At 40.1% G+C, this 144,179-nt stretch overlaps 4 protein-coding genes and 1 long non-coding RNA gene across 5 annotated transcripts in view; 3 read left to right on the top strand and 2 right to left on the bottom strand.

Annotated features, from left to right (window-relative positions):
- The window catches only part of nr1h3 (nuclear receptor subfamily 1, group H, member 3), an 18,562-nt gene extending 12,356 nt beyond the window's left edge, over positions 1–6,206 (bottom strand). The window contains 2 exon segments of the mRNA XM_037789005.1: positions 1,462–1,656; positions 6,012–6,206. The gene's annotated coding sequence lies outside the window, so the exon portion shown is untranslated.
- Positions 6,207–8,102: 1,896 nt separating this feature from the next.
- Positions 8,103–13,973, top strand: LOC119499812 (ADP-ribosylation factor-like 14 effector protein). The gene is made up of 5 exons (XM_037789017.1): positions 8,103–8,381; positions 10,513–10,708; positions 10,813–10,941; positions 12,055–12,095; positions 13,434–13,973. The coding sequence occupies exons 1-5, from the start codon at positions 8,311–8,313 to the stop codon at positions 13,660–13,662; spliced, it is 666 nt and encodes a 221-aa protein (XP_037644945.1). The 5' UTR covers positions 8,103–8,310; the 3' UTR covers positions 13,663–13,973.
- Positions 13,974–19,961: 5,988 nt separating this feature from the next.
- LOC119499828 lies at positions 19,962–27,693 on the top strand. Its single transcript, XR_005209450.1, has 3 exons — positions 19,962–20,211; positions 20,339–20,467; positions 27,578–27,693. It is a non-coding gene; the product is annotated as an uncharacterized LOC119499828 (long non-coding RNA).
- On the bottom strand, positions 26,008–29,769 carry fshb (follicle stimulating hormone subunit beta). The gene is made up of 3 exons (XM_037789029.1): positions 29,505–29,769; positions 27,520–27,703; positions 26,008–26,278 (listed from the first exon to the last, which is right to left on the bottom strand). Exons 1-3 carry the CDS (start codon positions 29,516–29,518, stop codon positions 26,084–26,086), a joined length of 393 nt encoding a protein of 130 aa, XP_037644957.1. The 5' UTR covers positions 29,519–29,769; the 3' UTR covers positions 26,008–26,083.
- Positions 29,770–52,317: 22,548 nt separating this feature from the next.
- kcna4 (potassium voltage-gated channel, shaker-related subfamily, member 4) lies at positions 52,318–120,425 on the top strand. The gene is made up of 2 exons (XM_037788991.1): positions 52,318–55,698; positions 117,402–120,425. Exon 1 carries the CDS (start codon positions 52,335–52,337, stop codon positions 54,528–54,530), a length of 2,196 nt encoding a protein of 731 aa, XP_037644919.1. The 5' UTR covers positions 52,318–52,334; the 3' UTR covers positions 54,531–55,698; positions 117,402–120,425.
- The last annotated feature ends 23,754 nt before the right edge of the window (positions 120,426–144,179 follow it).

Genomic DNA, 144,179 nt, shown 5'->3' with positions numbered 1-144,179 from the left:
TGCTGAATATCACTTTTGTACTTTATGCTTATAAAATATCAGCTAATGTTCCAACTTATTAAAAACATTATATGGAATATAAACAGACAAACAAAACTAGACTCGCATGGCGATTTGCAAAGGGGTCCCTTGACCTCTGACCTCAAGATATGTAAATGAAAATGGGTTCTATGGGTACCCACGAGTCTCCCCTTTACAGACATGCCCACTTTATGATAATCACATGCAGTTTGGGGCAAGTCATAGTCAAGTCAGCACACTGACACACTGACAGCTGTTGTTGCCTGTTGGGCTGCAGTTTGCCATGTCATGATTTGAGCACATTTTTTTTAAAGCTAAATGCAGTACCTAATCGCAATTAAATATTTGAATCAATTGACAGCCCTAGACAAAACAGGAAGGGAAATCTTCCGATCGTTTTCCAAAACTTTTCAGACCATCTATAAACATTCTCAAAAATGAAGAGCTGTTTCCAGACTTACCTTGTTTTGTGCATCTACAGACAAAAATGTCTGTAATCTGACAGCCGACAGACTACAAATCAGTTCAGGGATGCAGGACGTAAATTCTATTATAATTCACCTTTCTAAATACACTACAAATGCACAATCTAAATGTGGTTTGCTAATGTTAGTCTATCACTATGAATATTATCTAAAGAGCTGCTTGCTAGAAGTCCCATTCATTGTATGTATACCCGAGCGTGTGTTGTTCAGAGACAGAGAACCGGAGAGGGAACCAAAAACAAACTTTGCATTATGCAACCACTTGTGATGTCACTTTTCAGTCACTAAAATAGGAGATATAATTACCCAATATCACTCCAGTTACTAACAACTTAAATATGGCAACTGTTCTGTCAACTGTGGAAATCAAAAGCTGATAATACAAGTACTAGAATAAAAGTATTAGAACAAAAAGTTACGGCAGAGATAACTCAGGACCGTCACAACAAAAACCATGAAGGAAGGTCAAGCTCAACACCAGACAGATAAAAGAAAATTAAAGAACTGTGTAAATGTGGCTGTCTCTAATTACCCATAATAAAAATATGAATAAGCCACGATAGCAGTGACGACAGTCATTTTCAACGCCCCACTGATAAGCTTCAAGATACCATAGTAAACCAGCAAAGCGGCTATTGTTGCAGCAGTCTAAGAAAGAAGCTTTCATACAGGTGGTGATAAGAGGCAAAATATGACTATGACTAACACTACGTTTGCCTTTAAAATATCCATAGCAGCATTTAGCAGCAAGACAGAATTCAATTCTACTGGATTATTCAATATAGCCTATATTATTCCACTAAACACAACCAAGCAAAGCATTTTTGTTCTAGATAACATCAGTTGATGCCTGAATACAAACAAAAAGGACAACATTTTGATACAAAGCCTCATTTAGCTCAAATTAAACTGCAACAGTGACTCTGTGACAGGCACAGTGTTGGACTGACCTTACCTCTGAAGTTGATGTCTTATTTATCGTCTATCCATCCTGCCCATGAGAGTCCACAACCTCAGCCCGTCGATATCCCCACGCTGATGGAGGACTTGCTTGGCCGATGAGCCTTGAGGATGCCAAAACCCCTGTGACTTATTGGGTGGAAATTTAATGACTCGATATCTTGAAATAGGAAAGAAGACGAGTCCCTTTCTACAATGCCCAATGGGAGACAAGAGGGAAAACACAGAGAGAGAGAGAGAGGGAGGGAGGGTGAAAGAGGGAACACAAGAGGTTACTATTGGTCATTTGCATTGATCCCCACAGGGCTGTGGTGCTACAGTCTGTTTCCTCTTTGACTATTTAAGCAGCCCATTTTACTCACTTAGCCTCAAACCACACAGACACCTAAGGGTAACCCTATCTTTTCTCCAGTTCCGTCAAAAAATAACCCAATCTGTAAAGGCCGTTGCCACAAAAACAATATTACATTTAGGTAGATTTAGAACATGTCTGACCTCAAATCAATATGTCAAATGTCAGCAGAGTGGAACATAAGTCCAAGCTTGTTTGATTTCTGTTAAAACAAACTCTAAAATCGGTTTTACAAACAATAGGTCTGGTAATTAAAAGGTATCAAGTTTTACTAGGTGACTGGCTGTAAAGCATGTCTACAGTACTCTGTCTGTAATCTCATGTCATCCCAACGCTGATCACTCTGTACAAGTCCAATGTCCCCTACATCTTATCAGCCAGTCACCTTTGTCCATGAGCATGTTTTCATCGAGTACTAGACAGGAAATGAACACACCAACAAAATCAATAAAGCACTGAATAACACCATATGATTTTATACATATATTTAACACCTTTTCTCAATCTTAAAATCTTAAACTTTAAAAAACTTAAACTAAATCTCATGTTATTACTCACACAATCATCACTGACATGTTCTGTACAGTACTGTTACCAAAAATACTGACGTATCGATACTGACTTTTTAAAAAAGGTTTCAATACTCATTTTCCACAGTTACGCTCGCTACACGAGTATAAGCTGCACTTTCTGCACTCTCTTCGCTCCGACAGCGAGTTGACACGCACACCACTACTACGAAAATAATCGTCAGTTGCAGCCCTACTGTACAGTATATAATCTACTTGCACAGTATGTTACAAAAAGCCACAATACTCATAATACACCTGGTTTAGTCATAATAATCTTCTATAGTCAATATTACACCTTAGCATCTAACTTAAAAGATAGGACCAGTTCTTATCTTACACAACTAGTCAAACCTCAGTTTGCTCCAACAATTTTATAATTCAACCACATTGAATGTTGTACTTTTTCCAAGGCAATATCTTGCGGACACCCCAAATTAGACTGCTTATTAAACAAGAAACTGGAAATATAGGGCTGGGCGAAATGGCAAAAATCTTCTATCATGATATAGGTAATTTCATGTCACGATAACAATATATGTCATGATATAGTATGTTTTCTGGTAATTCAATAAATAAACAGTCATGGTAAAGTCTATTTTTGTATAGTCCTGTGTGAATTAAATACTTGACAAATTAAAAGTACTGATACTTACTCATTTTAACAACTTTTAAATGTAATTAGAGAAATAAATAAATAAATAAATATAGGCCTAGACTATATTGAGATAGACATAATATAGAAAAGTACATACGATAGATTTAGATTTTTTAGCAACTATCAGCACAATTTAGATAATCAATTACACATTTAGTCATTTTCAAAGCGGAAATGCTCAAAAAAAAGACTGGTTGGAGCTCCTCAAATTAGGGATGCACCAATACCAGATCAGATATCGGGCCGATACTAACTCAAATAGCTGGATCGGGTATTGGTGACAATGGAGACAATCTATTCAATCAGTTCTATATTTGTAAACATTATATATTGTAATTTGAGTTATTGTTTAAGTTTTGACCAATTTACAATTTTTACCAAGTTGCTGGTGTACAATTTCTTATTTTAAAATTTATATCTATGTATTTATTGGTCACATTTTGTTTTGCAAAGTTAGGAAAGCAATGTTTAATGTTGAAAAAAGTTCAGCAATGTCTCAGTTACTGTCACAGTCAGCAACCATGTTGGCGGGGTTAGTGATTGTGAGAACGCTGTGTTCATAAAGGCCTTCCAGTCAGTAAACCAAACATCAGTATACAAATACAGTCAGCATGACTGAGTGGGAAATGTCCCTTTCTAAAAGTCTCAGAGTACCGATGGGTGTTACCCTCTCCGGTGAAACAAAAATGGACCACCTTACTCAGCAACAACTTGGTGTGAAAGCAAAGAGTCAGTGCTTTCAGGAGTCACAGGCTCCAAAATTAATGAAAGTTCCCACCAACACACCCATTGAAGAAGAAGAAGTACATTCAGTGACAAAAGGCCTTGCAGACCCACCCTGATGTTTTCACTTCTTCTGACTAGAGACGCCTCTGCTCAGGTTGACTGTGCTGGGAAGTATGTGAAATTTGGGAAGTCACCAAACTAATCAAAATGAAACAGATGTAATTGACATCTGCTGCACTGACAATAGGGGTGTAAGAAAATATTGAAAAAATTGAATATCGCAATGTTATGTTTCTCAATACTGTATGGATTCCCCAAAATGCTGTATCGATTTTTAATTAACCTCTTAAAAACCCTAAGGCCCGCCGGAGGACCCTGCCACTATTACTATTTTTTGAAGGGTTGTTGCGGGGTTTAAAGCTAGAGTAAAGCTACTGGCATCATATGAAACTAGAAAACCTAAGGAATCCATTGGTACCAAATAGGGATGCACTGATCCAGCTTTTCCAGTCCTGATACCGTTCCTAGTGGCGATAGTGATACCTGGGCTTTGGGTATCGGCCGATACCGAGTACTGATCTGATATCAGTGTTTAATAAATAAGCCGTATGCCTCGCTGTGTGGAAGTGACTGGGTTCATTATTTATATACAAGTCAACATCAGGTTTGACTTAAACATTGCTTTCCTAACTTTGTAACATAAAAAATGTAACAGATAAATACATAGATGACCACTGAATTGTTATGTATTATTAAAATAATAAATAGTACATCAGCAACCTTTTTAATGCCGCAAAAAAATGGTCAAAACTTAAACAGGAATTCAGAGTCCATTATATAATGTGTATAGTATATAAACATAGAATTTAATTTATTGGATCGGCCCCATTGTCAACGATATCCGATCCAGCTATTTGAGTCAGTATCAGCCCAATATCCGATTCTGTATCGGTGCATCCCTTTTACCAACCATAATTACATGTTGGGAAGAACGCTAAATAACAATCCAAACTTATGCTAAATTTTAGCGAGGAAAAACTGTCATGGCCATTTTCAAAGGGGTCTCTTGACCTCTGACCTCAATATATGATTCCATATATATGGAATCTACTGGTACCAACCATGTCATACTAGCTTGTCTTTAAGAGGCTAAATAACGCTGGCATGGCCATTTTCAAAGAGGTCCCTTGACCTTGGTTACCCACGAGTCTCCTCTTTACAGACATGCCCACTTTATGATAACCACATGCAGTATAAATGTGTTATTTTCACCTATTCTAAAATGATGTATTTGAATATTTCTGCATACTGGGGTCCCTAAACAGTATTGGATTACATAAATTGGGTATCACTGTAAAGCTGAGACTCTTGTGGATCCAATGAGTCAATTTGTATATTTATGTGTAATGATGTTAGTCCCCATAATAGCCATGCATTCTTTATACATTGACAGTTACCCCTGTATCATGATATGATGATACCAATACACAGCCCTAACTGACAACAGGTTCAACAGATGCCAAGTCAGTGAGTTACACAGGAAACCACTTGTGTAGGTGAGATATTTAGGGGCTTTCAGTTTGTTTAAGCATATGCACACTTACAACCAGGTATATTAAGCAATGGAAAAGATGCAAGAGTGTCTGGGTCAACCTGTCCCAGCCTTTGTCAGGCTAAGTGAGCTAATGTGCAGTGAGCCTGGGTGTTTAACCTAGTGACCGTTAATGTCGCAATCATGTTAGGTAACACTTGAAAGAGCTTGTTGCAACTTCAAACACATTAGGCGCGTCTTGTGTTGACACTGCTGATACTTGTTTGTAGTTTGGTAACAGACTTCCTGCTAACATTAGTTAGTTCAGTCAACCAGCCATATAGTCAGTGAACTAACACACACACACACACACATGTAGCTAGCAAGCCTACGAGTTGGGCTTGTAAACATGAAGTTAGCAACAATACGTGTATGTGATGATACTAGTCGTTACCTCTCTAACCTTCACACAGCGTTAGTTAGTATGAAACTGTACAGGTGAGTGTTTAAGGTGAGGTGAGATTAGCTTCCTAGTCAGTCTAAACAAGGCCAGTCTGGTTAGCCCAACACCCCCGCACCCTACAGCAACTCCCTTCAGACAAGTTACACCGCTAGCTCTGATCTCTCCACACAGCACGGCTGACACACTCACACGACACAAAGGGTACATTGGTTGACTTGCCGGAGACTTCCCGAGTTTGCTACTTACTCTTTAGTTGGGTTTGTTACTCCGTCCGTCTGTGGCTGTTGACAGCGCCTCTGATAACCGGAGCTAGCATGTTAGCTCGCTAGCTAGCTAGCCAGTCAGCGTAGCTTTATCATGTGATTCATGGAGGCTCTGCTCAGGCGTCAGGCTGCGCAGCAGGAAACAGAGCCAACATGGGGGTTAATGCCCGGTGGACTGACTCACAGGGAGCTGGCAGGACTCAAGTACTGAACTGAAGTACTATTCTGAGGAAGGCTACTCTACTTCTACTCCACATATACTTCTACATTTTGGAGGCAAATGTTGTGCTCCATTAAGATAAGATGAGATAAGATGAACCTTTATTTATCCCTGGAGGGAAATTCAGGTGTCAAAGCAGCAACATCAGCAAACAGAGTGAAACACAGGAGAGGTAAAGGTATACAAAAATGATAAAAACAATAAATAGAGATATAAAAAGATACAGAATGAATGGGTGAACATAGTGTGTACAGTTAATCAATAAATAAATGTAGTATGTGCAATAAATAAATGTAATAAGTACATATGTGCAGTCTATAAAGTGGTATATAGGATGTACAGTGGAGGAAATAAGTAAGATGAACTCTATGTTATATATTATGTGGTTAATATCAGTGTTGGAAAGTAACTTTTTTTTCTACCTGCCACTGTGGTTGTTGGACTCCAAAATATACCAGCCACTACAATAGATTACCATTGGCTGGTGAGGGAAGCAAATCTAGCGAACATTTGCATATTTTACCAGCATTTGTTTGGTGGCTGGTGCTAATTTCTAACCCTGGATAATAAGATAAAATAAGATAAGATAAGATAAAATGAACCTTTATTAATCCCCGGAGGGAAATTCAGGTGTCAAAGCAGCAACATCAGCAAACAGAGTGAAACACAGGAGAGGTAAAGGTATACAAAAATGATAAAAACAATAATAGAGATATAAAAGATACAGAGTGAATGGGTGAACATAGTGTGTGCAGTCCGTCAATAAATACATGTAGTACGTACAATCAATAAATGTAATGTGTACATATGTGCAGTCTATAAAGTGGTATATAGGATGTATAGTGTAAAGTAAGTGTAAAGTGTGCCAGTGGTTAGAGTCCCAGATGGTTGCAGATAGTGCATGTTAAAAGTTCTTAAAGTCCTCATAGTTGTCATATGGGGGTCAGCCTTGGTTGTGGAGCCTGATGGCTACCAGCATGAAGGATTGACCCAGGCGCTTTGTGTTGTGCCGAGTGGATGTACATTACATGTGTACATCACTTTAATGTTGCAGAAGGTGGGGCTTATTTGAATTATATATATATAATTATTATAATATGATCAAATAATGTATTATTATTAAGATGATGATGCTTATTACTGTTATTGTTATTATATAATACAGTATATATTAATCTGAAATGGTCCATTTGCATAAGAGTACTTTTTGCATTTAAAGTAGGCTATTTTTTGATGCTAGTACATTTGTACTTTCACTTAATAAAATTTTGAATGCACGACCTTTACTTTGTTGTAACACAGTATTTTTACACTGTAGTATTACTACTTTTACTTAAGTAAATAAAATAGTTTATATAAATATAAATAATTAATTAAGCAATACCTCATTGTGAAAACATTCAATTACAAGTAAAACGCATGTATTCAAACTGTTACTTAAGTAAGTGTGAAAGTATTATATCTATGGTATAATCAGCAAAATACACTCAAAAAGGAATAGTTACATAGAAAGAATGGGCCCTGTCAGGCACATTTCCCCTCTGAATTGTAATATGAATAGCAAAAAAAAACAAACAAAAAAAAGTGCTGGAAAACTGTACCTGTGCACTAAGTAAATGTATGTACAGTAGGCTACAGGAAAACATTAGAAATGTGTTATGTTGTCTGTTCCAGCCATCTCAGTTTGTACATAACACAACATTTAGAAATAGTTTGAAATATGGTTCATTTTAGATTCCAACCAAAAACATCTAAATCAGTGTGTAATCTATATAATAAAGTTTATAGCTCTGGCACAGACCTGTAAAGTGTACAGTTGTTCCCAGATGTTCACCTCTTGTTCTCTGACAGTGAGGAGGATGATGCTCTGACCCGCCGCTGGAGGGCAGATTCCTCCAAGAGGGAACCGGAAGTTGAAGCGGATGTACATTTGTATCTTCGCACGAAGAAGAAGCCGAAAGAAAACAATCACACACCGGTGTGGTTGTTGTTGTTGTTGTTGTTTCTTGTCGTTTTCAGCACATCTTTCACATTATTGCGCAGTTTTGACCAAAACGACACAATGCCCGTTATCTGTGCGGCGATAGGCTGCAACAACAAGTTTGTCAAAGGCTCGGAAATCCGGTTTTACAGGTAAGTCTGCACCGGCTGAACTTTACTGTACAACTACATGAACTTTGCGTTTACATTAGCTACTTTCATTGATGCTATTTCCTCTTTAAGGTCATGTTAAAACAACATTTGCGTATCGATTTAATATCTTACTGTGCCGTTACTATGTTCATCAGAGTTAAGGTAAATGCTAGTCCTCGTAAGGTTAGCTATAATAACTTTATTTGTATTACCATTCATTAAAAGACAATACGACCTCGTGCAGCTAGTTACCTCGTGAGGCCTCTTTTCTGGTGTTAGTATGTATTCTTGCTGAATCATAACGTTACACTAGCTTTACAAACAGCCAGCTAACACACTGAGCTCTCTGTTTTCAATATATAAACCACAAATATTAGCCTTACTTAAATGCACTACAGTTTATCTTTTGGCTGAATTGGGCCTAAATACACAGCCTAATAACATGCTCATGCAAATACATAGCAGCATACAGTCTTAACACCCATGAACATGTTTGGTTTATTTAAGAAAATATTAAGTTGGAGTAAAATACAATAATACACACTAAAGATTGCCTGTTGCAGCTCTGTTCACTGCTGGCATCACGTATCATTGTCTTAAACCAGCCTGATGTCAGCCAGTTGAACTGTGTGTATCAGGTGCACACATCAATATCGACTCAACAATAACTCAGTAACAAACCTGCACTTACACGTCTAACTGAAGGCATTATGTATTGATAGAATAGAAAGATATTGAGTCAAATTAAATTGTACAAATTTATGAAACAAGCTTTCTTTCACATGGGAAGTAATTGCTTCAAAAGCTCCTTTAGCCTCTATACAACCCGCTACTGATGGTCACTTCTTTCTGGACATTACTAAAAAATTAAATGACAATATGCAGTGAGTGTATCATTAGTATCAAATTAATAAACTTATTTAGAGACATTTCTTCTTGCTGAAACAGACGCTTGTGGTCAGACCCACGACACCCCACAGGTCGACGCTGGAGATGAAGTATATAAAAAGCAAAGAAGATGAATCACCAACATGAGACGAGAAGTCCTGAACAGCACGAAATTAATGCCAGATTCCAACATCATTACACAAGAAAGCTGAAATAAACCACCAACTGAGATGCATTGTTATGTTCACATATCAGGGCAGTGAATGCAACACGTGTAAACCACCAGTCAATGAGAGGAAGTTATTTTTCAGTATTTACATAGCCCAACAAAAACATTTTGTGAATCATAAATTAAATGTAATTTAGTCAGCAGCTAACAACACAACAGTTAGACGGCACAAAATGAATGCAACACAATGTGAATGTCATCTTATTTGCAGATAGGCCGATTGCAGTCAACGAGGTGAAAATCGTCCGATACCGATGTGCAGCGGATAAATCGGTGCATCGCTAAGACAGATAGATAGATAGATAGATAGATAGATAGATAGATAGATAGATAGATAGATGTACTTACTTGAAATAAAGTACATCAGTGTTACTGCATCAGATTTTGTTCACTGGTTGATGCTCCAGACAATTGCATATGTCCACTTGAACATTTCCAACATACAAAAAAAGATTACGTAATTTACAGATCGTGGAAAACAACTTGGCCAGATGTTAAGGCAACGTATAAATATGCTTCATATAACTGATAAAGCATGATCTTTGCCATAACTGTGTCCAGTTGCAAATATTTCTTCTTCTTTTAACATCTGTTTATTGATTTTGAAGAGCGGTATAGAAATACAGCAGAGCAAACAACAAATGTGAAGGAAAGAACAACGAAAGAGACAAACAGTAACACAAAAGAGGAAAAGTTAACATCATTTATCACATAAGTTACAAGGTATTGATATATGACACAGTTAACCTGTTAGAACATTAACCATTCACTAATTTTTGAAGATTTTCTGAAAGAGTATCTTTCTGTTTGACATAGTGAATCTAATTAATACATTTCCTTCAGCCACATATCAAAAGTTAGGGGCTTCTTAGATCAGTTGCAAACATTTTTACAGTGTTTAAGACATATTTTCATCTACTTGATTGTCAGTTTACCACCAGGTTGTTAGTCATTATCTTAACAGATGTGATGCAGCCAGGTTAGAAACCATCTCCTCTCTCTTCTGTGTATTAGGTTCCCACTCAGCAAACCTCAACTTGCCAGCAAATGGGTGCACAGCCTTGGGATGAAAAACTTCATCCCGACTGCCAACACCTGCCTCTGCTCGGAGCATTTCAGGGCCGACTGCTTCAGGGACTACAATGGCAAACAGTTTCTGAGGGAGGATGCGGTGCCCACCATATTCTCCCAGGGGCAGGATACATCAAAGGTCTTATACAAACCATTCTTCTCTCAGTTAACACTCAACAGTTTAAACAAGTCATCCTGTTGTATTTTATATGAAGTGACTAGACAACTGTGAATATTCCACAGATTGAACTTCGTAAAAGAGGGGTGGTACCAAAGGAGACGAATGTCGCCAATCAGATCGGAACACAAGCAGACAGAGACCGAGTGAGAGAGGCCGTCAGTCTACGCAGAGACAAAAGAGGAGGAATGAGGGTGAGTTTCCTGTTAGCGTTGCCTGCAGTGTGGGTAGATGATGTTGTGTTCACCTTTTTAAAGTATCATACTATCATACTAGTTGTTTTTGCTTTACGTCACATACAATTATTTTTTGAAAGATACCTTTTTAATAGTTTTAAATAGTAAATGGGCTAAAAAAATGCCCTTTTAATCCTTAAAACACAACAAACTGAGGTAGGGCTGCAACTAACGATTAATTTCTTTGTCGATTAATCTGTTGATTATTTTTTCGATTAATTGATTTGTTGCTTGGTCTATAAAATGTCAGAAAATGGTGAAAAAATGTTGATCAGTGTTTCCTAAAGCCCAAGATGACATCCTCAAATGTCTTGTTTTGTCCACAATTCAAAGATATTCAGTTTACTGTCATAGAGGAGTAAAGAAACCAGAAAATATTCACATTTTAGAAGCTTTACCTCACTCCTCTATGACCGTAAACTGAATATCTTTGTGAAAATAATCAGCAGATTAATTGACAATGAAAATAATCGTTAGTTGCAGCCCTAATGAGAACAGTAACAAGCACAACCGGACGTTACAGTTTAACTAAACAAAGTTTCCTGTTATTTCAGCAGCAGCTGCTACTCGATGCCTTTCACCTTGATCCCTTTGACTTAAAAAACAGTCAAAAATGTTTTGTTAGACGCTGAGTTCATTTTGTATTAGTCAAATTTCATCAATGATATAATGGGAGTTTATGCAAGGATGCAGAGAGTTGCAATATTCATCATGGAATTAAAAAAACAAATATTAATTTGGGTATATCATTTTATACATCAGAGTAAAATATATATGTATAGATGATCAGATTGCTGTGATTATTACACTTATTTTACACATACAATTCAATAGTAAGATATTAATATTATCATTGTCAGAGGCATCACTGGAGACAGTCAGAGTTACAATCAAACATTCACCAGCATCCACGGGTTAAATTGGATCATCTCTGTGCTGTCTTAGGAGCATTAAACCAGAATTGGCATTTTTCAGATGTCTGTTTTCGTCTCATGATTAACTACAGTACAGTTAATGCATGAACTATTGTGGGGATGTGTTTGCATAAAATGTACTTGTTTATTGTCACAGGGTGGACGAGGAGGCCGTGGAGCAAAACAGCTGTCTGAAAGGTGAGGCAGTGTGTGGGTGTTTCTTCATTCTCACTGTGATAGCAGTATTTCTTTACAGTTTTCACCTCTTTATCTCTGTAATTCAGTAAGTGTCCTTGGAAACACGGAGCTCTTTTCATCATTTAGCCCTTTCACAAAGAAGCCTGCTGCTGTTTCACTCAGGCACTAGTTAGGTTTGTGTGATTGCTGAGTCTAAGAGGAAAATGTGCTTCTCCTTCTTCTGACTGTTATTTGTAATGTGGGCCATCACTAGTATTTCTTAATAAACAGAAAAATACACACAGAAGAAAAAGAAAACAACAGATGGCGACATGTCTTCCATTTCTGGGATCATAATGTAATTTGTGATGTATTTTCTGATACGAATACCTGAACAAACGCAGGCAGTATATGCATGAGGTGAGATATTTTCAGCATAGGTACAGTAGAAGGACAACTGTAGATTCAGCGTTTTTCACATTAAACTCGATGAAATTACAGTTGAGTTCGACCAAAGCACACTTGGTGATTGTTGGAAAGAGTAACAACGACGGTTTAGGTGAGTTTTATTTTGTTTCTGTCCAGTTTGAATGAAGTGTTTTACGATGCTCCGCTACGTACAGCTGATCTTAACATAAACAAAAATACATGTGGATGATGGCGCAAGCTGCACGGAGAAGGGAGGGCAATCGAACTCGGGCATCTTGGCGGAGGTCTGCGCTCTTCGAGTGCCATTCTAGTTGTTTCTACTTTTACTCCTCTGACCTCCTCGCTTGTTTGTGCAGTGCCACAGCTGGCCATAGGGGGCGCAGTAGAGAGGAAGTTTAAATGACATGTCGAGTAAAACTGCATAGATGGCTTCCATTGTCTTTCAAGAAAGTAAAATATGTGTGTGAATTCTGAGTTATTGTAACTCATTATGCTGTATGTAGGGAATCGGTAGTTAAGGTAGGACCAGACGAGAATGTTGCAACACTTTCTGACAAAACAACAGCTGGATTAACTTCTGTAGGAGTTTTAATAGGGCAGGGTTTTCCCCTAGGCCCTGGTCTGGTTAATGACATTAATTAAATCTGAATGTAGATTTGAGCATTGTTTCATAACGATGTGAAAGACAAAACTGTCCCCAGGTTTTCGTCCCTCAGTGAATGTTTCATAATATTAATTGTCATTGTCAGACTCGGCTGGATGCAGATTGCGCTGAATCATGAAAAGACGTAAATTTATATTCCACTGTGATCATTTTATACTGTCAGATATAAATAAAACTGAAACAGTAATGAAAGAAAAACCCTGACTGGGGAAAATTCTTCAAGAAAACTCCATCAGTAATGTCAGTCTTTGATCTGGTGCTTGCAGACAGCCCTTCGGAGCCAAGAGCAGAGTGTACGACAACAAAGGCCGACTGCTGTCCAACAGCAAGGACATGTGTGACTGTCTGGATGTGGACTGTATGGGCTGCTTCTACCCCTGCCCAGACTGCGGATCACGCAAGTGTGGAGTCGAGTGCCGCTGCGACAGGAAGTGGCTCTACGAGCAGGTGGAGGTGGAGGGCGGAGAGATCATCCGGAACAAGTTTGTCATTTAGAGGGCTTCTGGTTGGTCCATTAAAAACTGTGATGCCTTTTTAAAAGAATCGTCCACAACGTTCACCGATATTTATCAGGTTTTACTAAGCTACTGCCTGTGGTAGAAAACTATGCAGAACAATGTAAGTATTCTGCTGAATGTAGGATGTGTTCTTTGTTGCTCTTAAAAATGTTGTTCTGATCTCATTTCAAGTTTTTTTTTTTCCTGTTCCTGTGTTCTTCAGTTAAAGGGACTGTTTGTAAGAATCAGAAAAGCTTGTTAACAGCGACACCTGTGGCCGTTAAGTCAACGAAAGTCAGCGTCGGGCTCGCGCTTGCTTGCTCTACATAGACATGAACGAGCATCGCTCAAAACAGTGAGGTGACACACGTCAGCTAAAACCACAATATCACTCTATATTTCACCTGCTTGGCAGTAATGTTAGCTGACCAGACGAAGGTCTCTCCATGAATCACTGCTGATCCTAGTGTTGGCTTTTCCTGCTTCAGCCTCCTGACCGCGGCCAGAGGGAGACACCGGCACCCGGTCAGAGACGATAACGTTTCTCTGCGGAGCCCCGTCACTTCACAAGACACGGGAAACCTCTGTTGGTCTGGAGGAGCTGCAGCATTTATTTCTGCAAAAACGTCCACTGTACATTCACTAGATATTCTCAGAGCTACGAAGTCTTCTGCAGTGTGTCGTGAGCGCGCATGTCCGTGAGGCGGAGCGAGCTGGGTGAAGGCAGGTAGGCAGAGAACCGCAGAGACTCCGGCCCTGGAGACCAAAGCTACGGTCTCCCCCGCGTCCTCCGACCACGGCCAACACTGTTTTGCAAGACGGGCTTCACTAGATATAACTTTGCGGTTTTGGTGCTTCCGTGTAGTTTGTGTTGGAGTCTGAGTCTGAACAGCGTAGCCACACGCGAGCGCGCATATGCGAGCGCACTTGGGACACCGACCCGGGTGATTTATACGTGTAAGAAGTTACAAACAGTCCCTTTTAAAATGTCTCTTATGTGCCATTCTGTGTTAATATACTCTTTTCTTCATGTTTAATGTCTGCACTGTAACATCTGCAGAAGTGGGAAGAACTTAACTTGAAGTTTTCATGTCCAACTGTCTCAAGTGAAATCCCAAATTTTGTGCCAGTGTGTGTGTTTACATGGAAATTAATAATCTGTTTTATGAACATATTCGGAATATGGTGTTTACATGCTCAAACACATAAACGGGATTCTCAGATAACCAGATCACTAACGGGTAATTCATGTCCATGCAAACGCACTCATTGAGTTGCTGAATTTTGTGTTGTTTAGTTGATTTGTTTTCTACTTTAATTATTTACAGAACAGAAAAACAATATCATAATACATCTGAAATACGCAACTTACATCAGGACTCAAAAGCTTTAGAGAGTTGAAGAGAGATTAAAGGTTTCACATAACTATATACTCTGTAGTGCAGTTGGTTTAATCGTGTGACATTTATGAATAAGAGAAAGAGGCATGTTGTATAGTTTTGTTTTTTTAAAAAGTGGTTGAACCAAAAATGTTCAAGAAAAGGTTTTGAATTTGGAATGATGTTTTTTGTTGTTTTGCATGTTGAATAAAACTGAAAGATTTATCAAATCCACGACAATGTTTTATAGTAGAAGGAAAAACATTTTGGTGTTTGTAGTGTTCAAGCTTCAAAACAACACATGTATGCATGACTTTTCTTGTGAACAAGATACCTACATCTGGTAATGATTGGTTTTAGTTTTAAAAAAACACAAACACAGAAGAAGTCTAGGTAACTTTCCCAACACTGGTGACAGGCCCAGGCAGTATTATTTCCTATTACACGGCTGTGTTGAATACTCGATTCTGATTGCTCAATAACGGCGTTCTGCGGTCTGTAATTTCTCTATAACAGACCGTTGCTATGTATAACAGACCGTTGGTGGACCGTTTTTGTGTCGTCTCGCTGTACATTATCCCTTACTTATGTTTCTGACCTCCTTGCTTGTTTGTGCAGTACCACAGCTGACCATAGGGGGACATTTAAATGACCTGTGAAACTGTATAGATGGCTTCCATTTTCATTCAAGAAAGAAAACATTAGTGCGTAATTTGGAAGTTTTTGTAACTCATTATTTCATATGTATGGAATCAGTACTTAATGTAGGACTAGATGAAGCAGTGCAAAAGTGCAAAACCGAGGTAACGCTGTTTGCCTCACTCAGAGGCCATCCTTACCATAATAACACTACTTTAGGAGCAACAGAAATCAGACGGTGGCTGGCGGTACCACGGTTTTGCACTCTTCGGCTCACGTTACCGCAGTTTCACAAACGTGTTGGAGAACTACGGTGGCCTTCAAAATGCTAAACACTCTCTCTAGAGCCAGTGTTTGGTTTGTCCATTCTGGGCTATTGTAGAAACATGGCGGAGCAACATGGTGGACTCCGTGAAGAGGACCTGCTCCCTATGTAGATATGAAGGGCTCATTCTAAGCTAACGAAAACACAATACTTAGTTTCAGGTGATTTTACACTAATGAAAACATAGTTATGAATATTCTATAACATTTCTGCTAACAAATGTATCATCGAGATGTGTATTAAACTGGATAAAAGTTTAAAACTATGCATGACCATTTCTACTTCAGGAGCTGCTGTATATCACTGAGTTAAATTAACAGAATGAATTAGAAGATTCTCTCTCCAGTGGGAAAAAAAACTAAAAAGCAAGTAATTAAAATGTCAGGGCTAACCCTTTACTGTATATCTGTCCAATATTCAGGCATATTCAGTGGTTTAGGGGAAGCTAATCCCTCCTAAATGACAGCAGACCTTTCATTCCATTATGTGTGTTATAATAAAGCACCATCGGTGTGATGTTATATAGAGGCCTTTTAATAAAGACATTAATTAAGGTGTCTGTAGACTAATCCTTTAAAAATGTAATTAATTTTTATTTCCATTAGGTCATTTTTTTGCCCGTTTATCACAGACTGGATCCATCTTTTTTTACAATCCCCGACACACTGACCAAAGGCAATGGGCTTGCTGCATGACACAGCAGTTCATCACGCTGGCTAAAGTAAGAGTTGCAGATCTGCTCAGACAGTAATGTCTCATTTATACACATCCTGCTGTCCTTGAGCCTCAGCTGTAGGTCAAGTGTCATACAGCCCCCGGGTTGCTTTGTCTCCATATCCTCCTGCTTATTTCCAGGGAACATTTGCAGAAAGCGCTGACAAGCGTGATCCTGACAAATTTGAACTTTGAGGAACAACACCGGTGGATATTTTTTTGTTTTTTTTAAAGGAAATGTAAATTATTGTCTCGCAGGGGAAATGTAGTGTGCGTTCAGCTTACCGTAACATCACAAAAACCATGTTGTTTTAATAAATGTAGGTCTGCTGCTCTGTTTTCATTGCCACTGTCTTCATAATGCATTTTATAGCTCAATTTTAAAGGGCTACATATAAATGAATCTTATTAATATTTATAAAAACCTAGTCGATGAGAGCAGAGAGCGAGTCGATGCAAACAAGTCATTCATCAAAGCAGCTGAAGTTTTGTTCCAAACTCCGATTTAAGTTCCAATATTTTCTCATTGGGAAATGCGTGTTGCACCAGCTCCAAGTACATATTCCTAAACCAGCTATCAGCCTTTAAATGACTCCGAGACTCTCTCACACTGACTGACGGCTGGTAGGAATATTAAGCACATAAGTTACGGTGACGTTGATGAGGACATTTTGCTCAGTTCATTACTTCCGGTGTTGTGAACGATTTGTCAGTTCCAAATATTACCTGATTGCCCACAGTGGATAGATGAAGTTTCAGAATTGAATCCTTCATGTCATTTAGCCACACTAGCAGCGATGTGGTTCAAGGGAGGGCAATGTTGGTCAGCCAGTCCATGACTTTGGTCCACACTGAAATATCTCAACAACTCGTTCCCAGAAGATGTACCCTAATGACTTTGGTTATCCCCTTTTCCTCTGAAATGTCTTGACAACTATTGGATAGATTGCCATGAAATTTGGTACAGATATTAAAAGGATAGTTTGGGTGTTGTATGAGGTTTTTATCCATAGTAGGTGTATTATCTACAGTAGATGAGTTGGAGAAACAGACAGGAGTACCAACACGGGAGCAAAAGATCACCTAAAAACTTGCGTCGGACGGTTCAGGCATCCACGTCGTACATTAATTCCTGATTATGGACACCTCAAGGGACATTCTCCTGCTTATACCACGGTCACTTCATAAAAAAAATAAAATATTAAGACCGTTAAATGAAATATTCATGCCTTTTCTTAACCAAAATCTAAAGTTTTTCACAATGCCTTCACTCCGTTTCCCTGGTAACCCTTAGGGTTTGCTAATACCTGGAAAAATCCAGTAAATAGGACGGACCATAGCTACGACTTGGCAATATTTCTAGTCCGCCCAACTCATAGAACCCTTTGAGAAAGCTAACGTCATGCTAGCAAGATTCAAAGTCAACAACATTGCGTACGGTTGAAAAACAGTAAAAAATGCAGTAATATGACAGTATGTTTAACAACAAGACTAGCTAGCTATCCAGACATTTAATAGTCTCCGAATCAATATCAGGAGTTTCACGAAATCTTGATTAGCATAACGCTAGCATAAAGCTAACGCAAGATTCAAAGTCAATAACATTGCGTAAGGTTGACAGACAGTCATTTGACAGTATGTTTAACAACAAGACTGGCTAGCTCTCTAGTCATGTCATTGTCCCAATGTCTTATGTGACCGTTGGCTGCAGCCTGAGTTGAATAGCGAATGGGATGAGACGATCGCTTCACAAAGTAAGTTGGGAGGGTCAGTGTAACCAGAGAGTGTAACTTACTTCTTGTTTGTTACAGTCGCCACCCTGTGGTGTTCAGGGGACGGGGCACTGAAGGACTAACGTGTTTTATATAAGATATTCTTTTTCATTTATATAATGTGGCCAGCGTTTAGAATGGTGGACGGACAGTTTCACTGGAACGACTTAGTAGGTGTCCATTTTCAGGAATTAATGGACACCCTGCAGCCAATCAGAATCAAGCATTCACCCAGACCATGGCATACATTTTGAATATATTCCAGCAAGGAACTGAACTGTAATTTAAACTTATCTATAACAGTGTGCTGCTTTGAAGAAAGCATAGCTAAGTTTCACTTTCAGTTCAGTTCCCTTTCGGAAAGGGCTGACGGCAAGATAAAGCCGTGAAAATATTCTTTTTTTTAAAAGATTATATTTTGGGGTTTTTTTTTGCCTGTATTTGAGAGTGACAGTGATAGTTATGAAAGGAGGTGAGAGAGGGGATGACATGCAGCAAAGGGCCGTGGGTCGGATTAGTATCTCAGCCTACTGTGATAAGGACTCAGCCTTGGCACATGGGGCGCCAGCTCTACCAGGTGAGCCACGAGGGCACCCCAACAGTGAAAATATTATAAATATAGCGTACACTTAAACGGATATAAACCGATATATGCTTCTCCAAACTGAGGGCGTGCCGACCTACACTGACTATGGATAAGTACCTTATACAACCCCACTTCAAAACACCCAGACTATCCCTTTAATACATGTTCCCCTCAGGATGAATTGTAATAACTTTGGCAATCCCGTATCTATCTTCTATAGAGCGCCATCATCCGTTCCATATCTTAATTTGCCCAAAGTTTTATGACAAAAATACCTGCAAAACTAATGACAGTCATGTTCATTTGTCATTGTGACCAATGTCAAAGCACCGTTGTGCCTCAGTTCAGCCTCAGAGCTGCTAGCATGGCTGTAGATTCTTAGTCTTGTTAATAGGCTACATAATTGCATTTGCTAACACAAAGCAGCCCAGTTGCTGTGGGAATGAATAAATCACTGGTTGTTTCATTGGATGGCCGCAGCTCTGGTTCTTAAACATTTCAGTCTGGTGCGCCTCCAGTACTCTCACTGGCCTAAATCACACATCAATTAAATTCAAGCTGGCAAACCAGAATACAATACAAAAAACACAGAAACACATGCAGGAAAGTACTTATATCCATGTGCCCATGCAGAGCCCTTAATAGCTGTTAATAAAAGATAGTAGTGATAATAGTGTGCTTGGGACCGTGCTATATATAACCTTCTATTGTCGTTAGTTTTTATAAAATTCAACTCAAGGAAGGATTCATCACAGCCTGACACAAAGCCATCCACGACATGACCGTGTCCATTTCCTCCCTCCAGCAGAGCGACAGACTCGTCTATAAACTTGATAAAATGTCTATCTAAATATTGGCTGCGGCAGTCATTAGCGAGGCGAGAGCACGAACCTCCGGGGAGCCGCTGGATAAAAAACAAGCCGCTATTAAAGGACACCAGTGACCCAAATGGACTGAAATCTGTCAGCAGATATCCAGCCTGCAGTGAACTGGAGATGTGACAGAAGAGTCTGCGAGGAGTTTAAAGGCTGAAACAAAAATCTATGAACACGAAGGGTGAGTAGGTCGAAGGTCCGTCTGGATGTTGACAGAGGAGATGAAGTAATGGGGCTGTCCCATCTTTCACTCAGATGTGAGTAGAATTAAATATATATAGACTACTGTCATGAATCTGATGTGTTGCCAGCTTGTTTTAATAAATTCAGCAGTGCTGAAACAATTGGTCAATTAAAGGCACAATATGTCATTTCTGCCACTAGGGGGATCTCAATCAAAACAATAACAAAAGGAGTAGTTTGATGACATCATGAAGTAACGTGGGATCATAGGAGTTGGCGTTTTCCCCATTGCCGATGAAAATCATGACAGAAATCATGTTCACGGACGAGGTAATGTATAAAAGTTTTATTCACGTTACATTTAGTCACGTTTATTCACGTTTATTCACATTATGTAATTTAATTCTAATGAAATAGCCGCAAGTAACATAACGTTCATTTTAGGGCTGTAAAAGTCAACGCGATAATAACGTGTTAACGCAAATTCGGTTTAACGCCACTAATTTCTTTAACGCATTAACGCAACTTGCGATTTTTAGGTTGGAGCGGCTCAGTTTTAAAGCTAGTGTAAAGATACTGGCATTATATGAAACTAGAAAACCTAAAGAATCCATTGGTACCAACCATGTCATACTAGATTATCACAAAAGAGGCTAAATAACGCTCCAAACTTACGCTAAATTAGCGAGGAAAAACTGTCATGGCCATTTTCAAAGGGGTCCCTTGACCTCTGACCTCAAGATATGTGAATGAAAATGGGTTCTATGGGTCCCCACGAGTCGTTGTTTTGTGTTGTTAATTGATTTCCAATTATAAATTTAAACATATACAGTATATTTGCATAAAGCAAACATATTTACCCCCGGCCATGACACAAATCCACCTTTTAAGGTACAGTTAGAACCGATAAAAAAACGTGCGATTAATTAACTATGGACAATCATGCGATTAATCGTGACTAAATATTTTAATCGATTTACAGCCCTTCTCAAAATATAAACAGGTTAAATGGTAAGGATTATACATATGAGAAGTGGCATATAGATATGTGTATAATATCAAATCTTTGTACAGGTAATTGTATGTAAGACATCACTTCAGGTTATATATAAGAAGTTGTGATAAGCATTTTTCACTTTTTTTTTTTGGTGGTGGTGGGGGGGACGATTAATCGAACAAATAATCAATAATAAAAAGAATCATTACCTCCAGCCATAAAATCATTTATTGTGCTGTTTTGGCGAGAAGTTCATGTTTTCACATGCAAGCCTGTTGGTTTGTGAGCTGTTTGTCTCTTAAACATAACGTCAGATTTCCTTGGAAATGACTGGTCATCTTCACTAAATCAGAGGTTGGCGTGACGTTGATTTAAATATGAGAGTCCTGTCATTATTGTCCTTTTGTAGTCGTAACTATGAAACAGAGATCACAGAGATCGATTTCCAGCTTCATAGCTCCAGCGTTTGGGATCGATTGATTCAATTTCACCAAAGCTGTAAGTGGTGGAAATGATGTCTTTGGGTAATTATTCAGCGCTGGTGGAGGTCTGTGCTCCTCTAATGCCTTTTACTTGCCAGTGTTTCTAAAGAGGAACTATATCGCTGTATCTGCATCTTCCTGAGATTCCTTCATGTCACATCTATCTTGCACTCCCTCTGCTGGCTGTGTACCTCGGGCTGTTTGTACTGAAATCAAAAAATGTTGTGATGCATTACAGGCTGAGAAAGCAGCACCCTCAGGCCACAGACCATCTCTACAAGCAGCTTAGGTCAGCTTTGCCTGCCCTCTACTGTAGTCTCAACTCATTTTCCTCCAAACAACAATCTGAAAACTTGTCTAAGAGATACTTCAGCTCCCTCTCTCATATATTTTTCTTCCTGAACTTGCTTCAGTGTGCTGCTGTCTTAAAGTAGAAGATGTAATCTTCTCACATCTTATTTCTTTAACAACCTCTTTTTTTCTGCCATTGATCATTCTGTTACATTATGTTCTATCATTAATCATTTCATGGATTGCCTCACTTGTTAGAGCACTTTGGCTTTGACCCTCGCTCACTACTGGCTGGCTCAAATATTGATAATCTTTAAAAGCAAGTGTTCTCCGGTTAAAATCACTCCAGATTAAACTTTACAGCAAAAATGTTAAACACTGATTTCGAAGCAACCACGCTGATACATTTAACTGCATCTTCTTTCTGAGACAGTATATAGGGGCACTCAAACCATTTTAAAGGGACAGTGTGAAGGATTTGGCGGCATCCAGTGGTGTGGTTGCAGATTGCAACCAACTAAGTACCCCTCTGCTCACTCCTCCCTTTTCTTTTCTTTTTTGAATATTTTACTTTTCTTTTTCATAACCAAACACATTGACAAACAATATATAACCATTAAATGATAGATGACAGTACGAAGTCTACAAGACAACAAACAATAAACAAATCCAAATTCAAATTCAAATCAAATAGACAACAAAATGATGTAACTAAACAAAACATTGAGAGACACAAGGCAACAGGGCAACATCTCACCTCACATAAAGGGGCAATCTCAAAGATTTTCATCCAAACAATGACTGTTAAATTACTATCCACTCCCCCCTTTTCAAGACTGCGGTAACATCATTCGCCTCGCTCAGACACCATCCTTACTTCCCTACTTTAGAAGCAACGGAAGTCAGACGGCGGCTGGCGGTACCACGGTTTTGCACTCTTCGGCTCATGTTACTGCAGTTTCACAAACGTGTTGGACAACTACGGTGGCCTTCAAAATGCAAAACACTCTCTAGAGCCAGTGTTTGGTTTATCCTTTCTGGAAACATGGCGGTGCAACATGGCGGACTCTGTGAAGATATGAAGGGCTCATTCTAAGCTAACGAAAACAAACTTAGTTTCAGGTGATTATACACTAATGAAAACATAGTTATGAATATTAGATTCCATTCATGCTAACTCATCCCCCAAAATCCTACACACTGCTCCTTTAAGTTAAAAATTTGATTCAAATACAGGCCCTGACCTCCAGGCTGGGAACCACTACAGTACACTGAAACAAGTTACAATAAGCTTTATTAAGTTGTTGTATTGCACCTTTAAGTTCAGTTTAATTGTCATAAGGAGTACCACTCAGCCTTTGAAAACATTGGAGAATGTCTTCTTTGGCTCTATAGGGAGCTTTCCAAAGTTTGGAAAAATAACCCTGATGATGTCTAATGAAAGATGAATTATTAGAAATGTAGAATCTACTGCTTTTGGAGTTTGACCCATATTAAGGACTCAAAGTCAGAATATCTCGGTCCCTGCAGCTTTGACTCTGACTGTTCTTGGTTTCATTCGGTCTCTTGTGAGTCCCCCAACTTCATGGAAGTGCAATACTAAATTGCTGCAGTACCATTTATGAGAAAAAGCTCACTAAACTGTCACAACGAGCCCATGTTGTCTCCTCTCTGCTGTCACTATTATATCAATTTCATCACCATATTTTAGCTTTTTAAAAGCAATATGAATAAATGATTCATCATGTGGAGCTGCCCTCTCTTTTTCCCCTCTGTTTTCACACTTAAAAGAGATGTTACTGAGAAACAACTACGTGGGTCATCATTTTTATGCCTTACAGCAAACATTAAATACTAAAATAAATCACAACATGATCATTTACTCAATGAAATCCCTTCACCCCACTAATGATGACAACACATTATACTGTTAGTTTGAATTAGATGCTGTCCACACCAAAGGAGATCACGTAAGGATAAAACTGGCAAGTTGCCAAGTCACGACACTATAGGTAATTAACAGCTCCTCATGTTAATGAGTGAGTTCTCGGTCATTAGCAGGGCCTCGTGTCTCTGGATTAATAAGACGTTACTCTGCGAAGCTGCACCTGCTTTTGGCTAAAAACAAGCCTTTTACAAACTGTATCATAGAAACAATGACAGTCTGCAGTATTTTATTATTATTTATATTATTATATTATCATTCTCATTTCTCTGCAAAGATGTTCATCATTTTCTGCCTTTTTGAATTCTAGTTTCTTGAATTTTAAGGCAAAGTTTGAAATAAAAACAAAAACAATGCTGTTCTGCAGAACAAAAGCATGCACTGATTTTACTGCTGTGGTTTGACTTTTGCCCAAAGTGAAAGAATTAGGGCTGTCAATCGATTAAAATATTTAATCGTGACTAATCGCACGATTGTCCATATTAATATAAATGTGTGATTAATCGCAAATTAATCACACATTTAATATCTGTTCAAAATGTACCTTAAAGGGAGATTTGTCAAGTATTTAATACTTATATTTACTTGTTAATCAATTAACAACACAAAACAATAACAAATATTGTCCAGAAACCCTCACAGGTACTGCATTTAGCATAAAAATATGCTCAAATCATAACATGACAAACATGTCAGTGTGTCAGTGTGCTGACTTGACTATGACTTGCCCCAAACTGCATGTGATTATCATAAAGTGGGCATGTCTGTAAAGGGGAGACTCGTGGGTACCCATAGAACCCATTTTCATTCACATATCTTGAGATCAGAGGTCATGCCAGTTTTTCCTTGCCAAAATTTCGCGTAAGTTTGGAGCATTATTTAGCCTTCTTTGTGACAAGCTAGTATGACTTTTAACCAGGAGACCCGTGTTAGAGACCGTTGTTGACAGGATTTTGTTTTGTAAGTTACGTTAGAGACGATTGTCACATGTTTTTTATTGACGTTTGTGACGTGTTTTCCGTAGTTGTTTCTGTACGTGTTTTACTTAGTTTACTTACTTATTTTAAGCCCAACAATGGCGTTTTCCCTTACCCTAACTGAGTGGTTTTCTTGCCTAAACCTAACTGTGGACGTGTGTGTGGCGTACATGCGTACTCATGACACACAGAATATCCGTGTAATGTTGTGGTATTTATATACCTTCCCGTGAGACCGGGTTGGTTAAATATGAACCTACAGCTCGGAGACCATTAGCTTAGCTTAGCATAAAGACTGGAAACAGGGGGAAACATCTAGCCTGATTCTGTCCAAAGGAAATAAAAAACCACCTACTAGCACCTTTAAACCTCCCTGATAAACACGTTATGTTAGGTTAAGTTAGGGGTTATGTGCTGAACTACAGATGTTTCCCTGTTTCCAGCCTTCATGCTAACCTAAGCTAACAATCTCCTGGCTGTAGCTTTATATTTAATGGACACAAGAGTGGTACTGTAAAGATCCTCTCATCTAACATTCTGTTACAAAGCGAATAAGCATTTTTCCCAAAATGTCAAACTCATCTTTTAACAACAGTGCAGAAATAAGCACCATCACACATAACGGTCTATTACAATAATGGCTTATGTGCAGAAACAAATATGCAAGATTTTGCCAACCGAGCTGTTCCTAAATTTAGTGTCGCCCACTGAAGAGAGCCACTGATCAGCAGGCACTTTAGCGGAGCTTTCGGATATACTGCAAACTCTATATTTTCATTTCCACCTGTCAAAAAAGAGGTGAGGCCTGCTCTTTTTCTTATAGGATGACCTTCCATTCTCAGCAGGAAAACTTGGATCGCAGGACTATTGAATTTTAGGGGTCAGTCACTTTGGTCAGGACGGAAAAGGAAAACTGTTGGTGGGACATTCAATCTCTCAGTTGGCCTTTATGACTTTAAAGTCACTCTGCTATCTCGCTGCTTCATCTACAGACAATTTCTCCTGCACTGACTTGTGACATTTCATCTGTGTTGACAAACTGTTGGCGGCGTTAACGACGACAGAGCAGAGCAGATTGAAATGCGAGACTGATGATTCTGATCAAAGACAGCTGAGATATATAAAAGGACACATTTAAAACATAATGTTACTTGTGAAAAAAAAGACAAAACTCCAAAAAGTGATACCTGTTTATTTTAGTACCAAGTCAAGTGACACAATAATAAGTAAATGTAGGATAGACGATAGGTTTCTTTAACAGGTGGCTATATCTCCAGGAAAGCGCTCACAGTTTGTGTTTCCGTCTGCGTTACATTGGACACAGTCGCAGGTTCTGGCCACAGGATAGGTGAACACTGGACATCCTTCAATGCGTTTCACCTCGTAGGACCATTCCCCGTTACAGATCTTCTGATTAGCCAGGTGATGGGGGCGGCTGTAGACCGGGTCCTGTCAGAGGACAGTAAATGATTAATAAACACATGGACGTAAATGCCACTGATTCACTCCTTCACATGAATAAGTGATTTGTGGCATACCATAACGAAAGGGAACTTTAAAGGGACTATTTGTAACTTTCAGAATTGCTTGTTAACAGCGACACCTGTGGCTGTTAAGTCAACAAAAGTCAGCGGCGGGCTCGCACTTGCTCGCTCTACATAGACATGAACGAACATTGCTCAAAACAGTGAGACGACACACGTCAGCTAAAACCACAACATCACTCACTGAGCAGGAAAAGCAGGTCGGTGCTGGCTGAGCAGGAAGAGAAACGTTACCGTCTCCAACCGGGTGCAGCTGATAACGTTTCTCGCTGCGGAGCCCCGTCACTTCACAAGACACGGGAAACCTCTGTTGGTCTGGAGGAGCTGCAGCATTTATTTGTGCACAAACATCCACTGTACATTCACTAGATATTCTCAGAGCTAAACTAACTCTCCTGCAGTGTGGAGTGAGCGCACGTTCACGTCTAGAGGTGGAGCGAAACAGCGAGAACGCATGCGTGAAGGCAGACAGCGGAGCAGTGAGTCCGGCCACACGCATGTGTCCCGACCCGGTACATTTGTACGCTTAAAAAGTTACAAACAGTCCCTTTAATAGAGCGCATTTTAAATAAAAAACAGATAACTGTAAACTGCTGACTTCTGCCAGCACACGTAAACATTACAATTACTGTGTAACCACTAAAAGTTAGAACACAGGACTGGAACCTTCTGTAATCTGTAATTGGTTGACACACATCTAAATATAATAGGTCATTCTGACGCTGCTAAAGGTTTCACCATGCCAACTTAAATCATTAGTCACATAGAGTATTTCAATATATCTATAATTTAGTGGTCATACAATTACTGATTTAACCTCTAACTTTGTAACATGTTGACCGGTCTCTTTTTATTCTGTGATTCAACATAATTGTCTTTTCTTGTTTTATTTGTCGTGTGAAATCTGTGATAAAGTTGTTTGTATTAAGCTGAACTGAGGTGAAATCAACTAAAGCACATCTAACATATAAAACAATCGATTATGTTTACGAATATTATAATAATATTCATATTGTGACAGCTTTATACACTGAAGTGAGCAGAGTTAAGATCAACAAATTCATTCATATAATCAGAATAAATGCACAGACTGCCACGCGTCTCAGTATAAGAACAGGTGCTGCTGTATGAATCATCTAACATTACCTCGTAGTGACACTGTCCTTCACATATGGTGGTGTCGATGAATTGGGTTTGGTTACAGCCCTCCACAGGGATGCGGATGTTGGTCAGATGACAGAGGAGCCTGCAGTCCTGCCCCGCCCCCGCCAGTGCCAGCACTGCTGCCATGACAACCAGCTGCATCCTCTGCCGGGTGCAGCGCAGATGCCTGCCACAAGAGGGGATCAGGTCTCACGTCAGAGGAACCACGTCACAAGATCAAGTTTATGGGGATTAAAGAGAGGCACTGTGTGATCATCACTTTCTCCAGGATCATTCAGGATATTGTGTTTATGTGTGTCTCCTCAAATTTGCATCTACTTGATATACGTCTACAGTTACATGGACAAAATGAAATCCTCTCTCTAATGTCAGGGTTGGTTCACCTAAAGTGATTCTCAAATTATAAAATTGTGTTGTGTCATTAAAAAGTGCATATCTAGAGATGGGGACGATTTGCACCGATAAAGCATATTGTGTCCATTACTCCAACCCACGTTAGCTTTGGGCAGATAGAAACTCTGATATGATGTGACACACAGAAATAAATTCATTATTTTTAAGAAGAAAAAGAAGAAAGCTTTATTCTTCATATACAGTACATACAGGTACATATATTGAAATGTTACCTCTGCATTTAACCCATTCTAAGTATTTTTCAGGAGCAGTGGGCTGCTGTAAGCGCCCGGGGAACAACTTGGGGTTTAGTGTCTTGCTCAAGGACACGTCCACATGCAGACTGTAGAAACTGGGGATCGAACCACCAACCTTGTTAAAAGACAACCCGCTCTACCCACTGAGCTACAGCCGCAAAGCATGTAATGAATATCAGCTTAAGACTCATACTTTTATTTCATTAGTTCATTTTCTGAAAGCTTTTAAGATCAGTTACTTGAAAAGTATAAATGCTGTCAAGTAGAGTCTAAATGCAATTTGAATAAAATCCCTCTGCTTCAAGTGGTTTTAACATGATTCAAATGAAATGTGTTTCTGTGTATCACTATGATGCAGGTCTGAAGTATTTAGTTTATAAAGTTTCACAATACAATCTATCCATCCATCTATCCATCTATCTATCTATCTACAGTATCTATCTATCTATCTATCTATCTATCTACAGTATCTATCTATCTATATATCTATCTACAGTATCTATCTATTTATCTATCTATCTATATATCTATCTATCTATCTACAGTATCTATCTATCTATCTATCTACAGTATCTATCTATCTATCTATCTACAGTATCTATCTATCTATCTATCTATCTATCTACAGTATCTATCTATCTATATATCTACAGTATCTATCTATCTATCTATCTACAGTATCTATCTATCTATATATCTATCTACAGTATCTATCTATTTATCTATCTATCTATCTATCTACAGTATCTATCTATATATATATCTATCTATCCATCTATCTATCTACAGTTTCTATCTATCTGTCTATCTATCCATCCGTCTATCCATCTATCTATCTACAGTATCTATCTATCTATCTATCTATCTACAGTATCTATCTATCTATATATCTATCTATCTATCTATCTATCTATCTACAGTATCTATCTATCTATATATCTATCTATCCATCTATCTATCTACAGTTTCTATCTATCTATCTATCTATCTACAGTATCTATCTATCTATATATCTATCTATCTATCTATCTATCTACAGTATCTATCTATCTATATATCTATCTATCTATCTATCTATCTATCTACAGTATCTATCTATCTATATATCTATCTATCTATCTATCTATCTACAATATCTATCTATCTATATATCTATCTATCTATCTATCTATCTACAGTATCTATCTATCTATCTATCTATCCATCTATCTATCTATGTCTGTTAAAAGTTGAAATCAGTTGCATAACTCTCATTATATTACAACAGAATCATCAGTGTGCATGTAATCGAAATGAATCTTAAAACAGAAAACGTACCTGTAGAGCTTCATCGTTGCTGTGAACCTCAGCTGTGAGTCTTGTTTCTTCTGTTACTCTCTGAACATCTGTAACAGCTGTCAACCTGTGGCTGTCCTCTCCGTTACTTAAATAGTGCTGCTCATAAATCCTGTTAATCTATCCAACCTTGGGCTCTGTGTTGTTTTTCCCACCTGTTTAGACTTAAAAGCAAATCTTTCCCTCAACAGTTCGGGGATGGCCCGCGGCTCAAGGCCTTTCCTTCCACACGAGGAGGAGTGAGTCGGTATCTACAGACATCTTGTTTAGATTACACGAGCGAAAGGATTAGATGGACCACAGAAATATAAAAATAAATCTGCCCCCACAGTGAGATGGAAAACACTGATAGGAGCATCAGTAATTTATTTGCCATGCTCCATCTTCACTGCTTCGTGGCTGTCATGTTTCCAGGGTATTATTGGCAGATTCTATATACTGTATAAGGGCTGTCAAAGTTAACGCAATAAAAACGAGAGTTAACGCAAATTCGTTTTAACGGCAAATTATCACTAATTTCTTTAACGCATTAACGCAACTTGTGATTTTTAGGTTGTAGCGGGCTCAGTTTTAAAGCTAGAGTGAAGATACTGGCATCATATGAAACTAGAAAACCTAAGGAATCCATATCATGGTACCAACCATGTCATACTAGCTTGTAGCGAAGGAGGCTAAATAACACTCAGACATACCCACTTTATGATAATCTCATGCAGTTTGGGGCAAGTCATAGTCAAGTCAGCACACTGACACACTGACAGCTGTTGTTGCCCGTTGGGCTGCAGTTTACCATGTTTTGATTTGAGCATATTTTTTATGCTAAATGCAGTACCTGTGAGGGTTTCTGGACAATATCTGTCATTGTTTTGTGTTGTTAATTGATTTCCAATAATAAATATATACATACATTTACATAAAGCAAGCATATTTCCCCGCTCCCATGTTGATAAGAGTATTAAATACTTGATATATCTCCCTTTAAGGTATATTTTGAAAAATAAAAAAAATGTGAAATGAATTTGCGATTAATCGTGATTAACTATGGACAATCATGTGATTGATCGCGATTATGTATTTTAATCAATTGACAGCCCTACTATATATACACTGATCAGCCATAACATTAAGACCACTGACAGGTGAAGTGAATAACGTGGATTATCTCGTTACAATGGAACCTGTCAGTGGGGGGGATATATTAGACAGCAAGTGAACATTTTGTCCTTGCAGTTGATGTGTTGGAAGCAGAAAAAATGGGCAAGCATAAGGATGTGAGCGACTTTGACAAAGGCCAAATTGTGATGGCTAGACGACTGGGTCGGAGCATCTCCAGAACTGCAGCTCTTGTGGGATGTTCCCCGGTCTGCAGTGGTCAGGACCTACCAAAAGTGGTCCAAGGAAGGAAAACCGGTGAACCGGCGACAGGGTCAGACCCGAGGCTCATTGATGCACGTGAGGAGCGAAGGCTGGCCCGTGTTGTCCGATCCAATAGAAGAGCTACTGTAGCTCAAATTGCTGAAAAAGTTATTGCTGGTTCCGATAGAAAGGTGTCAGAACACACAGCGCATCGCAGTTTGTTGCGTATGAGGCTGCGTAGCCGCAGAGCGGTCAGGGTGCCCATGCTGACCCGTGTCCACCGCTAAAACCACCTACTATGGGCATGTGAGCATCAGAACTTGACCACGGAGCATTGGAAGAAGGTGGCCTGGTCTGATGGATCACGTTTTCTTTTACATCATGTGGACGGCAACGAGTTCGAGGTGTTGACTCTGCCTCCAAATTCTCCAATCTCAATCCAATCGAGCATCTGTGGGATGTGCTGGATAAACAAGTCCGATCCACGGAGGACCCACCCCAACTCGCAACTTATACAGGACTTAAAGGATCTGCTACTGGCGGCTTGGTGCCAGATACCACAGCAGACCTTCAGTGGTCTAGTCCATGCCTCGACGGGTCAGGGCTGTTTTAGCGGCAAAAGGTGGACCTACTCAATATTAGGTAGGTGGTCATAATGTTATGGCTGATCGGTGTATGTTTGTGTGACTTCTGTCAGTTTATTGAAAAAAAAAAAGTTTGTTCACCTTTATACTTGAAGTTTTCTTTTCTTAAGGTCAAAGTTATCCCACAGGTCACAGAAGAAGCTTTATGACTTTTCACTTTCTGCTGAACGTCCATGAAATGAACTTTAACAGTTCGTGATCAACTGAAATATGTTAACAGAACTTGAGTTTGAATAACTGAAAGAAAATGTAATATCTGAAAGTCAATGTCGCGATGTATTTCTCAAACCACCTAAAGCCACTACTTTGTATGTAATTATGGCATCTTTTAAATCATTCTAGCATTGCTTTTGTGTTTGTTGAAAGATGTGACCATCCCAGTGAATATTGGTACAGCCTGTCCTGTGTTTCAGCCCATTCATCACTCACATTAAGACACTGTAATATTAAAAAAGGCACAGTCAGAGCATCTTTTTTGATCCCACCATTACGGGATGCAAAAGTAAAAACAGTTTCCCTGCAGTGGCTTTAAGTATTTTTCTGTGCATGATCTAAAAACTGATACATCAACGTCTACAACTGCAGGGAACCTCGTCAGCTCTCTCAATCTGTATGAATAATCTATCTGTATGAGTCATAAATCTACAACTCCAAAGTTTCCCCAAAACATTGTTATTAATGATGTGCAATTTAGTTTTCACTTGGATCCTGTGGGGGAAGGAATATTCAAATAATTTATGCAAAAGTAGCAATTCTGCATTGAATAATTAATAATAACAGGTAAAAAGTTCTGCAATAAAGTAAAACTACTTCACCTTTCAGAGTTTTATATTATTATTATTATTAGGGCTGTCAAAGTTAACGTTAATAACGAGTTAACGCAGATTTGTTTTGCATTTTAATGTTGTAGCTGGTCATGGTGCAGCTAATGTTCTAAACTGTTGTTTTTTTTTAGTCCAATACGATGTTTTAAACTGATCAAATCATTTGTCTATAAACTGTACATCTGCAAAGTGACATACTGTGAGTGTACATAGCTGTCAGATAAAGGAGTAAAATGTAGTGGTATAGAAGTGTGAAGTAACATGAAATAGAACTACTCAAGTAAGTACCTCAAAATTGTACTTAGGTGCAGTCCTGGAGTTAGTTTTTTGTTTTTGTTTCAAACAGCTGAATCAGCCTCCAAGTCTGCTACTGTCTGTTTTTGAGATATTCTGTAGTCTGCTGCATTCAGTGAAAAGTTAGCACTGCACCACGAGCTGGACGGTCTGCAGTGACAGTACAATATAAGTACTTGGGCAGCGGCCACGGTTCATCCGACTGCTGCTCCGTCTGCCCTTGCAGCCACCAGGGACTCTGCCGTACCACCTACCTAACAAGGACTTCTATAGAGTGTCACCCTCGTCCTCCAAGGCACTACTTCCTTCAGCTGAAATGCATCATTGTAAGCATGCATTTTGTCCTTTAATGAACACCAGTTATAGTTGATTCATCTTGTATTCAGAGTAGAACATATCATTAGTCATTGTCTGACTAGTTTGTATAACAGCTGGTAATTCCTCTTAAAATGAGTGCATCTGCATTAAAAATTGATCTATTAAGTATGGAGCAGAGACCATAGATATACTAATTACAGGAACACCTTATTCACAGTGAACCCTGGAATCCGAGACGGCAGGTAGGACTTTTAAAGGGGAACACCAGCTGAATTAAGAATTTCAATATGTTATTTTCATCCAATCAATACTTGTAAACATGAGCTACTCTTTCTCAAAGAAACCAGATTCCAAATTTGTGATGTCATCATGTATAAAGTCTGGAGCTGCTCAAACCCAATCTCATGGGAAGGCGTATAAATAGCACGACATTTCTGTGTGTCATGATAACGCATTTTAGCCTTTTTGCATGTTATTTATATGCTAGGCTTAACATTGTCAAAGGGCTTTTCCGGTGTCATTTAACGTCACTTCGTTCACGTGAACAGTTGCGGTTATGTTTAGGCAACAACACCACAGTCAGGTTTAGGAAAAACATCATAGTTGGGCTTAAAATTACTACGCAAACTAAGTAAAACAACACACTTGGGACCAGGGTTTATACTAGACTTTTTTTTTAATAATATTGAAGAATTCAAGCCAGAAAGAACAACTACTGGACATATGCTTTAAATAGCCATATAATAGCCTATATTTGACATAACTTAAAAATAAGTTAAAAGTAAATAAGTTAAATAATAGGCTGGTCGGTCCAATTTCCACGTTTGTCAAACTCAAAATAGTGTTGTGTGGCTCATAGGGCTGTAGCCTACCGAATAGTTTGAAGCTTCATTCATAACGTTGACATTCAAATTATTATTAATACCTTACCGAAACATTGCGTGAAATAGTCCACCGTCTCTTCTTCTCACAGCGAGCACATCGCCGCGCTCCTTGTCTCTATAATTATCTATTTGATGTGAATAATTAAATAAAATAAATAATTATATTTGATGAATGTGACAAAAAGTGTATTGGATTAAAAGCGCAGCGGAGGTATTTACACTTTTGTAATATAAGTTTATATTTAAGTTGCCTCGGCAGCATACAGTATCTTACAATATTAGGCTATTTAATATTCTATTAATTAATTAATTAATTAATTAGGCATATTTCCCAATGGACATTTTGGACGTTGATCATTTAATCTGTCAGACAGCTACATGTGATGCCGGCTAAAAAACGGTTAATGTAAACCTTGCTTGGGAAAAGGAAAACCAGTCTCGAATACAGGTCTCTAGGTTGAAAGTCCAGTGTTTGTTGGACCCATCAACCTCCCCTTCCGCCCGCCATAAGCAGTCTCTCTCAGTTTTTATTCTATGTCACTAGCTTTGAGTGTAGCATATTTATGCGGATGCTCTTGCCTTGCAGTCAGTACAGACTACATGGCGTACACATAACACGCCAAAAGCAACAAAGGTGTTGTTATTGCACGCTAAATGCCTCGAGAATTATCGTGTCATTCATGCACCTTTTCGTGCGATCGGGCTGGCTCCATAAACAATGAATGGGAGGCTGATTTTGTGTACCCACACAATGTTTGGTTTCTTTTTTATACCCAAATGAGCTTCATTCTATTGCAGTGTTGTCAGTTGTGAAACAGGAAATGTTCCCATATAGTCAGAACATTCCCCTGGGTGCTCTCAGTGTCATCTATAACAGGGGTTCTCAACCTTTTGTAACTTGAGGTCCACTTTTCATTGTTCAAAAATTTCCGAGGACCACCTTCCCAAATAAACGAAAAACAGGGCTATAAATATGTGTTATGCCACTGTCAGGTGTACTGACCCACATAAATATTCAGTTTACCCTCTCCCATCACTGCCTGCCACTATGAATCCAAAGTATTCAGGGTCGTATTTCCTCACCACACGCGTTGGAGCTTTTACTGGAGCAGGGTTGTCTCCAACATCACTTTTCTGTTTCAAAAAACGCTCCATTTTGTGTCACTGCATCCGGGACATATATCAAAGAACAAAAATTACAGAGAAGAGAAAGTCAATTGGTTGTTCCGCATACAGCTAGCAGGAAGCTGGCAGAACTGGATATGTCATATAAGCATGCAGGGCGGTGCAGTCCCATGTGTCTGATGCACGTTTATTATGCCGAGGAAAATAACTCTGGATTTGGCTATTAGTTAACTAATTTTAGGACGTAATGATTTAAAGCAAGGCTATTAAAGTGTTCGTACTGGGGAGTTGATTTGCCTCGAAAAAAGTGATCCTTTGGTTTACAGACATCTCTTTATACATCCATAGCCACAGACTCATTGGCGTTTTCAGTCCAAAATGGCGGCAGCGCCACCGCAGCGCCATCTAGCGGCTGTTGTCAAAAAAGCAAGTTTTGTCTCTTTGCTTCTATACTCTTTGCATATACAGTATGTGTCTAAAGAAAGAGACTTGTGGGTACCCATAGAACCCATTTTTATTCAGATAACTTGAGGCCAGAGGTCAAGGGACCCCTTTGAAAATGGCCATGCCAGGTTTTTTTCTATGGCGCAGTTCTAAGTTTTGGATTTGGAAGAGAGTTGTTCATGTTTACTAATATTTTTGGACCGCCTTAGACCATAGGAATAACATGTATTGTATGAAATTTGAAAAAGGGCGTAGTTCCCCTTTAAGTTAATGTCAATATTATAGTCCTAAAAATAGAAAATTTGTGTTGCAGCCAGTTTAAAGAATACACTACAAAAGAAGCATTAAAATAAATGTCCTGGGGAGCATATTAGGCCCCTTTCCCACAGCCATAAAAAGACAAGGCCTGTCCTGTAATGTCACATTAGTATCCACATGGGAGTCAATGTAGAAGTGATGGACGAGGTGAAGGTTTCAGTGCCAAGGATCATTTTCCGGTTCATAACTCTAAGCACAACTATAAAAAAAGAAAAAAAAGCTCATTTTGGAGTAACAGCTCAAACAAGCTTTATATGAAGCCGCACATAAAACCGCTCCGAGTCGTACATCTTGCTGACATCACAGATTTGAGTCACGGGTCATTGGTTTTGAGCTCTGGAACAGGAGTCCTCTCGCTTTTCTTTATCAAACACACGGTAAACACTGCCATAACAGGACTGACAACATCCACAAACCCACTCAGTCACACCTTGCTCTCCTCTCTGCAGAGCCTCGCCTCCTCCATCTGCTACTGGATGAGTCCGCGATCACAGTCGCTCACAGAAACAGACTCCTTTAAACATCATTGTGTCGCATGCAAAAAACACTCACCGGGGCCTTGAACACACCGCATCACCCCACACTCGTGTGTTCACCCTCCTTCCATCAGGTCTAAACAAACGCCTCCACAGCGCTGCCAAGGACGAGACTTTTGTTTGGTGACTGATCTGGATGTTTCAGTGTGGATGTAGGTGGTAGGTGTGTTTATGTGTATCGACTGCTGATGATTCCTCACTGTCTTCTGTTCTCTGCTTTCTCTGTTTATATCCAATCTCATTGCATATCTATTGTTTTGTCTTTTATTAGCACATCTGTATTTCTTTGTTTGTTAAATATCTTATGACTACATAATTCAGAACATAATGTACTTGCTGTGGTCTTTTAAACTGTGTGGTTCAGGGCTGTAGGCAGGATTTTAAAAATGTAAAGATTGCTCTAACACAGCCCCGTCCACCTGAGACAATTCTGACAAATGGCTAAAAAATTCTGGCAATTTTTTTTTACTTTTTTACAAAAATCTGAAAATCCAACATTTTATTAATTCATTCAACTAGTATATCTCCCATAGACTGTATATAAGAAGTAGATGTAGTCACCGTGACATCACCCATTGGTTGGTGGAGTGCTGTTTTGAAGCTGCATTTTGGTCGTGGCCATCTTGGTATTTGGCTGTTGCCATCTTGTTTTTTTGCAGCCAGAAGTGACATGAGAGGATGGAGCTAAGTACAACCAAATGCTGAATAAGACATTTTTAGGCAACCAAAAAGATTATAATTAACTTTCATGAACTGAAAACACACTGTGAAAGGGTTAAAGTTGTAAGACGAAAACACGGACAACTCCCAGACCGGACAACGCCATGGTAGCGACCTCTCAATCATAAGGTAGCCACGCCCTAAAGCATCCCCTGCTTTATGGTCTGTTTGACTCTAAATGGGACCATAATTTACTAAATAAACATCATGCTGTATTGAAGAAGACTTGAAACTAGTGATTGAGACCATAAACTCATGTTTACAATGTTTACTGAGGTAATAAATCAAGTGAGAAGTAGGCTCATTTTCTCATAGACTTCTATACAATCAGACTTCTTTTTGCAACCAGAGGAGTCGCCCCCTGCTGGCTGTTAGATAGAACGCAAGTTTAAGGCACTTCCACCTTGGCTTCACTTTCCAGACCTGGAGGTAGCCTACTGATATCTCCTTATATTAGGGTCTTAATGTTGCCTTTCTTCTCTAATGTAACTCTGGTGGACACTCATTCCTTAGGTTTTCTAATTTCTTACGATAGCAGTATCTTCACTCTAGCTTTACTGAGCCCGCTACAACCTCTGAAAGACTGAATAGTGAGTGGGCCCGCCGGTGGGCTGTCGGATTGTTAAGAGGTTAACAGTTTATATAATAAATAGATTGATACTTGACATCTGTGTATCGATACAATATTGCCACACAAAATATCGCGATTCTATGCTGTATCGATTTTTTCTCCCACCCAACCGCTCACAGCTTGCAAAGATGCACCATATTTCTCTCTCAAGCCAATCAGAGCAGACTGGGCTTTTTCAGGACGGGGGCTTAAAGAGACAGGAGCTAAAACAGAGCTTTTCAGACAGAAGGTGAATACAGGTGTATTCAGACAGACAGTGTGAGAAAAATAATGTGTTTTTTGAACATTAAAGTATGTAAACATATTCTAGTAGAAACCCAAAATACAAGTATGAACCTGAAAATGAGCATGATATGTCCCCTTTAACATCAGGCTGAAAAGCATTTCACTGCCTTCTCTGGTTGAAAGTTACAAGTCTGTTTCACCTCCGACCACACCCAGCAGAGGTGTGCTTTGTTGCACCTGTAACCACACCCAATAGTGATGTCACAATGTCCTCCAGGAGTACACCTGTAGATCACTGCAGCAAGCTGAAAAGTTGAACCACTAGAGGTCAGCAAAGACATTTTAGTGGGGAAAGTTACTCTTGAAATTGTGTTGTTTTATACACATACTGCATATCATGTATCAGTACAGGACAAACTCATTATGATATCATGATATTGATTTCTACCACATTGCCCAGCCCTACGTAAACTGAACAGTTAAGCTGAATAACTTTTTCATGCAATATTATGCAATTCATTGTCAGGATTCTCAGTCTCAAAGAGATTTAATGTACCTGACTAAATGAAAGTTCCCTTCTGTCCACTGATGCAAAACTTGACTTTCTATCACACCGACAAGGTTAAAATGTTATCATTGCATCATTAACTCTTACACTTTACTGTCAAAAGTCTCCCACTTTTCTGACTTCATCAGCCAGTTTTGAATGACTTCTTGAAAAAAATCACACAAAGGAAACTATTTTTTAACAATATTCATAATTACTTTTGCAGGGTTTGTCATTTTCTTGGCTTACAAGTCCTTACTTTAAAGGTGCTAAATGCCAGACTGGGAGCATTTCTATTGCCTCCGCACGGCTCTCAACATGGCAACGGCATCCGTAACGGCATCGAGACGGCGTTATCAGCTGTAACTGCTGTATGAGCGCAGTGCAGAGCGGCGGCCGTGAGCGAGCCAGTGGGGCACGCTCCCATGCACCAATATGCCCTAAAAGCAACAAAATAAATAAATAAATGACTCAATAAATAAATAAATAAATATGTCATTAAATGTAGCAAAAATAATATTAAAAATAAATGTAGCCATTAATTAATTGATCAAATGCAACATAAATTGATATTTCTGTTTTAATTAGCTTTGTTATTTATCTTTGTATTAATTCACTTTTTTATTTACTCTTCTGTTCAATTTTATGTATTATTTTTGTATTAATTTCTATTAAATTGATTTATTTATTTTTGCATTTATTTTTAAATCTATGTATTTATTTATATATTTATGCATTTATTTATTTATGCACAATTTTCCCTTTGCATTTCACCCCTTATTTGTCCCGCCACACTTATTTATTTCTGTATTCTTTTCTTTATACATTTCTTTACACATATTCTTTTTATATTTCTTTATGCATTTCCGCCTCATTATGCAAATAGGTGCGGTCATTCAACGTGTGTCATCATGGGGTCAGCTGTGTTGCAGCTCTGGCATCAGTTCAAAGTGCATCTAAACCTGTGTGTAATAAGGCACCTGCTATCACCTCTTATTATTACTGACCTCACAACTCCCCCTGGTGCTGACTGAGGTGGATGCTCAATGAAGTGCAAGGAGTGAGTGTGCATCATGTGTGTGCTTGTGTGTGTGGTGGGTGGAAGGTTTCCTACAGTACATGTTGTGCAGACTAGAAAAGAGCTCCTCTACTGTCGTATAAAATACAGAGAGAGACGACTGTGCAGCTCTTTAAAGAATCAGTGAGAGATACTTGCACTGTCAGCAGTGCTGATTATTTCACAAGTACAAGCCTCCGCATTGGATTTTACATTTTGTTTCAGATTTATGAAAAAGAAGCACAGTGATTGTATAAGAAGGAGACTGCACAGGCAACCAAAAATATCCCTACAGGAATATTACAACTAGAGACTTCAAAGATACCTGAGGGAATGATTAGGATTCCTTAGAGGTGTCTTGCATCCGTTATCTGCTCTAAAATAACAGACTGCTCTTGTCCTAATTAGAGTTTTTGAGTCAAACGGATAGTCTGAATCAAATGGACTGAATGAGCACTGGCTACTGATTGCTGTGTATCCCAGCACCAGGCCTGCGGTGGTACCTGCAGAAAAACCAATTATCTGCACAATGAAATTAAATCTGGGAGGTTTCAAAGGTGCAATGAATAAGACCTTTACTGTCCCATAGTACAAAATGATCCAAATAAATCTTTGGTGGCAATAGGGTGGTTGATCAATAACAGTGACTCAACAGTTACCTCGCCAGGTGCTGAAATGTCTGGGTTTTAAAGTTTTTATAGTGACTTCTCAGGGAAAGACCATCAGCACAAACATCTGCTTTTCAAGCTAAACTACAAATACCGTCGAGCGGTTGTATGCCTCTGCCAACCAGTCATGCTGCAGTTTACATCCATGTCTGTCCAAAATGTCATCACTTCATCATTTCATCCTATTAGACATCTGTGTGGAATTGTCATAATTAGGGCCTGAGCACCGACAACGTTGGAAAAATTGAGCCACTCATTCAGGTTTCACCTACATGTGTGAAATGTGGTAGGCTATTGAAACTGTAGGAATTAGGGCCCGAGCACCGACAACGTCGGGCCAGCGAAGGCCCTATTGAAACTGTAGAAATTCTTCTTTGTATTGTAATATGAACCATTTGTCTTAGACTCATGTGGGAGATGTCATTTCACTCAGCAGAGAGTAGGGATGTCACGAGAACCGATACTTCGGTATCAAGTTGATGCCCAAATTCTAAAAACGTGACGGTACTCTTTTTCTACAGTACCGAAGGTACCGTACGATGCCTGTAATGGACATCGGTAGGGATGCGATAGCGAGGAAAATTTCCCACCGGTTAATAAACTTGTGACACCGGTGTTACTGATTACAAAAGACATTTTACAAGTGTGCAGAGCGCTGACTCTGATCTGTACCGTCGGGTGGCGGTGTGTCTGGCTTCTCCGGTAGCCCTTTTGCTGTGGGGTTCTGCTGCGGGGGTCTACCTGGCGCCTCTGCTCCGTGCACACCGGCTGTGACGGCTCCATCCACCTGGCGGCGATTACCTCATTAACGTTATGGTTCTCTTATAGCATTGAGATTAAACGTGAAATATTGCCAAATAGGTGCGTTTGCTTTTCACTTTGACAACAAATCGTCTGCCATTTCTCGGTCTGTCAACTCTCTCGTCCCGTGTGTGACACCTGCTGCTCTGAGCTGACGGACCAGATGCATTCACGGTCAGAATATAGCGTCCGTCGTCTGACTATCGATTGATAACATGCTGCTGATACGCCAAAATGAACGGATGGGTCAATTCTTTTTATCTATTACTTAAAGGCTACATGCCTCTGTTTTTTATAATGTTCAAATGTTTTAAATGAAAGAGTGCGTGTTGGATTGTTGTTGTTGTTGTTGTTGTTGTTGTTGTTTTTTGTACCGTGGTATCGAATTGGGTATCGAGAATCGTGGAAATTCACTGGTATTGGTATCGACTACTAGATTTCTGGTACCGTGACATCCCTAGCAGAGAGTTCCTTCTTCATTGGTATGGTTATCCCAGCCCCCTACATATTAGCCACGCCCCCTTGCATAACTCATGAACCGTTTGTCGTAGAGTCTTGTGGAAGGCGTCACTGCACTCATCAGAGTTCCGGTTTCATTTTGCCTGGCAGCGTCGATCGGCGTCCCGCCAGTACCCCCCGACGCGCAGAAAGGTGCGAGGGCCCGTTCATCGCTGCTTGCAGCTTTAGTTATGAATATTATTGTAATTACTAGTGATAGCAGACGCTGCCGCTCCCTTTTTATCGAGCGGTGTGGGGGTGGTGGCTGATTGTAACAAACAGTTAAATGTTCAGCGCTGGAAAAAGAGTTATTCAGGCTTCTATAGGCTGCTTTGTGTTAGTTTAAGCTTCAGTCAGACTTCGGTTGTAGTTGTTTTAAATGTGAGGACGCATTGCTCCGTGTAAAGATTTCTGTTTTCATCCTGCCGCTCCTCTTACCTGTAATCCCCTACCCTGCTGCCTACAGAAAGCAGGCTTCTTGTTGACAGTTAATCAGCTGACTGGAGAAAGCCACTGTAACCTGGTTAATGCAATGCATATAAACACACTGATAAGAGCTTCATGAACTTCATTCATGCCAGTTTATCATCTCTATAACAACATTTTAAGTAGGGGAGATGTTGTTTTCTCTGAATAGGTTTATGGACTTGATTTCCTGTATCTACAGAAGCTGTAAACATGATGACGTTTTATTGACTCAAATTGCAGATATTTTCATTAGAAGTGTAAAAATGTGCATTTCTAGGTATACAGATGTTATGTTACATCAACTGGTTTCTACTTAAGCTCCTGCAGACAGAGTGCACGATCCACCAGGTTAAAAGCGCACTTACAACGCCTGAGGGAGCATCACAATAAATGCTTATCCAGGCACATGGAATACATAAAACACCAAACCCAGGTAATAATGATGGGGCTGTGATTTTCAAATTCAAAAATAAATGATTTTATACAAAGACACTGCCCTGTCTGGGGCCTATAACACATTATGTTTTAGCTTTTAAAGTGTGTACGAGTGTAGTGCTCTTCTTGTGAACCTCATGTTCTGCAGAGTGCTAATAAATGTGTCTCTCTGTGGTGTTTAGCTCTCAGGCACACCATGCTTAAATTATATGAGAAATTCAGCTTAATATTACGATAACCGCTTATGTTTTCTGTGAAACTAACTATTCATTTACATACATCCATCCATCCATCTTCAACCGCTTATCCGGGATCGGGTCGCGGGGGCAACAGCTCCAGCAGGGGACCCCAAACTTCCCTTTCCCGGGGACGTTACATACAAAACGTGTTAAATCATCAATGCAAGTTATAGGTGCAATTATCAGTGCAACAATTGCAGTGGCACATAATAAATATCTTACCTGCATTTTTACTAGCATATTAGCAGTGTAGCTTGGATACATTAAAACGATTGTATGATAGCATGTTGACTGTCAGCAGGTGCTCAGACCACAAACTGTGTCTTCAACACTGCCACATGTTGAGCTTCATATGAAATGGGAAAAATATTGAGACAGCACTGATTTTAACAAAGAAGAAGTGTTTTCTGACTCCAATATAATATTTATAATCTTACGTGCAAACTCTCACTCTCTGCTTGATGCAAGCGTACAATATAGTTTTTAATGTTGACTAGGGATGGTATTGTTAGGATTTTATCGATACTACTATTCTTACCGATACTATCTGTACTTTTTCAATACTAAAGGACTGCTTTTTAAAAATTATATTATTTAAAAAAAGAATATATTCAGAATTCTAGAGCAGCAACAGTCATTTTTACAACAGCAAAGTCTATAAGTATATAAACTCAATAATATCTCACTGGAAACAAATCTAACATGTCAATAAAATAAATAATATTCTGACATTAAAATGTTGAGGGAAGTTTAGAAAGAAGACGTGCCTGCAGGAACGGCTGTAGAGGGAGAGTGCTGAATGCCTCAGCCAGTAGCTAAGTTAAGAATTTGACTAGTTTTAAGATATGTTATAAACTAGGAAACTGTTTGGCTAATAAAGAAATGCTAATAAATGTGTCTCTCTGTGGTGTTTAGCTCTCAGGAAGTTCAAACCAAGATGGGGAGACCTCATCATCACCAGAATTTTCATCTGACCTACCTACAGCTTCCAAGAGTTTGGTAAGTGTCAACAAGTGATTTTAGCCTGTCCCATATGACAGGCCTCCTAGTAGTTTACTTTACCCTTGCTTTTATGGCTGTTATGGTATAGATTTATATAAATCTGTTCTCCTACATTCTACATAAGTTGCTTCCTTGACTTAAAAACTGTGATGGATCTTTCGGTCAATTAAGCTCATTTACCACATTCCAATCTTTTCCGTTATATGCAACTTAGGCACTTTGTGAGGGAAAATATTCAAAATTTTGAATCTACTTGCGAGAGAAACGCTTTTCTAGAATTGCTTTCTCTTTCACCAGAGAGTAAGAAGCTTATCTCCAAATTTGTGAATTATTTCTCCAAAGATTCTGAATCTGTTAACTGTATTAAGAAGGCTTTGGAAAGGGAAATTAATGACGTGTTGCCTGATAAACTATGGAAGACTGCACTCTCCCGTATTCATAGTTGTTCATTAAATAGCAGGCATAGGTTAATTCAATTCAAAGTGATTCACCGTTTTCACTATTCTAAAGTCATGTTACATAAATTTTACCCCTCTGTGTCTCCAATTTGTGATAAATGTAAATCAAATGATGGTACATTGCTGCATTTATTTTGGGACTGTCCATTAATTTATCAGTTTTGGTCAAGAATCTTCTTCTTTTTTTCTGGGGTTTATCGAAGGACTCTCTCTCCTGACAGAGATTTGGCTCTTTTTGGATCTTCAGTGGACTCCTCAACTCTCCCTTTACATATTCAAACAGCTCTATTGATGGGCATGGTAGTAGCAAAAAAACTTATTCTCAAAGACTGGAAGACACCAACTCCACCGTGCTTCAGAAACTGGTTGCATGAATTGGTCTCAGTTATACACATGGAGAAATTGCGAGCCAATAATTTTAAATGTCAACATAAATGGGAAGAATCTTGGGGCCCCTTTTTACAATATTTGGACTCAGTTTGACAGTATTTCTATTCATATTGATTGTTTTGTTTTCCTTTTCTCTGTTCTGCTGTTGAATACTCCCACTATGGATGGCCTGCATTTAACTATCACGTGGATGATACTGTATGTAATAATATGTATGTTTTGTATGCGGTTTAGATAATTCTCTCTTAGGGATTTGTATTACTCCTCCCCGGGTGTAAAAGTGTGTGTGTGTGAGTGTGTGAGTGTGCGAGTGTGCGAGTGTGTGAGCTTTCGGGTTTGGTTGCGGGTTTTGATTTTTGATTGATGTGTGTGTTGTCGTTAAAATTTGTCAATAAAAATAATATTAAAAAAAAAAAAAAAAACTGTGATGGAAGCACACCATGCTTAAATTATATGAGAAATTCAGCTTAATATTACGATAACTGCTTATGTTTTCTGTGAAACTAATTATAATAATATCCATCCCTATGTTGACACACTTTATCCAATGTTAAAATCGGTAGTAATTAAGTAAAAAAAAGCAATCTATGCTTTTATGTGTGGCACAATATATTTGTCTTTCTTTTCTCAAACAATCAAGATGTCGAATTGGGTTGCATGGCTTTCGAGATGACAAGTTTGCTGTACTACACGTCATATGAAACAACACCATATGCTCTTCATGAACCTCATGTTCTTGAGGAAAGATAATACATGTGTCCTCTGTCTATGTTGTTTAGACAGAGGACAGAGGACCTTCCCGACGCGCGGGAAGGTGCGAGGCCCCGTTCATCGCTGCTTGCAGCTTTAATTAGCATATGAATTCTTGAGTTATGGCCAAAAACGTGTTTTATGAGGTCACAGTAACCTTTGACCACCGAAATCTAATCAGTTCATCCTTGAGTCCAAGTGGACGTTTGTGCCAAATTTGAAGAAATTTGATCAAAGTGTTCCTGAGATACCACGTTCACGTGGTACGAACGGACGTACAACACGAAAACATAATGCCATGGTTGTCGCTGGCACGGACGCATAAAAATGATAAAGCAATGGCAATGTTACAGAATAATATATGGTATTATCTCATGTTTTCAACTGTATACATCTCTGCTCTACTTGTCTTTATGGTAAAAGACTGACTGTGACTTTTCTTCAGCACATGTTGCAATTGCTTGGTCACTGATCATCATATTTATTGTATAGTAAAACAATCCTTAAGTATCATTATTTCCACAAGACTGTGGCACCTATCTGTATATAAACAAGAGCTAATGTGGACACATTAGTGACAGATCACCATGATATTCAATATAGTGACTTGTCTGTGCTTTTCAATGCTCATTACTCAAAGAAAGTAATGCATACTTAATTGCTTTTTCAATAGTAATGCATTGTTTGACTAATTAATACCTGAGCACAGTCATTTGTTAGACTGCTTGTTGTGTTACAGTCTTCAAACTCTCATAAGGTCGGGTTAGGTCTCTCTCGTGTGAAAGATAAAGTAAAACTTAGAGAGTAATGTGTTCTGGTGTTTCTATTATAAGGTGAAAAGGTGACGTCTATGAATTTATATTCTATAGCTTAAAATGATGTGATTCAAATGAAATAGACAAGCGTCTGAAACTGTTGCAGATACACTATGCTCATTACATTTTAGTCATTTTTCAGGGGCACAAACACATTGTTGTTTCTGCTGTTGAGGTTTTTACCGGGGCCCAGAGCAGAGGGCAGCTCAAGTGTCACTTAATGGCTTTTTGTTATTCTCAAGTATAGATTTATGAATATTTTATACTTTAATTTCCCACCACTTGTTTTTTAAACAAGGTTTGGCTGAAATCTACAAACCTTTGAAACGTCCTCAAAATATGATACAGCAGAGGCAAACTGGAGCAAACAAGGATCACTGGGAATCAATGGCTGCGGTCGAAAAGTAAAAAAATTACGTCCCAACGTCTTTTCCTAACCACTTTTCCTTGACCTCGATGGAAAACGTCATGAGGTGAAGGAAAGATGTGAAGCAGAATTCATAAGGACTTAGGAAAAGACAACCGCTCTGTTAAGAGAATCTGACTTACAATATAGGCTTTGTAATTATGACGTATATACAGTATATAAACTGGAAAAACAAAGTTCGGAAACTTGAGTTTGGTCGATTATTTCTCTGTTGTTACTATGCTAATTGGCATTGTATTTTACATCGTTGGAAAGTCTGTTTATTTACCTTCGCAATGATGTCCAACTTGTAAGGATCATGCATTTGTGGGATGAGCAGCACAACTGATTATGTGGGTAGCGCCCAAGAAAAATCTGCCAAAATGCTCCATCAATGGTAAACAGTGTATTCTCCTGTTGGTACTGACTCTTGTTTCGAGTGGTTTGGTGGATTGGATGATTGAACTCTCTATCAGTAACAAGGAACAAACAAGACATATTGGCTATTTTACACTTTATTCATTTAATACAATATGTCAGGAGCCTCAGTAGCGGGTGGAAGATCCATACGCAGCCACAACTGCCTGGCACCTCCTCCTCATGCTGGTCACCAACCTGGTCACACGTTGCTGTGGGATGGCGTTCCATTCCTCAACCAGGATTCGTTGCAGGTCAGCCAGCGTGGTTGTGTTGGTCACTCTAACAAGCTGATCCCACAATTGTTGAATGGGGTTGGGGTCTGGACTCTTGGCAAGCCGTTCCATTCTCTCTACTCCCACATTGTGGAGGTAGTCTGTGATAACCCTGGCTCTGTGGGGGCGAGCGTTGTCATCTTGGAGGATGAAGTTAGGTCCCAGATTGTGGAGATATGGGATCGCCACTGGCTGCAGAATCTCATCCCGATATCTCATTGCATTGAGATGGCCTTAAATGATGACAAGCCTTGTTTTGCCAATGAGGGAGATGCCCCCCCCACACCATGACACTGCCCCCACCAAAAGATGTTACTCCATCGGTGCAACAATCAGCATAGCGTTCTCCGCGCCATCCAACTTTCGCAGACAGAACCTGGACTCATCACTGAACATGACATTCCCCCACATGTTCAGGTTCCATTGTCTGTGTTGTCGACACCAGCACAAACGGGCCTGGCGGTGAAGGGCAGTCATTGCAGGCTTCCTGGTAGCCTTATGAGAATACACTGTTTACCATTGGCAGAGCATTTTGGCAAATTTTTCTTGGGCGCTACCCACATAATCAGCTGTGCTGCTCATCCCATAAATGCATGATCCTTACAAGTTGGACATCATTGTGAAGGTAAATAAACAGGCTTTCCAACCATGTAAAATACAATGACCATTAGTATTGTAACAACAGAGAAATAATCCACCAAACACAAGTTTCCGAAATATTTTTTCCCAGTTTATATATACACTGTATATACACCAATCAGCTATAAAATTATGACCACCTGCTGTATATACAGTATATACAGTATATAATATATATATATATATATAATATATATACACACATATAGTATACAGTATATGGGATGTACTTCAAAGCTTCTGGTTGTGACGTGACACCCTCATATTATAAACAGTTTTGTGTTTAAGTACTATATGTTCACTACTTTTTCTAGTAAAAAACAGACTGTTTCAATCTCAATGAAAATGTTACCAATAAAACACCCTGGTTTGTTTTCCACAGACACATGAATTTGGATATAAATTTACATAAGTAATTAAAGAGTTTGTATTAATGATTAATAATCATATAATCATGTAATATAAACCACTTTTACGGTCGTGTTGACATTAAGATTAATGATGTAAACAAACCTTTAGCAGATTAGAAATCATGATTAATTTTAATTTAGTGATTGTCTGCTGCTAAACTCTGTATTAACAGATCTATCTAAACAATTATGGAGGTTGTGTTGTTCCGATAACAATACCAGTATTGGAAATGCGTCCGATACTGCCCAAAATTCGGTATCTGGTACCGGTGAGTACTCCAGTCTATTTACTGATCTGATACCATAATTAATTAACTCCCCGAAAAATCTACTTGTTTACCGGAAATCAATTCTTCTTCTTCGCCGCCGGCTTCACTGTGCTGTCGCCCTGGATGTATCATGGCTGCCACTGGCAACTACTGTTTTAGAGCAGCGAAGAACTGATTGCAGGTAACTTGTCACGTGGCGAGATCAAACAACAACGGAAGTCAGAGCGAGGAAAATATCAGCCATTTGGCAATATTTCAAAGTGGAAGATCCAACAAGTTAAACGCGCTATGTTCAGTATGTGAGGCTTCTGTTTGGAGGGGTGGTGGCAGTACCCTCGGAGGGTTTGTGAATATTACACCCTGCAGGACAAATTAGCACACAGGCTGTCCACTGAGGAGACAGCCATACAGAACTGTTGTTCATTACTAGCTTCATTTATTTATGTTCTTTGGAACTGACAAACTGAATAAAAGAGAGTTCTGTTGCATTCATTCTCTGTAAGTATTTGTTCATGTTGTACAAAGGGTTTAACCTGAGCCAGGCCATACAACAAAGATAGTCATCATAGCACAGTAGTACATTAAGTAAACAGCTGCTAAATAATAATAATAATAATAATAATAATAATAATAATATTAATAATAATAACTATATCTTTTTTTTTATCAAGCTGGTATCGGATCGGTACTCGGTATCTGCCGATACCGCAAGTTCAGGTATCGGAGTCGGTATCGGGAAGGAAAAAATGGTATCGGAACATTTCTATTAGGAAGGACACCAGATCTTATTCCTTTTTTTCTAGTTTGGTTGGGGGGCGACTCTCAGGATTAGGGATTGTGCCTGTAAGAGAGAAACATCAGACAAATGGTACCTCCTTTTGGTTTATAGCATTAATGTTCCTCTGCAGCAACACTGTCTGAAGGGCACTTTTATGCAGATGTAGCTTGCATATCAGTAACACTTGTTTGGCTGTCATTCATGTCTTAGGTGATGTTTTACATGTTTTATACTGCTGAGGATTTGCCAAAAGCAAATTACCACTTTGGTAATTTGCATACGGTAACATTCAGTGATAGACTCGTTCCACCGAGATACACTACAGAGCGCCACAGGAAGTCATTCCTGCCTGCGGCCATCACACATTTCAACTCCTCCCTCAGAGTGTCAGACACTCTGAGTCAATAGACCAATAGACCTGGATTTATTTCACCCCTGTCAGCAGCTATAACCCCATCATTTATTTTTATTCTTATGTGCAATACTGCACAGGAAATTGTAATAATTCAACCGTGCAATACTCTGTCATTAACACAGAATTTATACTGTATATTCAAGAAATATTCTTATTATTATTTATACTATTCTTGTATTTGTCTTTAACAGACTTAATAGATCCCACTTTTCGGCATTTTGTATTTACTTATTTACGCTGTGGTTTAATATTGTATGTGTTTGATGCACATATTTCTTATTTATTTATATGTCTATACATATATTGTGTTGTATATTGTGGCATTATGTACATAATTCATTTATTTTCTTACATTTTTTATGTTTATATAAGAGCAACTGTAACACCTCAATTTCCCCCCCCCCAGGGATCAACAAAGTATTTCTGATTTCTGATCTGATTCTGATAAACACTAAAGTTGTATTTTAATGTAACAGAGGGAACATTACTTGCTGATTCTAAATCCACAGTGTCAAGACACATTCGGAGGTTTTTCTATTAACAAAACTGTTCTGGGACGCTGTAAAAACATAATGAACGAACAAATGAATTCACTTAAGAATATTCCAATTCAAATAGATAAACTAATGATAATTCGAGGATAAAGTACTTTCAAAGCTTTGAATTCACACATTTTGAATGTAAACTCTGATTTGGGACCCACACTTTGTGCAGGTTCAGGTGAAATTTATTTTATTGATTTCTGGTCATGTACTTGATGAAGACAAAAATATTGAAAGGAAAAGTTATCAATAAATATTTCTGGGCATTACTTAAAAATACAGGCAGCTTCTTCCAGCATACATTTCTAAAAGGCAAAAAAAAAAAAAAAGGACAAAAACAAGCAATGTTTAGGTGGGCTGGGAGGGTGGATTCAAACTGGAAAACTACTCAAATATCAACGTTACTCTAGGAATGACTGGAGAGTAACGCGTTACTTTTGTGTTGGGTAATAAGGCCACCGGTTGCCACCCAGCAGCAGCGGTGATGAAGGGCAGAGGAGAGGCTCAGCTCGGGTGTGAGACTGAGACTGCAGCAGCAAGGTAGCACGGTGCGCAGTGACCGGCTGCATCCACTGGGGGAGGACCGAGCACCGCCTGCACGCGCTGCGGTACACGAACCACTTCCTCACCGAGGCTCTCCATCACACACACACACACACACACACACACACACACACACAATAGGAAGCATACCGGAGTATAGGTAGGGCTCCAGCGGCAGACAGACAGACAGATGTGTGACGCTCAGACTCAACCCCTCGACTGCATGAAGCTCAACTTTTCCCCACCGTCGCGTCTTTGTCTCCGTTAACCGTGCTGGAGCTGTCATTGATGCTTAACTCGCCGCTTCTCTGCACACCTGCTTCTGTTTCTCTTTTTTGTTTTTTCACCTCCCTTCAACGATAATTGCTGCCAGTGTATATACCGGGAGAGCGATGCAGCAGAAACGGAGGCTGAAGTGGCGATAGATAGATAGATCCTGTTGAATTGGAGACAAGACGTCGAGACGCAGCCCCAAAAAAAGTGTGTCCTCCTCGGAGTGCGTCAGAGCACGGATGGATGTAGTGGATGATATAGTCGCTGGTTGGATACGACGAGGGATCTGTGATATTACACCCCGAAATCAAGACGGGGATTTGGGCAGAAGCGAAGAACTGCATCCTCACCTAGCCTTCCTCCCTCTCCTCCTCCTCACCCTCCTCCTCCTCCTCTTCTTCTTCTTCTTCCAGCAGATTTGTTTGTAGAGGAGGCGATTTCGTTTGGCCCCCTTTTCTCCACATGTAAGTATGAATGTCAGAATGAAGGGAGGTGATTTTTAATGGGCAGGAAATGTCATGCGTAATGTCTGTTCTGAACGTCTTCCATGCATTCACACCAGAAAGCCTCCATTTTCAATCAATAATAATAATAATAATAATAATAACAACAATAATATGCCAGTGAAGTTGTACCGCCCTTATATAGCAAAATATGCGTAGTATCCTGGACTATGCAGTCGCCAAAACAATGGACATCATTATGATATATTTGAACTGCTGTTTTCTCTTGTCTTGTCTTTTGTCTCGCAGCTCCAGAGAGCGTCAACCGGAATAAAGTCCTTCACATTCACCGGAGCTACATAATATAACAGCAAAGATATCCAGCTTCTTTTTTTTTTTTTTAATATCTCATCATATAAAATGGCAACCAGGAGTGACCACGAAGGATCAAAAGACGCATTTGGGCGCAAAGCCGCGGCCGTGGAGACATGAACCACCTGATGGGCACCGGAGGAACCGGAGGAGAGACTGTTTCTGTTCTGGTTGTAGCTTGTTGACTTGCTGATTTACAATGCTGAACAAATAAAAAGGGCGCTGCAAGTTTTGCCACAGAGCCACAGAGCGCCTGCGTAACAGGCTAACCGGCCCTACCATCACCATCACCATCATCATATTTTGGGTTATATGGTAATGATGTCATAAAATATTTGGAGGCCTGTGCCTGAACAGGAAGACAGGCTGATCAATGTCTCCTATCATGTAAAGTAGAGCCACATGGACTGACTGCTCTCGACATGGACCTAACTGAGGTGTGTTTGTTCTTCTGACATCCTCCATATTCACAACTTGATTGGTCGATGCCTCATTGTCTCTGTGTGCTCTGCTGCGCGCGGAGCTGCTGTAACTTTTCTCCTCTGGCCTGCATCCACCACGGACACAATTGACTTAACAAAACATGGAGTTTGCCATGGTGGGTGCGGACGGCGGGTGCAACAGCCACCCGCCGTACGGATATGCCCAAGCTCGCGCACGGGAGAGGGAACGCGAGAGGGAGCGCCAGCCGGCTGCCCAGTCGAGAGCGGCGGCCGCGGCCGAAGGAGGCGCGGAGGGAGGCGGCAGCGGCGGTGGCGGCAGTGGTGGTGGTAGAGGAGGTGGAGGTGGTGGTAGTAGTGGTACCTCCACCTCCTCCTCCACTTCCACCTCCACCTCCTCCTCCTCCTCGAGCGTTCATCTCCTTAACAACCGCCAGCATCAGTCTCGCGCCGCCTCCTCCTCCACGAACGCCAACATCAGCAGCAGCAGCGGTACCGCCTCGTGCCCCTGCTCCTCCTCCTCCTCCTCCTCTTCCTCGCAGCACCAGCAGCAGGATCCCTCCTCGCAGCAGCAGCAGCAGCAGCAGCAGAGAGTAGTCAGAGAGCGGAAGAAGCAGCGCGGCGTCGGACGCTGGAGACGCAGCCGCAGCCGGACCTCGCTCGGCGGAGACCTGCGCCACTCGGAGCTCGCGCTGCTCGGTTCCGAGGAGGACATGATGATAGAGGAGGAGGAGGAGGAGGGGGAGGAGGAGGCCGAGGGAGAGGAGGAGGAGGAGGAGGAAGAGGGTGGGAAGGAGGAGGAGGAGGGGGGGGACCGGGAGAGCAAGAGGTCGAGGTCTAGTTTTCTGTGCACCATGGAGGATGAGGAGGACACGGTGTCGCTCACCGACCGGCGGCCTCAGTCCGGTTACGAGAACGTGTACAGCAGCGAGTGCGGCTGCTGCTGCGAGAGAGTCGTCATCAACGTGTCCGGGCTGAAGTTTGAGACTCAGCTCAAGACTCTCGCGCAGTTCCCGGACACGCTCCTGGGAGACCCGGACAAGCGGATCAGGTACTTCGACCCGCTGAGGAACGAGTACTTCTTCGACCGGAACCGGCCGAGCTTCGACGCCATCCTGTACTACTACCAGTCCGGTGGCCGGTTGAAAAGACCCGCCAACGTGCCGTTTGACATCTTCTCCGAGGAGGTGAAGTTTTACGAGCTCGGCGACGAGGCGATCCTGAAGTTTCGGGAGGATGAGGGTTTTGTTAAAGAGGAGGAGAAACCTCTACCGGAGGACGAGTTCAAGCGGCAGATCTGGCTCCTCTTCGAGTACCCGGAGAGCTCCAGCCCGGCCAGAGGCATCGCGGTGGTCTCCGTGCTCGTTATAGTCATCTCCATCGTCATCTTCTGCCTGGAGACGCTGCCGGAGTTCAGGGATGAGAAGGAGTATCTCCAGCCGCGACTCAACTCCTCCTCCGAACCGGATCACGGATTCACTCCCTTCAACGACCCGTTCTTCATCGTGGAGACGGTCTGCATCATCTGGTTCTCCTTTGAAATCATCGTGCGCTTCTTCGCGTGTCCCAGCAAGCAGGCTTTCTTTAAGAACATCATGAACTCCATAGACATTGTCTCCATCTTGCCTTACTTCATCACCCTGGGTACGGACCTGGCGCAGCACCAAGGCGACAGCCAGCAGGCCATGAGCTTCGCCATCCTGAGGATCATCCGCCTGGTGAGGGTGTTCCGCATCTTCAAGCTGTCCAGGCACTCCAAGGGACTCCAGATCCTGGGCCACACGCTGCGAGCCAGCATGAGGGAGCTGGCCCTCCTCATCTTCTTCCTGGTGATCGGAGTCATCCTCTTCTCCAGCGCGGTGTACTTCGCCGAGGCGGACGAGCCCGCCTCTCAGTTCACCAGCATCCCGGACGCCTTCTGGTGGGCCGTGGTCACCATGACGACGGTCGGCTATGGCGACATGAAGCCCATCACCGTGGGAGGGAAGATCGTGGGGTCTTTGTGCGCCATCGCCGGTGTGTTGACCATCGCGCTGCCGGTGCCGGTGATAGTGTCCAACTTCAACTACTTCTACCACCGGGAGACGGATAATAACGACGAGCAGGCGCCGGTGGCGGAGAGCATGCCGCCGGGATGCCCCTACTTCCCGGACTTTTTACGGAGGTTCAAAGGCTCTCCGTCCGGCTCGTCGCTAGGAGACAAAGCGGAGTACATGGAGATGGAGGAGGGCGTGACGGAGTCGCTGTGCGGGCTGGACAAGAGCCCCAGTAAAGGAAACGGCACGGACATAGGCAGGAGGAACAGTACCAACTCCAAATCCATTCAGACTGACGTGTGATTACAAGTAGAGCTGAGGTTTTTCCCGTTTTTTCTTAAAAAAGAGTATAAAGATACTGTTCGCCCAACAGCAGGTGGTCCAACCCAAACAGACACACGTTTTACGCACGACTCAGACACGCACACACGCACAAACGCACACACTCACAGGTCACCAATTGTCAAAAATCTCTCCATCTCACAACAGTCGTTTCTCCCAAGTCCTCTTTAGGAAGAATTATGATCAATATTTTGCCTAATTGGTCAATTAATTAATTCATTAATTAATTCGGGCTTCCAAATCTGACGTCCAATTAAAAGTCTAGACATGACAGGCTATGCATTCGCACTTTATGAGTTTCACCAGTCAATAACAGAAAGGGTAGGATGATGATCGTGTTTGCTGTTATGCAATAAAGTAAAAAAATATATATCTATTTGTTTGCACTACTGTAGAATCTGCGCTGGGTTTGGCTGCTGGCTTTTATTTCAGAGACAGAAACTGTAGGGCCATGCAAATGGCAATAATTTGGTCGTCCTCTGACCACTTAGCTGAAGAATGTTTGAGTAACTTCCTCAGAGGGAGCAAACTAAGGATATTAATAAACCTCTCTCATACGCTGCCAATAAAAAAATTGGACTCCAATAAAGGAAAAGCCTGAGACAGATAACTTACTTATTTGTTAAGTGTTCCAACAATTAAAACGAAACAAAAAAAAAAAGCTCATTGATAAGACATGGCATTTAGCAGTCATCAAATAAACCAGGGCTACAATTATTTCTATATGACAGTCTATACACAAATATGCTTTTTTCCACAAAAAGCCTTGTGTCGTTGAGCCACTATATGAGAGCTAAGCACAGGAAACATCAGTTAGAAATGGCTGGAGAAATGACTTGCCCTGCCAGGTTTTTGTACGGACAGGCTTTGGAGCCTTGGCGACAACAGTTTCCCCAGTTTCATTTATAAAAAACACCTCAAAAATGACAATATCCCTTTACACGGACGCAGATGGAAAGCTATAGCAAAAACGACTCTGTTGTGGAAACTCATCGGAGGGGAGTTTTGCGAGCAACTTCCTCTTCTGTCCGCTGGACTTCGTGCACAAAATATATTTTTTTTTTCTTCTCAAGAGGACTGTGATTATCTCCGAGATCAGAGGACCTCCGGGATGTGGATGTCTTCCAAGGTATGTAGCCTGCAGCTCGTGAGTGTGTGTGTGTGTGTGTGTGTGTGTGACAGTGATGATGAAAACAACTCCTGGTGTCATGGAGAGAGCTGACAATGCTCCTGAAATCGTTTCTACATATACAGCATATTTAACAATATCCCTTTTATTTTGGTTGAGCCCTTGTCCGGAAAATGACGCATGATTACGCGTGCGTAAAAACACTGTAGAGGCCGAATATGGCGCTCATTCCAGTCATCATGTGATGAGTTCATGTTTCTCCTGCACAGGTCTAATATATCCAACAATACTACTACCTTCTCATTCATAATAATACCTGTAATTATCTAAGGGGACATCAGGTCAGCCTGCTGAGAAACTTATATGCCAAAAGGTGTTTGGAAGATCCACCACAAAGGATTTTATGGCTCATTAATAGTGTCTGAAATGATGCAGTTGTTATATAAATAATGTTAAAGTGCTGCAGAGTTTACTCCCTGCTTTGTTGGATATTCATCAAAAGATGATTGATAGTGGCTTTTTTTTATTTTAGTTTCCTTGCTTTGTCTCTGCTGAGCAGTTGTCTTCTTATTAATAAGGTATAGGGTATAAGGTATTCTCATATCATCTTTCATAGCAGGTGTATCATGAGGATATTGTGACACATGAAGCCAGAATATATTGTTTCACTCCATTTATCACCATGACTTTTATGATGTGACAAGTAAACGTAAAGAGCCGCTCCATTCAAATGTGTGCTGATTGGATGTTTGAGCTTCACCTTGCAGAATGATGCATGTGATGCTAGAAGACTGTTTTCACATTCATCTGCTGAAGGAGGAAAGTTTCTCTGTGATCACCTTAAATGTCAATATAAGACGTCTAAGCAAAGCAAGCATTTTCTTTTATGACATCACAGCTAGTTTGGAGCCTATAGTGGTCCATTATGAAACCTACACAAGTGTGTTGTGGAAACTTGAGGCCTCCAGTGCACAAACACTGAGAGTGGACTTTAAAGGGGAGTAAGGAGACATCTTGTGTCCAGCAGTAAAACTTTTGAAATGTTTTTTAAGATGGGTAATTGAACTTTTCTGTGGCAAAATTATATTCGACACAAATTATTACACAAAGCATTTTATGTCTTAATACATGAGTGGAGGAGTCTTTAAAGGGTATCTTCGGTATTTTTCAACCTGGACCCTATTTTCCCATGTTTTTGTGTCTAAGTGACTAATAGGGACAACAATTTCTGAAATTGGTCCAACATTGAGGGAGAGCGCTGCAGCTGGCAGCCACGAGGGCAGTGAGCAGCGTCAATGTAATGTTATGTTCACTAAAAGTACTTGTTTTTGCCACTGACTGACTCAGATTTTCTTTTTTAAGTGTCTGATTACATTATGGAAAGGACCCCACAGAGAAATAAAACGTTCTTCTTGCCTTTCACTTGATCTGGTTTGTTTGTTATCGTGTCCAAGTCCTGCTCAAGGAGAAGTCTCCTTGTGAAATCTGAGTATCCGTATACTCTGGCTCAAATAAATATAGACGGCCATCAATTTCAAAGACTAAATATTCAGCCCTGACATTGAAAATCTTTTAGATAACACTAAGCTACGCCTTCTGTACTCCAACACAGCAAACTGCCCTGCTGGCACTCACGTTTCCACCATGGAGGTATTCCTCTATTCTACAACACGTCACCTCGTCAGATTTCAGAACGTGACTTCTCCTTGAGCGAGACTTTCCATAATGTCAGACACGTAAAATGACAATCAGAGCCTGTCATGGCAAAAACAAGCACTTTTAGTGGACGTAAATGACGGCACCAGCTTGCCCCAATAGCACCATATTGCGGCCCGTGAGCAGCTGCCGTCGACAGCGCTCTCCCTCAATACTAGACCGATTTCAGAAATGATAGGATCCAGGTTGAAAAATACCAAAGTTAACATTTAAGTAGAGCAAAGTTTGTTCCACATGGGGTCACCTGATTTACAGATGGTATCACAAAAGATGCAGAATATAATTTATTCAATAAATAAACTAATACAAGAACAAAAAATATCATTTTGAAATATGTCAGCATTTCTTTATAGTACAAGGAAACTCTCTGAACTGTTGGGGTCATGAGAGTCCTGGGCTCATATTTTGGGAAAAAGTTGTGAAAACATTACAATTGTTGCTCTCAGAAAAGTTAAAAAGCCAAAATGTAACTTCACAGTACTTTGCAGTGCTTTGATGAAATGCATCAAAAGATACAATATAGTGTGCTTACATATATGGCAACTTTTATCACAGTCATACAGTAGATATATCCACGCCGTCACTCCCTGCATCAGTGCTTCTCAGCACATTATCTCTGCATCAGTATATCATAATTTATTACACTGTGTGTTTATATCCTCAGAGGAACTATTCATACAAGATATTTCCAACACCTGCACCCACAACCAAACACACACAGCATCCTGGCAGGGTGCCAGCTCCTCTTGATACCTCACACTTAGCACTTACATAATGTGGCTTATGGCAAGAGGCGCAATCCAAAACATTTTCCGAGCAAAGTGTGTGGGTCAGGCATATTCTTAGGCCTGTAGCTGCTGAGCCGACTGTGAAAACAGCCCGTATCATCCTGAGCCACAGAACGGAGCTGAATGGTTTCGACTCCTCATAGCTTCCTATTGTCACGTGCGTCGTAAAGTCTTCTTTGTAGTGCAGATTTAGACCATATGGCCGGGCCATGTGACAAAGTGAGAGTTATTTATGGTTATTTCTCAAAAGGTATTCCATGCCTGTCAGAGGACACAGAGGAGAGGTGGAAAGAAAGTGAGCGTGCGGTACATAATGTCAGACGAGGTCATGTAATAATAGTAGAAGGGAGGCGAGTTGACAGTCTTGCTAATCAATCAACAGTTGGAGTCACTCAGACACCAAGCATTTGCTGCTTGTAGCTTCTCTAGTGTGATCATTTCGTAGACATAGAATAGGAGTAGAACGGACAATGGCATTCAAGTACCGTTGCCATTGCAACCGTTGTAGCAGGCTAACTTCCGACCGACTTGCAGCAAGTCGCGGATTCACTTAGCTTTTCAGTAACGGCTAAACGAGCAGTGGAGTAGTAACGTTACGAAGCATAGAGAGCATAGAGAGTAAATGAGTCAAATTTAAAAACTTAATGCTTCATCCATACACTCTTGTCTTGTTGGTCAGACAAAATAAACAGTTTGAAGATATGACTTTAGGTTATGGGAGCTATATACACTATATTAGATGTGCGTTTGTCAATATTTATGTCTTATGTGGACTAAATGATAGTTGATTTAATCATTTGATTTGATCGGACAGACTTGCTGATAATAAAAGTAATAAGAAGTCACCGCTCTCAGAGGTGTTGACACAGCTACAGTATTATACTCCGGTGGATGGACTGCTCATTGACAAATGTTGTTTACAATGCTCCATTCTACTACACAGTAGCCTATACACAATAGTGAACCACAGTGATTCAGGTTTTCTTGTAGAATGAGCTCTTAATGGTCAGAGGCACAATTGTACAACACAGATCCAAAACTGGATTACCAGCCGGGCAAAGTGGGAAACTACCCCAGAATATCTGAGGCCTCAAAGGCCCCTGATATAAAGTGGCACCAGCATCTTAAGGCTATACCTTATAGCAACGTATCCTCATACAATGATTTGTGTGATATCTTATGAAAAGTTATTTTTCATGCTTTTTCCTACGAATGTCCAGCAACATGAGCGATCAGTGCGCCTGCACAAGCCTCTGCGGTGTTTAGGCAACAAAACTACTTTTTTAGGTTTAGGAAAAAATCATGGTCTGGGTTAAAATAACTACGGAAGTGGCGTTAAACTTAAGTACGGAAGTTATGTGATAAATAAGTCAACGTTGACTTCTGGTTTCACACGGGACACGAACAGCTGTCTCCTGGGTAAAAGTCTCTTTGTTTATTTTTTTGCCCATCCGTCCACCCCGGCCTCCAACGCCGACTTTGTTGCTCTTTATACGTCACCTGTCCTGGCTTGGGGGGGGGGATGTGTGTGCGTGGGCTAAATAGGGGCCCACACACGGAACATACTGTAAGCGTTCTGGTGGGATAGACAGTCCTGCAATCTCTTGACTCGACCAAACTTCTGTGAAGTGCCTTTCATAACTGTGTTATTTGCACATGTTAGAAAATGTTTGTTTGTTTTCTGAAGAATGTTGAGTTCAACCAGTACAAAGGCTCAAATAAAACTAAAAGTATAGTCAAAAATATGGTTATTTCAACCAGTGTGCAGCCTTTCTGCAGTGAGTGTGTATGTGGAATCCACTAGCTCATGATACATGATGATATCTGTAGCTTTGATGGTCATACGCTGGCGAAAACAGCTCCAGACTAAAATGTCTCAGAGTTAATCAGATCTTTTTCCAACTGTGTATATTAAATGCAACAGGCCAGTGTTCAGGGTTTCCACTGTGGTTATCACACTGGCATCTAAATGTTTTATTGCACCAGGCACCTCACGCCCCACAGTCCAACTTTTTATGTGACGGTCGACTCTTCTAGACTGAAACAACCTGCTCTGCATAGCAGAAGCCAAATATTGCTGACAACCAGAGGTCAAAGTCACAGCTGACCCTGCTGACAAAGGGCTCATTTAGCTGATCAGAAAACGACTCCTACCTTTAGCCAAGACATCCATCCATCTTCTACATCCGCTTAAACCTGTCCAGGGTCACAGCCGGCTGGAACCCATCCCGGCATAGACTTGGTGAGAGGAAGGGAACACTCCGGACGGATTGCCAGTTATTCACAGAGCTAAAATAAAGAGAGAGAAACACATTTATATTAATTTTCAGTCACTCCTGAAAATAATTTATAGCTTCCAGTTTACCTGACCTGCATGTCTTTAGACTTTGGAGGAGTCAAGACGATAGTACTTACAGTTTACGATTATGGTTATGACCCCTATACACAAAGCTAAAACTAATTCAACAGTCCTGCAATAAATCCTACCTTCATGAAGGTTATAATTTATAGCTTTTGTTGAAGCGGTTTTGGAGAACTTTAGGTTTCTTTTGAAGGCTGGAGTTGAATGCGGCCCTGTTGAAGTGTGTTATTATTCAGAGAGTTTATATCAGTTAAGGTAGACCATAGTAAATATAATTGTATTTTGTCATATGGACTGTCTATGTTGTATTTCGTGTAGTTGTCTGTACACACGACATCTATTGCACGTCTGTCCGTCCTAGAAGAGCGATCCCTCCTCTGTTGCTCTTCCTGAGGTTTCTTTAATTTTTTTCCCCTGTTAAAAGTTATTTTGGTAGTTATATTTTCCTCATCTGATGAGAGGGTCGTACTGTAAAGGACTGAGGGTGTCACATCCTGTACAGATAGAAAAGCCCCCTGAGGCTAATTTGTGATATTTTTATTATTTATTATTAATTATTTTTGTTTCATTGTTCTCTTCCTCCAGCCTAAAATTTATGGCACTTTTTAGAGTTCTTTTTTTTCTTATTTCTTTTTTACTTGTTGACAACTAACCACATGTCAACGTATCCTCATGTAACGGTTTGTATATCTTACGAAAATGTCAATTTCCGCTCGTTAAATGCATAAAGTCTTTTCAAAATAAACTTCTGCTCTCACAGCTTTAACTGCATTCGGTTTAGGCAACAAAACTACTTAGGTTAGGTTTAGGAAAAGATCGTGATTTGGGTTAAAATAACTACGCTTGAAATACTTGGTTAAGTTTAGGAGAACAGCCTGAAGTTACATAATGTGTTCCTGTAATGTTTTTTAATGTTTATGGTACAGTAGTAGGACATGAAACACATGTAACACTGATCACAGATATGGCATCAGAAGGGATGAAAAGTATCGTTCTATTTCCAGAGGTGAGAATAGACGGTGAAATTTAGTGGCAGGTTGTTACCGTAATAATAGTGCATCGTGGGCAGACTCTGTGTTTTGTATTTGACTTCTCAACTTTGAATTCCTAAAGGCAGTTTACACCAACAGAAGTATTTTTATAGTTATTATGGCTGATTATATTAGAATTTCCTTCCTGCATTGATTACATATTTGCAAGCTTGCAGTCCTCTTCCTCTCTACATGCCTTTGCTGGTGCATTGCTGCTTTTCTTGCCACATCACCACCACCGCCCATCGATCAGAGGAACAGAGTGAAACCATTGGCAGGAATGTGTATTGTGTCACATGCATGCTTGTGGGCTCGTGTGTGCGTCTTTGTGCGTGTGGCCGATACAAACCAAATGGGGACCCACACATCAAAGCATTGCTCCATAGCAGTGGTGGAAGAAGTAGAGCTGCAACAATTTATTGATTAGTTTTCAACTGTTAAATTAATTGATTAATCGTAATTCTTTACTCCTCTGTGACAGTAAACTGAATATCTTTGAGTTGTTGACAAAACAAGACATTTGAGGACGTCATTTTGGGGTTTGAGAAACAGTGATCGATATTTTTCAATATTTTCGGACATTTTATAAACTAAACAACTAATCAGTTAATCAAGAAAATAATCAACAGATCAATCAACCATGAAAATAATCGTTAGTTGCAGCCCTGGGAAGAAGAATGTCATATCTTATACTTAAAGCTTAAAGTAGGCAGAAAGTTTTTAGCATCATTTGTCAAAAATTCAAAATAATAATTCAGCATATTGTAATTCAAGTGTTCTGAGAGAAAACTAGACTTCTGCACCTCCTCATTGCTCTGTTTACAGGCTTTAGAAAATCTAGCACGTGACGGGAGAATTTGGCCAATCACAGGTCATTTCAGAGAGAGAGAGCGTTCCTATTGGCTGTCCTCCGGCTGGCGGGCGGTGCTTGGTATTTCCTCAACTGATCTCAACATGGCTGCTGGGTCACAAATGTTCTCATTTTACAGCTAAACAGTGCACTACAAGATGTTTCTGAAAACATTTGAGGAGAGAAATAGGCATTACAGTAACAGAATATTTATTCACATTTGATCAGCGCTGCCTAGTTTGAACGTTTGGTCGGAGTTTGCGAGTGATTGACAGTTGCTCAGAGACGACAGGCTCCAGATCAGCTCTGATTGGTTGTTTTCCTCCGCTCTGTGAAATCTTACAGATGCCATTAGGAGCACCGGAGGACACAGAGGCACATGATTTTTTTCAGATTAACTGTCTCATGCACTACTGTCAGGATATAGTGACCGTTTATAAAAATAACTTTTTTTAATCACATTTGCTCCCTTTCTACCTACTGCAGCTTTAAGTAAAAGTAGCAATACCACGCCGCAAAAATACGAAATACAAGTATAGTCCTGCATTCAAAAGTACAAAAGTATTAATGGCAAAATGTACTGAAAAGTAAAGGTACAGGCAGAGCTGCCCCTTTGAGAGTGATATATCATCATACGTATTGGAACAGCTGGTTAAGGTGGAGCCAATTATAACTACTTTATACACTCTTGGTTCGTTTAACCTCTCATGAAGAATATTTAAGTTGATCATATATATTGTTTGTAACTTTACTTTTCAGATATATGTAGTGAAGTAAAAAGTACAATATTTCCCTCTGAAGTGTAGTGCAGTAGAAGAATAATGTAGCACAAAATTCAAATACTAAAGTAAAGAAAACCTGAAAACTGTACTTAATTACACCACTTGAGTATATGTACTTAGTTACATTCCACCACTGCTCCATAGAGGTCAACAGAACAATAGCTCTTTACCATTTTTAACATGTTTTACATGTTTTTACCATGTGGATGGACTATGGCAATGCAGGCTGCTGTGTATCTCAACTTAATAGTATTATAAAGATGTAAAGTGTGCCACCGTAACAGAGAGAGGGAGATGTCAATCAATGTGTACTGTACATGCCCACACACAGTCCTGAGGACAGATCTAATCAGATAGATAAGTCAAATCACCACGGGTGTTTAGGAGATTTAAACTTGGTACCAGCACATTGTTGCCTACAAAATACAAATGGGAGTTTGAGCAGGAATGTTCTTATTTCTGTCACAGTTTTTCCACTGATCAAGCCAACCAGTCATTTTTTTGATAAATGTAATGATTTTTTGGAAAAATCATTAATCAAGCAAAATTGCATTGACTGGAACAAAATAATAGCAGCTGCTTGTTTGAGTAAAGAATGTACTGTTTTAAGTAATTATAGTAAATAATCTACTCATAGATGAGCCGTCATGCCTCACTGATTAAATATTTTCCTTGTAACCAAAGCAACATGAAAAGAAAAGAACAACAACAAAAAAAGGCAGAGTGGAATTTCATGAGGCTGGAATGTCTCTCCATTCATCTGTCTCGCCAAATCATTAATCAGGCCTGATAAAGGCCTGTCTGCGTTGCCAACACACACAATACACGATCCCAGCTGTTGTCATCCTGTGAGTATTTACGATAATTGTTGTCCCTTTTAAAAACGACTCGGCTCGAGTTACCTTCTTGTAAAATCATTAACAAATGGTACAAAGAGGACAGGATTCATTCATCAATTTCAACTCAAGCAGGCAGTTTGACTCTGATTATAGCTGAGCTGCTGTCCAAACCTAAAAAAACGGAGAGAAAGAGTGAGCCAAAGGCAGCGAGTAGTGAGATGAAGATAACAGGCTTTTAACCAGGTGAGAAAGCATGACCTGCATGGCCAAAGATTATCCAATCATAGCTTAGCAACCGTAACTAGGCATTGCAGGCCTGTCAAGTTTAGGATTTTAAGAGTTTGGATAATGGGGGATATACTCTTTCCAAAACCAAAAACACAAAAGGTAAATGGTTAGGAATGGATTATAAAGTGTGTTTATTAGGGCTGTAATCCATTAAAATATTTAATCGCATGATTTCCCATGATTAGTTGCAATTAATTGCAAATGAATCACACATTTTTTATCTGTTCAAAATGTACCTTAAGGGAAGATTTGTCAAGTATTTAATGCTCTTATCACCATGGGAGTGGGCAAATATGCTGCTTTATGCAAATGTATGTATATTGTTATGACTGGAAATCAATTAACAACACAAAACAATGACACATGTTGTCCAGAAACCCTCACAGGTACTGCATTTAGCATAAACAATATGATCAAATCATAACATGGCAAACTGCAGCCCAACAGGCAACAACAGCTGTCAGTGTGTCAGTGTGCTGACTTGACTATGACTTGCCCCCAAACTGCATGTGATTGTCATAAAGTGGGCATGTCTGTAAAGGGGAGACTCGTGGGTACCCATAGAACCCATTTTCATTCACATAGCTTGAGGTCAGAGGTCAAGAGACTCCTTTGAAAATGGCCATGCCAGTTTGGAGTGTTATTTAACCTCCTTCGCAACAAGCTGACATGGTTGGTACAAATAGGTTCCTTAGGTTTTCTAGTTTTATATGATGCCATCTTGAAGATGTATCTTCACTGTAGCTTTAAAACTGAGCCTGCCACAACCTCCGAAAGATAGATGTCATTGATGCGTTAAAGAAAAATCCTTTTAATTGCCGTTAAAAGGAATTATCGTTCTAAATTAGGCTGCAATTGTCAGAATGTCCAGCTAACTAGCCTACTACCAGCAGTCGTTTTACCCAATTAATGGAGCTAACGTTAGATTAATTAGCTAGCTGACTACAGGTTTACAAAATCTGCCAGAGACAGTTGCCATTTCAGACAAAATCAACGGTCACTGACTAGAAATAAAAAGCCTGTCTTTGTTTACCTTGCCTGAGATCAAAGACTAAAAAATTGCTAATAATCTCGATGGTAAATCTGCCACCACTATCAATGTAAATTGCATATGTGCTGTGTAACAAACTGGACAACTTGCCCTTTCCTTGACTAACCATCTGGTCCACAATAACATCTCAGTCGCTCCACACCATCATGTACTGGACAAAGACTTTTTGTCACCTCTCCATTTTCCACATAAACAAAATGTTCACAGCCGGGTCTGACGAGAGCCGTTAATAAAGCACACTTGGGATTACAGCCCCAGTGTAAGTTTAAACCAGCATGTGGTTTCCATGTAGCAGTTACACAATGTCCCTCTATTGAAGGGTAGCAACCTGATTCTTTGCACCCACCACTGAATCCCCTCTATCTATCTGACAACAGCATCCCAGGCTTTATTATGTTACTTCATTATAGACACGTAGATTGTATTGCTAATTACACATGTGCCTACGTGTTGGGTTTCTACACGCACATCAAAATCAGCTGCTTTTGTATGCTCACGCTATTGCCTTACAGTTATTAAAAAACAGCGGTTGTTGCATGTTTAACAGAGAAGTGCTGATTCGGTTTTATAGCTTCCAAAATAATGGCGAATATAAAATAAAGCATAGATCAATATTTACAATATGATGAGGTATACTGTCAGTGTACCTGCAGTGTACACAGAGGTATGTGTGGTCAAAATGTTGATTAAGTTTGCTGTCACACACAGACAATCTGGGGCAACAGAGGATTACAGATTTGTTATGGCATTGGGAAAGGTAAGCATTTCAAAGATTTGTCATATCAAGTTTAGGCTTTTTTCCCCCTCATTTTCCAGAGTGCTACCTAAAACCTAACAGCACTGCAGCTTTTTATGAACAAGCTTGAGATATGATTAAATGGAGCAGCTGCTCAACCATAAAAAAGTTTTCTCTCCCGCTCCCCGTGAAGATGAGCCGGTGAGCAGAGGACCGGCGCCCTGCTGGTCCTGTAAACTTTTGAGGGGCCGCAGATGCTGATCACGTTGTGGGAATCGTGAAACACACACACACCCTCATTGATATGTATAATGTGTCTACAAAATCATTGGGAGAGTGAAGTCGATAGCCATGCATGCACTTCAGGAGTCATGTAATGTAAACATTTAGATCTCTAAAGGAGCTTTCACAAGACAACATTTAGTCCATTTTAACTTTGGTGCGGTTCATTTGGGCAGTTGTGAACGCAGTAATCGTACTCTGGTGCGGACCAAAACAACCGGTCCGAGACCGCTTGTGAGAGGTGGTCTCGGACCGTTTCCTAGCAAACCAAAACGCAGGCTGCCTGTGTGAGCATTTGTTGAGATGGACACAGGTAAAAAACAGGTTAACATGAATGGGAGAGGACTGACCTGGACTTCTGCAGAAGTCCGATGTTTGCTTGACATCTCGGTCTAAGAGAACATACAGAATATGCTAAATAAAGTCCACAAAATAGTGACGTTTATAAAGTAATTCAAGATAAACCTGAGGAGAAGGGATTTGTGTGCACAGTAGATCAGCGCTGATTCAAAGTGAAAAATCTTTGACAGCAATATATCAAAGTATGAGATTCCCTACATAGAAGTGGTAGCTCTCGAGACGAAAAAAGATAAATTCGCTTCTTCGTTCACACCCTTCAGCAATTTGTTCTTCAACAAAAACAAGGGTTTGAAAAGAGGATTAGAGAAATGACTAAATAAAGGAATAAATCAGTGATATTAGTCACTGCAGGTGATGCAGAGTGCAGAGAAAAGCAGATAATGTTTGTGGATAGCATTGTGTCACCATGAAGTGTCAGCATTATATGTAAAGAAAGTTTGTCAAACAGTAAAACATAATGAAGTTGTCCAAATTGCCATCAGATGGTGCTGTTTTTTTGTTCGACTTCATGAAATATGTCCTGTGTAGATTAAGGCTGTCAACGAATATCTTAAATTCAAATATATATTTGAATTGTACAAAAACAGATATTCAAATATGCAAGTTAATATTCGATTGTGGGGGAAAAAAGCAGCACTACCACAGCTGTCTGCCTCATGCGCACTGAATGCACCGCATGTCGGGGGTCACAGACACCGTGTCCTAACAGCAAGCATTACGTTACGTCATGTAGACAAACCATGTTCCTATCAGCTGTGCGCTTTAAATCAGACTGGAGACGTAACCACTTGGTACAAAGTGCAAGTAGGAAACTGTCAGGCGACCTCCTGGCAATCTCCCTCCAGCCAGCTGCCTCCTTCAACTTCATGAATCAGCCATTCCGCGTCCACTGCGCCACTTTCAAAGCAAGTGACAGGAATAAATAGAAACCGGTTGTCCAACAAAAGTTCAACTCAAAATGGGGCGTTGAGCATTGTGTTGGTCGCAGCCAGTTATGACACGAAGTCATGGAAATAATGCGCAAAATAAGCGTACTTTACACACCAAACATAGGTGTTGCTATACAAGGCCATACCGTGCTGCTCATCAGGTTGGTTTGAGCTACATATATCACTTATTTGGAAATTGTAGCACTAAAAAGCACTACATGGAATTTCAAAAAGTGGGTTTAGGCCAGTGGGCAACTTCTGGGTCTGAACAGTGAAGCCAAAGTTGGAAGTGCCTTAAACGTGCATTCTTTCTAATAGCCAGCAGGGGGCGACTCCTCTGGTTGCAAAAAGAAGTCTGATTGTATAGAAGTCTATGAGAAAATTAGTCTACTTCTCACTTGATTTATTACCTCAGTAAACATTGTAAACATGAGTTTATGGTCTCAATTGCTAGTTTCAAGTCTTCTTCAATACAGCATGATGTTCAATTAATTAATTCTGGTCCCGTTTAGAGTCAAATAGACCATAAAGCAGGGGATGCTTTAGGGCATGGCTACCTTGTGATTTACAGGTCGCTACCACGGCGTTGTCCGGTCATGGTGTCTTTAATCCTTTCACAGTGTGTTTTCAGTTCATGAAAGTTAATTGGAACATTTAGTTTGCCTAAAATGTCTTATTCAGCGCTCGGCTGTACTTAGCTCCACCCTCTCGTGTCACTTCTGGTTGCAAAAAAACAAAATGGTGACGGCCAAAATGCCAAACTCAAGGCTTCAAAATGGCAGTCCACAAACCAATGGGTGACGTCACGGTGACTACTTCCACTTCTTATATACAATAATGAAATTTTACGTACACAAACTCTCAAGTTTCTTGGAAATATGTGGTCATATCCTGTCTTTGCTTATGTAATGTTAGATGAGGCCCATTAGAGTCACATCAGTTTGTCTTATCAAAGCTAAAACTACCTGGTATTGTAAAATAACATATGCAAATGTATGTCTTACGACTTACACTTTCTTATTTTGAAGGTTGGATGTGGAAATATTTGAAAAGAAAAAGTTAGTTTTCTCAAACCTTTGACTGTCTTTGTCTGTGAAAAAGATCAATCCATTATTGATTCATTTGATTTTTATCTTTGTTTTCATAATCTCTCGTTGGATCAGCGGCTATCAGACCGGCAGTTAAGTGGCGACCGTGTGCTGTTAAAAAACAGTTTGTCTAAAAATACCTCATGATTAGATGAGACAACAGACAAATTCTCCTTTTGTACCAAGGACTCGTGTAGGACAAACCGACCTTATGACGTAGCGATGATGAGGTCCGGCGGCGCGTCACATTAATGTGCCCGTCAGTCTGGATGTGATATGACACGTTTTTTTGTTTTTTTTTGCAAGGCACATTTCAATTTTAGCTGCAGTCCACAGTTGAAAATTACCTTGTAAGCGTGTAGCTTTTTTCAATCAACACATCTGCTCTTTGGACATACACTGCTGAATAATGTATCCTAAATAACAGGAGTAGGCTTCAGAGAGGCCCTGACTAATGATGAGTCAAATTACATTATTAATGTAGGCCTGCTATATTAGACTACAGCATACGTACCTCTCACGCAGCCTTAACTTTAGTAACATAACTTCTTACAGTACAACTAATTCCTTATAAGATCATTTCTCATAAGCATCAGACTGGAATGTGTTGAAGCAGCAGTGAGGAGGTATGTTTTTATGTTTTTGGAGACTACTGGACTGAATAGTGTGATTAATTTGATGATAAGGAGTATTATTAACCAAAATTAAAGGTCCACTAATGAATGCTGTTTATTATTATTCAAATGGCAGAGAGGTATTACAAACTCAACAGAGCTGTCTAGCCTCTCTCAGCTGATTGATTTGGATAAACAGGCTGCAAATTGACTATATGGTTTCATCACACTCATCAATCCCATTTACAGCAAACAAGCTCTGATAAACCCACTGTACACTACCTGTCCTGCAACAAACAGCAGACAGACAAAGCTAAAGACTAGCTGGTGAAGAAATTTAAAGACCCAGATATTTATACACAACTCCAATGGGATGATAAGGTTGCTCCTTCTCTCCTGCATGTGTATATAGGCAACTGCTTGCTAATAAATATGCTTTACCAACCTTAGAATATAATGATATATTAGGGTTATGTATCTGTCAACTTGTTTAGAAGCCCTTAATGGCTAAAAATCCAGCGGTCAGGATATTGACAAGCGGTGCTTACTGTATGTCAGCCAATGAATCATTCAGCGCACATCATCTCTATTTGACTGAGCGATTCGTGCAAGATGATGGACATGCAAGAGGATTTACACCACCTCTCTCACCGATCAAACTAGCCAAGAAACATATTTCACTGAGGACCTTTCCAGAAATCTGTCAGTGTCCTTCTCACTTTGCAGATAGCTTACTTCACTCACACCAGCTTAACAGCTAACTGTTAGTAGTTACCACAATAAAAGTAGGATTGCCAGTTAAAGAGGACTTATTATGCTTTTGTGCTTTTTCCCTTTTCTTTAGTGTGTTATATAGTTTTGTGTGCATGTAAAAAGTTACAAAGCCCAAAGTCCACGCCAAAGGGAGTTCCTCTCCCCCACAGAAGCACTGGCCTGAACTGCCTGAAACGCCTCGCTTGAAGTCCTGCCTTTTCTTCCGTACTGTGGTGATGTCACCAAGTAACATATTTGCACACGTGCCTAGCGGCTAGTTTGGCACGCCCTCAAACAAGTAAGGGATAATGTCATATGGCATACAAATGACATGCGAAAAGCGGCGTACCCGTGAGACCGGGTTGGTTTCAGACAGAGGGTGAAAAGAGGTGCTGCACCACAGCCGGTATGAGAAAAATGAAGCGTTTTTGAACATTAAAGTATCTAAACATGTTCTAGTAGAAACTAGGACTGTATCGATTAAAATATTTATTCATGATTAGTCACATGATTTTCCATAGTTAATCGCGATTAATCGAAAATAAATTTTTTATCTGTTCAAAATGTACCTTAAAGGGACTATTTGTAACCTTCAGAAATGCTTCTTAACAGCGACACCTGTGGCCGTTAAGTCAACGAAAGTCAGCGTCGGGCTCGCGCTTGCTCGCTCTAAATATACCTGAACGAGCATCGCTCAAAACAGTGAGGCGACACACGTCAGCTAAAACCACAATATCACTCTATATTTCAGCTGCTTGGCAGTAATGTTAGCAGACCAGACGAAGGTCTCTCCATGAACATGATTTAGATCTGATCTTAGTGTTGGCTTTTCCTGCCTCAGCGCAGGCTGATGCAGCGGGGCTCTGCAGCGTGTCTCCCTGCTCTCTCCGCCCGCAGCCGGAGACGAGCACAAACGTCCGCTGTACATTCACTAGATATTCTCAGAGCTAAACTAACTCTTCTGCAGTGTGGAGTGAGCGCGCGTTCACGTCTAGAGGTGAAGCGAGCTGAGAACGCGCGCTCTGTCTGAGTGAAGGCAGGCAGGCAGAGGGGGGGAGGCAGCGGCCACACGCGAACGCGCATATGCGAGCGCGCATGTGTGGCGACCCGCTACATTTATACGCTTAAAAAGTTACAAATAGTCCCTTTAAAGGGAGATTTGTCAAGTATTTAATACTCTTATCAACATGGGAGTAGACAAATATGCTTGCTTTATGCAAATATATGTATATATTTATATTGGAAATCAGTTAACAACACAAAATGACAAACATTATCCAGAAACCCTCACAGGTACTGCGTTAAGCATAAAAAATATGCTCAAATCATAACATGGCAAACTGCAGCCCAACAGGCAACAACAGCTGTCAGTTTGTCAGTGTGCTGACTTGACTATGACTTGCTCCAAACTGCATTATTAAGTGGGCCTGTCTGTAAAGGGGAGACTCGTGGGTACCCATAGAACATATTTTCTTGAGGTGAGAGGTCAAGGGACCCCTTTGAATATGGCCATGCCAGTCTTCACTCAAACTTTAAAACTGAGCTCGCTACAATCTAAAAATCGTAAGTTGTGTTAATGCGTTCAATAAATTAGTGACGTTAAAACAAATCGCGTTAACGCGTTATTATCATGTTAACTTCGACAGCCCTAGTAGAAACCCAAAATACAAAATGAGCATAACAGGTCCTCTTTAAGGCAAGAATAGAGTGCTCTTACATAAACTGTACATTAACAGGAAATCTTTGTACTCAGTTTGCTGCAACTCCTTAACTTTTTCTAGTGTCTGCAGTGAAGACGGAAATGTCGATGCACTGAACAGTACATTGATTCTTCATCACACACCATATTATGCTGCACAGTCCAGAACATTAGTAACAATCCCACTTCTGCTTCTATCTTTTTCTCCAAAACCTGTTTGGTTTTATCGCATTTCCTCTTGGTCTGTCTGATAGCAGCAGCTTGACAAAATGTTTCAAAGATTACATCTCACAGCGTTTGATAGCGTTGTCAGTGAGTAGTATATCACCATTATCTAGCAGGCATTACAGACGCATGGTATATTACTCACTTGTGTTGCTGTTAAACTAGAGACAACTCCAAGATTCAGATCAAATCAGAGCATTAGTCATCGCTACATACAACTGAATACACCCCGAGTATTTTTTTCCACTAGTTCTGGACAGCCCGACGACCCTTAATGTTAAATGCTGATAGGTAATATCCAGTTATGTAAGTGCCACGTGAGCAGTCAACATCTATTAGAGTCAGACGACCTCAAGTTTCACCCCACGGTCAGTCTAGGCCGGCCTGGACACGGAAAACATAAATCCTAGATGAGCCTGGATCAGGGGGGCGTCTCCTCCTGTATTGATCACTGTTATGTAAGCTTGAGCCCGGCTCTCCAACACTAAAGCTTTCTCGGCTTTTGTCCTGCCCGAGCAGCGATTGTACGTGCTGGAAAATGGCTGCCATGACCAGACCTCTACAGACCTCGTCTCCCACTCGTCCTCTCCGCTCTCCTGCTTTGGAGTGACTACATGCTTTTATGTGGAGTGACTAATGCTCGCTCTAAAGAGCCTGGGGTGGATCTCACTGCGTGTGCTTGTGTGCGGTTATGTGCATTTGTGTGTGTACGCACACGCGAATGCTGTACGCAACCAATCAGCGTGCCGGGGCTCGACTCGCTTACATGAAGATGAGTCAGTTCCATGGTCTGAAAAGACCGAGATCCCCCACACACACTTCATCTCGTTCCATGCAAATGGTTTGATTTGTGATTGTGCACAAGAGTTACTGTGGACCATAATGCCGTAGTGCTAATTCATACGCATGTAAGGACGCTCAGATGAGAGTTACAGTGAGAGGAGGAGGCTGGAGGTTGGACTGATGAGTGCAGATTGCCACAAACAATAACATTCACTGTGTTTTCTACTGAAAGAGTCAGAAATTATGTTGTTTGTGAAAATAAAGATAGGAATTTGGCTGCTTGTAGTCAGGATCTTCATGTGTGCTCTATTCAAGAGTCTTTATCTTGTCACTGGAACTTCCTCATCACTCATAAATTAAGTAAATACTAGTCATGTTTCCATTCAATTGTCAAGCGAATATTAAGCACACTTTTGAAATGTTGCAAAAAAAGAAGCGCGTATTAAGCGTGTTTCCATCAACTGGCTTGGAGCGAATACACCGGGCTACAGCGTAGTTTTGTCAGAAGTGGCGCTGTTGGTTACGCATGGCTGTAATCCGCCAGTAAACAGAGTAGAAGAAGTACAAAATAAAAACAAGTCGGCTTGGCCATCTAACCATCCGTACAAGAGAAAAATGGAGAGAGGTCTTCAGGAATTTGTTTCAGTTGGGCAAGTTGTAATTGTTCTTTCATGTCAGCTAGTATTGGCCATGTTTCATGTTGTCCAAAGACTAAGACAAACATTCCCGTTATGGGAATATCTGGGAAGACGGAGACATCAGAAACAGCTGAACATCTGCCGTCATGTGAGTTAAATGTTACCTATGTCTGAATTTATTTGGCAAAAGCGTTTCCATAATCCATGTAGCGCATCAACTATTTTTTTATAAAGGCCAAAACCACCTCAAGCAAGCGTAATTTGTTTTTTTTTTATCGAATTTTCCGTTTCCATACAGCTTTTCTAATGTGATACTTCAAAATGCGAATATAAATATGTGAATGGAAACATGGCTACTGGTGCAGAAAAAAAATCCTCAATAACTCAAATCATCCCTCAATGCAAAAAAAAAATGTAACTTAATTTTTTTTTTTTCAAGCAATCCACGTGGAGCATTAGTAGTAAGTGAAGTGCTGCTTGCAAACGTGACTTCAAGTGGCTGAAATAGACAGAATAAAGAAATTATAATTATTACAAATATTAATGGTTTTATTGTCACTGCTCCTGCCTCTGTTATTCTTTTAATTATTATTTTAAGAAAGCCGCCCAAACACCTATTCAACGAGCGATGATGCTCACCTTCAGTACCAGAACTCAGTTCTGTCAGTGACTGGAGGAACTTCTCACTTTTTGTGTGTCTACAGTGCATCTTCTTCTTTGTGTGAGAATGCACACAATGTAGTTATCACTATGTAGGTGGAACGGCACTGAGGCTCAGTGTTTAACACTATCATCACACAGCAAGGAGGTCCTTGGTTTGGGTATAGATAATGACAGGATGGATGGCTCATGTAGGTGACTTACTCAGCAGTTATTGGTTTGCTTGACACTTGCATTTTAACATGGAGTGAACAGCATGGTGACGATGTTGTGGTCATGTGTTTTAACTGTTGAATCTTTCTAGTGTGTATGTGGGGACACTTTCAGTATTTATAGTGTTTCTTTCACTGATTTCACCATGTTGCATTAGATATCTTGGGCCTCATATTTGCTTAACAGCATAATGAGGTAATTGTTCACTGGTTAGGGAAGGTTAAAGTAGCTTTATAAAAGGAACATCATTGTGGGTGTTGCACATTGTCCTTGTCGCCTCTCTCTTCAGGGCATTGTCACTGTAAACAGAAATAGAGAGCCGTGGGGAAGGAAGAGCATTTTAAAGAAATTAATTCAAAGCAACAGCTGGCCAACGGGTGAATCATTGCAAGTGAAATATCTACCAACCAATTGTTACACACTTGAAATGTTTTTTTTCTCCATATCTGTTTTTCAGTTCTGTACACAAGATATTGTGTTTGTATACTACTAATTTGTTTTCCCAGTAACGTGACAGGAAATGTAATTGCTGCCTAGATTATGTTCAATTACTCTTTTTTTTATTTTCATACAGAAATTGTAGAGCGGTTGTTGGGTTGCATGTTGGGAGTATGAAGTGCAGCACTTTGGTTAAGATTATAAAGATTGTGGTTTTGGTTAAATGTTAAAGTAAACACCTTTTATATCATGTTTCACGTCACTGTTGACTTTTTCTGCATTAATCCATCTTTCCAACCAATTGCTGTGAGTGCCTAAACATAATTGCTAAAAACATTTAGGGAAATATTCCCTTTCTTGCTGAGAGTCGGATGAGAAGATTGAGACCACTCTCATGTCTGTACGATAAATATGAAGCTCCCAGTTAACTGGTCCAAGCCAGAAACAGTCCGGCACATAACGCCCAGTAAAACTACAAATTGTCATTTTTACACAAAGGATTTTGTACGGAATAAAACGAATAAAACATAATGTGTAAATTATTGAGCTTTAGAGGTGCTGTTAGGAGTATTTTGTTACCTTTGGACAGAGCCAGGCTAGCTGTTCCCCACCGTTTCCAGTCTTTATGCTAAGCTAAGTTAGCCGGATTCTGGCTGTAGCTTTATATTTACCATACAGACATGAAATTGGTAGCAATTTTATCGTCTAACTCTCGGCAAGAAAGCAAATAAGCTTATTTCCCAAGATGTCAAACTGTTTCTTTAATAATGCTGTAGTTACTACAAGCAGATATTAAATTGCAAGAGAAGATATTGTAGGGAAAAAAATGGAAATACATTGTCAGTGAACATTTTACTGATACATTCAATATCAACAATTTGATACTTGGCCGATACGTTAATTAACAACATTTCCTCATTTTGTTCAGTCAATTATCAATAGACAATGAATGGGCAAATATTGAAATAATCGATTAGTCATTTGAGTTGTTTTTTTCAAGCAAAAACCGACATACATTTTAGAGTTCTAGGTTTTCAAATGTGAGAATTCACTGCATTTTGGTCTTACATTATAGTGAATTGAATATTTTTGGTTTTGGACTGTCGGTCACACAAGCGTCTCGTGCTCTAGGATACTCTGATGGACATTTTTTCATTGTTTTCTGATAGAGGTGGGAATCACCAGAGGCCCAACGATACGATATTATCACAATACTTAAGTCACGGTACGATCTTTCTGCGACTTTAAACATTTTGCGATATGCTGAGTATTGCAGGAAGATATATTGCAATACATTGTGATTTATGCATTTTTTCAACTGCAAATTATGCAGTTTCTCAACATCTGTTTTATGTAATAAGAAACAGTTTTCACTCTGTTCATCTGAGAGTTTTCATTCACATATCTTGAGGTCAGAGGTTAAGGGACCCCTTGTGAAAATGGCCATGCCAGTTTTTCCTTTCCAAAATTTAGCATAGCTTTGGAGCATTATTTAGCATTCTTCCTGACAAGCTGACACAACATCAATTCCTTAGGTTTTCTAGTTTCATCTGCTACCAGTATCTTCACTCTAGCTTCAAGCCAACTACAACCTCTTAAAGACAGAATAGAACCAGTCAGATTGTTCAGAGGTTAATAGTTTATATAATAATAAGGGCTGTCAAAGTTAATGTAAAGCGGGCTCAGTTTTAAAGCTAGAGTGAAGATACTGGCATCATCATATGAAACTAGAAAACACCATCGGTACCAACCATGTCATACCATACCATGTCGGAAAGGAGGCTAAATAATACTCCGAACTAAATTTTGGCGAGCAAAAACTGTCATGGCCATTTTTCAAAGGGGTGAAAATGGGTTCTATGGGTACCCGCGAGTCTTCCCTTTACAGACATGCCCGCTTTATGATAATCACATGCAGTTTGGGTCAAGTCATAGTCAAGTCAGCACACTGACACACTGACAGCTGTTGTTGCCTGTTGGGCTGCAGTTTGCCATGTTATGATTTGAGCATATTTTTTATGCTAAATGCAGTACCTGTGAGGGTTTCTGGACAATATTTGTCATTGTTTTGTGTTGTTAATTGATTTCCAATAATAAATATATACATACATTTATATAAAGCAAACATATTTGCCCACTCCCATGTTGATAATAGTATTAAATACTTGACATATCTCCCTTTAAGGTACGTTTTGAACAGATAAAAAATGTGCGATTAATTTGCTATTAATCGTGAATAATCATGGAAAATCATGTGATTTATTGGGATTAAATATTTGAATTGATTGACATCCCTAATAATAAAAGGTTGATACTTGACATCAGTGTATCGATACAATATTGTCACGCAAAATATTGCGATACTATGCTGTATCGATTTTTTTCCTACCCCTATTTTCTGATGACTAAACAATTAGTTGATTAACCGAGAAAATAATTGGCAGGTTAGTCCATGATGAAAATAATCAGGTGCAGACCTGCTGCAAATTAGTTGTAAATAGCGGTAACTTGTGGGAGACGGGGATGTGTTGGAAATACACGTTTCAGGAGTGGACAAACTAACATACTGTTTGATGTTAAACTTTACATTGTACCGATATCAAGATGAAGCATCTGGACAGTGGTTGAATTGAGCCACTGGTCCACTAAATGTCTGTGCATGTGTCTGGTACCAGTTATAATTTAACTTTAGCTGCCACGTTTGCTCAAATAACTTCTCCTTCTGTCTTCTGCAAATATCTGTTGAATGTAAACTGGAGACCTGTGTGATTAACCAAACTGCTCGACTGGTTCCCTCAGTGGCACATCGCAGCCTCCCCCCTGCCTCTCTGTTCCCCTCTTTGATCACACACACTCTTACACACAGCACACACCCTCCCACTGGCTGCCACAGTTTCTGTTTCCCTTTTGATTTCATTCACTGCAGCAGGTCGGCTTAAATTTATTTATGCTCCTTCACCTCTCATTCAGATAATTTGTTGTCGTGCCCTTCTGCTCTTCGTCTCTCTGTGCTGAGCCTCTCCAATTAGCGTGTTCTTGATGGCTTCTTTTGAGGCGAGAGCTGCAATTAATTTTTAATTTCTGTGCTGATATATATAAATTAATAACCTCTAAATTAGATTTAGTGGGCACTGCATTAGCCTGTGTGGTTTAGGCTTTTGTTAAATGTATGAGTGTGGGTCCAGTGTCTCTGCAAGTTTGAGGTAAATAGTTGTGCTCCTTGCCTGTTGACCCTTCAAATGTTATGATGAAGAAATGAAAGTAGCAGGACACATATAATGCTATTTTCAGTGGCTGCTTTTCTGAAGAGTTATGTTTTCATATATTTGATAGTTGGTTTTGTAAATGCTAACAGGATGTGGAAATTTCCCCCTGCTGACAACTGTTACCAGTTTTTGGCTTCACTCATACCTCCCAGGGTAAAAAACGCCTTTATGTTGAAGGGACTTTGCCGTTTCATTTTCCTTGGGCCAGGTCCACGCAGCTATTTTGGAAGCCTTTCACTGACGTCTGTTGGATTATGCAGAGAAACCACAACGTCCTCTTTTAGGATTTTTGTTTTACTTCTCAGGCCACTAACAGTAAATCCTTTCTCCCTCCAGCCAACTCCTGGTTTTATACAGTCATGGTTTTCTGCCTCTTCATTAGACGTTAGACTCTGTAGTTGGCAGTTTTGAATTGCTAGCACAGCACTGATGGAAAATTCCATTTAATTTTTACTGGTAACAAACGGTTGATTTGTTGATTTTTTTTCTGCAGCCACTTTATCTTTTTGTGTGGGCCAGAGATCTTCTGCGCACCATATCTGGTGCATAAAATGTCTCAAAACTGACTGAATGAAAATAGAATAGAGTGTGTTGTGTTGCTTAAATGTTAGGCAACAGACAGATAATCACACAGAACAAGTTAAAAGTTAATAAGATTTTATATCAATCCTGTCATTTAAATATTTTTCAGATGTCTCCACCAGTTTTTATTACATCTCAGGACACCATCTATACTTCAGATTATACGGACTTGTATTGCCTTTAAACTGCACAAGGTGTGTGAACCGCTTACTTACAGCCTCTTTAACTGTGACTGAGACAATTAAGTAAATCTGTCATCAGTGCAGATAATATCATGCCTTCTCCTTAATCTCTTCTTTCAGACCATTCTTGTTAATGAATAATCTTAGCTGTCTTACCTGGCAGTATTTATGACACTTAAATTGTGCACCAAATTCAACTCATTTGAATGGGATAGCAGCGATCAGCGGATTTCTATGAAGTATAAAGTTTGGTCAGAATTGACCTGTGAAGGTGAGGTCACAAAGTAGATTCCAATATTGAGGACAGTGATTTAGCTAAAGTCATCTTGGCTAACTAGTACATGTAGCTCATAATGCAGTAGTTACAGTATTTATTAAGATGCAGCCTTTGTGCAACATTCAAACAGAAGTATATTTCATTTTAACCACTGTGAAATTAACAGGACACACAGTCACACACACCAAACTACCTTCACATTACAGCAGAATTACAGAGAGACAAGAGAATGAATGTGGTCCAGTGTTTTAGCTGCAGTCACAGCTATAACAGCCTTTAGGGCACTGGTTCCAAGCTATTTTCCTTGAAGTCTCCCCCCCCCTGCTTGTATCTAAGAAAAGCTAAGCCCCCTTGACGTCATCACTCACGTCATACAAATCCTCGAACAAAATCCTCATTTGAATAAGCTGATTCAGTGTGATACAAAAATGATTTAGTCTTTTTTTTTTATATCTTTAATGAATGAAACTCGTCAGTTTTAATATGAATAAAGTGATGACATCTTGACGGATTAGCCAAGTGAATGCAGATACATAATATCATCTCTTTTTTTGTAACAACTTAATTGATTTACTATAATAGCGTTAGAGCCGACATAGACTTATTGTGGTTAAATAAATATAATTGGTGGTGTTGTTAGATTGCTGCTAGACCCCTCGTTAATACAGGTGCGTGCTACCTTTGTGTGTGTCAAGCGGGAGAGCAAATAGATTCTTGACCGCAATGAAAATGTTGTTTTTGAAAGGCTAAATGCCAACAAGTGAGTGAGTGATATTATATTTACTTGTATATATATTCTTTTATTAACTATTTTATTCTATTATATAATATCAGTGAATGAATGACTAAACATGTGAATGAATAAATTAAATGCATTTAAGAATGAATGGATGATGAATGAAGTGTGAGTCAGTATATGGAGGCAAGATGGTAATAATGAATTGAATTGAATTAGTCAATAATCAACCAGTGAACATCTGATTGATTGAATGAATGAATAAAAGAGCTGAAAAATAAATGAATGAATGAATGAGTGTGTGTGAAAGAGACAAAAATATGAGCGAGTGAACGGATAATTTAAAGAAAGAATCAATGGGTAAGAGTGAAGGGTGAGAGTGAATGAATCAGCGGATCAGTCAGTAGATGAGTTTGTGAATGAAAGGAAGAGTGAATGAATAAGCAAAAAATAGAGTGTCAATCAATGATGTCTGACTTAAACAATGAATGAAAGAAAATTTGAGTGAGATACTTGATGTATTTATCTACCAGGTGCTTTTTATTTCAACAAGTTTGAGTAGCAGTTTATTCATAATAAATCAAAATGAATAAATTTGTATGAGCTGCAGGAAAGTGTGAAAGCACAACAACCGAAAGCTTTCCTTTCCAGTCAAATTGTTATTTTTAAAAGGCCATAAAAATGACTTGACTGTCTTCTAAATACAGCATGTGAATGCTTACCGTATAACACATGAAATTGTACTCTGCTCTCACCCATAAAGATATATGAAATGTCAATTTTCATTCCATAAACATCTTATAATGAGAATCAAATTCTGCCTCCCAAACTAAGCTCTTTCTCGACATGTCGAGTTGCTTTTTCTCTCTCCATCTGGTGCAGTGTGTCAGCATGCGGGGAAAGCCATATTATTAGTTATCTCAGTGTTTGCCTCTGTGGGTTTCCTGTGAGCTAATTGGAGCCCTCCCATGTGTCCCAGCTGAAAAACTGCATGTTTGTGGTTAAAAATAGGTACAGCATTTCCTGCTGTGCCAGCGACGGGATTTGTTTCAAAAAGACCCCACCTCGCTACTGCTTGTTAATCCTAGTGGTGGCTGCTGCCTCTAAAATAGAGCAATCGTGTATAAATGCGAACAAAATACATTAGGCACTGTAATATTAAAAAAGGGAGGTATTGTAAAATAACACAACAGAACAAAAATACCAATACCAGTACATAACTTGATGTAACAAAATTACTATGAATAATAAACCAGACTTTGCACACCATGTTTTCTTACAGTATACCACTATGTTATGCACCACTTGGTGTCATGAGTGACACTTAACTACGTTTTCATTAGTGTATAATCTCCTGAAACTAAGAGTCGTTGTGTTTTCGTTAGCTTAGAATGAGCAGAGGGAACAGGTCCTCTTCACAGAGTCCACCATGTTTCTGCAGTAGCCCAGAACGGACAAACCAAACACTCTAGAGAGAGCCTCTTGCATTTTTACGTTACCTGAAGGCCATCATAGTTCTCCGACACACTTGCGAGTGCAAAAACGCGGTATCGCCAGCCGCCATCTGACTTCCGTTGCTCCTAAAGGAAAAAGAAAGAGGAGTGAGTAGAGGGGTACTCAGTTGGTTGCAATCTGCAACCACACCACTAGATGCCGTCAAATCCCACACACTGGTCCTTTAACAGATTCAGATTTTCTGAAATGATTCACATGTATTTGTTATCATTTTTATGGGCAACTATAGCCAAATACAGATTGGTTTAAAGTTTATGATTTAAAACATTCAAATATTAGCATCTGTGTGAAGGAGTATCCTGGTACAGTACATATAAAGAGGCCCATTGGGAAATGTACTGTAGACGTCCAATCAGGGAACAGCCACTCTGACTGAGGCGATGTGAGCCACTGATATAAGCTTTTCCACTACTTGACTATTTGATTTTGGTCCCCTGTGCTTTCCCTGCCAGGGTCAATTGAATTTTTAAAAGGAAACTTGCCCAGAAGCCACATGCTAATCATGAAAAACTGTGCATAACACATATGTCGGATGTTCCTCAATAACATTTCATCTCCACAGAACCACTCATCAACCGCAACTCGACTCTTGACTGATTTCAAGAAGAACAAAGTAAAAAAATCTATTCTGTTTCCAGCTATCTGAGAACGATGGAGTATTCAGCTAGACCTTTCTCCTGGATTGCTAGAGATGGCATAGATCTGGCAGTGAAAGTCTGGCACACTGCAGGTGATGCATTTCACCCCGTTTATGCATCAAAATCAGTCGTAAACCCAGCACACTTTCCTAGATGGCACATTAAGTTTTACAAGTTTTACAGTGTCGGATTCAAATAAAACTCCTCTACAATTCTTTCACATTGACTGTGACACACAACAGCTTGTGATACTGCGGCAGAGTTTGTTGCAACAAACAGATTTCATCTTAAAGAACAATATAATGCATAGACCTCTTAATGCTCTGCTGGCTTTGTATATCTTGTATATAAATTTCCTGAATATTATCATCAATTATTTATACTTTGATGCAGTAGGTTATGGTATTGTCCTGGTTATTTTGACCAGAAATAGCACTAAAAAAAGCGTTGGTCATTGTGTTGCTACATGTACGATATGATCCAGGAGGTCCAGTTTGAGTTACCAACCCGGTAACACGCCAAAGCATGTAATAGACCCGCTTGTCCACAGGAGGATAGCATGTCAGTGTTGCGTTTTGCGGGGGCGTGAATGTTACATGCATGTATGAAGGTGCAGAACCAGCAGGGGGCAACAAAACAACTCAATTAGGTTTAGGCAACAAAGTCACTTAGGTTTAGAAAAAACGTCATGGTTAGCCTTAAAATAAATACGTAAATCAAGTACAATATGTATAGAAACAACGTAACATCCGTACATAAAACACGTCACAAACGTCAGTAACATAACTTACAAAACAAAACACCGGTCTCCTGGTTGAAAGTCGTGTGTTTGTTGGACCCATCCATCCCCCCTCACACCCGACATAAGCAATCTTTCTCACTTTTTATTCTGCATCACTAGCTCTGAGCGTAGCATATTCACGCTGATGTATTTACATTGCAGTCAGTACAGACTACATGGCGTACAGATGACACTCCAAAAGCAAGAACGGTGTTCTTATTGCACGCTTTTTGCCTTGCGCATTATCGTGTCATACATACGCATTTTTTGTGCGACCAGGCTGGAGTAACAGATCCATGAGATGGAAGGTCTATAAGACACCGAAACACAGAGTGTTTTATAATACCTAGAGGAAGGATTTTACGACTCTACTTTACTGTTGGATGACATCACATTACATTAAGCTCATCAGATGTGCCGTTATCATTTGGTATGATGTCGTCAGATGAGACCGACAGTTTGTTCAGTGTTGCAGAGGTTTGTACTACAGTATATTTGTTTCTTTCTTTTTTGTGTATCTATTGTTGTCAAACCTCCCTCCCTGTGCACAGCAGGCTCTCCCTGTGTGTCAGACTTGATCAATTGGCTCCACGTGATGTTGTTCCAGGGTTGCATTCCCATGCATTATGTTGAAAACACCCTCCCTAAGGATGGGGTGGAGGGCACCATAAGTTACAAGAAAGAAACCTGTGTTTGGGGTAGATGTAATGATTGTCACGGCAACAAGGACTGGAATCTCTGATATGGACTATTTTTCTATGGAAAACACTATCCTCAAGAGTGCGTATGTGCGTGTGTGTGTGTGTGTGCGTGTGTGGCCATGTGTTTGGTAAGAGTGAGTGTAAAAAAAACATCTGTGTGTGAACATTCACGCCTTCTGTAATTCTGTATTTTTTCCACGTCTCACCCTCAGTTTGGAAAATGTGTGTTTCAGAGAGCAGAGTTTTTTCCAAACAGCGACTGGCAAACAGGAGGGCTTAAAAAATACTAATATATGAATGACTTTCTTATGCGACTCAATCTGGTGTTCATTCTGGAGTGAAATTCAGCCGCTAAACAGCAACAAGGCACCTCATGATATCAGTAACAGTTCAGGGTCGTGGCTGTCGTGCTGCATGCTGTTTTTAAGTGTCTCTGCGTAACAGCTGGGGAGCAGGGTTTAATCCACAGTGCGGGGCTGAATTATGCATTATACTGTGAATATTACACCATGTCTATTTAAATGCGGTGCTTGCCCCGTCTTCTCGGGTCTGCAATGTTTCTGCAGCTACTCGGCTGTAGATGCCACATGAGGAGAAAAAAACAACAGCTTCGCCAGGATTATATGCAGATTGTTCTGTGTGCTTCTGCAGGGAGTTTTCACTGTATGTTTGTAACAATGTGCTGCAGTCTTTAACCCTTCTTACTCTGAGGTTCAATGCCATTTTATGTGCACTGTTTGGGATGTGTTATGCATATTTTGTAGACTTTCAGGTTCCAGGTCCGTGTGCTCTTTGTTGTCATGTAATTCATTTAATGATCAATGACTCTGCTGGATGAGCACGAGAAAAATAGGTCTCTCTTTTCCTAATCTTCATTGTTTTTCGTTTTTTTTAGTTAAGTCTATATATTGATCTACTAAAGAAGATGAACACAAATATAAAAATGGCTCTGCTCCTGGTAGATAAAGGGCGAGGTGATTTCAATCTCATTTTAAATGGGTACATTTTATTACCAGACTTTGATATTCTAGCACATCTGAACCGTGCAGCTTGTAATTAGCATCATGTCAGTATTGTCCATGGATGTATAAAGAGAACTGGATACAGCGTTCGAGGCGGGGCCCCATTAATTCTTGTGAAAGTTGCTCAGTGGCGCATGAAGCAAAAAAAGCTCGACTTCCGAGTATAAAATTACTCGGATCATCCGGCGATCTTCCACATCCATTATGTCGAGAGCAGGCGCAGTAGCGTTTCCTTTAACCCCGCCTCCCATTCCAACGTATTCTCATGCAACGGTTCGTATAGTCCTCCTTTTTCGTTACTTTTCCTTACGTCCAGCAAAAAATGTCAATTTCCGCTCGTTACTTGCACAGTCTTTTCAAAATAAACTTCCGTCAACTTCCTTAGGTTTAGGCAACAAAACTACTTAGTTAGGTTTAGGAAAAGATCGCGGTTTGGCTTAAAATAACTCTGGAAATGGCGTAACTTAAGTTACGTGTCAAATAAATCAACGCTGACTTCTGGTTTCACACGGGACACGAACGCCGGTTTCCTGGGCAAAAGTCAGGTGTTTTTTGACCCACCCAACCACCGCGACCTCCTCCCTACGCGGTGGTCGGGCACACGCCGATAACCTTACGTACCTACCGCTCCCACCGTCATTTTGCTTTTTTTACAGAAATAAAACCCATTTAGTTCATTTTGGCGTATCAGTGGCATGTTATCAATAGATAGTCGGACGACGGATACTACAAACAGAAAGTGAATGCATCTGCTCCATACGGGGTCTCAGCTCAGAACAGCAGGTGTCAGATTTCACACACTGGACGAGAGAGAGTTGACAGACCGAGAGATGGTAGAGGATTTGGTGTCGAAGCAAAAAGCAAAAGCGGCAATATTTCAGATTTAAACCCAATGCTATAAGGGAACCATAAAGTTAATGAGGTAATCGCCACGAGAAGGACGGAGTGGTCACAGAAGTGTGCGCGACAGACACACAGCCACTCGACAGTAAAGATGAAAGTAAGCGCGCTACACATATTGACCGTCACCTTTTCTTGCAAAATGTCCGGTGTAATCGGTAACACCGGTGTTGTCACAAGTTTATTAACCGGTGGGAAAATTTCCACACCGTCACATCCTTAGTGCGCCGCTCTTTATATTCCCTGGTTCACAATTGCGTGAATTACACACAAATTTATTTTGTGGGATACAGTACATGAATTACAGCCCACTACTTTTCGTAGGTATTGCTACGAACGGTGTATGAGACCAGACTGCTCATTCACATGAACGGAGGAAGGGAAATAACTCTGTATTCAGCTATTAGTGCATTTTACAACTTTTAGGACCTAATGATTTAACTAAGGACTATTAGAGCAGTGGTCTCAAACTCAATTTACCTGGGGGCCGCTGGAGGCAGAGTCTGGGTGAGGCTGGGCCGCATCAGGTATTCCACAAAAAAAGCTTTGTTAAAAAAAAAAAAATCTTCTCAAACGTCATTATTAACAGTTCTTTAACTTGAATGGGTTCTTCTGAACATGAACGGTTCTTCTGAACATGAACTGTCCTGAACATGAATGGAACATTGAAGAACATGAACGGTTCTTCTGAACATCGCCTCTATTGCGTCTCCCACTTTTCCTGAAATTGTCTGTACTCGTCACCAACCTTTCTCTTCACTGCAGGCTTTGAAAAAGACATGATTGGGGCTGTGTGACAAGACATATATTCATTCCACTTGGTGTCACTCCGCAATAAAGTTGTGCCTGCTGTGTTTGTGTTGCTCTGCAATTACACCACCAAACCGCTAGTTGGCGGCGGCGTCTCTATGAGTTTCCTTCTTCTTCTTCTTCTTCTTGTACTACAAACAGAAACTGAGCGGAGTTGGAGCTAATAACTGTTGAACCACAGAACTTTTACTGACATTACTGGAACGCCGAAAAGAGAAAATATATCTGAGTCGATTTGTGTGAACAAACATTCAAAAGATGGAGGCAGAGAGAAGTAGAACTTTCTGTGGTTGTCCGGGGTCCTGGCCGCTCAGCATCGCTGAGAGACTGGACCAATCACAGCTGTTGCGGTCTGCGTCGCCACGACGTGTAGTTACATTTCTGGAGAGGTGCACGTCAGGCTACGGCGTCGATTCAACGCAGAAGTATAAATCAAGCTTTAATCAAGCTTATGCGATGTTACACGGGCGCTGCCATAGTTGTTGTGAAATGTTTCTCTGCTTGCATCAAGCCCGGCCGATTGCCCGCCCCCGGGAGCCATATACCCCACTGTGATTGGTAGGTTCGTTCAGCTCGGGCTCGCGCAACAAAGGGATCTTCCACACACAACGCGGCAAAGTGCCATTCACATAAAACTCGCGGGCCGAGGGCGCCTGGTTAGCTCAGTTGGTAGAGCGGGCGCCCATGTAACAAGGCTTGGTCCTGACTGCGGCGGCCCGGGTTCGAATCCGGCCTGTGGCCCTCTCCGCATCCACTCTCTCTCTCCCCCCTTTCCAAGACTCTATCCACTGTCCTGTCAATAAAAATGAAAAAAATGCCCCCCAAAAAATAACTTTAAAAAAAAACAAAAAAAAAAAACTCGCGGGCCGCACTAACATTAAACTTTCATATCAAGGTGGGGGCCACAAAATATCGTCTTGCGGGCCGCAATTGGCCCGCGGACCGCGAGTTTGAGACCCCTGTATTAGAGTGTTTGTACTGGGAATTTACCTAAAAAAAACTAGCCGTTGATTTACAGATGTCTCTTTCTTAGTGTAGGTCTATGGGAAAAAAGTATTTTTGGGCCCACTGGCATCACGTGAAGGACACAGGAGTTGTAGTACCATCGTTTGGCCACTACGAAAATTTGCTTTAAAGCTCGGTGTTCTTCCTGGAGGCTTGGTATTGTCCCTCTACAAGACTGCAACAATACAAAGCGATGGCTTATTGATCGCTGTTGGTTTTGATACCCATATATGTTATATGTTATAATGTGAATTTAGTTTAAGTGTTGAGTTGCAAACAGCTTTAGATCATTTGTAACATACTACTACGACGTCATTCAGCCTGCCTATTATCTACTTCGATTCCACGTAGTGAGGTTTGATTACATGTACACACAGAAAGCAGATAACGAGAGCCAACGACAGTCGGTGCCAGGTGTGTTTGTGTAATCGGAGGTGTTTATCTGAAGAGTTATCGAGTTACAGATCCCATGTGCGAAGCCAGGCAGAAACCAACTGATGTAAAATGGTAATGGAAGAGAAAAATACAGAATCATCTTGTAGTCAAAGTGGGCGAATAAAAACATTTCACTTAATATGTTTTCACTTCTACTGCTTGGTCGAGGGACCACCGGAGCTTGACTTCAGTAATTCCTGCTCAAACTATAATTTTTGCACTCTGCTTTTTGTATCTGAATTGAGAACATCTCTTAAATCCCCAGACCACATTAATATGTAACACACACACGTACAGACTGTGTCACATCATTTGAAGCATGTCACTTGATGCCTATAGCACACACTAAATGTGTCTATGCCAATTTCAAACCAAATGTGCATTAGGAGTGAATAGTTTCCACGAGGTGATGAGTGGGCAGAAAGAAGAGCAGCTGGGGAGCAAAATAAAATGCTGCAAACTGCTATAATTAATCAGAGTGTACAGAATCACAACACTCATTTTCTTTGCAGGTATCCCTCGTCCTCTCTGATATATTTAAGTCCCAGTAGGGTCAGAATTCAGATGGAAACACAATTAAAGGTGCTATTGACAACATTGATAACATTCAGTCACTAGATGTCCCATTCTCCCTTCCCCGTTCCGTTGCATTTACTTCACAACAAGTCATAGCCAGGCACTTACTGTCAATCTCAGCCATTTATCCCTTTTTTCCACACTAACTGACAACCCAGAGGTACCACGTGATACCAACATCATTTTACTATTGGCTCACAAGCCAGATATCTTCCAAAGAGATAAACAAAACACTCATTTTTGGACCCGCCAACATTTTTTAAATGATTAATTCAGGAAAAGTCATACTTTTATTCGTCACTTTTCTAAAGGCTCCGTAGATGTATTCTTTTTTTAAATATTTGTCTACTTAAAAGTGTTATCAATAACACCTTTAACTTTTGCATCATTTGCCTTTACAGTAAAATGTTCGCTATCGTAACTTCTGTCTCTCACCAATGTCTGAATACCATTGGACACAGGTTAAGGAGGTCAGATTTGGAGTCAACATTCAATTTAGTTTAACTTTGGCTGCAAAAAAACTGAGGAAAATCAGCATAGTTAGTGCTTTGACTTGCACAGGTGTGTGCGAGAACACAGCAGCTCTGTTCATTGGCAATAACAGCGTTGTTCTGTGTGAGGTCATACTTGCACTTTTGGTGTGAAAGCCCTTTTGGAGTCAGAAGAAGTAATCATGGTACAGTGGCCAGATAGTGCCCATCCAGGGGTGAATGTGTTCAGATTGCTGCTTTGCTAGAGAGAGAGAGGGTTTTTTTTCATTTTCGATTAATCTGTCGATTACTTTCTCAATTAATCAATTAGTTGTTTGGTCCATAAAATGTCTGAAAAATCTGTTTCCCAAAGCCCAAGATGACGTCCTCAAATGTCCTATTTTTTCTACAACTCAAAGATATTCAGTTTACTGTCATAGAGGAGGCAAGAAACCAGAACATATTCACATTATTTTAAAAAAAAATTTTTTATCAAACCGATTAATCGATTATCAAAATATTTGGCGATTAATTTAACAGTTGACAACCAACCGATTAATGGATTAATTGTTGCAGCTCTAATTGACACTGGAAAATAGTTCAGTGCTGTAACCTGACTTGTAAATCAGTAGCAAGCTTACATAGAAAACAATGTGTCCAACCTTCAGGTAAAAAAAGGAAACATTGCTTATATATGTAAGTGCACTTTATGATGCTTTAAAAAAAATTTAATTTCATATTCCTCCATCTGGAGGAGAAAACCTTGACATCTTGATATGTTCCTGAAATTTCTAAATCTCATAATCGTATAGATAGTAAATCACAAAAACAGAAACAGGAAAGAAAAGACAGAATATGCAAGTCACACAGACTAAGTCCCTAAACTGTAGGTCTCCCCCTCATTTAAACTTTGAGGTAACCCTTTAACAGAAACTCTCCTCTGAAGGATTCACTTTTGAGTCCAGAATGAGGCTTAATGACAGTCCGGGAAGCTGGCCCATAATCAATCAAGTAATCACGCTTACCTTTATACCGCTGCAATTAACCTCAAGTGTCCAATCAAGCAATATTGCAGCACAGAGAGAAAAAGACCTTTTTCAGTCGCCCTCATCAGCTGTTTGCAGAGCCAAGTCTTTTCCTCCCACCTCTTTCACCTTTTCTCTTAATGAAGTCCAAATGTTTGAATCAGCTGCCTCGACCAGATGTCAAGCAATTCTTTCCCTTCGCATTTCACGGCAAAAGAAAATCACATTCTTTTTTTTCTGCTATTCAGGATATAAATCCGGCAAATATGCATTATGTATGTAGATAAAAGTATGAACAGAGGAATGTAATGAATGCATGTAACATACAGTATATACAGTGGTAACAGCAGCAAGCGCTACATATTACAGGTTCCATAAATCTGCAGGCAGCAAACACTTGTTGAGCTAGTTAGTTAGTTAGTTTGTCAGAAATACAACAGAAGAGCAGCTGGTGTGTCTGTTTGCAGTGCAACCAAACAAATAACTAGAAAGGTGCATTCAGTAGAGTGCAGATCACAGCCAGGTATCTCTGCAACAACCACTGCTGTAACGTTTGATTGAATGAATACAACCCAGAATTGGCTAACTCCTCGTCTAGACTGCAAGTTTATCGGACGTGTTTTTCACTCACACATCTTCTTCAACAAACACGCTCTCATTTTAATCTCTGCAGATGTCTACACCGGCTCTGTGCAGGCTCGCGGCTCAGCTCCGTCTCTAGGGCGTAACCGTGACTTGAGGCGCTTATTTTGGCTTCAAGTCTATTTTTTTTTTTCCGACAATGCGCGTGTAAACGTGAGGTTGATGTCCAATAAAAAGGCGCGGGTGTATCTGGCCGCAGAGCAGCGGCTGAGCGGCAGCAATGCACTTAGCCGTCCAAAACAATAAAACCGAGCAAAGTGTTTTCCCCCACGGACACAGTGACCGGGGATCGGTTGAGAGTAGTGAGTCAGCAGTCAGGGGCAGTAGGCTATCAAACAGACCATAAAAGGTGTTTTGAGAACGAGAGTCACTGCCACCACAAGAGGTCCTTGAGCACGCACCCATAAATGAGCAACCAAAATATTATGCAGTTTGGTGCAGCAGTATGCCAGATTAGCCGTGGACAGACACAGAGATGCACACTTAAGCACATACACGACCGATCTCATTATCTCCTTGTGTACATGTAGATAATAATAAAGAAGTCAGTCAAAAATTTGCTTTTTTTCCCCCATCATACCATGAGTAGTTTTCAACACAACAGCAGCAGGACACAGTAAAGTTGTTATGTGGCCTGTTGCCAGCAGCTCCTCATCTCACAGCTCAATATTTTTGGCATTTCCTATGACATCTTCACAATAAAAGAGACCCCCAGGTGAACACTTTTATTGTGAAGCAGCAGCAGAAGGAAATGCTGGGTTTGCTGTAATATTACAGCTCTGATACAGCTGTAGGAGAGTGAACAGTAAACAGCGAGGCTGATATCAATGACAGAAAATTAAAAACACTAATGCTGGATTACATGCTGTATCGTTTCTTGTGAATCCCTAATGTGTGTGAAGGCAATTCGAATTCTGCCCGAGAATGGTGTACTCTGCTACCAACAATAAAAACTACTGAATGTAAATACATTGAATGGCTAAATGATTAGAACTTAAAAAGGGCCAGGAGCACCAGATGTACCAGAAAAGAGCGTTTTTACCTTCAATTTGAGTTAAGCATGAACAGAATTGCTGAGTATTGTTTATTATTGTAAAAATGATTGGATCCGTACAATAGGATTATAATAGTGTGGCCTAATGTTGAAGCAGGTTTTGTCTCAGAGTTCCTTAAAGCAGCGGTAGCAATTATAGAGTACAGTATAGACAGGGCTGGAAGTAGTAAAGAAGTAGGGGGGGTTGTGGAGAAAATAAACCAGTACATTCAAATCAAAAAAGGCTTTTTTAAAAAGAAAGCAGAAGGAGACCTACAAGGGAACAGTTCAAAGAGACTGAGGTGTTTGTGAGGAGCGCTATCTCCCTCAGTTTCATGAAAGAAGCACAATGCCTTAAGTGCAAACATACAGTATGTGCTCTGTGTACGAAAAGTCAGAAAAATACTTTATTCTAAACCATGAAAGGATTATGTGAAGGAAACACAGCTAGAAAGAGACAGAGGTTTGACATTGAAAGAGGGTGATGGAAATACTGCAGGATAATTGACTGTCCTCTACTCACACAATGAAGGACCTGTTCCCTGCCGACACAATGGAGCGCCCTTATCTGAACTTTTTTGCCCAAAAAAAAAGCGATAATCAGAAGGTCACTTTATTGACACAACACAACAACACTGAATACGTGTCAGCCGGAGCACCTTGATATATATGGTGATACGTGCTTCTCTTGTTTTGAGTAGAAACAGAATACTACTGTTGCCAAAAACGTGTGAAAATATGCATGAACAGCTTAATTACAAGCACAGCGTCATTTTTATTATTATTTGTGCTCCATTGTTGACAGGAAGTTAATAAATCAGTGGTAGGTAGACAATACAGTGCACTGGTTACCAACTTGGGGGGTCCCTACACCAGGTCCCTCTTTCCCTTTAATCTAAAATCTGTAAACCTCTCTGTGTGGAATTGATTAAGATAATCCTTCCATGCGTAAGGTAACATGAAGCTCTTATACACCAACATCCTTTTTATCATACTGTCACACCAAACGACATGGCCCTTCGCGGGGGTTCTGTGCAGCAGTCCGCGTACATCCAAATTTTAAGTAAAAAATTGAGAACTTTGGGGAGCTTTGAGAATGCCGGTTTGTATAAAAGTATAAAAGATCCAAACATTTCCTCATCACGATTCCACGTCAGCTCATGTCCGTGTAGCCAATCTTGCGGAAAACAAGCTTAATAATGACAGACACGCCATCACGTTCAACTTGTCTAATCCATGCAACAGACACAAACAAACTGGATCGGCTTCCCAGAAATTCAATGTTTCACCAAAATATGGTTATTTTCTGTGACTTTTCTCTAAATTCAGCTTTTAAAAAATAAAGAAATAAATAAATACTGGATACTTTTATCTTTTGAGGGCTTTAAAAATTTTCAGATGAGACAATTTGGGATGGCAGTAGCTCAGTCTGTGAGGGACTTGGCTTGTGAATCAGAGGGTCGTCGGTTCAAGTCCCCGCACGGACCAAATACGGACTGTGAACTTGTAGCTGGAGAGTTGCCAGTTCTCCTCATGGGCACTGCCGGGGTGCCCTTGAGTCGCAATCTGCTCCCAAACTGCTCCATTTATATTTATATTGAGTCCCAAACTGCTCCCCGGGCGCTGTATAGTAGCTGCCCACTGCTCCTAATACTAGGATGGGTTAGGGGCGGGCGATATGACCATCATTAATATCACTTGTATTTCTTTTGGTTTTTGCGGTTACAGTATTATATCACAGTATTACAAAATTAAAATAGATACTTCACTCAAAACATGATTTGACCTCTTCTCTTTCTATTGGAAATGTAAGGGGACATATCTTAAATATTAAAAACAGATGTGTTTATTGAAATTGAAAATAGGTTATAGGCCTACATGTGTTTTGGGAGGAGTAGCCTGCCCCATAATGTAAATGTAATGTGATCATTCAGAGTTAATAATAACAGTCATGCTGTTGATTTGAGTTGTGGATGAACTGTAGCTGACTGTCAAGCAACCTGGATCTCAGCAATAAAGAATATTTGGAAAAACATTTTGTTTTTTCACATATTTAGCCTACTGTTTTATTATTTCAAAGTTTTTTTTTACCTCTTTTCACCACAGCCAACCTGGGAATCATATTACATTTAATTGAATTTACATCTTTGAAGAAACTGAAAGCTGACATAACCTTTTACATCCTTGTGGACGCCACCACTGACCCGGTCTGTGTGGCTGCTCTAACCTGTTAATGTGGGCACTGAAATAAAAAGTTAAAGGTTCCGCTACGAAACGGAGCAGCGGTAGCCTGTACGTAACCACAGACAACCTGTGTGGGTGTGACATAGTTATCAGGTGCTGTATCTCCATTGTGTGTGTGCGCTCCATCTGTGTGACAATAAAAAGCTGATTTACATTTAAATTTACAATCTGAGGAGGGAAAATGACTCTTTGGTTGAACTGCTCACAGCTGATGTCCACACTGAACCTACAATGTGTTTCTGATTATTATCTCTGCACATTGCACATATTCTTGATACTTTATAGTGTGAACTTTTGTACATTCCTTGGTCAATATTTTGCACCCCTGTATCCTCGTTGTTTCAAACGCCGTACAGCTCTTTTCATTTTAAAAACATGTTTCTGATGTTTTAATGTTTTGATGTAATTTTTCTATTTTCTATTTATGATTCTTGACTTTTGCAGTACTTGATCTTTATTTTTATTTTCTCTTACTATGACTAGTCTGTGGCAACAAAATATGAAGGCAAATTCTTTGTACATGAAAACCCCCTTGGCACTAAACCGGATTCTGATTCAGATTCTGGAGAGGTCACAAAGGGTTAGAAATAACACAAAACAGAAATAACTGCTGTAATTAATTGCAGATGAATGAAATCCTCTTCCTCCAGGTTACTGATGTGACTAATTTCACCTTCAAAACTGCAACTGGAACACAATATTCAACGACTAACCAACGCACTGTGTGCATGTTACTCTACCACAGATTTAATATCACTGCACTGTGGCCTGCTGCGGATTATTGCTTCATTATTTATCCTCACAAATTGCCAAGTGCAGTGTTGAGTTGAGCTGAGTCAACCCAAACAGGTGAACGGGGCCAATGTGTGAGTCACTGCACTCATTTTCATGTTGGGCAGATTTACAGATTTGTAATAACTGAAATACGTCAAGCTAGAGCTTTGCACATACTGTCATACACGGAGGTGGTGTTTGCACATATGTTTTCAAACTGGGAAGGTTAGGAAACAGGAAATAACCCTTTTTCTGCGCCAAACCAGTGCTAGGGATGGATAGATCTGTCTGATGCATGACCATTTAGAAAAAAATAAATTACAAGTACAAAAGTAGCCAGTTGGAGAGGAGACATTAAGAAGCCGGCCATCTGGGGAAGAGCCAGCAGTTGTGGGAAAGACTTGTGTAAGGGATTTGCGAGAAAAAGAGCGGGGTTGCCATGTTTCCTCTCAAGATGTCAGACCTGTAATTATATTTCCAGGTTGCAAATTTTCACTTTTTCCATTTGCAGCAAATGAAGAAGCAGAAAGAGAAACTTGGTCTTATTTTAATTACTAAGTTAAGACTTCAGAGTGACATTTAGCTCATTAAGACTTTCCTGGGAAAGGCCATTAATAAAGATGTCTAAGAAGGCATGATGTGGAGCAGACAGGAGACGCTGTGGGAGATGTGACAGACAAATCAATTCAGCAGTTTGACAAGACACCGTATTGCGGTCCAGCCATGGGAAGACTCAGCAGAGCACAATGACAGTGACAAAACATGCCAAGATAACCATGTGAAAGTTGGTTGTCATCAATTTCCAACTTCTCTTGGTTTATGGCGTAAGAGTAGACCCACTGTGTTGTTTTTTTTACACCTGGACTAGTGCAGCTTCAGAGTGTACTTTGGGTCATACGGTTTGTTGTTTTCACTTGTGTGTGGTTCATTTCAAGCTAACACAATTACCTACAATTTAATTTTAAATACAATTGTGGATGAAAATCACTTGCTGAACCACTGACAGGAGCATTACAGCAACAAAAACAACTGTCAAATCAACGTTTGTTTTTGCTAATGGCTGGTAATGCGGGTTGTAACGGCATGAGATTTTCACGGTACCATAACCATCTCAGAAAGCTGTGACCGCTTCGTTCTCCACACGGCGATTGCCTCATTAACATTATGGTTCCCTTATAGCATTGGGGTTAAATCTGAAATATTGCCAAATAGGTGCTTTCGCTTTGGCACCAAATCCTCCGCCATCATCTTGTCTGTCAACTCTCTCTCTTGTCCCGTGTGTGTGAAATGTGACTCCTGTTACTCTGAGCTGAGACTCCGTATGGAGCAGACACTTTGAGTTTGTAGCATCCGTCATCTGACTATTTATTGATAACAAGGCACTGATATGCCAAGATTAACTAACTGGGTTCTATTTCTATAAATAAAAAAGCAAAACGACGGTGGAAGCAGTGGAAAAGTAATGTAATCGCTCTATGCTCGAACACCGTGTAACACTGCTAACACCGACTACCGCGGCAAGCCTATTTCACGGTACTACACTATTATTATTATTATTATTAGTAGTACTAGAAGTAGTAGAAGTATCACAATGACCCTTGAAGGAATGAGGACATAATTATAATAAGCGGGATAATGTACAGCGAGCCGGTCATTGTTGTGAAGAGGTTTATTTCACAACAATGACCGGCTCGCTGTACATTATCCCGCTTATTATAATACACGGCTACTTACTTAAGAAATCAATAATTTGACACAAAAATGGTCCGCCAGAGTCAGACATCAGAACTGCATCCATAGCAACAACAGCTGTTATACATAGCAACGGTCTGAATCGTAGAACGCTGTTATTGACCAATCAGAATCAAGTATTCAACAAAGCTGTGTAATGAATGAAAAATAACATCCGCTGTGAGCTTTTGAAATAATGTCCTATGATTATTAACAATGAACAGATACTGGTTATGCACTACAGCACAGTCAGACTGCGCCTGTCTGCACCTTTATCTCACACACTCACTCACTTAGGTCAGTTTTTTACCTTTAATAAGCAATTGTCAACTTTCATACCACCACGGTATACTATTACGATCCTACTGGTAATTATCTGGAAGTCAGTGAAATGTGTAATTTAAAGTCCAGAGTTGAGTGTCTATAGTGACTCAGGCCCTCCTGTCCTTTTTGGCTGAAGTGTCCTTCTCCAGCAGTTTGTTTGTTTAGTTGAGCTGCTGCATGCCTCTCAAAATGTCTCTGCAAGAGCAGATGTGGAGTGGGCAGTAATGTGACATCTGGTCTCATAAAGCCACACCTCTGCTCATACCAATACAACTGGGAGGCTGGGCACAAAACAAGGGCAAAACCATCAAATCATGTTTAGGAAAAGCTCAGTGCTAGTGCTCAATCTTACAGCGAGAGTTACAAATGTATGGCTTTTTGTGACACCCAGCTGAGGTAGGCCTACTGGTCGACTCATTACAGAGAAATATCTGCTTGTCCTATCTTAATTCAAGTTTCAAAGCTAGGATGGAGATGGACAAGCCATAATCAGTCATTCTTAGCAAAAAACAAAGTGCGTTTGTGAGGTGTACGTCCACTGGTAGAGCCCCATGCCTCCTTGTCGGCCTCTCTAAAGCTTTCTTCTCGGCAGTCGATATCTACCAATTAATACATGGTCTGGGAAATTTAAAGCCTCATCATTTGAGTAGCCCTTCAATCATTATACTTCTGTGTTCATGTTGTCCACCATCTTCATTGGCATCGCCATACAGACATAACAGTACGGTTGGGATGATACACCTATCTCCCGATTCGATACTATCACGATACTTGGATGCCGATTCGATGTGTATTGCGATATTTAAGTATTGCGATTCTACAAGAACTGCGATTCAATATTATGGTTTATTGCGATTTTTGTTAACTTTTTTAACACTAGACCATGGGAAAAAAATGAAATCATACACTTCTAGGGACTTTTACTTTGGAAAATATCTAAATTGATACAGTAGAAATGTGTGATTTTCAGCATGTATGTAGTCAGAGATGTCCTGAAGTCAAATATATCAGTCAGTGTCAGGAATTATTTATAAAAAAAAAATTCCAGCAACCCAAAAATCAAAGAATAAAGACATTTCCCTCACAAATAAGTGGTATTTTCTTTTTAATTATAGGGGATATTCAATGTTTTATACTTCTGGTGAATATAATCCAATCAATCTTATTTCCATATACCGGTATATATTTTGTATATACAGTTCCCTTTGTTAATACTTTATTTTGAAAGCTGGATGTAGTCACATGTGTATACTTCCTCTAACTTCTCCAAGTGCGTCGCTAGCTCTCCCGTCAGCTCCGTTCTCTTTATACATCCATGGTCAGCTCCATCGGGGCCGTTTGAATGCATTTAACATAAATGTCAGTATATGGGTGCTCTATAGTCGTAGCGTCAGCCCATTTGACCACGGAGATGAGAGTGACGGCTGGCTCGACCGCACTTTAGCGCAATACGACAACGTTTCCTGTCCGTGACAGAGTTAGCATGCAGCTTTAGCCATGATGTCTAGCTCTGCTTTTCCTAACAATGTGTGAAACCCAAAGTGTTTCCATACTTTACTGTGTGTGTAGTGTTTACCACGTTGGATTTAACATGTGAGGGTTCAAGTCGTATCCATTCAGACCCTCCGCTGTTTTATACTTCATCGTTTCAGCTCGCTGTGGTTTGTTTTGGTTGACGGATACGGAACGGATATGACGTCTTGTTACTTTGACTAATTTCCTTCTACCTCCGCATAGACTCAAATGAAGCAAATATATTTCAAAATCCCCCAAAAAATATATACAGGAAACATGTTTCTTATGACACGCTTTTAAGTTCACAACTAAAACTATTCACAAAGAAAGAAGTACACATGCATGCCTTGCTGCAGATTTATAACGCTGTGCATGCAGATGATTTTCTCAATCACTGTGAAAGTGGTCAGACGTGGGCGAACATTATTTCCACTCCCACAGTTAGCCCTACATGGCTGTATACACTACTTTAATCACTCCAACACATTTTGGCAGTGTCGGCAGGTAGGACGATGGTTGGGGATTGTGTCTGCGTTGCTTCTTTGGCAATTGTTGCAGGGGGGCGGCTGGCAGCCCCATGTGTATGGGAGGAGGCACATGGTAGTCTGTCCTCCTCAGGCCAGCAGAGGGGTTGGCAGGGACAACACATTATTAATATTGCAACAACTAAAATTGGGTAGAAAATGAGGGGGAAATCATTTTTACAGGCTGCAAATGACGGTCACAGAAAGTTGAGAAGTGGTGTATTAATAATAAATCTATAGTTGAGGAGTTGTTTGGGACACGACCCCTCTGTCCTGCAACATCCCACCAAAATCACATTATAAAGCTCTCTGCTTAATGTGGCTTTGCTACTCAGTGAAAGTACATATAAAGCAGCACTATATTTAAACAAAATATCAACTGTGAGAGCTCTTAGACATGTTTGATAAAACGCTTAAATTACTCAAATTAGTGTCATCTTTTAGCGCTGTTATGTATGTTGTCAATAAAGTGTTTTAATATGAAAATTAATATTCAAAAAATCATTAATCTTGATGTTTCAATCATGCATTTTTTCCTGGAAACAAAGCATAGTACTATAGTAATAAGATGGATCTGTCTCTCCCCTGCAGTAGGTTTCAGGCTGTTAGCCATGCTTGATAAATCAAACTGATCAGACAGTCTGTTGATAAACACGCTGTTCAGCAGCACTTTTCAAACTAATTGCTTGTTACTGGTGTTTTAGCCAAATCTCTGACAATATACAACTAACAAAATACGCACTACAACTCTTGGTTCAAAGTTTTTATCCATTTTAATCCAGCGCAGTTTAATTTAGAGAGCTGGGTAGCAAGTGTTACCCAAGAATAAGGGATAAAGAATTGACTTTTGAACCTGGAAGAAGTCACGGGTCTAATTAATCCAATAAATCATCTGAAGAGGAGAAGAAAAAAACACCCTTGAAGACAGGAAATGAAATTCTAAAGCACTCTACATACATTTCAGAAGCGGCAGACAGAAAAAATTGAGTGGCCGGTTGAAATGTTCAGTGACCTGTCACAGTGGCAGGTGAGGAAAAAAACTTCATTTCAGACCCTGCTTGAAGACTTCCTGCAGCTCCTCATCTAATACAGAGGTTCCCAGCGTGGAGGGAGCACATTTCTGCTCCACAGAACTAAGTTTGTTCGTTTTTTAAGACTTTTCTGTAATCTTTGCTTTTTGGTTAAAGTAATAATCTCAAAGAAAAAAAAAAAAAGTCTGTTAAAGGGATAGTTTGCGTGTTCTTCTAAGATTCTGAATCGATTCACAACTTCGAAAACACTTTCTTTACTACCGCGGCTGTCTGCCTCGCACGCACCGAATGCAACACATGACGGAAGTCACACAACGTCACTTTCATTAATTGAAAATGAAATGTAACGTTAGGTCAAACTGAACGAGGAATAATTCAACAACTACCGTAATGATGGAGAGAACTCGGCCGCAGAGAGAGTGACACCGTGTCCTAACAGCAAGCACTACGTTACGCCATGTAAACAAATCACGTACCAATCAGCTGTGTGCTTGAGATCAGACTGAAGACGTAACCACTTAAAAGATGGATGAGTAATACTTGCTATATTCCGACATGTGTACGGTTTGAGCAGAAAACACATGTTTAATATTGTGACATATAGCCAACAGCAAGTAGGAAACTTTCATCTCCTAGAATGGTGAGATACCGAATGATTCATACCCTCACTATCTATAGCTGAATGAGGAAACACAATGGTGATAGAGCCTATGGCCCACTGATGAAAGCCCTTAGCAATTGCAGTATTAAGAACTGGGTGTCTGTGGTGACATTCCCGAGAAAAATCACAAGCAAGGACACTTTTTGGATCTCGTGAGATCCAAAAACACACCTGCAACTACCGCTTATCGCCAAGGTGCCGCCAAAGAGAACAAAATGAAGATCTTTGAGAGTGTAACTTTAAATATTGGTAGTTTTACCTCTTCAACCTCTAAGAATTATACAAATTAAACTGACAAATAGAGTCAGTCATAAAGCAAAAAACGTTTCGTGTCTATCTTAACATTTGTGTCTTAGCTCACTACAAGGGGAAGTTATATAAAATGCTATGTAGCAGAAAATTGAAAAAAAAAACGTCCATGTTTCCACCTCTAAAACATTGTGTATCGTGTCTTTTTTCCATGCTAAAAGTTAGAAAACCATGTGCTTTTATGAGAATTTATGTGAAATGTGTTTAATGAGAGATATGTGACGTTGTTTTTACATGAGATGTCTCACATTTCACTCTCAGAAATCACGTGAAATTTCACATGTGAATTGGTTTTCCACATAAACATGAGACATGTGTTTTGCATGTGATAAATTCACATCTTTTTTGTAAACACATTGGTAGGTTGTAAGTTATCAGTGAAATTAGTGTGTCCTTCTAGTTGTTAACCTCTTTTACATTTCAAAATATGTTTTTAATAAATCAACACCTCACACATGGCACTGAGCATTAGACGCAATGTAAAAAGTGAGCTTTAAAAGAGATGATGATGAATAAAAAACACTTCAGTAAGTTTTGACTCTGCAGTCGTTGCAGGAGATTAACACCCATCTCATGCCCCAACATTTTTTGAGGCTTACATCTATAATCAAATATCCAAAAAACAATTACAGTGGGTCAGTTGCACAAAATGAGTTCTAGGATATATTCCAAGCTACCATTATCAAGGGAAACAACATGGTAATCTGTATGCTTGGCAGCACAACTGGCAGGCATCTGCATCTGCTGTTGGTAAGTGATTGTAGGCGTTTCATTAAGTCACTGCTGAAGTGCACATGTGAGAAACGCCTGCGGGGGCAGGAGATAGAAGAGGCTGGTTTGGAGGTGGTACGACGTGACTGACGGGGATGAGCAGATAATGACAGTTTTCATTTTGGGTAAACGGCTCTGTGCTTTTGTTCACACAAATTATGAAATTGTGCTTAATGTACCATGACCACAGTTAAAATGTGTACATGACATAAATAACAGATAATGTGTGATAGATTAAAATTATGCATCTGTATCATGGAAGCCTTAAAGGGTAATGTCGGTGTTTTTCAACCTGGACCCTATTTCCCCATGTCTTTGTGTGTAACTGACTAATAGGGACAACAATTTCTAAAATTGGTCCAGTATTGAAGGAGAGCACTGTAGACGGCAGCTGCTCGCAGGCTGCAATATGGTGCTATTGGGGCAAGCTGGCAACGTCATTTACGTCCCATAAAAGTGCTTGTTTTTAACATGAAAGGCTCTGTTTGATATTATAAGTGTCTGACAACATTATGGAAAGAGTGTTGCTGAAAGAGAAGTCTCGTTCTGAAATCTTGCGAGGCGACGTGTTGCCAAGAAGACAACGGTAGAATAGTGGAATATATCCATGGTGGGAATATTTTTACTGGATGTAACGTTACACTTTCGTCGTTTGATTGTTTCACTGCTCAATACTTATACTACTATACTATACTATACTAATACATCCTTTGTTTTGCGACCATCCCCGATTCCAAGCTGTTCTGCACCTGCCGCAATCTATCTTTAAATTCTGCATCTCTGTATTGTTTTACTTCTTGATGATGATGTTTGCACGGACGGTGGCTCTGAGTGGTCAAACAACCCTCTTTTGCCTTTTGACAGCTGCGCAAAAATCAAAGAAAATCAAACCAGTTTCTGAGTTGGTGTGTAAACGTCACATTGTCAGGTCGTATTTATTTTTAAACGTGCGACATTTTCGAAGGAAATATACAGACTTGGTGTGCAAAGGCCTTAAGAGTCTACCGCCATGCTAGCAGCTCCGTGAGGCTGTCCTTAGGATAACATGCTCACAGTGACAATGCTAACATGCTGAGTATAATGTTCACCATCTTAGTTTAGCATGTTAGCATGCTAACATCTGACAATTAAACAAATGAGAATGTTGACCTGATGATGGCGCTATCTCAAACATTTATGGATCATCAAGGTGATTATAATTGATCCACTGGGGACCATGAGTGTCTGATACATTAAATACTCTCAATTAAAATGCACATACAGTGTAATATTGATTGGGATTGACACATATAGTTGCACAGACACAAATCTGCAACCAACAAAGCATTTCTTTTTCTCCTTTTCCAGCCTATTAATCTCAGCAGTCAAGACATGTTACTTTCCCCGACTGCAAGCAGCCCTAACTTTGACATTTTGGACTCTGAACCCTTCGTTCTGTCAGTAAGTTGTGGGGTCTAAAAGATTAGATAAGAGCTGCTGTCTCTTTTTATCAGTGTCACAGAAAAGAAAAACATCCAAACGTATAGATTATTTGGCTTCTGGCATGGAAGTAATTGGCGTTAGCCCAGTTTTCAGCTGCTACTATGTCTCGTATCATGCTACATATACGCTACATTGGTTATGTAACTCAAAGACAGAACAGTACATTTGGACAATGGATAAGTTCTCGTTCAGGGAAGGCTTGAAAACAACAATGACTAGGAAGGTAAAATGTTGTTTTGTTGTAAACCTCTCATTGTGGCAGTTCTGTCGTCTCCATGTCTTGTTTATAGTGGACCAGAGCATCGCGGCATTAATGATGCTTCCTGACCACCGCCTCCATTTGTGTCCTGCCTTTAATTCACCGTGACAGTCTGTCATGGTGTAATGTGACTCGCTGTGTTGCACATGTGCTTTCCAAACAGCACCTCTCACCCTCAGACACAAACATAAACAAACACACAACACCTGAAGCTTGGCTTGTCATGCAGCAGCTAACACGTCTAATGAGTACTGTGCAAGCCGACAAGAAAAACAGCGATGGGACCGGCTCGAGTTTGGGCTCCGTAGAGCGCATTCATGGACAAGTCTGGCTAAATGAACAGCATCAGATGAGCAGATGTGCGAGTTTTTTCCCACAGAAAAGTGCTGACAGAGAGCTCGGTGGCAGGGTTGAAATGTGCACAGTGTGTGTTATATCCCCGGCGTGCATTGTGCTGCACGTAGCGCCGATCCTGGCCTGAATATTTATAGTCTATCGTGTGCTCATCTGTGTATGTTTGTGAGCGTGTGTGTGACTGGGAAAGTCAGTGTGGATCTGAGAGCCCTGCAGGGGTGTGAGGCAAGAAGCAGCAAGAGGCAGAAAATCCCCGCTGCCTTTGGATTAGTGTCAGCAAGCAGGAAGCCTGGCACCGTGCTACATGTGCATGTGCACTCTCCTAAAGTCAGTCCCTGCAGGATTATTTGATTTATTTTTATTTCATTTTTATGTCCAGGTTTGGAACATAACCCTTCTAATTTAGTGGCAACTTTTCTGATATTGCCTGAAAAAATATTTTTTTTTTATCAGTGTTGATTAAAGAAAAAGGATTTGTTGATGTGAGTCATTTGATCAGATTGGTAATTGCTGTAAAATTACAGTGATTTGTGTAAATTGCAGTGCGGTACTTATGTGGTAGACATACAACATGTCACATTCACCAAGGTTCAAATTTCCTAGCAATTTGCTTATCCTGCAAAGTCTGTGTCTGGGGATTTTAGAACTTCCTGAGTGGCCTGTAAACATTGCAGTCTCACTGTTGCCTGTGGGTTGTTTGTGGGCAACCCGGTTTCACACCAAAGTGTGTAATAGACCCGCCTTCATCAGAGGATAGCATGTCAGTGTCACGTTTTGCCTCGCCGAGGCCTGTGCATGAAGGTGCAGTACCAGCAGGGGGCAACAAAACCACTTAGTTAAGTTTAGGTAAACGTCATGGTCTGAGCGTAGCATATTTTCGCGGATGCGTTTACATTGCAGTCAGTACAGACAACGTAAGACGTCACAAACATCACTAAAAAAACACGTCACAAACATCACCAAAAAACACGTCAATGCAGCTTACAAAATAAAACACTGGTCTCGAACACCGGTCTCCTGGTTTAAAGTCCTGTGTTTGTTGAACCCATCCATCCGTCCTCCTCTCCCGCCCACCATAAGCAGTCTTCCTCACTTTTTATTTTACTTCACAAGCTCTGTGCATAGCATATTCACATTGGAACGGCGTTCTTATTGAACATTTTTGCCTCACGCATTATCATGTCAACCATAGGGATTTTTGTGGGCCATGATTGTTCATCATCTGACCTGATAAGTACGGAAAACACGTCACAAACGTCTAAAAAAACACATCAAAAAAGTCTAAAAAACATTTTACAAACGTCAATAACGTAGCTTACAAAACAAAACACCGGTCTCCCGGTTGAAAGTCCTGAGTTTGTTGGACCCATCCACGTCCCCTCACACCCGCCATAAGCAGTCTTCCTCACTTTTTATGTCACTAGCTCAGAGCGTAGCATGTAATATATAAAGACACGCCAAAAGCAAGAACGGCGTTCATATTGCACGCTTTTGCCTTGCACGTTATCGTGTCATTCATACGCCTTTTTGTGGGTCATGATTGTTCATAATCTGAACTGTCGTTCTTCAACGAGCCACACAAACACTGCCATGATGATAATGAACGTCTGAAATCTTTAGCGAAGGACAGTCAAAGTCGTGCCTGTTAAAAAACCATCTAAGAAACATACTCACATAATTAACAGGTGATTTTCCTGTGAGGCTTTGATGATGATAGTTTAAAGTACTTGTGACACACAGATCAGAAGAAGATTTAGATAAGAGTATTAACAGAAACACTTCAGTGTCAGAGAGGATATTCTCGAGGGAGGCAGAGCTTAAGTGCAAACTGTCATAATCATGGCGTTTTAGTTAAAGAGGGTGAAGGGTGACTTGACAGTTTTCTACCTGTAGCAGACCCAGAGGTTTGGAGTCGTTTTGTGCCGTGCTGAATAACTAAGTGTATGTGAAATTGAAAGCAGAGCAGAAATGACGCAGTCCTAAAATCATAAGCTTATATTGTCAGGGCCCATTGACAAAGACTGTGCCTCATTGCACAATATACCTTGAAGGAGAAAGTCATTTTTCTCCCCTTATGCTGTGTTCAGACCAGGAGCGAAGAGAATTTTGTTGCCTCACTTTACCCGCGCGAGTTGGACCGCCGGTATCATTTGTGTTCATTCACACTAGACGGGAGGAGAAGGAAGAGGAGAAGGAACTTGTCTCCATAGATACAAACAACTTTTCTTTGCGCCATCAACCATGGAAGAAATAGCCACTGTTGCAGCTTTGTACATGTTGTAGAAGTCCCAGATATGTCAGAAAAACAAACGCCATCGTGTCTGGGTTCATAACATCACCCGGCGGCAAGCTGTATTCGCATACAGTGTCATTGCACTGACTGTATCTAGCAAGCCGCACGCCGCTGCTGCAGTATGAACCCAAAATAAGTAGATTGCAATAAACGGATCAAAAGGATGCCGAAATAACTACATAATAATGCTGATTTGTAAAAAGGTCAGGTCTGTCCGCAAGACGACAAGCAAACAACTTTTAAAATGACTGTTTTCTGAATGGAGTTTGGATTGATCAATGCCAGGCTATGCTACCATTATAACTGCTCCATCAAAACTCAACATAACATCATCTAGGCATAAATACGGCAGCAACGTTGTTGTAAAGGGATCAAAAGGATGCCAAAATAACAACATAATGATGTTGCTTTGTAAAAAGTCTGAATTCATGCTTTGTCAGATCTGTCCGCAAGATGACAATCAAACAACGTTTAAATTGCTTGTTTTCTGAATGGAGTTCGGATCGATCAGTGCCAGACTATGCAGCTGCTCCATCAACACTCAACATAAAGTCATCTAGGCATAAATACAGCAGCGACGTGATTGTTTATACCATAGACAGTCTGTGGTTTGTACACATACATTTATACACAGAGTTTCGTCCGGTCTCTGTACAAATATGATGTACTATTGTAGCTCTGGGTGACCACAAACGGCTACAATATTTTTTTCCTCCATTTCTGATTCAGCAACGTCAGTGACGTTAGTGACGACAGGAGGAGAATGTCAACGCTGATAGGCTTTGCTTCTCGCTCGAGTTGAAATATTTCAACCTCGAATGACGCGAATGTTGCGTGTTCGCGTCGCGTAATTCGCATCGCAAATTCACATCTGTTAATTTCTTTGCATTGACTTTGTATGTAATCAAGCTGCGAAAAAAGTTTGCTTCACTCTTGGTGGTAACATGGGAAGCAATGTTGGTGGTGTATCTGTATTTCTAGATCTCAGCAAGTTGCTGATTAAAATGTTATAACTGATGTGAATACTGTCTGGCAGGTTTGAAGCACTAATGTTGCCACAGGAAGCACGTTCCAAACACCATTATACAAGATCGAAAAAACATCATATAAAAAAAAAAACAGCAATTTTGTACAAAAATCTAATTTCTTTTGTAGAACAATTCTATCAAGAAGGGAAAGTTGTTAACTAGACGATCACATTAAACGTCACACACACCGCTTGGAGACGTTAGATTAACTTGGCCAATAAGACCGGTGATGTATAAAAACAGATTTGTCCTTTAACTGCCTTGTAGAAAAGATTTGCCACCTCAGAGGTTGCAGGAGGCTGCGGGGTTGATGTGCAGGCGACGCTAACGAGTAATGAGAAGCTGTTATGTCTCATTTCCCAACTTGATTCAGCTGTAATGGTATTTAGAGCCAATGTCCTCACCTATTTGCCCTCTTGAGGAGTTTGTTCCAGTCTGAGGTACAGACATTACCGCTCTGTATGTGTGAAAAACTGTTTTACTTCACATGTCTCTGCAGGGGCATGAAGGATAAAACTCTGTGCAGGTTCACAACTAAAACTAAAGCTGTGCATTGGTGTGCTTCTGTCGAATGAATCTCAATCCTAGGTGCAGATGCACGAGCCTGATTTCCACTCACATTCATCCATTAATACTGTAGATATACTGCAGACATCCTTTGTCTCTTTAGACCTGGCGGTGGGACGGCAAGAAGTAGCACAATTCATCTATTGTCTGCGTCACAGAGGTCCTCCAAGAACACCTGAGCTGCTGTCCTTATTCACTGACATTACGCTCAGCCGTGGCTATTTATAGCAGCCGTATTGGCATTAATTTATCATACATGCACCGTTCTCGGCAGTGATATCTTAATCGTCACCATCAAAGGTCAGAAAGGTGATGAAAAGCCAGCTCGCAGACGCTGAGTTTGTTCTCACAGACACTCTTATAATAACGTCTCTACTCCTTCTCAGTCTGGTGGCTCTCTTCAGTTACGCTTGTGCCCTTATTCTTAACCGTTGGATGTTCACTGTAAAGGAGCAATGAGTAATCTGGTAATCTTGTGTTGAGCACTATCGGCAGGCGGCGGCAAAATTGCAAAACCAATAACTGCTCTAGTTTGGGAACATAATGTCACTTACTTAAAGGGCTGTTTACCACTCACACTAGCTACTTGTTTCAACTCATTCATTCATTCAGTCTGACATTGTTCTTGTTATTCAATTTCTTGTTAGGAAAGGGTGTTATTTTGTTTTGCTTTGCCTTAACCAATTAGTCCCACCAACATAATTTGCAGTTGACACAGAAGCTGCAGTAGCTGTTGCTAGGAGCAGTTAACTTCTAGGAAGTATGTTGATTAAAGAGTTGTTATTTCTGTAAATAGACTTGTATCTTGTACAGCTGTATCGATCTCATTCACGCTTTTCACAGTTTTTCTGTTGCTGTTTTTCATAAATATAAACATAGCTATGAAGAAAGTAGGGCTGCCCCTTCTTAGTAGATTAGTCGACTAACATTTCTTTAGTCGATTGGTCATTCTTTATGCTTCTATGACTTATTTCCAGGAAATCTCTGGTAAACACCAGATTTAAAGTGATGCTTTTGTGTGATTCTTTGTGGAGACACTCAGTTTTACAGATCTGTTGATTAGATCAACGAAACTTTCCACCTACTAGGTAGTGAATACACAAGAGGGGGTCGTTCATATGGACTCTTCTCGTGAACGCGGTAAACACGACCCCATTTGAAGGCACCATCTATAAACAGATTCTGCATTCACAGGTAGAATCTGTAGGCACAAGATTTTGGTATCGGAAGTGTTCCGGTGTCCGTTTGTAGTCCTAATAGTAGTATTGACCAATCACATTCAGGCAGGCTTTGGTTAAATGCAGGTAAACAGTCTGTGTGGAGAGCAAATGAGGCTGAAATGCAATCTCTGAACCCATCAGCTATCGTCTGGCGATGATTTTGTTTTTTATTCGTTTAAAATCAGCTTGTAAACTGGCTACTGGTGAAACAATCCAGTTGTACATGTTGTCTCTCAATTCCAACTCCAGTCTTCCATCTCAAGCTGCTAATCGGACTGTAAACAATGAGCAGCGCATGAAAAAGGAAGTCGTGGCTCAGATATCTGCTAGCTACACCGGAACCCCAGAAATATATCCGCTTGACCCAGAGGCTTATCTGTCATTAGACCAGAAGCCGATGGGTTCTGAGATTGGAAAGCTGTCTTAATTGAAATCTCAAGAAGCAAAGTGTTTGTTCCAGTAACACTAAAGTGAGCTTCAGAAATCAGGTGAAACAACTGTTGAGTCATTTGGATTTATTAACTCTATCTACCCCCTGCAGTTTTGTTAATATCATTTCCCGCTTTAGGGCTGTAAAAATCTTCCCACTCGTAATATCATACCTGCAGGTTCTGTCTCTTCCAGTCTCAACTGGACGCTTTCTGCAAACACCATAATGATTTTATAATGCTTTTAAATCCAATCTGACGTAAAAACAGCTCCTGGGCTTTTAAATTGTGAATAGTGATAGCTTCAGGGTGGCAGGTGGTTTTGTAGATCTGAACAGGTTTAATCTGGGGCTCTTGGCTTTGCCTTGAGGAGGCGGTGCCCCCAAAGAGATGGGATGTGAGATGAATGCAGTTCTGCATGTGGCACTGAAAACAGTCCGGCCTCCTGCTGGGCCACAGAAGTGAAAGCATCCAGGTGTGCACACAGCTGGTGGGCCAAGCACATGATTTACAGATAGACAGTTATGATACAAGTGCAGGGATGCAAACACATGTATGGTGAAAAAGAGAGCTACCTCATGTAAAAAAATAAATAAAAATGTGACAGCATAATATCATATACCCATGTGACGAGGGCCTGTTTTATATATATGCTTAAATCAATTAGAAATTACTAAAGGATATGAGTAGACTGCCAGTGGGAAAAAGTAGTCTACCCCTGGAGAAAATGTGTCTGTAAAACAGGGTGGCCTCCTTATTGCATATTTTAATGAGTTTGCCTGCCTGATTGTAAATTATAGTGAATTATTTTAAAGGAGAATTAAGCTTCTAGTGCGTTTTCGCCCCCAGTCTGTAAATAGCTATTCATATTTAAACCACATCTATTCCTGACTGATCAGAACTTTTGTAATTAATAATCAGTAGATATTATTTATTAGTTTTTATTCATTTATTGACATCCTCAATAATTACTGTAATATTTATCAAGACATGCCACAATAATGATTAATGTATTATTTTACTAGAAACATAAATGCACTCGTATTCAACGAAAATAAACAAGGTTATTTTAAGGGGGCTATGTAGCCTATTGGTTTTAAATAAAATGATTTAGAATAAAATAAAACAACTCTAAAATAACAAAACATGTGAATCTGCTGAATCAACTCAACTTCTAAAAGTGAAATGTAAATAAAGATAATAATAATAGGGTAAATGAATTAAGCCCATAAACGTCTGTGTTGCGTATATGGAAAATTCAGCACTTTCAGTGGACTTTTTAATTCTTAATGCGCAATCGTCAAGTGGCTGCCACCGGTGTTTTCGGATGTCCCCTGTCTGTGCAGTCTTGTCCTTTTTCAGTCTTAGGAGTCTAATGAATGAAGTGCTTTTACTCTGTAATGTCTGAATATCCAGCCTCACTAGTGCTCTCCATCAGTTCTTAGTATTTTCCGGGGCTGAGTTATTCACAACAGGCGTGAGGTTTGAGATGTCCAACATCGACTGTCAGAAGATTTTTCTAGATATTTATCAGCGGTTGGCTCTTATCCATGTCGCCTGGGTTGGGATGGATTTCACACTAGATTATTGTGTCTTTTGGGAGAAACCTGCATGCAGGGCACATGTAGGGAGGTGATAATCTAAAATGAACCTGCAGAGACTTGAAGAGTAAACTTTTTCTCCTCTTACTCAGTGTAGAAACTTCCAAGTGAATATCAAAAGAGTTAAATTTAGTTTGGCTATAAAAACCCAAATGAGAGCCTGAAAACGTAATCGTAGAACCACTCAGTATAAGACAGAAAGCACCGACTGATAATGTGCACAGGTGCCGTTTCGCAGATGTTATTGTGGCTATTTACACATTTTGGGTATAATGTCAAGGTGTGTTTTTCGATCAGTCTCTTTGACAGGAAGCTTGATCAACCATTTAGCTTGTTTGATGAGCAACACAACACATAGTTGAGATTTGTGAGATGTGTGCGTTGGCTACACTGTCAGCCTCTGTGCAGTTAGCCAGAACTGTCATAGTTTCAGGCTGCTTCTTTCTTTACTTTCAAGGTCAGATTTAGAGACAAGTGTTGTATGTAGCTTGCCGCTATTTAAGTTGTACACTACGAAAGTAGTGAGTGCAAAGTTAGCACTATCCATAGAGCCACAATCGCCACATTTATGGGAAATACGCCAGGTTGGAAAAAACTGTAATTATCCTTTAAGGTATAGTCAGATTAGACAACTGAAACACTTTAAGCTTAGGGAAAGATCATGGTTATGTTTGCTAAAAATTCTAATATTAATTGCAGGTCTGTGACAGGACACAAACTATGAACTCCTGATAATGGCATTTTTAAAATATTTTCTTTGTTACTGCAAGTTACTGCAGAGGGGTTCATTATTACACAGGGCAATTGTAATGTAATATTAATTATGTGGTAATAAACTATTAAAATTGGCTCGCGATTCTGAAAACCATTTCTAAAACTCGTGGGGCTGTCAGGCCTCACATAACAAATGACTCACTAATATTACAGCCGTTCATTAGAAAGGAATGAAGCTTGATTTGTTGCCATGATATCTGTTCATGAAATCACATGAAGGTGTGTTTTTACTGTACAGTAATGTTGACTTTCAACCACAGCAGAGATCACAGCATGGATCACCTGTCCTCATGTGGCAGCAGCACAAATTCATCAAGTAATATCTAAGCTTGTGCAGTGTGACGAGATTATCATTCAACTCGATATAAATTGGATAATGATCTTTATTTTGTCGCTATATTAAGTCTCTTTCTCTTTTTCTTTTTCTTTCTCTATGCTTCACCGCATTGTTGTAGTGTATTAAAAAGAAGTAACAACATGTAGCATACGTCTGACGCTGTAGCCTACTTAATTACCCACGTAACCCACATGGGTTACCCACAGGAAAGATGTCTGCTCTTGTTAGCAAAAATAATCTAAATGCGCCTATTTGACGTTTCTTTGGTTTTAAACCAAACGTAAAAGGAGAGCCAGAGAACGTGAACAAAGTGATTTGTTAGCTGTGCGATAAACAAGTCGGGACTAAAGATGGAAGCTCCACAAATCTCCGCTCCCATCTTAAAACTCACCATCCAGCAGAATACGCAAGTCTGCCACCGACTCCATCCACAAAGAGCAGCCGGACTAAAACTCCTACTATGGCGAGCAATCAGCCCTCAATCATTGAGGCTTTTGCAAAGGCAACACCAACATATAAACGTGACAGCCAACGGTGGCGGTTACCAGGTACACTGTATAAGGAAAGGGTTCTATCCATGCAGTTGAAAAAGTCAGTTTCAAGGAAATGGTGAATACATTATCTAGATCTAGATTTTTTTTTTGTACGATAATATCGTATATCGTTGTTTTTGTTAAAGCAATGTCAGTAAGGGGATTTCAATATCGCCCAACCCTAGAAACATTTCTTTCAATGTGTATTTTGGTGTTGTAGTACGTTTCTGTTTCCCTCCAGCTGTACATTGCCCACTTTAAACTGTACACACACAGGAGCTGCTTTTATGTCAACACAAACACCTGAGAAAAAGGACCACTCTGCTCTACGGTAAACAACTTTCTTTAGGCTATTTTATCTTCTCAGAATGACAGTATAGCCAAGTGTGAGGCCACAGACACTGAACAATATTAAGGATATCCTCACATGAATTCACCTCATGGCTGCACTTCAGTAATGTAAATCTCTCTATACCTCTGTACTGTATATTCAGTGTTTATACTGACTTGAATATTGGATTCTATATTTGTCCTCTTATCGTTACAGGTACAGGGTATTATAATGTAAACAACCACAGGTTTAGCTCTAAAGTCTTAATAAGGGAATTAGATAAAAACACTCAGTATGTTTGTTGTAATTGCCTTGTGCCTGCTGAAGCTATGATTGCATACATAATGTCTCCAACTCCTGGGAGACTTTGTGGAAATCCTCAAATTATTGAGGTGGAGAATTATACAACAGCTGCTCTGCTTAAAGAGGACGCTTGTCTCTAATAGTCTGCATCTTAATAAGCACAAATAGCGATGACACTGAACAGTTATTCTGTGACATGTTTGGCCCTACAGGGGGTATAGCCAGAATAACATTTGCGCAGAAGGAATTTAAATTTGAGCTAAATCAGCATTACAAACACAGCTACAGAGGAGGGTAATATCAGGCTGAATCTCACTGAGCAGCAGTTTGTGTTGTGTTTTCAAACTTGACCACTTTTTTTTTCTCTTTGTCACTGCAGTTTGCCTTCTTTTGTTTCCTTTTGGACCAGTACACCTGCAGTTTGCCTGTGCTTGGCATAGATTCCCATGATTCCCCAGGCTTTACTTATTGACAAATTGAATCATTCTTTCTACTTTCTGGGCACAGATGGTTTATTCTGCCTGCTTGGAGCTCTGCTTTTAGAGCCAACATATGCTGCTAATTTGTATTTATCTGAATATAACTCACCTTTGTGGCAGCGATTGCAACTGTCATTGAATTACTTTAAATCTGAAGCAAGTTTTACGGTCTACCACTTGTACATTTTATGCAGGTTTTTGATGGCGGTTTGTTCTATAAACAAGCATTTCTTTGTGATTTTCAAAATCATGAAGGGGATGGCTGAGCATATTGAAAATGTACAAGTAAATTCTTATTGCTGCCTTCAGGACATCACAACAAGTCCTCTTCTGATCTCATATTTCTGTGCCTTTGAAAAACATTACAAATCACAGTTGAAAAATAAAACTCTCTTACGATGTGACAACACATTGTGGTTTAGGTTAAAAGGACTTTGTTGTCATGGTGACAGTAATAAACACTTAAAGGTGCTCTATACGATATTCAGAGCATTAATATAACATCAAAGAACTATTTTCTCTGTAAAGATATAGAGGAGTAATGTCTAACTGAGCAGAGAATGAAGTCTCTCTCCCACTGTGTGTGTTGTAATCCGAGTGCATGTTAGTGCATGTGAACGCGCCCCATTGGCTCGCTCACAGCCGCCGCTCTGCACTGCGCTCATATGGCGGTTACAGCTGATAACGCCGTCCCGACCTATGGCGCCGTTGTGGAAGCGTAGCACCCATCTTCCAGTTCCCCCCAGGTGAACACTGTTAGCTCTGTCAGCAGTGTTGCCATTGTTTTCCCTGTTAGCGTTGTTAGCCACGTTAGCTGCGAGCCGCCGGCTCAGCCGTCGCCATGTTGAGAGCTGTGCATAGGCACGCAATGCTCCCAATCTCGCATTTACGATCGTGGTCATGCTTTAAAAGAAATTTTAAAAAACAATTTTAAGTCTTTTATCCCTTTTGCCATCCATCTTATCAGTTCTCGGTCATTTTCTATGATTTTGTATGGCTTCATTACTTTGTGTTTGTTGTTGGGGGGATATTTAGATATTTATTCATTTACTAATGTATTTATTTCCCAAGTCCAAGCTTATAGCATTTGATTGTTTTAATATTGTGATTAACAGTGGGGGGGTTTTTCTTCTCCTGTGTATTATGTGTGTGTTTCTTGAGCTGGATGATAACCTAATGCGTACGATTGCCCTTGCAGTGATAAATAAAGTTATGTTGAGGTGAACTGACATTTCCCCATTAACCCCAGATGCCCGTCAGTACACTATTCATTATATTCATTACACAGTCACTCTAATAGCAACAAGAGCTAGAAGTCATCAACACTTGTAAGTGCCCACGAGTGCTTGGACATCTGGGGTATTTATATTTGATGGAATGGTGCAGCCATAAAAAACATGGAGCCTTTGGCTTGAATATTTCACTCCGTATAAACATCATATATCTACAATAAAGTACGTGAACAAGCTGATGGATGAATATGACAGTCAGGGAAAGTGAAATACGATTATCTGAGACTACTTAAGGGTGAAACTGAACAGAAAACTGTATGTTAAAGGGGAACACCAGCTAAATAAAGAATTCCAATATGTTATTTCCATGGCCTAGTAAAGTTCAATCGATATGTGTGGACATGAGCTACTCTCTCTCAAAGCCAGAAACCAGAGAAGGAAGTCTCAAACTTGTGATGTCATAGGGTTTAACATCTGGAGATGCTCCATAGACAATGACTGGGAAGCTGATTTTGTCAGCCCGATCTACCGAAAAAGCGTATGAATGACACAATAATCCGCGAGGCAATAGAAACATCTGCGTAAATATGCTACGCTCAGAGCGAGTGACGTAGAATAAAAAGTGAGAAAGACCGCTTATGGTGGGTGGGAGGTGTCCAACAACGTTCAAACAGGAGACCAGTGTTTTAAGTTATGTTGGCGAGATTTGTCATGTGTTTTTTTCGTGACGTTTTGACATGATTTCTGTACTTATGTTACGCTGTTTCTGTATGTATTTTACTTAGTTACATACTTTTTAAAAGCCTACCCATGACGTTTTTTCCTAAACCTAAGTGGTTTTGTTGCCTAAACCTAACTGTGGACATTATCGTAGTTTTGTTGCGTGGCGTACAAATGATTCGCGAAAAGTATGGTGTCAAAACAGTGTCATAAGTATTCATAAACAAGTTACAAGTTATGTAACTTGTAAAACACAATGCACAAATAAATGCAGAGTGATTTGTATGTGTAAATCTATTTTTGTATCTGTAAACCTGTATCTGTGCCTCTAATTTACAACTTGTATAACATCATTTGTACATCAATTTAGCATTTTTCAAATAGGAAATATATTTGTGAATCTCCACCTACTTGTTTGGATTCATTTGAGACTTTTACCATGACTCGTAAAATATCATGTGAGTTGTGTCTGGGAAAACACAATGCACAAATAAATGTAGAGTGATTTGTATCTGTAAATCTCTATCTGTACCTGTGCCTCTAATTTACAACTCCTTATATTCAACCTTGTATTCATTTGCGAATCGCCAACTTACCATTTTAAAATGGAAATGTATTTGTGAATCTCAACGGATTCCTGTGGATCCTTTTGAGACTGTTTTACTGTGCCCTTGTGTGTCAGAAAAAATTGTGTACTGTAGTGTAGTGTAGGGAAGAACCAGCGCTCTCCAGTAGTTAGCGGTAATGCAACACTTTCTGTCCTCATGACACGTGGAATGTCCTTATAATGTTGTGGTATTTATACGCCTTTCCATGAGATCGGGTTGGATTTTATAGACCCCAAGAATGTTTGTTTTCTTTTTATACCCAGATGAGCTTTATTCTATTGTAGTGTTGTCAGTTGTGAAACAGAACATGTACCCATATACTCAGAACATTCCCCTGGGCGCTCTCAATGTCATCTATTACATCTTTCCCAATTCATTGTCTATGGAGCAGCTCCACACTTTATACTTGGTGACATTGCAAGTTTGAGTTTTAGCGCTCTAGTTTTTGGATTTGAGAGAGAGTTGTTCATGTTTACTAATATTTTTTGGACTGTCATAGACCATAAGAATAACAAGTATGAATTTTGAAAATGTGCATAGTTCTCCTTTAAGTAATAAATATTGATAAATTATTAGGACTGTCAAAGTTAACGTAATCAGTCTTTCAGAGGTTGTAGCAGGCTCAGTTTTAAAGCTAGAGTTAAGGTACTGATATCATATGAAACTAGAAAAAGAATCCATTGGTACCAACCACCTCATACTAGCTTGTCATGAAGGAGGCTAAATAACGCTCCAAACTTACTCTAAATTTTGGCGAGGAAAAACTGGCATGGCCATTTTCAAAGGGGTCCCTTGACCTCTGACCTCATGATATGTGAATTAAAAATGGGTTGTATGGGTACCCACGAGTCTCCTCTTTACAGACATGACCACTTTATAATAATCACATGCAGTTTGGGGCAAGTCATAGTCAAGTCAGCACACTGACACACTGACAGCTGTTGTTGCCTGTTGGGCTGCAGTTTGCCATGTTATGATTTGAGCATATTTGTTATGCTAAATGCAGTACCTGTGAGGGTTTCTGGACAATATTTGTCATTTTTTGTGATGTTAATTGATTTCCAATCATACATATATACATACATGTGCATAAAGCAGCATATTTACCCACTCCCATGTTGATAAGAGTATTAAATACTTGACAAATCTCCCTTCAAGGTACATTCTAAACAGATACAAAATGTGCGATTAAATTGCGATTAACTATGGACAATCATGCGATTGATCACTATTAAACATCTGAATCGATTGACCGCCCTATAAATCATTTATATGTGTAGGCTAACTAAACCTGTATGTAAGTAGTATTCTACTGTGTATAACAAACCTCAGACCTCCCCCCTCTCTGAGTGCTTCAGAGGGAGTTGCTGTTTAATGACCCTGATGATTATCTCAAGTATGATGCATCTTGCCCAGCCTCTGGGTGGAAGAGGAAAATATGCACAGAATCAGTCTGGCGTTTGGGGCAAATTGCTCCACCTTTAGGGTGCCATTTTCTCGAAAATGATGATAGACTTGCATCCGTTTCCTGTTTCTGTCTCTGTTGCAGAGCTGCCAGTTACAGGGAGAGGGAGTATCCCCCAACATCTCTGGAAATTGCAGAGAAACAAGCAAAACACAGTGACTGGTCATCTCGAGCACGAGCGGAGACCGAAAAGCAACAACGACTGGACGGGACCCGGCACTTTGAACAAGCGGGGATGAGAGCTGCTGTGTGACATCAGCGAACAAACCCTCGAGGGTTGAGACTGGAGTTGGCAAATGAGTAAGTCGTGGCCCCAAAATGATTGCCTTAATTACTACACATATACAGATGTATGAAGTGACGAAACTAAGAGACTTATAGTTCAAAGTTCAAAGATGTTTTCTTTACATGTGAAAAAAGTGTCTTGTAAGGAACAGATGTGAATATTTTAATATGATAGAGATAATGTTTGGTTGTAATGTCGACATAATGTTTTAGTTGGGTCGGCTTCGTAGGTGTCATTGGTTACTAAATGGTGAGTTTGCTCTCTGCTTATGTGCAGTCAGCAGTAAGACTTAATCTATTTTTATCTTGTTTCATATTGTCAACCAAACAAGGCTGGCCTGAGTTGCTCACTCAAACGCTGGCGACAAAACTCTTAATTCACATTGTGTCATAACACATGAAAATCCTCATTCAGAAAGTGTATAGAGGGTTGGGATTGAAATATATTGACTGGCTCAATGCGACACACTGAAATACATCAGAAGAATATCCTCTTACATTAAGATCCACTTACACTAAAGCAAAGATGTCAGGCACATAAACACCATCATAAATATCTGCCACACTCACTTTCTATCACTGAAAAACAGCGGGTGAAACTCGCCGGGCTTTCACCGTTAAGATGAAATACCTTAGGTTTTTTTCTCAGATGCAAATTTAGAGCTGACCAGCTGCTTTGTTGATATGTTTTCACTTTAACTGTATGCAAAAGTAACATGGACGTGTGTTATATATTTTTTTAAACCTAGCCTTGATAATTACATAACCAAAGGTGAAACCCTGAATTTATTGTATGTTGTGGACTTCTGGAAAATGTTGTGATATAGATGCACACTGAATAGGAAAAAAATGTAAATAGCAGACATTTATACTTGTGTGTCCTAAGATGTGTTGCAGATAGAGTAATTTGAGAACTTTTTACTTTCTTTGACTGTTATGACCATCAACCATAATCATCTGTGTTCGGTTTGTCCTCGCTGATACAATCACGTTCCTCATATTGTTGCGAATGCTGCTCCAACATTCTTCATTGATTTTGGCTGTTTTTTCTTCTTCTTTCTTATTTATTTTTTTACATACTGCACATCAAAAATCCACCTACTCGTTAATTTGGCATACTAAAACATGAGGTTTTTTGTGCAACATTTGTGTGTCAGAGAAGCATTGGATTTTGTTACCTCTCTTAGATCTGTGATGTTGCCCCGTGAGTGACATGATAAGAAGTTGCCAGTTATATTTTAGTTTTTGGAAGTAGTACTTATATCACATATTTTAATGAAGGCAGTATTCTACTTTCCTATATTTCCCTTCATAAAACATCCTTTAGAAACTGTGTTAAAGTTACTACAAGGAACTTTCATTATGTGTTGATTTTGGTGGACCCTTTGGACAAAAGTGTTTCTGAGCACCAGAGTCCCTTTAGAAAACATCTAATTTTACTGCAGCAGGGTCTGACAGTCTGCCCCGCACAGTCTTGGTACTGGTTCTTCCTCCCTTCCCTCCAGCGGGCCCAGCTTTACGGCCTGGGCCTCCAGCAGTGTAGTGTCGATGTTGGCTCCCAGCGGGGACTGGCAGAGCAGCGAGGCGAAGCGTGGGTCTGTCGGCTGTGGGCTGGTTGCTGCCAGAGACCCCGCTGGAGTTGGAGCTGGAGGAGTTTCTGGTGAACCTGCATGCTGTATCGCTTGCTAATTATTGCGGGGAATCTGACCCGATAACAGGCATTAAGAATAACTAGAAATAGACAATCTTCACCACTGATGGTCTCGTTTTCTTATGTAGGTCATATAGAGGCATCAGTATTAAATTGAGACCGTTTCATAACCAGTTAAAAGTTCCTTGTAGTAACTTTAACTATAACGGCACTTGAATTTAGAGCTCCTGGTCTTAGTGTCTTTTTCCTCTTCTCCTAAAGAAAATCCAAAGTTCACATTTTTGCTCCTTTTCCGAAGATTCGTAGCTGTAATTACCTCAATAATAGTATCCCTCAGAAAAGCTGTTTACTGAATGTTCCAGATGTTTCCTTAGTGTCAGAAAAGAAACTCAACCACGTGACCACAAAATAGCCACAATAGTTTTAAAATAGATGTCAATAGTTTACTTGGGAGATCCTTATGGGGCGGTTCTTTTTATTGGGAAGGAGAGGATATGAATTCAGTTTTTTCATTTCTGCATACCACAAGTTTTAACAGGAATACCAGAGCACAACATTTAGGGGTTGTCAAATCTGCAAAGTTGTTGTTTCTTTAAAAAGTTACATAACATTAAAAGTAAGAAAGAAAAGAAGAGAGAATTAATCCAGAGTGAATGACAGTGGACTATAATGTCAAGTTGTAGTTGTCACTTAAATGTTTGTTTGGAGAACGAATCTTTAAAAATCAAGTTAATATGAAGATTGAGTATTAGTTTTATTAGTCAGGGAATAAAAAAGTAATAAAGGGAAAGCCAAACAAACATATTTCACAACAATTCATCTGTATTTTTTTGTATTTGGAGATTTGTCAGATAAATCGAATCACCAGATTAAATGTAAACATAGTACTGCTCCGTCAATTACATTTTTTAATCAAATTATTAGAGGATGAATATGCATATGGCATTAGAAAACACTTGATAATATCTGGACTTAAGTACTACCATACTAGTACTACTACTACAAAACAGCAGACATGACAAACAACACAACGGTTGCATGAGCTTGAGTATAAACAACGAGGCTGTAAAGGCGGACGAGTCGACGTGATGATGTTTAGTAGTCTCATTTAGCCACTTGTTAGTAACCGCCTTTTTTAAGACATATAAAAGCTTCAAAATTCACAAGTGGGATATTTACTGATGTATTTTATGTCGTAGAACAAAACGTTAAAATCTCTTCAGCTTGTGTTAACCACACACCTTATTTCAGGCATCTAACTAAAATCCCATTGACTTCCAGACGAGGGAACTAGAAGTGGTATCATGCAAACTCAATTTTGTGTTTCAGGACTCATTCCTGTAGCACTCTATAGACCCCCTAAATCCTCACACTGAACCTTTAGGAGGTAAAATTAAATGAATACATAACCTGTCTGTCGAGATATATTTTCAGAAGTGATTTTATTACTCTAATCTTGTCAGATTATGAGCCTCAAGCACAAGCTGTTCCTGTACCTGAGGGGCTCGGGCCGGCGGAGGCCTCAGTTCTGACCTGGAGTTCTTACTTGGGAACAGTCGGGGGGGCCTGAATGTTGGCTCACATAAAGATCTGATATGTAGCTCGCCCAGATGCACAACTACCATACCAACAGCCAATAGTAGCCAGAAGCTGAACTGCAACAATACTGATAAATTTGCGAGAGACAAATGAATCTATCTAGTGGTATGTTCAGCTACAGCTTGGTATTATCACAAAGCAGCACAAAAGACGCTCAGTCAAAGAGTTATATATGCCCACAGGTTACTATAGAGAACAACAACAGGATCAGCCTGATTGATCCTCCAGGGCAACACATCCAGTCAAGCAAAGCAAACAAGCACCAAAGGAGACTGAGAGAAAGCTGTTGAACTGGACAGTCTCTAACCCATTTCCTCAAACTGTGAATTAAAATAATGTATTTGGTTAGAGGCTGCAATTATGTCAACTTCACTTAAATCTGCTTTCATCAGGAGATCAGTAGTAACGGGCAGCGTGCTATAATGTATGAAGCAAGAAGATAATAAAGGTCGATTGTTAAGCAGTTTGAATATTACGGAAGGAAAAATAATTGACCCTCTTGTGTGAGCTGAATGAGACTCGAGCACTGAATAAAAAGGTCATAATCCACATCATATCATGAGTGGGAAAGGATTAGTGGAAACACATCTAACATAGGACTAAACCACAAATCAAATTTTTCTTTGACTTAGTGCCGCTGGATATACTAATAATAACTTCTGTGATGCTGTTGTGATTCAGCACAGCCACTGAGCTGTTAGGGAGGTTAACAGTTGTGTGGGGACATTAGGTAACACACAGAACAAGGTGATTATGATCACCTCCGAGCTGGAAAACTCACAGGGGCTGGATTTAAAATGTTTCTGGAACACAAGCAAAAGTCACAGTCACAGCTACCGGCCACTGAGGTCAGAGGAGGCCACAGTTTAACTCATATTCAGTTATGATGTTAAAACAAGAATAACTGAACTCCTTTAAAAGGGAATTCTTGTCGGGGATTGATTTGACGTTAAGAAGGGCTATCTCGGTGTTCACATCGTGAGAAACAGCTTTACTGTTGAAGCTCACGTATTTCTGAGGCCTAAACGACTCTGAGACTCAAATCCTCTGTGCTTTCCACGGAGCGACTAGGCAAGATTAACTTTAAGATGAATGCCTCCCCGAATCAATAACAAAGGATTTCTTCCTAAAAAAACCAACCAATTGACCACGGATCTACGGTAAAGCCATGCAAAACAACAGCCCAGTGTGATTTAGTGATGTACTCAATTTTATGCTGCTTTCAGTGTTGCCAGATTTGAGACAAAACAGCCCAATTGGATTCTTAAATGAGGCCACATTTTTAATTTCCATGTATAAAACAGGTGCTGGAAAGGAGCCTCAGGACTTTCCGTGCGTAGTGCAGCCTCCTGTCAGCCCTTTCAGACAGAACGATCGGATCTCAACGTGGACACTGGAGACACATATTAATATAATAATCAGGTTAAATCATATCTAGATACAATCTGGATACAAGACGCATTTTAATGCCAGTTATAAAGGAGGTCTCTGTTTTATTTCCACCCAAAACAAGGTTACAATATTGAAAAAGTAGCAATTAAATGTTAAAAAATTAACCACAGACTGTATGTAAGGAGTGGACGTAGTCACCGTGACGTCACCCATTGGTTTGTGGACTGCTGTTTTGAAGCCTTGTGTTTGGTATTTTGGCCGTCGCCATCTTGGTTCTTTGCCACCAGAAGTGACATGAGAGGGTGGAACTAAGTACAACCGAACGCTGAATAAGACATTTTTTAGGTGACCAAAAAGTTTCTAATTTACTTTCATGAACTGAAAACACACTGTGAAAGGGTTAAAGTTGTAAGACAAAACTTCCAGACCGGACAGCATCATGGTAGCAACCTGTCAATCACAAAGTAGCCGCGCCCTAAAGTGTCCCCTGCTTTATGGTCTATTTGACTCTAAATGGGACCTTAATTTACTAAATGAACATCATGCTGTATTGAAGAAGACTTGAAACTAGCGATTGAGACCATAAACTCATGTTTACAATGTTTACTGAGGTAATAAATCAAGTGAGAAGTAGGCTCATTTTCTCATAGACTTCTATACAATCAGACTTCTTTTTGCAACCAGAGGAGTCGCCCCCTGCTGGTTATTTTTAATAAAGAATGCAAGTTTAAGGCTCTTCAGCATTGGCTTCACTTCTCAGACCCGGAGGTTGCCGACTGCTATTAACTTATAAGAACAGTTGGAAGATTCTACCAGCAGATAACTTGAAGTTACAATCTACAAGATCTCCGTTTAGTTCTCTTTGGCGGCACCAATAGCTATAAGCGGTAATCGATGTGTGCTTTTGGGATCTCACTTCCCAGAGATCCATTCGGTGTCGGGAATTCCCGCGAATGTCGCCCTACAGACACCCAGTTTGTAATACTGCAAATGCAAGGGCTTTCATCAGTGGGCCATAGGCTCAATCACCATTGTGTTACCTCATTCGGCGATAGATAGTGACTTAACAGACATTTATTTTTAAATGAAAATCTTCGAGATCATTTCTAAGTTTCAAGTTGTAATACACAGAAATGTCATTTGTTTTGATTGATCATCTGTCATTGCATGTTGAGCCAAGATTACTGAACTAAAATAGCCACATTTTTCTTGACAGAGGAAACCACCCAGATGGTACAGAAAGTGTCCCAAATCATCTCAAGCTGCCCAAAATAATTTGTTATCTGCCCAGTCAAATAAAAAGTAGCCAAACTGGATGGAAGATTGCCCAATCTGGCAACACTGACTGCTTTTGCCTGTAGTGATCAGGATGGATATGATGATGATAAAAAAAACTACTATTAACACATTTGAGTTAATTGCTCATGTATTGAAATTGGTTTTAAAAAATCTCACTTTTAAATGTTTTTTTGTCTCCAACAGCTGAGGGACAAAAAAAAGAGACAACCTGGCTAAGCCCAATATCTTCACATTGCACACAGGCAGCACAGTAGACGTTCCCGTATACGGCTCAGTTTGATATTACGGACACATACATAAAGAAAGGTAATGCATTAGCCTGAGGATAGAAACTAGAGTGTTTACTGTAACATCCACAGTGTTAGATAACACCAGGAACCCGTTTTATGTCTTAATCTCCTCATAAACAAGGTGGCTTATGAGGAGCACTGCAAAACTGTTGAACAGTGACGCAGTTTGTATTTGTTTTGCTGGATATTATGTGACTGACAGGATTTCGGGGTTGTTTTGCACCATCTGCCTCCTGCAGAAAAGTATCAGTGCTCTTTGGTGCAAAAACAATGATTGCATTGTTTGCCTGGTCACATCTGTATTTAGGAAATTGTCTCAGATAGGAGAGAAATAAAATGCTTTGCAGAATTGATACGTGTTTGTTGACAGGCCTTGGTCTACACAGCTAACGTCAGCTGAAATTACTGGGTTAATAACAGGGTTACCACACATCACTTGACCTGATGAAATATTACTACTTATAGTTGTCATTTTGTAATGATTAGATAATGGCACATTCTCTCAGAGATTATGATATTGATTAAATGATAATCACCTTCATTAGCATCAACATTATCCAGATTACACTTTATTTTTGGAGCACCTTTCATTTTGTGGCTCAGTGTACCAGAGGACAGAATATTTTATGCTAAATCAGGAAGAGGAATTATTTGCTGAAGTGCTAATCGTTTGAAGGGAATTAGCATTTCCACCTATTTAATGACGACCGCAGAGTTGACACAATGTCGTGTAGGGTGTGGTTTGAATACAAAAAAAGGTTAAAAAAAACACACACAAGCACCTGTCCTTATACCTGGAGAGTCACAACCGCCAGTAAAGCTGCTAGATCGGAAATTTGCTCTTTGCTCACTGTGAGGCAAGGCGCAGAGCCTAGCAGAGGCAAAGCACAGCGCAGGTATTTTATGTTGCTAAACAGTGCGCAAGAAAGCAACTTCACTGTTTCTAGGCAACGACAACAGCAGTCGTAGCTGTTATGTCATTGGTTGCGCTTTGAAATGTCAGCGGCAAACAGGGTCAAAGTTGAAATAATATGAACTTTGAGCGCAGTGCTCGGCGGCACCAAAGAGTATAGAAGCAAAGAGACAAAACTCTGGTGCTTTTTTGACAACAGCTGCTAGATGGCGCTGCGGTAGCGCTGCCGCCATTTTGGACTGAAAATGCCAATGAGTACATGGCCATGGATGTATAAAGAGACGTCTGTAAATCAGAGGATAATTTTTTTCTGAGGTAAATCAACTTCCCAGTACGAACACTTAAATAACCCTCATTTAAATCATTATGTCCTAAAAGTTGTAAAATGAACTAATAGCCGAATCCAGAGTAATCTCCCTCGGCGTAATTAACGTGCATCAGACCCACGGGTCTGCACCGCCCTGCACTCTCATATGACATATCCGGTTCTGCCAGCTTCCTGCTAGCTGTAATAATGGATATATTGGCTGTAATTTATCAGTTTTATCGTCTTGTAATACATCCATGGGCTGTATGCAGTAAGCCTGTACCGTGGTAGATGTATTAACGTCTCTGTTCCCAAACAACCGGCTATTGGCCAGTAGCTAGTAGTGCTAGAAGCATGACATAAACAGAATTTAATGTAGTTGTAGGCTACTTACTAACACGCAGGGCAAAAGCACAGGACACAACCTCTTCTACATCCATGGTCTGTGGTCTGTTGGACATCGATTCTGGAGGTCTTTGACATGAAAAAGTTTGAGATCTCTCTCAACATCTGTGTGCTGGATTTTTCCAACTTCCATTTCACTTTATGCTCCTCTGGGAAGCGGCCGCGCAAAAAAGTTTAATAAATAAGTAAGTCAGTAAATAGTTATAATAGTATTCATGTTTATATTTTTATTGTTCAGCAAAGGATATTTTGGTAGAGACATTAATATGAGAATAGAATAGAAATAATTCTGTTTTACTTTTGTACGGCACTTTGTAGGCGGACGTTTTACTGGCGTCCGGTAGTCGCTTTCAGTCCAAAATGGCGGAAGCGTATAGCTCTGCTGCTGGGTGCTGATGTTGCAATGGAACGGCAATTTGGCTTTCATTTCTTATCAATATACAGTACGTTCTTTGGTGGCAATTTCGAGCGGTGAGCCACGCTATCACTCTCCCCATAGGAAAGCTATGGCACAGCCAGCGCAGAGCGATTTTACCGCTGATCATGAGTGCGCAGTTTAAGGTCAGTGCTGCCAGAGTTTCCTTGAGCAAGGCAACCTCGGCCTGTTTCAGGGCTGCTCCTCCTGGCTGCTGCTGTCCTCTCTGGGTGTCTCAAAGGGAAATGTGAACACACTCCTAATTACGGCAGCTCTCATACATCAAGCTATTGGACATTCAAAAATGAAAAGTCAAATCAAAGCGATATCTCTTTGCTTGTGGATTCTCCGATTCCAGCCTCTGAAATGTGAGGATTTGATGCTTTTAAATTGCCATGTATGATAAGATGAATATCTCTGAGTTACTGTTATTGAAATAAAACAAGCTGAATACATCTCATTGGGCTGTGGGAAATTATAATAAGGACATTATATTTTTCACTATTTTCTGACATTTTACTGACAAAACGATTAATCAAACAACTAATTGTCGGATTAATCAATAATAAAAACAATCGTTAGTTGCAGCCCTAATGGAAAAACAACAGGGATTTTAGGACATTATGTAATCTCTTCATGCTGTGTGATAAATGTGCGGTGCTCTGTGATATGGCAATGTAATGTTTCATATCACTTTTTTTTTGGATATAAAAAGTTCAACGCCCTGGGAGCTCCACGCACCGCAACAAAAGAAAAAACACATCCTGACAAACAAAACACAAGCAAATGAGGAAAACACTTCACCAATTTGTCAATACAGCATTTAGGAAAACAGGTGCAAAGACATAAAACACAACTGAAACAGCAAAATACAGAAAACTTTTGGTTGGGTTTTCTGTATTTGCAGCACATTCTATTATGTTGCATTTTGGTAAAGATCTTTGCTTCATTTGACTGTGTTTTGTCTTCTTTGATAGCAGCGTGTTGAGCTCTCAGGGCCGCCATAATCCTTGAATCATAAGTATGATTTAACAGCCTGCTGACAGTCGTAAAGATGCACATGCTCTTTTTGGAAAGCACAGTACTTTCGCCTGTATAGACCGATTACTATGGTGGCACCACGGATATATAAAACAGTAGATGCGACATTACGTCATAACTAATGGGACAATTGCTTACCTGGGTATTGTTTGCAATTGGCACCTATGGGCAGCAACTGGTTGTCAGCTGTTTATCACCTAAATGCTTCACCAAAAGGACCAAAGAGACCAGGGAGGCTGGCATCACTTTCCACACGTCAGTATAGAGTAGATGAGAGATTTATTTTGTACTTATGGGTCAACTAAAACTACAAAAAGTTAGTGAACTAGCTAACTTTACCGTTAGCTACCAAGCAACAGATAAGTTAGAACCAGCAAACATTACATTTTAATGTTAGCTCAAAGCTAATGTTTAGTAACGTTATAACATTCATTGGTTCATTCTAGACATACACAGTTTTCTCATGCTCACTCTTTTTAATAAAAACTGTATTGATAGAAAAATACAAGGATCATAAAAGACAACGCAAGCCTCTTTCACCATAGGTTCCAATTACAGCAAGTTTAAAACTGGACTCCATATGGTTCCATCCTGGAGTGGCAAGTCATTAGAACACGTGACATATACTGTTTTACATCTAATGCGTGGCACTTGGTAACCGGTAGCGGCAGATCTTTTGTCATGTGGGGCACGGCACATTTCCCCTCAACGAGCCTCTAAATGTAAAGGCCAAGAATCATTAGCATGTATGTTTTGGATTCACACAAAAGATGTCTGACTCATCAATCTGTCTTTGGATCATTTTGTTGTCGTTTCTGAATTTTACTCCACGAGAGCTTGATGAAGGAGGGCCACTGTGTGTTAAATAAAAGTACAAAAACAAAGACAAAACATACAAATATTAAGATGTGAATTTGACAGGACAAGGATGGGACTCAAACCCATAATAATCAGGCGTCTATGCAAGCTGGTGCAGTTTGGTCAGCCGAGGCCACGGTCACATTTATACGGCGGTTATAATCCAGTATATCTACATTAGTCATTATGATTCTCACCATCATCTCACCTGCAGAGAGGTAAACTATCTAACATGCAGCCAGCAGAGATGTTGCTGCACTGCTGCTGTGCTGTACAGATGCAGTGTGGGTAGTCGTCAATAATGGCGTAATTGTTTTTTGGGGGACGGTGGCGGTGGCGGTGGCGAGGGGGGTGCATTTGTTTTACTGCTTCACGTTTGTGAGTGCTTAATATTCAAACTGTTCATTCGCCACCGCCTCGTCACTCACAACACAAGGAGGGAAATCACTATCGATCAGCAAAGGAAAACTGACAGTAACTATTAATGAACATGTAAAATATTTCTACAGTTCAGGTGTTGAGAAATATCCATGTGAGTTTTTGGCCAGCCTTGCTTTTATTCTGCATGATGCTTTGTTTTGAGAAAAATGCATCCTAACCCAAGGTATGTTTGTATTCTTTTCCTGAGGGTGCTCCTCTCCTCCTCTCTCTCTCTCTCTCTGTATCTTCGGAGCTTGTCACTTCTGACCTTAATCCTCCTTTTTTTTTTGTTTTCTTCTTATTTTTTGGTAAACCTTCCAACTTCTAGATTTTCTACATTCATAACATTTTGTAGACAGCAATATGAGATGTGATTGAAAAATGGAATATGTGCAATGTTGATTAAAGAAAAATATAATATATTCAATAAAAATTCAGAAAACAGAAGTGTTTTAAGATGTTTTTTTGTTATAAGTGAAGTGCTAATGACTTGGATGTAGCTTTTGCTGTATACCAATACTAGAACGGTATCACAATACCCTGCTGTTAAAAAACAGTATGATACCTTGTTTTATTAGTACCAGTACTTTAAGAATGACAGTGTTTTAGGACTGTGTGTGTGCGCAGTGCTCTGCTTTAGAGGACGCCATTAGGATAGGGATCCTGCGGGAGCAGGCACTTATAACTTTGCTACTGGTGGAGCAAGCGGTCAAAAAATAAAATGTAGTGATAACCTGAAGGATGGAGTCAACAAGTGAAGTTGAAAAGAAGATTAAAAAGGGTCATGAATCTCTCGCCGGCTGTACAGTCTCACTCTGAGCTGGTTTCCGTATCAGCAGAACACCCTTAAAAAAAAAGAAAAGAAAACTAACAACGCAGCTCTAATTACCAAATGTAGCGATAAAATTAGATCTCTGACAGAACTTCATCTGAATTTATTATCGTTTTGTGGGTTTTTGTTTTGGAAGCCGCTCGTCGTCTTACGTGCAGCAGTACCACTCTCCGCCCGAACAGTTACAAATGAGCCAGCGGGGGGCGCTGTTTTAAAAATAAAAAAAGTCGTATTAAACGCTGTTTAATGAGTGACAGTTTACATCTGAATCAGAAATACTTTATTGACTACTTTTCATGATGTTTTAGGTTTTTTGCCGCGGTATCATTTCATCGTTCCAAGCCGAATGCGCGGACCCCACTCGTTGAGATGTGGAAAAAATATTTTCGGATCGATATGAAACTGTTATGAATCATTTTGATTTCATTCGTTGGGGTGCAGCATCGCCCCCATTGCCCCCCTATTCCAGCGCCTATGATCCCGTTTTAAGGCCATTACTACAATGCCATCTCATTTCTTACAGTATTTGTCATCTGCTTGTAGTTTACCGTTGTGTTTGCTGTTTGCTGAGCTGTTGGAACATGTTTATGTACATCGCTTGTGTCCCTCAGACAGAATGAGCTCTGTCAGCAGGGGCCGAGTATCACAGTGACAAAACGTTTTCATCCACAGTGGCCTTTTACGGTGCTTGCTTTTGAAACTCGATGCCCGGGCCGTTCATGTTCGACACTGTTTAAATATTTTAAACGGGCCTGTTGTGGTGCAATTACTTGACTCTTGGACAAACACCAGTTCATCCATCAAGCTGGTGATGGACACACAGCAGCCGGGTCGTGCTTTGCCTCTTCGCTGCAAAAGTCCTACGACGATGCAGCACTGTTCACCTTCAAGAAAACCTCCACAGAGAGCAGGGGAAAGCCACAAATAGAAAACATTATTTATTATCTTTAATGTTCCACAAACCTAAAGGAGTTTGTCATGAGTGTGTTGTGCACGACAGCGACCCTGAAAGGTCGACGTACGAGTCTGGGATCAGGTCACGGTGAAGAAAATTAGACCAGCGTTGAAGATATATATAGCAGCTGACCCTTTACAGCTGTCTCCACAAAAAAAGACAAGGTACACAAGGTCTATCCTACACTATCACAGAAGCCCGTGCATGTACACACACATGCACAAAGCAACCACTAACGAGCACTAAATGTTTGCCACACACCCCCGACCAACTCATTCAGATGACTGCTTCGTCATCGGGAGCGAACCTGAAAAAGCAGCGATGCAGAACGTGTCATTGGCTGCTTTGCTCTTCTGGTTGTACTTCCATAATGTGAACAAATAAGCCAGGCTGTTACTTCTTGGGTTTTTGGTTTGTTTGTTTTTCCCTTTTGGGCACTATGTTTGTTCAGTTATAAATGAATATTTTGTAATTCCTACAGACTACAAATGTTTATTCTTGTATTTTAAATTTTAGTGTTTGACGAATGTGTTATTTCTAAACTGGATTAAATTAAATTGACAATGGTTTGTGTGAGTTTATATTGTAGCATCCTGAGGTAGGCATACATATAAAACTCCCAGCATGCATACACCAGGGCAACAGATGCATTAACATAATTTTCAATTTGTATGTGTGTTCTTGCATTGTTACCAGTGTTATTGTGATTTACATTGTGTTCTAAAATGTTTCCATACTTGTATTGTTAAGAATTGATTGAGCAAATACTCTTAGACTGTGAGTGGCATTGTGTGCACAACTGGTGCATTGTGCACCTCAATATAAGTGCTTATAGTTGGCTCTCTCAGATTCAAGAGTATTATCCATAAATCCAAAGGGTAATGACAAAAAGACCCCACTCTTGCTGTTATCCCCAGTCTGGAGGCTGACCCTCAAAATTGCACTTGATTACAGTAATCATTAAAGGTTTGCACAGCATGGTAATGTAAAAATACAATGCTGCACACTTAAGGCCTTTACACACTGGGGGCGTGACGAATATTATAGGTCTAGGAGTTTTACTGCGAAAGGTAAGAACGGAAGGAGTGGATGGTTAATGGACTTGCATTTATATAGCTGTTTTCTAGTCTTCCAACCACTCAAAGCGCTTTACACTACATGTCAGCATTCACCAATTCACACATTCATACACTGATGGCAGAGGCTGCTAAGGTGCCAACTTTGCCCATCAGGATCTAATCTAAATATTACTTCACACACCAATGGCTATGCCTTCGGGAGCAATTTTGGGGTTAAGTGTCTTGCTCACATTGACATGTGACCGGAGCAGCCGGGGATCAAACCACCAACCTAATCTACCCTCTGAGCCACAGCCACCCCATGGATTTGGTCTGCGCTGCCTTTGTCAAGGTTGAAAGGAGTAATACAATTTGCCGGCTATAGACACAACCTGTTTGGTTGATGCCTTTATTCACGGTGCGAAAGCTCAAAAAAAGGACTTTGTTACGAAAAAAGTATGACACTTTTTCACCATGTAATGTTTGTGTTCTGTATTAAAGTACACATGACAAAAACAACAGTTCGAAAAAATATATTGACGTTGGAATTAATTGCATGAAAAAAAAGTTGCCAGTGTGTAAAGGTTGTAAGTTTAGTGGGAAGAATGGAATCATGTTGATTCAACTTGTTTCAGTGTATTTGGTACTGAGCAAAAAGCATTATATTTAGGGTTGTCAAAGTTAACGTGATAATAACGCGTTAACGCAAATTCGCTTTAACGCCACTAATTTCTTTAATAATATTCTTAGTATAATTATAAACTTTACAAACAGACAGACAGAAGAAAACAGTCAGAGTGCTGTCATGGTACCATCTCAGCTTCACACTTGTTGTCAGTGTGTGCTGCTGTCTTCCAGGAAAAGACCACATCGCTCAGAGGTGTAAGACAACACCTGACAGGGAACAATATCTCACCACATGGTCGGAGGCTGCTCTCATACATTCATGCCAGTGAATTTACCGTTCACCGTTTCCCCTCTGCGAGGAAACCCAACGCCAGCGTACTGCAAGCCGCTGGCCCCTGCTGAAACCCGATCGGCCAAATCCCAAAAGGTACCTGCCCGCTCCTTTACAAACAACGCTCCTGTCGCGGGGCTGCGGGTGGAAACGTTGTCAGCCCACAATTGTGCTTGTTGCTATAGACAAACTGCTCTTTTACATCCACAAAATGTCAGTAGGGCTTGTGCCAGACAAATACAGCGGGACTCAGGCCAGTGACCTCCCCAGGGGAACATTTACCAGCTTCTGCACTTAGATCCAGTGACGCTGACCTTGGACTCCCCTGGCATACTCCTTTCACTCTCAATTTATTAAATTTGACAGTCAACGACGTTGGATAGATGTGTTGTCAAGGATAGATACAGCATTTTACAGTATTGCTGTAATATTTATCTGTCTTACATGATTTATGGAGACAGAGAGAAATAGAAATTGAGAGATAGCGATAGATAGATAAGGGGACAGACAGATAGATAGATGAATGGATAGACAGTAGAGATCTATATAAAAATAGATAACTTAATGCAAACATCCTGACAAACCGCAGTGTAAGATCAATTCTCAGTAAAAGAGTGCTGGAGAAAGAGACAAGAAACAGCAGAAATTCCCAAATCAACCAAGATACATCAGTGATTTCCATTGGATTTATCTCACAGCCCAACAGCTGCTTTGAAGTCGGGAGGCTTAAGCAGCTTGTTAGTTTTCAAATCTTTCGGCACACAAAGTGAGAAGAAATCACAGTTTGGGTTGTCAGGATAAGGTGTTATTAATCTGATAAGTCTGTCCTAAGTGTGAATTCAATCCAAATGTGCTTCACTTCTAGCAGCTCTCTTACAAACAGTGAAGAAGTGGATGCTGTCAGACGTTTTTACGGTATAATAAGAACTGTCTCATCCACATATTCATGGTGTTTGAATGTTTATGCTTTCTACTTTGTGACAGAACCTTCTGAGGTTCAAGATTTTCAAAAGACAGAAAGTGCCAGCCGTTGTCAAAATGTCAAATCTGAGATGCTCAGAGCTGCACTTCACCCAGAATAGCGCCCGACTGATCTTCATCCATCTCTGACACTTCAAGGTGTGAGAATGGAAGGAGGGTCAAGGGTCAAAGTGTCCAAAACAGGCCCAGGTCTGGTCCGGTATCTGCTCTCCTGCAGGTCTGGCACCTCGGTGTCAGGGCCTCCCACGGTGTGTAAGTGTATCCTTGCTGCCCATCATCGCCGCTGTCTCTATTTCTGTTTGGAGACCCAAAAACATGTGGTGGAAGCAACCAAACAGGTGACTGAGTGTGTCCTTTTCCACCTCGATCATCCCTCCAGATGCCGCACAGCTTCCTCAGACCGTGATGCATGATAGGCCCAAGTGGTCGCACAGCTGGGTCGCCGCTGAGCACGCTGCCGCTCCGACACGTTCGTGAACAGCAGCTCAATTCGTTGTGTTGCAGGTTCAGTCTGCGCCAGAGTATAGCTCGCTCTCAAATTGATACCGCTTGAAAAGACAGAAGAAACGAGGCGGTGATCTCACTGACATCTGAATTAGTCATGTGATCGGTCTCGCTCCGCTCGTCTGCAGGAGATCAATTGAAGTGTATTCCCCAAACTCCCGAGGATGCTGGGAGCTGAGACGCGGGTAGTAACTTCGGGGGAGTGGAGAGGGAGGAGAGGGGAGGACGGTTTCAGTGTTGAAAAGCACTTGGGTGAAGTGAATGAAGGGAAATTTCTGTTTGTTGTCATGGTAACAGGCAGTGTGGTCTGTAGCAAAAAACATATCCCTAGCATAGAGGCTTGATCAGGATCCAGCGGCTCCTCGCAGCACAGCTCCCCTCCTCCATTTTGAACGTGGGAACGCTGATTGTGTTGCAAATGTTTAATGATTCGTGATGCTCCGAATCGTATGAAATATACAGATCAGCAGAGCTGAAGAGAAACAGGCAGAGGTTCATATGTAAAACCCCGGCTGTAGTACTATCAGGGTGCATGCAGGCTTCATAAATGGGAGGTGAGTCACTGAACTGTTGTGGGGAGCGTGAGGAAGACGTTCCTTTTTATGGTGTGTGGGATTTCAATGCAACCATGCGTAAAGGTGTGAGAAAAAAAATGTCAACAACAGTAACATGTACTGTAAGGGTGATACCGAAACAATGTCAGCCTCTGACGGTTTGAGGAATAAAACCACATAAACATGATTATAAACAGTGCTGGTTGGTACCAGAATAGTTTCAGTGAATGTAATTAACTTGTCATGGTAACCAAAATGATGTGTTCTGATTACAGATACTCCTAGAAATACTTTCCTCAGGCCATTTAAACAGTGGCCGTGGGCAGTTCTGCAGAACAAACACTATCTCTGCAGGGCATTTATTTGTTATTTCAGGACATTTATCCTGCTTATTCTTGAATTTTGTAGGGTCTTACAACCTGTACTGTAAGGAGAATAGGAGTGTAAGGAAATATCAGATGCATTTATATTATATTATCTGTTAAAATGTGCAACTTTGTGGTTATTTGAGTACAAGAAAATATTCACAATATATCAATGGGAGTGAGGGTAACTCCTTACCAGATTGAGAGGCAATTAGTAACTGTGAAGTTTAAATAATCTTGATTACATGACTTTAATTTCCATTAGAGCTGCAACAATTAATCAATTAGTTGCCAACTATTAAATAAATCGCCATCTATTTTGATAATCTATTAATCGGTTTGAGTAATTATTTAAGAAAAAAGTTCTCTGATTACAGCTTCTTAAATGTGAATATTTTCTGGTTTCTTTACTCCTCTGACAGTAAACTGAATATCTTTGAGTTGTCGACAAAACAAGACATTTGAGGACGTCTTTGTCTTTGGGAAATACTGATCATCATTTTTCACAATTTTCTGTCATTTTATAGACCAAACAACTTATCGAGTAATCGAGAAAATAATCAACAGATCAATCGATGCTGAAAATAATCATTAGTTGCAGCCCTAAAAACTATTATTATTAAACAGTAAATTTAAGAAAACATCAAATTAAATTGAAAACGTTACTAGAAATTGGATTATTATAAATAAATATAGATTAAAAAATGGAAATATATATACAGTATGTACTTTTGGAAGTATTGAAATCAAACAAATCAATTTTAATGTTAAGCACTCAAGCACTTTAATGAAGAGGCTTACCTAGCGATGGTCTTAATGTTGGAATGACATTAAAATTACAACTTATTAGGTACTTTGTCATGCAATTATAGACATACATTTTCTATAAATGCCAAATATCTTTTTTTTTATTACCAAGTGTAACGCACACATTCTTTCATAACGCCAAAAATAAAACTACCCGTTTGTCCTTAAATGACATCCGATTGCTTTAGAAATATTTCCCAGGCCAGCATCCCGTTTGAATGGAAATAATACATCAAATTACAGAAACAAGATCCAAAAGCCAATTTATAATGAATTTTTAGTGCTTAGTATCATTCTGTTGAATTAAAATATTTTTATTTAGTATTTTCAATTTTCAATAGAAACACAAGTACATTACATTCACAGTGGCTCAACGGTTAGCATTACACTACAGCAGTGGAGGTGAGGATTTTGCGTGTTTGTGTGGATTTCCTCCAGCAGTCCAAAGACATGCAGGTTAAGTGAATTGGAAACTGTAAATTGCTCAGTGGTGTGAATGATTATCTGCCATTAGTGTGTAGTGTGTGATAGACAGGCCGCCCCTAGTTTACCCCACCTCTTGGCCGGTGTAAACTCCCCACAACCCTGAACAGGATAACTGGAATATAAATGATGGATAGACAGGTGAAAAAAAATTAAACAAACCTCACACAAGTGACAAATGTAAAGTCCTGAAGTTTAAGGCTTGAAACGGAAAATAACCTGCCAACTGACAGAATTAGGATTAACTTTAGGATAGGAGGGGGATTAAAGCGTGGAATTAGGAACAGACAGGGGTTTAGGTTACGGTTTACAGAGTGAATGCTGTCAGTGGAGGTCGTCAGAAGTGTAGTAAGGCAAATGAGTGTGTTTCTGTGTGTTTCATGGAGGAGGAAGAGAGACAGCATATCAAAAAGCAGGAGAACTGTCTTGTTTGTCTATAAAGATCCACTGTGAGATCTGGGACTTTTGAAGCTGACAACTTTCACTGTGAATGCAGCGAGCAGAGAGACTACCTGCACAATCACAACGCTTTTTCCTTCAAGGTATACATCAGAAAACACACTCAACCTTCTTCTTCTCTGCCTCAGTCACACACACGCACACACACACGAGAAGAGAGTGAGAGTGACTGAAGAAAGCAACATATGCAGACGTGGCGTGTGCCTGCCATTCACTCTTGACTGTAATCTCGTGCGCAGCCACAGCTGTAAACTGTCAGAAGTCAGCTTTGATTGTCTGCGCGCGTTTGAGCGTAGCGCGCCACACATCTCGCTTTCCTTCAAGAAAAACAGAGCTAAAATTAGAATGACCTTTTTAAAATCTTGTTTTTTCCAGGCACAAAAATAGAACACAAACGGCTCGCAGGGAAACAAAAACCTTCCCCCGTACTGAACATCACACAGTCTGCGCCTGGGAGCTCAGGCTTTGCATAAAATGAGCATTGATAAATTTAGCAGCGCTTACGTAATTCACGCTCAGTTTGAATCTTACTGATGAGGCAGAAAAAAAAGACGTTTATTTCATTTCAGCTTCTAATGAATTTTTTTGCAGTAAAGCCGCAAACATGCAGCAGCAGTGACGGCAGCGCTTGACAGTCAAGGAGCGGGTACCGGAAAGCCGTGACGAATGCCTCGCTGTGAAGGTAATGTTATAGAAGTGTTTGTCAGAAGTTACCCCTCCTCTTCCTCCTTCCCAACCTGCAGCCTCCACATGAATATCCACATCCACAACCCTTCAGAGAAGCTGTCAGTCTATTTTGGTGTCACCGTCACTATGTAGAGTAAAAGCTTCTGGTAGAAATCCCCCCCACAAAAAAAAGAATGAAGTGCACATTGTTAATATTCATAAGAATTGTCACCAAAGAGTAGTTGTTTTACAAATAGCTCTGACAGTAAAAAGAATAAACCCTGTCAGTTGTGCAGGATGTGTTCTTTTCTCTTCACTGCATCTGCAGGCAAGAAACGCTCGGATGCACCGAAGCATGACGGTAAGAGATACCATCAAAGAGTGCTTTAGCCGAGGAGAAACCACTCTCCTTCACTTTGGATGGACAATTCTGTATCAATTTGAATAGCCCGGTCACAGACCCATCTATTGTATTAATTCAAGAAAGAGGTGATGCATTTCAGTCTCACACACACGCTCCTGACTTGGCCCTCTGTGTTCGGCGGAGAGGGCAGACGGGGAAATAAACAGCACCGCGGCAAAGCGAATGTCAATTCATCTCATCACCAGGAAGCAATTATCTCTCTCTAGACTGTTGCTCCGCTGCTTCTCCGCTCCGCAGACACATCCAGAGGACTTGAAGGGAGAACATACTGAAGGCCTGCACACAATCTCTTCCAATTCTCCCCTGGCAAAATGACCACCCAGCCATGCCAAATGTGGATCAGGAGCGAGAGAGATGAGCATAACACAGGCAAAAGGAATTCTGGGTAATACAATGCCAGTGATAAGCCTTTAGATACTCCTGTCCATTCTGTTCAACATGAGCAGACACTCTGATGGTTGTAGGGCCGCCGAGGACGAGGTGGATAGAACGGTTTCTCTTCTGATGATGCAACACCAACAGGGCAGCCCAGCAGCAAAGTGGAGCGACAAGAGCTCGTTCTTCAAGTAGGGGAGTAAACCACCCAATAGTATATTGATTCTATGGACAACGATACAATATTTGGTAATCACGAAGTCTGCCATGATGCGATTTTAATTTTCAATATCATATGCCTATTTAACACAATCATTTACACCTGTATCAACTCACAAAAAGCAACTAAAATATGAATTGACAATGTTATTACTGGGCTCTTCCAGACATTTAAATGAAAAACAAATCTCTTCTTTTGAATAAATAGTATAAAAATAGACCTCCTGTTGTTCACTATAAAGTGGCACATTTCTCATGTTTAAGCACTGCTTAAATGTTTAGGAAGGAGGTGCGTTTGGATGGAAATGGTGACACATGGGACTTTGGCAGCCCCCTCGCTCTGACATCTCTCCATTAATGCATGTATATAGGTCCCGTTTGTTCATGTGTGTGTCTTTCGGGCCTGTGTGTACTATGTACTGTGTATAATAACAGAGTGAACAAAATTGAATTTCCCCTCGGGGATCAGTTAAGTGCCTTTCTTCTTCTTCTTCTTCTTCTTCAAAATAAAGGCGGATCTTAAAGATGACGATATGTATTCATGTTTTCAATTTGCATCGATGATAATGGATCGTTGAATCGATACATTGATCCATATCGATGTATCATTACACCCCATCTTCAAACTGCAGAGAAAATTTTAGCGAGAAAAATTTGTACTGTGTTGTGATGTGTCAATATAGATATTTTTCTAACTGTAGATTGCGTATGAACTTAAAAAATACAAATTATAAGATTGGCTGAGCTTGGCATTTGCCCCCTTCTCAAGCGGCATAATTAAGCTACTGTAACAAGCGTTGCATTTAACTACATCATAAGTGACGTAGGTCCATTTTAGCCAGATATTAGCCTTACTAATATTATCGTAGCATAAAGAAAATGTAATCAGCCCCTGATGATTCCATTTTCTTTATGCTAAGATAATATTAGTAACCACCAACCATAGACCGTATATAAAAAATGGACGTAGTCACCCATTGGTTTGTAGACTGCCTTTTTGAAGCCTTGAGTTTGGCATTTTGGCCATCACCATCTTGATTTTTGGCCGTCCACTTCTGGCAACCAGAAGTGACATGAGAGGGTGGAGATAAGTACAACCGAAGGCTGGCGACCAAAATGTTACAATTAACTTTCATGAACTTAAAACACACTGTGAAGACGAAAATGTGGATAACATCCAGACCGGACAACGCCGAGGTAATGACCTGTCAATCACAAGGTAGCCACGCCCTAAAGCATCCTCTGCTCTCTACTCTACTCTACTCTACTCATGTTTACAATGTTTACTGGGGTAATAAATCAAGTGAGAAGTAGGCTCATTTTTCTCATAGACTTCTATACAATCAGACTTCTTTTTGCAACCAGAGGAGTCGACCCTGCTGGCTCTTAGAGCGAATGCAAGTTTAAGGCACTTCAGCATTGGCTTCACTTTTCAGATCCCGGGGTTGCCCACTGGGGTTAACGTAAGTTAGTTGGCACTTTGAGCTGAGGAGCCCAATCGTTGGCAAAAACGGAACGTTAGCAACGTTTAACAAGTACCCCAGAGTAGTAGATTCAAATGCAGCAATTCTCGATACATCTTGATGCATCTCATTCTCAATGTATCATGTCCTCAATTTTCTATATCACTGCACGTGGTAACTTTTCATCATTTAATGCAAACAGTCAGATAAATCTGAACTAGGGATGGGTCATGATTTTTGATTTTTGGAAGTCATTAATTCATAAAAATCGACTAGTTTATGCGACTTTTGTCCTGTCTTAAAAAATATATATTTTCCCTTGTTTTAACCATTGCAGGCGCTGCCTGGTAGTAACGTTACTACCGGTAAAACGTGTGTGGCACGTTCGTCTCTTTTCTGTAAGTGCAGGTGTGTGTGTGTGCAAGCGGGGCCACGCCCCTCGTAGTTTCAGCAGGTAGATCAGCTGTTCCACCAGCGGAAAATATCTTCATTCAAACCCGCCGGGGGGGGATTGTTGGGGGGGGGTATGCAGCGATTTTCTAAAAATCATTGACTAGTTCCCAGTGATTATCAAATAGTAATTTTGCTTGGAAAGCACATCTCTAATCTGAACTCCCTTTTTATTTAGAAACTGCTTTCAAAAATCAGTCTATAATATAAAAAGCTGCATCTTTTCAATACCAGTATCTGTGTGAGCCACCTCAGTACATAATCATTACAAAAACAAAACATAAATCTTCCGCAGTGCAATACAAGTGTGCTGTAATCTACAAAAATAAGGCTTTCACATAGCAGCTCTAAGACAGAGCACTTCCTGAATGCCTATGGCATTTTACACAGCATGAATTAGCCTAGCGGCTAGCTGACTTTTCCTTACTCATAGCTCTTCTACTCTTACTTGGTTTAAGTCACTGCATCTCCCGAGAGAACAACACCACAGTTGAATCTCAGGCTGCATGCACATTTTTTCAGCCCAACATTGTTGAATCAGAGCAGCTGATGTTGGCAGTGAGAGCAAAAAGTTTGCGGACTGTCGTGTATCACCTCGACAGAGATCAGAGGAGAGAGAAGGAAGAGGGAGGAGAGAAACTAGTGCGAAAGTAAATGACTGCAAAACGCAGTAAAGACTGGCACTGACAGTTGAAATGAAATCAAACTCCCGATTATGCTGTGGCACTGCATCGATGCAGAATAATTCACGTCGCATTGCGATGTATCTTAGAACTGAGAAATCTCCACATCTCAAAAACATTACACAAATAAACACATTTATTTACTCCTTTGAATAGAACAGTATTTTAGTTTCCCTCTCAACGAACTGATCAGGAGAGTGAATGATGAAAGTCACCAGGTTGCACCTGGAGCTAACCACACAGCAACCTGGGACATATGCGGTTAACACAAATTGCATTATTAATACACTCACAGACCCAAATGTGCCAGATAAACTTGATTCCATGCAGTAATACAGTGGCAGACGACCACTCCAACTTTCTTCCTCTGGATGACATGTGAAGGACGAGGTATGTCAAACCGAGGCAGATGGGAAGCGCAGTCCCTAAAGCCCACTTTACTAATTAAGGTTTAATGATATGTGATGTTAAAATGGACTCCCCTAGCTATTTTTCCACCACATGTTTGGGTACATAAGACACATGACCTCTGGCTTCCACAGATGCCGTTTCCAAACGACACGAGGTGGCCTCCTAGCTCTGTTTACTCGCTGCATGAAGACGACGGGGAGAATTTGAAATGAACGCTCGCTCTCAGCTTTATACTGTGGATGCATGGTTAATGTCTAATCTGCACTTACAGCGATCCAGTCCAGCTCTTCTCCTGTTATCATAATACTCTTTCACATGTATAATGTCAACAGGCCTTTCCCTGAAACACCAGAGGTTTGAGTTTCAGAGGAGCTTGCACATCACAGCACCAATTACCAGAAGAAATCACCTAAATCAGCTTTTATCGATTATGATGTTTACATGGTTCAAAGTTAAGTGGTTTATCTACAGTAATAACACCATTTTCATGGATTAATTTAAGAATTGGGGTACAAATCTAAAGAAGAAGCAGTTTTCACATCTCTTCCTCTTCTAAAAACAAAGGCACAGTACTACTCAAACGCTAAATGTTAGCAGAGACGAAGTATGATGAAGATGAAGTATACGTCTAGAAATATAGGGAGTGAAAGTGCTTCAGGCTTAAGAGATTAGAAGGTTAAGTAAGCGACAACACACAGCAAGGTGTCTTACAAAAATAACAGACCAGATGGAGGTGAGGAGTGGCATTTACTCCACTGAGAATATCGAGTAGTGAAGTGAGATGAGTTATTTTGGGTGTTCCTAAAACAAAGGTCCCTTTAATTTTCTACAAAGACAATGGCAGGTGACCGGCAGTTGGAGAACTTCCAAGGCTTGGATAGTAGGGCTGAGACGATACATCTATCTCCCGACTCAATGCTATCACAATACTTGTGTGCCTATTCGATATGTATTGCAATTTTTAAATATTGTGATTCAATATTACATTTGTGATTTTTTTTTACATTAGACCATGGGGAAAAAGTTGAATAAAACACTTCTAGGGACTTTTACTTTGGAAAATATCTAAACAGTAAAAACATTTGATGTTCAGCATGTATGTAGTCAGAGATGTCCAGAAGTCAAATATATCAGTCATTGTCAGGCAGTATTTATTACATGTTTTCCAGCGACCAAAAAATCAAAGAATCAAATTAGTTCCCTCACAAATTAGTGGCATTTGCTTTCTAATTTATAAGAGACATGTCATGTTTTATACTTCTGGTGAATATAATCCAATCAATCTTACTTCCATATATGTATTTTTGTATATTCAGCTCCCTCTGTTAACACCTTATTTTGAAAACCAGATGTAGTCAGGTGTGTACAACTCGCTTCGCCAAGCCCGTCGCTAGCTCTCCCGTCAGCTTCCTTCTCTTTATACATCCATGGTCAGCTCCATCGAGGCCGTTTGAATACATTTAACATAAATGTCAGTAGATGGGTGCTCTACAGTCGTAGCGTTGATCAATTTGACCACGGAGATGCGAGTCACGGATGGCTTGACCGCACGTTACCACAATACGATAACGTTTCCTGTCCATGACAAAGTTAGCATGCAGCTTTAGCCGTGATGTCTAATTCTGCTTTTCCTGACAATGTGTGAAACCCAAAGTGTTTCCATACTTTACTTTGTGATGTGTTTACCACTTTGGATTTAAATGTGTGGGGGAAGGTCGTATCGACGCAGACCCTCTGCCGTTTTCGACTTTTTTGTTTCGGCTAACTACAGGCGGCTGTGGTTTGTTTTGTTTTTGGATAGATATGGAAGGAATATGATATCACTTTACTCTGACTACAACAATAAAAGCGATAACTTCCTTCTACCTCCGCATAGACTCAAATGAAGCAAATATATCGATTCTGGCATTAAAAAGTCTATTTTAAAATCGTTTTAAAAAATCGCGTTACATAGGTGAATCGATTTTCTTTCCCACCCCTAGTAAATATGTCTTTTTGCTGAAACGAGTGATGCTGTCGCTCTTCTTGGGACACCAGTCTTGGTATTAAATTGGATTATTATTCTATGTGCATTGGCAGATGTGATGTAGTTTGATTCATGCAGGCATTATATTTGGATGAAATACTGAGGTGAGTACAAGTGGTTCCGCCAAGACATTGTAGATCAATATGAAAATACATAACTGCTAAATCTTTGTCTTTTTTCACGCAAGAGTGACTCAACAGTCTTGAGATCTGATTCCTATTAGAACAACCAAACTATTTTATGTGTTGTTAAACACTTCCCTCTAATAATTCTCACTTTTTCTAACTTTATGTATAGTATTTCTTTTCCTGTGAACATGCCTGCAAATATTTGTCAAGAACACCTTGGCCAAAAAGTTAGAGGTACTGAAATTTTAATGTTTATAAATGATCTGCTGTGTACCGAATTACTAATGCAGAAGGTGCTGCAGAGAGTAGATGAAAGGCTGACAGTGAAATGTATGAATGCTGAGAGGTTTCTGGGAGGGAGAAAGAGGGAGAGGGAGAAACACAACACAGTACTTGTTCAATGCACTGCTTGTCCCTAAAACATCCTGTTAGTTCAAAACAAAGTCTGATTCAAACACTGATTTTGGTTCACATGACCTTTGTCCCTTAATATGATTCCTCCTTCAACTTAGCAGACAGCAACTCCAACGATAAATCAAGTGTAAACATCCCTCCCAACAACCAATATTAGATTAAAGCAGATATATCGGTACTAATGTACAACCAATGTGATAGCAAGAAATCATTACATATTTACATACATACATAGAGCACTGACAAGATGATTTTTACTGCTTAGTATGTTTCTTGTTCACAATAAAAAAAAGAAATGTAAATGTTAAAAAAATTAATATCGGCCGATATATCTCTACTGAATTTTCTTAACTCCCAAACACAGATATCAATATCGGCCTCAAAAATCCAGTGTCAGTCGGGCTATAGCCTACTCCCAAACTGTAACACTACAATGTGCAAACTAAGGATGTGCATAATTAGACAACTAGATGATTAAACGTTGCTACCCTCGCTAGTCTGCACCAGAAATACTAGTCAGTTAAACGTATTATTATTTTATTAATGTACACATTTTAATAACATGTTGACATACACCAATCAGCCATAACATTATCAACATTATGACCACTGACAGGTGAAGTGAATAACATTGGTTATCTCGTTACAATGGCACCTGGCAGTTGGTGGGATATATTAGGCAGCAAGTGACCATTTTGTCCTTGAAGTTGATGTTTTGGAAGCAGAAAAAATGGGCAAGCATAAGGATGTGAGCGACTTTGACGAGGACCAA

The sequence above is a fragment of the Sebastes umbrosus genome, chromosome 2 (genome assembly GCF_015220745.1).
Source record: "Sebastes umbrosus isolate fSebUmb1 chromosome 2, fSebUmb1.pri, whole genome shotgun sequence".
NCBI classification, from domain to species: domain Eukaryota; kingdom Metazoa; phylum Chordata; class Actinopteri; order Perciformes; family Sebastidae; genus Sebastes; species Sebastes umbrosus.
This window is presented reverse-complemented; position numbering and strand designations above follow the sequence as displayed.

Coding starts and splice junctions, on each gene's coding strand:
- LOC119499812 (XM_037789017.1), top strand. CDS start 8,311: ATGCCCGTTATCTGTGCGGCGATAGGCTGCAACAACAAGTTTGTCAAA. Junction 8,382..10,512: donor TCGGAAATCCGGTTTTACAG/GTAAGTCTGCAC, acceptor TCTGTGTATTAG/GTTCCCACTCAGCAAACCTC. Junction 10,942..12,054: donor ACAAAAGAGGAGGAATGAGG/GTGAGTTTCCTG, acceptor TTATTGTCACAG/GGTGGACGAGGAGGCCGTGG.
- fshb (XM_037789029.1), bottom strand. Junction 26,279..27,519: donor AAGGACAGTGTCACTACGAG/GTAATGTTAGAT, acceptor GTCCTCTGACAG/GACCCGGTCTACAGCCGCCC.
- kcna4 (XM_037788991.1), top strand. CDS start 52,335: ATGGAGTTTGCCATGGTGGGTGCGGACGGCGGGTGCAACAGCCACCCG.